General features: G+C 55.8%; 6 protein-coding genes, 1 long non-coding RNA gene and 1 other non-coding gene across 29 annotated transcripts; 4 read left to right on the top strand and 4 right to left on the bottom strand.

The window, feature by feature from the left end:
• Window positions 1-3,178: 3,178 nt before the first annotated feature.
• On the bottom strand, window positions 3,179-31,180 carry DCAKD (dephospho-CoA kinase domain containing). 2 transcript variants are annotated; one of them, XM_062174808.1, is made up of 5 exons: window positions 31,095-31,180; window positions 12,664-12,881; window positions 12,113-12,316; window positions 8,254-8,341; window positions 3,179-4,872 (listed from the first exon to the last, which is right to left on the bottom strand). In XM_062174808.1, exons 2-5 carry the CDS (start codon window positions 12,773-12,775, stop codon window positions 4,581-4,583), a joined length of 696 nt encoding a protein of 231 aa, XP_062030792.1. In that variant the 5' UTR covers window positions 12,776-12,881; window positions 31,095-31,180; the 3' UTR covers window positions 3,179-4,580. The 2 variants fall into 2 exon arrangements, with proteins under 2 accessions (XP_062030792.1, XP_062030793.1); XM_062174809.1 differs by having other exon boundaries at window positions 12,664-12,884; window positions 31,095-31,177.
• LOC133747368 (U6 spliceosomal RNA) lies at window positions 30,055-30,159 on the bottom strand. Its single transcript, XR_009864324.1, has one exon. It is a non-coding gene; the product is annotated as a U6 spliceosomal RNA (small nuclear RNA).
• A 450-nt stretch (window positions 31,181-31,630) lies between the features above and the next one.
• On the bottom strand, window positions 31,631-40,742 carry LOC133777012 (uncharacterized). 2 transcript variants are annotated; one of them, XR_009868471.1, is made up of 3 exons: window positions 40,530-40,742; window positions 39,279-39,387; window positions 31,631-31,686 (listed from the first exon to the last, which is right to left on the bottom strand). It is a non-coding gene; the product is annotated as an uncharacterized LOC133777012 (long non-coding RNA). The 2 variants fall into 2 exon arrangements; XR_009868470.1 differs by lacking the exon at window positions 31,631-31,686 and adding an exon at window positions 36,098-37,252.
• Window positions 40,743-40,925: 183 nt separating this feature from the next.
• On the top strand, window positions 40,926-83,891 carry NMT1 (N-myristoyltransferase 1). Its single transcript, XM_062216394.1, has 12 exons — window positions 40,926-41,090; window positions 65,922-66,030; window positions 69,111-69,255; window positions 74,924-75,042; window positions 75,799-75,890; window positions 76,952-77,068; window positions 77,792-77,962; window positions 78,621-78,729; window positions 81,383-81,553; window positions 82,079-82,246; window positions 82,847-82,984; window positions 83,541-83,891. The coding sequence occupies exons 1-12, from the start codon at window positions 40,960-40,962 to the stop codon at window positions 83,559-83,561; spliced, it is 1,491 nt and encodes a 496-aa protein (XP_062072378.1). The 5' UTR covers window positions 40,926-40,959; the 3' UTR covers window positions 83,562-83,891.
• A 4,226-nt stretch (window positions 83,892-88,117) lies between these two features.
• Window positions 88,118-105,534, bottom strand: PLCD3 (phospholipase C delta 3). Its single transcript, XM_062216887.1, has 15 exons — window positions 105,283-105,534; window positions 96,206-96,367; window positions 95,892-96,120; window positions 95,463-95,592; window positions 93,877-94,105; window positions 93,409-93,610; window positions 93,111-93,255; window positions 92,418-92,570; window positions 91,305-91,451; window positions 91,005-91,155; window positions 90,684-90,800; window positions 89,708-89,874; window positions 89,445-89,580; window positions 89,197-89,346; window positions 88,118-89,060 (listed from the first exon to the last, which is right to left on the bottom strand). Exons 1-15 carry the CDS (start codon window positions 105,425-105,427, stop codon window positions 88,972-88,974), a joined length of 2,352 nt encoding a protein of 783 aa, XP_062072871.1. The 5' UTR covers window positions 105,428-105,534; the 3' UTR covers window positions 88,118-88,971.
• A 1,244-nt stretch (window positions 105,535-106,778) lies between these two features.
• ACBD4 (acyl-CoA binding domain containing 4) lies at window positions 106,779-113,728 on the top strand. Of its 10 annotated transcripts, none has more exons than XM_062216762.1 (10): window positions 106,779-106,866; window positions 106,983-107,366; window positions 107,614-107,734; window positions 107,806-107,890; window positions 108,080-108,299; window positions 108,407-108,493; window positions 108,724-108,794; window positions 108,871-108,949; window positions 109,559-109,698; window positions 112,229-112,909. In XM_062216762.1, exons 2-10 carry the CDS (start codon window positions 107,279-107,281, stop codon window positions 112,364-112,366), a joined length of 1,029 nt encoding a protein of 342 aa, XP_062072746.1. In that variant the 5' UTR covers window positions 106,779-106,866; window positions 106,983-107,278; the 3' UTR covers window positions 112,367-112,909. The 10 variants fall into 10 exon arrangements, with proteins under 10 accessions (XP_062072746.1, XP_062072749.1, XP_062072750.1 ...); XM_062216765.1 differs by having other exon boundaries at window positions 111,627-112,315; XM_062216766.1 differs by lacking the exon at window positions 112,229-112,909 and adding an exon at window positions 113,158-113,728 and having other exon boundaries at window positions 106,780-106,866.
• Window positions 113,729-117,540: 3,812 nt separating this feature from the next.
• On the top strand, window positions 117,541-119,631 carry HEXIM1 (HEXIM P-TEFb complex subunit 1). Of its 2 annotated transcripts, none has more exons than XM_062175364.1 (2): window positions 117,541-117,575; window positions 118,199-119,631. In XM_062175364.1, exon 2 carries the CDS (start codon window positions 118,248-118,250, stop codon window positions 119,241-119,243), a length of 996 nt encoding a protein of 331 aa, XP_062031348.1. In that variant the 5' UTR covers window positions 117,541-117,575; window positions 118,199-118,247; the 3' UTR covers window positions 119,244-119,631. The 2 variants fall into 2 exon arrangements, with proteins under 2 accessions (XP_062031348.1, XP_062031347.1); XM_062175363.1 differs by having other exon boundaries at window positions 117,555-117,571.
• A 7,363-nt stretch (window positions 119,632-126,994) lies between these two features.
• On the top strand, window positions 126,995-132,785 carry HEXIM2 (HEXIM P-TEFb complex subunit 2). Of its 10 annotated transcripts, none has more exons than XM_062175372.1 (3): window positions 126,995-127,125; window positions 128,833-128,920; window positions 131,813-132,785. In XM_062175372.1, the coding sequence occupies exons 2-3, from the start codon at window positions 128,873-128,875 to the stop codon at window positions 132,650-132,652; spliced, it is 888 nt and encodes a 295-aa protein (XP_062031356.1). In that variant the 5' UTR covers window positions 126,995-127,125; window positions 128,833-128,872; the 3' UTR covers window positions 132,653-132,785. The 10 variants fall into 10 exon arrangements, with proteins under 10 accessions (XP_062031356.1, XP_062031349.1, XP_062031350.1 ...); XM_062175365.1 differs by lacking the exon at window positions 126,995-127,125 and adding an exon at window positions 127,835-128,215 and having other exon boundaries at window positions 128,828-128,920; XM_062175366.1 differs by lacking the exon at window positions 126,995-127,125 and adding an exon at window positions 127,835-128,215.
• The last annotated feature ends 3,583 nt before the right edge of the window (window positions 132,786-136,368 follow it).

The raw sequence follows: 136,368 nt of genomic DNA on the forward strand, positions 1-136,368 counted from the left end.
AGCCACTCCCTGGGCAGGGCGAGTCCACGGGGAAGCTTGTCCCTCAGGACCTTCCAACAGCCGTCCGGCTGGGACAGGGAGCGCCCCACTGGCGCAGGGAGGCAGCCTGGGTGGGGCTTACGGCAGCTGTGGGAGACAAGGGCTTAGGAGTGGGGGTGGGGTTGGCAAAGAAGCATCCAGGGGGTAGATTCAGACAGCTGAACAGTGGAGGGCAGCTGGGGTTCTTCTGCCTGGGTGAGTTTCTTGGGGGTCAGAGATAGGTGGGAGGCTGCCGGGCTGGGAGGGTAGGTGAGGGAGCCCTTGTCCCCTCTTTCAGTTCTGGGTCCAACTTTCTGCGCAGACAGGTAGCCAAGGGGGACGACTTTCCCCTGCAGAGGGGCAGTCCACTGCTGCCCCACCCCTTTCACTCCTCCCCCTCTCCCCTTGGCCCAGGGGAGCACAGGTCTTGCTTGTGGAGGCCCAATTAGTGGGCACTCTGTGGGCCTGCAGACTCTTCTGGGTGAGAGGCTTGGGTGCTTCCATCCCTACCCCTACTCAGTGCACAGGGTGGGGGGAGGGGATTGACCTCTGCATCCCCTTTCCCAACTCCTTCTCCAAGCAGCTGCCTGGGCTCCCAGCCCCTCCTGTTCTCTTTTTGGGGTCTGGGGCACCCATCTTCCCACCCGAGGGAAGCTGGGTCCAGAGTTCTGTGTGGGGCTGAGGAGCTCCTGACTGCCCCCAGGAGCCGCCCCCCGGGCCCAGCCCCTCCTGGGGCTGCAACACTGCCTGCCTGCTGCCAGCTCGCCGGGAGCCTGCTGCCTCGTGTTCCCTCCCCACCTTGCCCCAGCGCTGAGCTGTGGAGCAGAATGATTTCCTGTAATTGGCCAGCAATCCGGCCACCCTGACTTGTTCTATCGACATGCTGGTTAGCTGGAAATTGTATTGGAATCTGAGCAACGGCAAGGGAGGGGAGAGAGGTGGAGAGCAGAGCGCCCGCCCTGGGTCCCAGGTGGGTGCAGGCTCGGCTCTGGTGGGGAGGAGCAGGAAGGTACTGGCGGCTGTCCCCACCTCCTTCCTTCGCTCCTCTCCTGCCATCTCCAGGGTTCCCTTCCCACTCTCTGCGACCCCACGGCCCAGGGCCATCACTGTGTCCACCCCCCACCCACGGACAGTTCCTTCTGACCTAAAGTGCCCCTGTAAGAACGGAAGGTGCTCAGCGGATCTCCCCCTCCAAGCCAGCTTCTAGACTTGGAGGCTCCTCGTGGAGCTTCCCAAACCTGTCCCCACCCTCACCCCCCGCCCCCTCGAAACAGACTGCCCATCTGAAGGCTTGTCAAGAACTGCTAGATAGAGGTGGTATCTGTTGCACCAATTAAGAGGCCAGCACCCCACACTGGGGTACCTGGGTTCAAGTCCTGGCTCTGCTTTTTCTTATCTATTTGAGAGGTTGGGTTACAGACAGAAAGAGGGAGAGGCAGGAAGGTCTTCCATCTGCTGGTTCACTCCCCCAAAAATGGCCAGAGCTGGGCAGATCCGAAACCAGGAGCCAGGAGCTTCTTCCAGGTCTCCCACGAGGGTGCAGGGGCCCAAGGGCTTGGGCCATCTTCTGCTTTCCCAGGCCACAGCAGAGAGCTGGATCCGAAAAGGAGCAGCTGGGATACAAACAGGGGCTGATATGGGATGCCAGTGCTGCAGGCGAAGGCTTACCTACTATGCCACAGTGCCGGCCCGTGGCTCTGCTTTCAATTCCACCTTCTGCTGACGCACACCCTGGGAGGCGGCACTTGAGTCCCTGCCACCACATGGAGATTGCAATGGAGTTCTGGATTGGAGGTGGAGCAGCCAGGACTCGAACTGTTGCCTATATGGGATGCTGGCATTAACCCACTACGCCACAGTGCCGGCCCCCACAAATTTTTTTTTAAAAGAACTAGGAGGGGCCATCATTGTGGCATAGCGGGTTAATGCCAATATCTCATATAGGCAACAGTTCGAGTTCCAGTTGCTCCACTTCCAATCCAGCTCCCTGCTAATGAGTCAGGGAAAGCAGCAGAAGATGGCCCAGCGCTTGGGCCCCTGCACCCACATGGGAGACCTGGATGAAGCTCCTGGCTCCAGCCTGGCCCAGCCCTTGACCAGTGGGGCCATTTGGAGAGCATACCAGAAGATGGAAGGCCTCTTTTTGTGACTTTCAAATAAAAATACATTTTAAAAGTAAAATACTAGGTAAGGAACCCAAATATCTGTGGGCAGCACAGGTGGCAGGTGATGCCGGAGCTTGGTAGTTAAACCTGTGGGCCATCCCACCATCCCCTGCCCCTGGCTCCCTCACAGAGCCTGGCCACTTCAAGCAGACAACCACGTGAATGCCTTGCCAACGACAAACCTCTGCGATCACACACACACACACACACACACACCCGCGCTGCCTTCATGGCTCCGCCCAGGGAGCTAAGGCCCCACGTGGGGAAACGGGACACAGGCCCAGGGGAGGCACAGCTGCAGGGAGGCGACCAGGACACATCCTGGTGCCGCCACGGCTTCAGGCGAACGCGTAGGGCACCCGGGCAGCACAGCACGCGGGCAAGCCACGCTCGCTGCTTCTTAATTAGCGCTTGGGGCCAGGCAGGCCGCCCATCCCTGGCGCTGCGCCCGCGAGCCGGGTTCCGAGGGCGTGCGTCTCCCGGGAGGGAAAGCTGGGAACCGCTCCGTGGGCCCCGCCGGGAGCCCGGCCCAGCCCAGGCGCGTGCTGCCACCTGCCGGTCGGAGGGGCGGGCGCCGTTTCCCATTCCGCTGCCGGGAAAGCAGGCCTTCTCCTGAGGTCTGCTAGGACCACGGAGCCTGGGGTCCCGAGGGAGACACAAGGAGTGGCAGGGGAGCCACGGCCGGTTCAGGGCCGCATTTGGGGTTTCTCCATAACTTCTTACCTGGCCATGCTTGGACATCCTCACATTCAACTCAGCACACCCAGCCAGGGAATGCTTTGGGGATTAAGGAGGCCCTAAGATGTAAGCCTACTCGGTGATAGAATCCAAAGGCAGATGGTCACATGGGAGCAGGACACAGAGGGGGCCCCAACCCCAGAGAAGTCTCAGGGGTACTATGGGCAGAAGTCAGAGCCTGGTTCCATGACCCCCATTTCTGGGCCTGGGACAGGAACAAGCAATGTTACGTTGCCTATGGAGCATCACACACCCATCAGTGTCCAGCAGGCCACAGGCCCTCAAGTCACTTTTTTATTATTTGGGGGCCAGGGCACTGCGAGGACCCATAGCTTCCCTCCTTCCCCCATCCTGCCAGGTCTCACCAAACAGGGGAAGCAGTGGGTGTCTACCACCCACCCAGTAGCCCGGGAGCCTACATGGAGCTAATGAGCTGGTCTCAGGTACGAACGGCTCTGAGAAAGGGGGCAGTAAATATGACCACCACAACACTGGCATCTGTCACCCTCGATTCTGGCCTTACTAGGCTCTGGCCACATGATCCATTCATCAGTAGGTCTCTGGGAACCGGCAGGAGCCTGCTGCCTGCACTGATCTAAGTGAGTTGGCAGAGGTGGATGGTACAGTGGGGCGGAGGACACAGCTCTGGCACCTCCGCCCAGCTCCCACAAAGGTACACTGGACCTGGCTGGCGGTGTTCTGGGGCCCAGGCACCAGTGTGGAAGAGGCCGCGGTAAACCCTAAATGGTGCCAGCCATGTCTGAGAGCTTCAGTTGGTCCAGGGCATCTCAGGTCCACACGCTTTATTAAGCACCAACAGTGAGCCCGGCTCTGCACCAGGGACACAGAGGTGAGCAGGACTGCCCCTGCCCTCGACAGGCTGACGGTGGAGTCGGAGAATACAACCAGCTCTTGGCCCATCTGTGCTGTGGAGGAAGGCAGGACGTGGGGTGGGGCTATCCCCACACCTAGCCCAGCCGAGGCTGCAGACAGGGCCTGGATTGGGAATCAGCCAGATGGAGGGGAATGGAGAGGTATTCTGGGGGTGGGGCCTCCCAGGGCAGGCATGGAGTGAGAGCCTGCAGTGCCTGTGCAGTGACAAGAAGGCAGGGCTCAGAGGTAGTGGGCACAGTTGGGGGCACTGGAGAAATCCTACGGTGGGATGGGGGTCTCCTGGAAGAAGCTGGACTCAGCCCATCTACCCCATTACCCACGAGAGAATCCTCACTGCACCCTGGCCACAGGCTGCATCCCAGGAGGAGCCCTGTTTAAAGGTGGAAGCCTTTGGTCCGCAATGAGTTCCAACAGTGCTGGTCCGTGGAGGGGATATGGGCCGTGATACAGCCTGTGCTCGGAGAGAGCCCAGGCTCGGGGAAGCCTGGCCTCCCAGCCGCAGGGAGACTGAGGGCCAGAGTCCAGCAGTCTCCGACCGTGGCTTTCCCCCTCCACCAGGGCTACTGTTCTGTAGGAAGTGCCGAGGAAGGAGGGCTCATGAGAAGGTGGTGCCCAATGGCCATCCCTCGGCTTCAGGGCAGGATGTAGACCAAACAAGGGGCCCAGCTCAGGCTCAGGGCACCCGGAATGCGTGTGTGTCGATGGGGGTGGGGAAACCGGATGTGCTGCCAGGCATCAGCCCCGAGGTGGGCTCGGCCCGCACAGCTAGGGGTAAGGCAGGAGGTAGCGGGTGAGCAGGTAGAGGAGGCTGGCAATGCCGGCCAGGCCCGTGAGGACCCCGAGCCTCAGCGGCAGGTACTCCAGGGAGCGCTCCAGCTCGGCGTACAAGTGGACGACCTGGCGTTTGGTGACACTCCACTCGCCTGAGTTATCCAGAACGTGGCGAGCCATGCAGGCCTTCTCCTTCAGGGGCAGCTGGGCCCGGATGCGGGCCTCTGCGTCCTCACGGCTCAGGTTGTTCCGCCGCATCAGCCGTGCCAGCTGTGTGTCCCGGTCACTAAGGATGGGGAAAGGGCGCTGTAGGCCTCGGCCTGCCTCCCTCTTACCAGCAAGACACAGGGGTGGGCGGTCGGCTCAGGCCCAGCCGGGAGCAGGGTGTGGAGACCCAGTCTTCCCACGACTCCACCCTGCATGGGCTACTTCGGGTCCCTGGCTGGAGGAAGGCCTGGAGGCTTCCACCTCAGCCTGCTCTTGGTGAGGACGCTCCACCTCTGCGGGCTCCCCAGGTCCCTTCACAGGAACACGCAGGTGCAGCTGTCTGCTGCCACCCGCAGTCTCAGCCTTGCCCCTAGGCCTGGGTGGCCCTGCTGAAGGCAGGGTCTGAGCACCGGGGATCAGCTGCGTCCTGGAGCCCCAGGGAACTTCTGCTGAAAGGTCCATGTCCGCAAAGTGCTTCCTGTAGCTTCCCAGGAGCCAGGGCCCGCAAGACCAACACCAGTCCCCAGGCCACCAGAGGCCCCACATCCTCCCCGCCACAGCCTCCTGCCCACTGAGAGCTAAAGGCGAAGGCTGCTGTGCTGGCTAAGGAAGTGGGTCGGCCAGCGAGGAGCAAGGAGGAGCCAGAGGGGAGAACGGGACACCTGTGGTCTTGGAACAGCGCAAGCTCTGTGGATGAGGCTGGGGGGCACCCGCTTCCCACCTGCCCTGGTACGGCTCTCTGGGCCCCTCCTCAGGAACCCGCCCAGTTCGGCTCTAGCAGGGGTCATCCCACATCCCCTTGGCGCTTTGAGCTGCCCTGGTCCTCAACAGGAGCATGAACAGGAGGGGAAGGTTACAGCAGCTGTTTTCTGTCCGCTGGGTCTCATCCCTGCTATGCCACTGGGCCTGGTTTTCCCGGTTATAACGAGGAAGGAGACGATTCTTCTTAGGTTCTTAGGAACCCTGGGAAGCAGACCAAGCAAGGCTAGATCCAGGGCAGCCACTCGCCATGTAGATGAACTGCTCAGGCCACAGATTTCCTTTGTTATGAGGATAGTGTCGCGTTGAGGTCATGGGAACAAGCCCTATTCCAAACTTAGGCAGGGACAAAAGTTTGTGCCGGGAAAACCAAGGGGAGAGAAGAGAGACGGCCTAGGGCTGCCTGTGCACATCTCTGGGGAGGCATGGCACAGACCAGAGGGTCCCCAGGACGAGAGTCCTGGGGCAGAGAAACAGGACCATCCCAGAGGTTTAAAATGTGATGCTCCTGGTGGTAACAGGATTTTTACCCAAATGCTTTTTCACAATTGGCAAACTTCTCAAAAATACCAATAATCAGGGCTGGCATTGTGGTGTAGTAGGGAAAGCCACCATCTGCAATATATGGGTTCATGTACCAGTTGCCCCATTTTTAAGATTTATTTTATTTACTTGAAAGAGTTACAGGGAGAAGTAAAGACAGAGAGAGAAGTCTTCCATCTGCTGGTTCACTCCTCACATTGGCTGGAGCTGAGCTGATCTGAAGCCAGGAGCCAGGAGCTTCATCCAGGTCTCTCACATGGGTGCAGGGGCCCAAGGACTTGGACAATCCTCCACTACCCTCCAGGCACATTAGCAGGGAGCTGGATCAGAACTGGAGCAGCCAAGACTCAAACTGGCGCCCATATGGGATGCCAGCACTGCAGGCCAGGGCTTTAACCCACTGCGCCACAGCGCTGGTCCCTGCTCCACGCTGATCCAGCTCCCTGCTAATGGGCTAAGGAAAAGTCGTGGAAAATGACCCAAGTGTGTGGGACCCTGCCACCCACGTGGCAGACCTGGATGAAGCCCCTGGCTCCTGGCTATGGCCTAGCCCAGTACTGGCCGTTGCAGCTAAGTTGGGGAGTGAGCCAGTGGATGGAAGATCTCTCTATCTCTCCCTCTTTCTGTAACTCTTGACTTGCAAATCAATAAATAAATCTTTCAAAAAATATAAATTACCGTGTTTTGGGGTAATCACACTTTGGGAAATACCCTTTATTACTGCTAACACATCGGGGGAAGTTTGCCAGGTAAAGCATGGATCCCTTTGATGAAAGCAAATAATCACTTCTCTCTCTGGCCTCTCGAGAGCTGCCTACCCACACAGGCTGAAAAGTGGGGTGGGAACAGAACTCAGGAAACAGGCCCAGGCTCCTCTGCCTAGTGCGTGGGGTTGAAGAGCGCGCGGAGAGCAGCAGAATCAACAGAGCCCTACTCAGCTTCCAGAGGCTACAGCTACCTCTGCTCTCGGCAAACAGACCGACCTCAAAGACAAGCGCAGGAGAGGCAGCGGCAAGGGCAGCTGTGAACACTTGGGGGCCGCAGAGGAGGCCGGACCCCTGTGCTGCTTTCTCATCTACACTCTAAGACCTAAGGTCCTTAGTTTGAAAACCACAGGTGCAAAGTGCCAGGTGTTCAGGCAAAAGGAACTGCAGGTCTTCCTGGGGCCTGCTTGGCCTCAGCCGAGTGTTTCGCAAACAGGGAACAAAGGAGCAGGTTCACATCGTGGGCTGGGGTGCGAGCAATTCCGACTGCAGTTAAGCGACACCCACGAGGCAGAGGGTAGGGAGATACCGAGGCGCTGAGCATTCCAGGCCCTGCCTCCACTGTACCAGGAGCCTCCCACACACCAGCCTCTTGAGAGCCACCCTGTGCCGAAAATACCTGCAGAGCCAAGAGCCCACCTCTGTGTCTGCTGTACTTGTGGGCGGCATCCAGGAAGCTTCTGGGCAGCACAGGCTCTCTGCAGCCTCCTCTACCCTCACCCCGCCGGGGCTATGACTCACTTTCTCTGGCCGTTTGATCCTCCTCTGTTTGCCAAACCTGGATTCTGGATGCTTCACCTCCCGAGGGGTTCTGAGAACAAAGCTCCCTCCTCAGATGGGCACTGACAGTTCTCTCCATGCAGCTTCCTGTTCATATGTGCTGCCACCAGTGGTGACCCTGGACCAACCCAGTCCGTGGCCCATTCAGTTCTTGCTTCTGGAAGTCAGAAGCATCAACCCCTATCCTGACCACCTCATGCTGGAAGGTAAACTGAGCCAAATGATAAATGTGGGAGTTGACTGGAAAGTTGAGAAGTGCTACAGAAGGCAGAGCTAGGGAAAAACAACATGGCAGCCTAGGGCAAGGCCTGGCATCTGGGATGAAGTATCTCTAACAGCCAGCAGGGGGAGCCCTTCCCAAGCACTACAAAAGCCTGGGGTGGGGGGGCCCGGTCCATCACTTTGCACCTGGCCCCCAGGTGTATCAGGGTCAGGCACAGAGGTGGGTTTCTGTAGGCTCTAGGCACTGCTGCCCAAATCCCCTGTGCCATCTGGTTGCCCCCCACCCCTCCGAGCCTCCACCCTCTCCCCAGTAGGTAGAGGGCAAAGTGATGTGTGCATTTTCCAGGCACACACCTCACCCCAGGGGTTGGCCAGGCCATCCACACACTCACCAGTATACCACCACCGTGTGTTTCATGTACTTGAGGAGTTTCTTAGTTTCAAACAGCAGGGGAATATCCAGAATCACGTAGCGATATCCTGGGGAAGAGAATGGAAACCCACAAGCTCAGTTTTCTATCAGCACACACATCAGGGGCTATGCAAGGAAACAGAGACAAAACCACCGGCCCCGACCATCACAGCGAGGACAGACAGGCTCTGAACCCCAACTGCTGTGATACCGTTTGGAACAGGCTGCTGCAGCAAATCCTCCCTGGCTGGCTGACCAGGGGAGACCCTGTAGAGGGCTGGCGTCTGCACTGGCCTTGAAACATCAGCAGGACTTCTGCCCTCTGAAAGTGAGAAGGTGGAGGGAGGAGTCCAGGAATGGGGACCAGCAAAGCACAGGAGCAGGGAGGCTTCCTGTGCAGGCCCAGGGAATGGCAAGGGAAGCCGACAAGTCGGTCAGCGCAGGTGTAGTCCATCTTGACCTTGAACTCCAAGGGTTGTTACTTCTCAGGAGGGAAATGACACAGCCAGAGCTGGAGGAGACTGGGCAGAGTTTCCAGAAGGCAGGCCCTTTCTGCCTACTTCACTCGACCCCTGCTCAAAAACAGCGAAAGGCTAGGTTCTTCCCCAAGAGCTAGGGCCTGGCCTGGCCCCTGCTGAGACGCATCCCAGGGGCCAATCAGACAGAGGCCAATGTCGGGGTGGCAGCAGCACCCAAAGGAAAGAGGCTGCTTCTTGCATCAGATGTAGACCTCATTCAGGGATGGGAGAGCGGGGTTGTCATGACTAACCCTGTATCACCCACTCCGACAGCGGAGAGGCAACAGCAGGGACTCCCACTCCGAGCCAAGGCCAGTCAGAGGCGGCCCCTCTGCCACTGTGAGATGGCAGAGGCCTTAGCTGCCTGTGCACAGGCTCCTCCTGCTCCTTCCCCAGGTGTGGCTGGACAAAGCTGGGAAGTCCAAGGGAACAAGGAGGAAGGTACAGGTGATGCTCTGCCCAGAAAGCCTTGGCCTAGAGACGGCCCACTCTGAACACCTCCGGCATCGAACCTGACACAAGACACACTAATCCCAGAGGTGATGCACTAAATGGTGGTGAACCCCAGCTGCCGACTTTCCTGTCTCCCAGGCTCTGCCGCTCAGGAACCCCAAGGGATGGCTGCAGTGGAGGGAGGGTGGAGCACATCTCAGGTTACAGCCCCCGCCTCCCCACCATGTGATCCCAGAGCCCTCAACAGACTTCATCTGTGAAAATGATTACAAAGAACAGACACTTTGGGGCTGGCGCTGTGGCACAGCTGGTTAACCCAAGACCTGCAGTGCTGGCATCCCATATGGGTGCTGGTTCGAGTCCCCACTGCTCCACTTCCAATCCAGCTTCCTGCTAATATGCCTGGGAAAGCAGCGGAGGACAGCGCAAGTCCTTGGACCCCCGCCCCCATGTGGGGGACCTAGATGAAGCTTCTGGTTCCTGGCTATGGCCTGGCCCATCCCTGGTCATTGTGGCCATTTGGGGAGTGAACCAGTAGATGGAAGATTTCTCTCTGTCTCTACTTCTATCTCTGCAACTCTGCCTTTCAAATAAACAAACAATTCTTTTAAAAACAAAACAAAAGCACAACCACTGCACAGGATGATGACAAGAGTGACTGAGCTTCTGAGCGCCCTGAGTGAAGGTGACTGTTCCTATTGTTCCCCACACCTCCAGCTCAGAGCAGGAGCCAGGCCCCGTCCTCCCTGGGCCTCTTATCTTCCTCTCCTGCTCCGCTCCCACCGCCTCCTCCCCCCACACTGTCCTTTCTCCCAGGCCCTCTCGGGAGCTCGTGGCCAGCTCTCGGGTTCACCGGCAAAGGGCTATTCAGCTGTCATATCCCTCCCACTTGGTAAGCTCTGCAAACTATCCCGACTCTATTAAGACATCCGTCTGCCTACACAGAGACCTCCCAACAGCTGGTGATCTTATCTGACGTTTGATTATACCAACTTTGACAGTTGTATTTGTTATACTCATCAGGGAAAATCGGGGACGGTAGAAGCCACAGCTGTCGTCCCCGTTTTTCACCTTATCGAGCTGAAAAGAGCTTTCTCCTTTTATTTAAGTGGTGCTGGTTGGGGAGGCGGGAGGCTGGGTGGATGACACAGTGGGAGAGCTTTGGAGCGAGTGACATTATCCGGGGCTTGATTTCAGAAGGGGAGAGCGGCTGCGGCCCTACGGCCTTGCAGATGGACTTGCAAATGGCCTGGGAGCGAATGCGAAAGGGCAGGGATGCAAGGCAGAAGGCTTCAGTCCCAGCCAGGGAACGGGAGGCAGGACAAAGACAGAAAGTCCTCGGGGGAGGAACGGGGGAGGAGGCCTGTGGGAAGGTGCTGAGGAGGTGCACAAGCTGGACCTGCAGGGACAATGCCTGGACCAGCTCCAGCCTGGGGGTGGGGGAGGGGGAGGGAAGGCCAAAGGCATGAATGTCTATGGAGTCACCCCCTTCTGGAGGGAGGCAGTAGCCAAAGGAGGATGGGAGTTGAGGGAGAGTCTCACTCTGCCCAGAACTTCAGGCATGACGGAGTACCGGGTTTGGCCATGGTCATAATGTAAAAGCCAGAGGAAAATCCCAAAGGTGCCCCCATACCCTTCAGGAAGTAAAGTGCTAGTTCATGACTGATAGCAGGAGACAGGCAGCCGAGCCTTCAACTCGGAGGCCCAAGCCCAGGCTAGAGGCCACATGTGCCAGAGGCTTGCAGGCAGGTCTTGCCAGGGACCCAGGCCAGCCTCTCTGCTGTGCCACTTCTGGTAACTGACCCCATCGGGCTGGGAACTCCATCCAGGTTCCAACATGGGTGGCAGGAACCCAAGCACTCGGGCCATCGTCTGCTGCCTTCCCGGGATGCACATTAGCAGCAAGCTGGATCAGAAGTAGAGTAGCTGACGTGCTAATGTGCCTGGGGAAGCAGCGAAGAGTACTTGGGCCCCTGCCACCCACGTGGAGATGAAGTTCCTGGCTCCTGGTGTCCACTGGGCTCAACCTCGGCCACTGAGGCCATTTTGGGAACAAACCAGAGGATAGACGATCTCTTTATCTGTAACTCTTTCAAATAGAAGAAATAAATCTTTCAAAAAGAAGAAGAAGTGGACTAGCTGGGACTAGCACCAGACATCATGCCTGGCAGTGGCCTAACCACCGCACACAACGTCCTCCACCGGCCGCAGTTAATGTCTGTGTGATAACTACGTCACTAATGTGGATGCTTCAGACCTCCCAGCAGTGCTCAGAGCTGCCATTAGCATCTGTGCAGATGAGGAACTGGGCTGTCAGCTACAAACTTGGGTTCAGGACCTGAACTCAGGCCTAAGACTATTATACATCAGCTATTACTGCTCTTGTCGCTACTGGAAAAGTCAGCTTACTTCTTAGAGATCATGGCTCAAGACTCATTAAATTGTCACCCTTCTTCCATCCACTGGTTCATTTCCCAGGTAGCTGCAATGGCCAGTGCTGGGTCAGGCCAAAGCCAGGAGCCAGGAGCCAGGAGCTTTCGCCCATGTGGCTACAGTGGCCCAAATACCTGGACCATCTTCTGCTTTCCCAGGTACATTAGCAGGAAGCTGGATCTGAAATGGAGCAGCCGGGACTTGAACCAGCGCCCACATGGGATGCCAGCATCACAGGCAGCAGCTTTACCCACTATGCCAGCTGTCAACCTTCTTAAGAGTGAGGGACATGTGCCTCTTTCCTGGGAGTGAGTGCCAAGAAGCAGTGTGAGCTCTTCAGTCTGGATAACCAGCTCTGCGCCCTGGCCTGGCCAAACCTGCTGCAAGGAACAGGCCCTAGGCTCTGGAAGGAGGGGACTTTGCCTTGGGTCTTACCCCGGAGGAAGTACTTGAAGGTCTCCTTCATCATTTCCTTTTGGATCTCAGGGTGAGTGATGGTATTGAGCAACTGCCGCCGGTCAGGCTGGTTAAAGATCAAGTCCCCCAGGACCTTGCGATTGATGTCGCCATTCTCCAGCAAGACCTCGGTGCCAAAGGCCTCCACAATGCGCCGATGGGCAGGGTATCCTGGCTGGACAACTGTGGCAGGAGGAAGAGGCTGCATCACTCCTCAGAGCCCTCAGGAAAGCCAGAGGATCCCAAGTGACCAGAAGCGAATGACAGGGAACCCAGGGGCGCTTCTTTTAGATGGAGGGAGGGGAGGGAGTTAAGACCAGAGAGCACAAGATCCCTCCTCCTGGCAGTGGGCGGGGTGAGGAATTGGAGATTCCCACTAGAAGTGCAGGCACGGGGCAGAGACAGGAAGGAGGACCAGGGCTGAGAGGAGCCTCACTCTCCTTGAGGCCTCAAGGCTGTTCACGAAGAGGTGAAAAGAAAGGGAACACAGAAACCTCCATACACCCCCAAACCAGGCCCCTCCAACTCACCGTGCCGGGCGATGACGTCCACGTCGATCACCGCACAGCCCAGCTGCTGGAACACCTGGAGCACCGAGCTCTTGCCTGAGGCAATGCCCCCCGTCAGGCCCACCAGGAACATCTTCTCAGCAAAGAGGCAGGTCCAAGAGATCACAGAGCCAGGAGCCAGACAATCCGAAGAGCAGCCCGGCCAACTGAGAGGGGCCGCCAGAGGAAGGCCAGAGGACCTGCTGGCAGAGGCGAGCAGGCCTGGTCAGTGTTGGGCCAAAAGGCCTGGGAGTGGGGGAGGGAGGGGAAGGGAAGAGAGGTGCGGCCTGGACAGGCAGAGTCAAGCCCTGAGCATGGGGCGCTCTGGGGCCATCTGGAGAGGAGAAGACCTTTAGTATTCTTCTAAAACATGAACAAAGAAGGCAAACTAACACAGCTATGTTTAGCAAACAAACCACTGGGCAAGGAGTGGGCATTTGGTATAGCAGTTAAGATGCCTGCATTCCACACGGGAGAACCTGAATTCTATACCTGACTCCAGCTTCCTGCCAATGTAGACCCTGGGAGGCAATGGTAATGGCACAGGTAATTTTTGCATCCCTGTCACCAGTATAGGAGGCCTGGACTAGGTTCCAAGCTCCTGGCTTTAGCCAAGCCAAACCCTTGTCTTTGTGGGTATTGGGGAGTGAACCAGCAGATGGGAGCACTCTCTCATTCTCTGCCTATTTGTCTCTCAAATATATATATATATATATATATATATATATATATATATATATATATGATTTATTTATTTTACTTGAAAGTCAGAGTTACACAGAGAGAGAAGGAGAGGCAGAGAGAGAGAGAAAGAAAGAGGACTTCCATCCCCTGGTTCACTCCCCAATTGGCTGTAACGTCTGGAGCTGCGCTGATCTGAAGCCAGGAGCCAGGAGCCTCTTCCAGGTCTCCCACTTAGGTGCAGGGGCCCAAGGGCTTGGACCATCTTCTACTGCTTTCCCAGGCCATAGCAGAGAGCTGGATTGAAAATGGAGCAGCCAGGTCTCAAACCAGCGCCCAAATGGGATGCCGGCACTGCAGGTAGCAGCTTTACCCACTACATCACAGTGCAGGCTCCTCAAATACATTCTTTAAAAAGATTTATTTATTTATTTGAAAGGTAGAATTACAGAGAGGCAGAGGCAGAGAAAGAGAGAGAGAGAAGTTTTTCATCCACTGGTTTACTCCCCAAATGGGCGCAACGGCTAGAGCTGAGACGATCCGGAGCCAGGAGCCAGGAGCTTCCTCCAGGTTTCCCACATGGGTGCAGGGGCCCAAGCACCTGGGCCATCTTCTACTGCTTTCCCAGGCCATAGCAGAGAGCTGGATCAGAAGTGGAGCAGCCGGGTCTCGAACTGGTGCCCATATGGGATGTCGGCTCTGCAGGCAGTGGCTTTACCCACTACACCACAGGCACCTCAATACATTTTTAAAAATGGATTTTTAATGTAAAGGAGTGGGCATCTGTCCTAGCAGATAAGATGCTGGGTTGGGATATCTGCATTTCATATCAAAGTGCCAGGATTCATGTCCTGGTTCTGCTTCCAATTCCAGCTTCCTGCTAATGGACACACTGGGACGCAGCAGATGATGGTAACTGGGCCCCTGCCATCCTTTGGGAGACCTGGATTGAGTTCCTGGCTCCAGGCTGTAGCCTGGCTCAACTCTGGCTGTTCTGAGCATTTGGGGAATAAACCAGCAGAGGGGAACGCTGACTTTCTTTCTCTCTGTCTCTCAAATATATAAGTAATAAGATATGTATTTTTTAAATGCTGGGCGAGCAGACCAAGGTCGGAAGCTGCTGGTCAGAGTTCACACTAGAGGAGGCAAGCAGGACATCTGTCCTTGTCCCCGCCTCCACTTCCCAGTCTGGGAGTCTAAGGTTCACAGGGACAATACAGTCTGCCTACAAGCCACTCAAGCGGGTTGCCAGAGAGACCACAAACAGAATCCAGATGTTCGGGCCCTCTTCTGCCCAAAAGCCCCCCTCTCTACACGAGGACCCCCTGGAGCAAAGACGCTGAGGGTCACTTCTCTAGACTGGGTCAAGCTATCCCTCCTCTTCAACCGAGCCATGGCCCAGATGGAGCCGGAGGGCAAGCAGAGGCTTGGCGGCCCCGAAGCCCAAGTGCCGGTCTTGCTGAGAAAGACTCGGGGAAAGGATGGCAGGCTGGGAGGCCGGGGATGCAACCTGGAGCTCAGGGTCACGGTTCGTGGCTCCAACTCACCATGCCGGGCTATTCACCATGCATGGATGATGCCGGCTCCAACTCACCATGCATGGATGGCAAAGGTTAGGAGCATGGACCTCTTCAAAGCCGGCTCCTCCACTGACGCCCTGTGCAACCCTGGGCAAGGCATTGTCCTCTCTCAACCTGTTTTCTCCTCTATAAACTGCAGTTAACAGAACCTGCCTTGGAGGGCTCTGTGCAGGCCGGATGGGAAGACATGCAGAAGGCTGAGATGCACGTGTGTGGGGGCGGTGGAAGCAGGGGTGTGACACAGGGTAGGATGCAGGGGTCAGAATCACAGGACAGGGGCCGACGCTGTGGCATAGCAGGTGAAGCCACCGCCTGCAGTGCCGGTGTCCCATTTAGGCGCCAGTTTTAGTCTCAGCTGCTCCACTTCCAGCCCAGCTCTCTGCTGTGGCCTGGGAGAGCAGTGGAGGATGGTCCAAGTCCTTGGGCCCCTGCACCGTGTGGGAGACCTGGAGGAGGCTCCAGGCTCCTGGCTCCTGGTTTCGGATTGGCGCAGCTCCAGCCATTGCGGCCATCTAGGGAGTGAACCAGTGGATGAAAGACGTCTCTCTGCCTCTCTGTGACCCTTTCAAGTAAACAAATAAAATCTTAAAAAAAAAAAAAAAAAAAAAAAAGAAGTACAGGACAAAGACTTCTATGAGGTTGTGTCTCCATCCCTGCAACCCCACGCTGCCTCACAACAGACTCGGAACAAATCACGTTGCATTTTCTGGAGTAAATGGAGTTATCACATGTTGGACTTTGTTCCCAGGCTGGAGGCAATTAAATTAAAGGCCAGGTTCCTCTCATCCTCCCTCTAGTGACAAATCACTTCTCTGGGACTTTGAAATCTGTCACAGGACCTTTTTGGTTAAACAGTAGATTGACTGTCCTAATTGCACTTTGGTTGAGCTTTTACTGAAATGAACTTTCCTTCCCTGAGGACACAGAAGATGACAGGGGGGGCAGCTGCTCGGATGTGGGCTGAGCGGATGCCTGGCTCGAGGGTGACAGGGGACCAACCTGGACGTTTCAGTCTGCACAGGCTCTTTCTCATTTCTCACCCCAGGAAGCCAGGGTGGAGAGAGGAGAATACGCAACCAGAGGTGACATCTGAACGGACAGACCTAATCACTCAGCCATCTAAGAGAAAGCACTTCTTCTCTGAGGCTGGAGTCTTCTGCCAGGTTACACAAAGGGCAGTTCAGGACAGGGTTCAGTTGTGAAAAGAACTACGTTGGTCTTCACTGAAACTTTGAAAGCGAAAATCCAGGGGACCAGCACTGTGGCACAGTGGGTTAAGGTGCTATGTGCAATGCACTGATTCAAGTCCTGGCTGCTCCATTTCTGATCCAGCTCCCTGCTAATGTGCCCGGGAAAGCAGCAGAACATGGCCCAAGTGTTTGGGTCCCTGCCACCCACGTGGGAGACCTGGATGGAGTTCCAGGCTCCCTGCTTCAGCCTGATCCAATTCTGGCCATTGTAGCCATTTGAGGAGTGAACCAGTAGATGGAACATCCTTCTCTCTCTGCCTCTCCCTCTTCTCTGTAACTCTGCCTTTCAAATACATAAATCTTTTTTTTAAAGAAAGAAAAAAAACGCAGCACATGCATTTTTTTCCTGAGAAACAGTGTTCAATGGTAAAGCTTGGCACACCGCAGCACCAGGAACAGGCACAGAGTCCAGGCAGCAAGGGCAGGGCAGGTGACCCCCAAGGAACCTCGCATGGCCAAGAGGATGAGGAAGGCAGCCACCAAAGAGAAGGGCTCCGTGGCCTCAGCACAAAGGCCAGATGGCACAGGAGAAGAGCTGCTGGAGACGGGTTCCCAGCACAGCCAAGGATCGAGCTGCCAAACACCGCCACAATGCCAGCCCCCGAACCAGCCTCGTCAGCACCAACTTACTCGGCCACTGTGTCAACATCCCAAGAAGCAACACTGGCCTGGGACTCCAGTCTGGCCCCCAGGAGCTGCTTACGAAGGCTGTTTAGTCCTTTGCCTGCTCAGGAAAGATGCAGAGGCAGGCCTGAAGACCCTGGAACAAGGCCGGGTCAGTGCTGGAGAAAAGTCGTGCCCTGGTGGTCTGCGCTCCCATAGTGCCCGCCTGCTCCCGGCAACTAGCACCAGTGTGTGAAATCCCGGCTTGCCACTCTTTTTTTAAAAAAAGATATAATTTATTTATTTGAAAGTCAAGAGTTACATAGAGAGAGAAGAGGCAGAGAGAGAGAGAGAGAGAGAGAGAGAGAGAAGTCTTCCATCTGATGGTTCACTCCTCAATTGGCCACAACGGCCAGAGCTGCACCAATCTGAAGCCAGGAGCCAGGAGCCTCCTCAGGTCTCCCACGTGGGTGCAGGGGCCCAAGGACTTGAGCCATCTTCCACTGCTTTCCCAGGCCACAACAGAGAACTGGATCGGAAGTAGAGCAGCCGGGACTAGAACCGGTGCCCATATGGGATGCCGGCACTTCAGGCCAGGGGTTAACCCGCCCTGCCACAGCGCCGGCCTCCTGACTTGCCACTCTTGTCTCAAGCAATGAGCTGCTTCTCTTTCTCTGAGCACCAATGGAGAACATGCCAGGCCTAGCGAGGGGCAGGGGCCAGTTCCCCAGTGACCTGAACTTTTGTTACAGAAGGAAAGCCACTGTCCCCTGGTCACTCAACTTCACCAAGCTCAGCTGTGGAGGCCTGGAAGACCCCAACCCCTGGCACACAGCTGCTCGATCCCTCCTGAGACAAGTCAGCCTCCAGGGATGGTGTCCCCCGGGCAGTTCCGCTGGGTAGCAGGACTGGAAGAGGTTCTAACTTCACCACAGTGGTGTATCCGAGGACTGCAGAAGGCGAGCCCCCCACCCTGCCCACAGCACAGCTATCCGTGGAACCAGGATGGAACACGGGGCTCCTAGGCCTTAGTTGAGAACACTGGCTTTAATGTAGTCAGCAAACAAAAAATTAATTCACCTTAAAAGTAATACAAAAGAACCAGAAGATGAAGCTATCTGTAGGCAAAGCAATTCTGCGCCAAAGAGAAGTGATTTCTCGGTGCTCATGTCAGTTTTCTTCCTATAGAATGGGGCGAGCGGCTTGTGGACAGAGACCAAGCACGGATATCAGTTCTCGGTTCCCAAGGTGACCTCGTGCCTGGGCTGACCATCTGTGGAAACAGACCAGCAGCTGCAGGTCCCAGCAGGGGGGCTAGAGGGATAGAGGCCCACATGCCAGGAGGCTCTGGGTCCCCGGCTTAAAGGGGCTGAGCGGGTAACAGCTGCTCCTGCCCAGCAGGCCCCGCATGACTCATTCCTTCACTAGCTGTCCTCGGGGGTAGCCAACAGAAAACACGGGCCTTGGCCCTGAGGAATTTGCGGCGACAGACAGCAACAACTGGACAGACTGACGGGAACAAATGAGAACAGCTGCGAACAGGGCACGGACAGGTGAGCAGGAGGAGTGAGGTGGCCCTGCCCCCGGCCTGCTGTGAGTCCATCCCACGCACACAGCTGCTCACAGCTGGCAGAAGCCGGGTGAGCATCCTGTCCTCTCCAGGCCGAGCCAGGAGGAGATGCAAGCTTGGGTCCCAAGTTGCCTCCAGGCCCCAGGCAGGCCTGTCCGGCAGCTCCCCTCAGACACACCCGGGCAAGAGGTTGCCTTGATGACCTGCATCTGCGCTCCTCATCTGGCCCTGGCCCAACTCCTCATTCTCCAGAATCTAATCCATGCCCCTCCTTCCACTGCGGCAGGTATGTCATAACCGCTCCTACACCTGCCTATGATCCAAATCTCCCAAAAAATGAACAAACAAAAAGGTCAGGAAACCAGGCTCCACGCCGGCCCACTGAATCTGTCAGCCACACCTGGAACCGTTGGCTAACATGGAAGGCCGAGTGCTGCAGCAGAGAGAGGCCTGGGTCCCAGCCTCTGTGAAGCCTTGTACCAGCCTGGCCCAAAGAGGTACGAGCTCTGTAAATGAGAAATGCCTGGGGGGCCGGCACCGAAGCTTAACAGGCTAATCCTCCGCCTTGCGGCGCCGGCACACTGGGTTCTAGTCCCGGTTGGGGCGCCGGATTCTATCCCGGTTGCCCCTCTTCCAGGCCAGCTCTCTGCTATGGCCCGGGAAGGCAGTGGAGGATGGCCCAAGTGCTTGGGCCCTGCACCCGCATGGGAGACCAGGAGAAGCACTTGGCTGCTGGCTTCGGATCAGCGCGTGGCGGCCATTGGAGGGTGAACCAACAGCAAAAAGGAAGACCTTTCTCTCTCTCTCTCTCTCACTATCCACTCTGTCTGTAAAAAAAAAAAAGAGAGAGAAATGCCTGGGCCCGGAACGTCTTCCCCTCTCCAAGCCTCAGTCTCCACATCGCCAATGAGCAGCTGGATTTCCAGGGCCCACCGCCCTGTCAGCTCCTGGGGGAGGCTGTGAGTCCCTCCCTCGGGTGTTTTTTCCCTTGTGGTCCACATTCAGCACACTCCTGAGAGCAGTCAATGCAAGCCCAACTGGCGAGCAAAGAACAGCAGGACTGCTGGTGGCCTGGGAATCTTCACCGACATGGGAGCTGTTCCAAGCTGGCTTGGCCGAGGGAGGAGGACACCACCACATCCCACGGGAATGGACAAGCAGCTAACGCCCAGTGCAGTGGAAATGGAAGCTGGATTCTGGAACCAACCCAAAGACAGGTTCAACAGTCAACCTGCTCTGACCCCCGGGGCGCTACGTCTGGTCCTTTCTTTTCCCTCATTCTTCGCCTCTGCTGAAGAGCAGGGAGCCTAGGGGAGGGACTCAGGTAGAGAGGCGGGGCCTGTGAAAGGAGGATCAGACTTACTGTGCTCCACGAATAGTGGGCTCTTAAACTGTCTTTTAAAATTTGTTATTTGCTTGAAAGACAGAGAGACAAAACTACAGGAAGATCTTCCATCTGCTGGCCCACTGGTCAGGGCCAGCCAAGGCGAGGCCAGGAGCCTGGAACTAGTCTGGGTCTCCCACACGGCTGGCAGGGACCCAGTCAAGTTCTTGAGCCATCACCCGCTTCTCCCAGAGTGCACATTAACAGCAAGCTGGGGCCGGCGCCGCGGCTCAACAGGCTAATCCTCCGCCTATGGCGCCGGCACACTGGGTTCTAGTCACGGGCGGGGCGCCAGTTCTGTCCCGGTTGCCCCTCTTCCAGGCCAGCTCTCTGCTGTGGCCCGGGAAGGTAGTGGAGGATGGCCCAAGTGCTTGGGCCCTGCACCCGCATGGGAGACCAGGAGAAGCACCTGGCTCCTGGCTTCGGATCAGCGCGGTGCGCTGGCCGCGGCAGCCATTGGGGGGTGAACCAACAGACAAGGAAAACCTTTTCTCTCTCTCTCACTGTCCACTCTGCCTGTCAAACAAACAAACAAAAAACCCAGCAAGCTGGGACCAGAAGTGGAGCTGGACTTGGGCGCAGGCACGCTGGCATGGGCTGGAGGCATACAACAGTGTCCTGACCGCTGTGCCCAACGCCTGCCCCACGGTGGGATCATGAGGAGCATCTCCAGACTGCCTTTTGGTTTTCTCTCTAGGGCTCCCACCACTCAGGGGAGACTCTTCTCTGGCAGTGTTTCTCTTCGGGAAAATGCGAGTGGCTTGTTCCACACAGAGCCCCGCTGCCCCGGAGCAGCTCCCAGCTCCGAGTTCACAGTGCCACTCTGCCAGCCTCGGTCACCAGCACCTCGTGCCTGGCCCTCCGCTCCCTGCCTCACTTCTCGTCACAGCTTCCAGGGGTCCGAGGACCATCTCACTCCTCTGCTTACAACCCTCGGTGCCGCCTTCTCCCTCCTCCTGGCTCCTCACAGAGCCTCTGGCTCTGTGTGATGCCCCCAGTAACTCCTCACCATGTCCTGTGCTGTCACACGGGCCTTTCGTCTGTCCCTGAATGGATGGGCTCTTCCCACCTCAAAGCTCCATGGATGCTGTTCCCTCTGCCTCCACACTTAGCTCCTAGCTAACTCTTCATTTATCCTGCACTCACTGTCAGCCAACCAGATTCCAGGCACTTTGCTAACAAGAGTGCCTGCTCTCTCAAAACTTAACTTGGTGTGGCAGGTGGGGTTAGGGGAAGGTATTAACAATAAGCTGGGGTTGGCACTGTGGCGCAGCGGGTTAATGCCCCAGCCTGAAGCGCCGGCATCCCATATGGGCGCCAGTTCAAGTCCTGGCTGCTACACTTCTGATCCAGCTCTCTGCTGTGGCCTGGGAAGGCAGTACAAGATGGCTCAAGTCCTTGTGCCCCTGCACCCACGTGGGAGACCTGGAGGAGGCTCCTGGCTTCAGATCAGCTCAGCTCTGGCGGTTGCAGTCATTTGGGGAGTGAACCAGTGGATCAAAGACTCCTCCCTCTCTGGCTCTACCTCTCTCTATAACTCCTACAAATAAAACAATTCTAAAAAAAAAAAAAAAAAAAAAAGTACATGGGTGATCAAGCTGATTTATCCAGATGTGCTTTGCTTAAAGAAATATAATATGTAGAAATCCATATATTAAAAAAACAAGAGGGACAGCAGTCATTATTTTAAATAAAGGACCCGGCAGTGAGAGAGCAAGTCACAGTCCCTGACACCTCACCCTACCGCACCCCCGCCACAGCCAGCCCAAATCAGGCCCTGGGCGTCGTTCACTGCTATCACTTTCCCTTGCTTGTACATCATATTTTGTACTTGAATTTCTACTTCGGTGACTTTTTTAAAGCGAAATTTTAATTATTTAAGAGGCAAACAGGAAGTGACAGAACAAGTTCCCATCTGCTGGTTCACTCCCCGAAAGCCGCCATGCCAGGAGCTGAGGCTCAATCCAGGTCTCCCACAAGGGTTGCAGGGCCCCAACTACTGGATCCTCCACCACCGTCTCCTGGGCCCGCACGAGCAGGAAGCTGGCATCGGAAGCAGAGCCCGCTTGAGCCCAGGTGCTCCAATATGGAATGCAGTTTCCCTACCAGTCTCTTCACAGCTAGGCCAAATGCTTTCCCCATCATTTTAAATTTGAGAGGCACAAAGAGAACAGAGCAAGCAAGCTCCCATCCGTGCTTCACTCCCCAAATGCAGGCAACAACCAGGGCTGAGCCAGGCTGAAGCTGGGAGCTGGGAACTCAAGGGGTCTCCCAGATGGGTGGCAGGAACCTAACTACTTGAACCCTCACCTCTGCTTCCCAGGATGAGCAACAGCAGAAAGTTAGAAACGGAAGCGGAGCGGGGGCTCAAACCCAAGTACTCCAGTATGCTACGGGGGCACCTTAGCTATGGCTTAGTCACCAGGCCAAATGCTTGCCCTGTATGTGACAGGTTTCTTTTTTTAATATTTATTTATTTATTTATTTGAGAGGCAGAATTACAGAGAAAGAGAAAGGGATGGAGGGAGGGAGAGGGAGAGAGAGAGATCTTCCATCCGCTGGTTTAATCCCCAAATGGCCACAACTGCTATTGCTGAGCTGATCCAAAGCCAGGAACCAGGAGCTTCTTCTGGGTCTCCCATGTGGGTGCAGAGGCCCAAGCACTTGGGCCATCTTCTGCTGCCTTCCCAGGTCATTAGTAGAGAGCTGGATCAGAAGTGAAGCTGCCAGGATTTGAACCAGCACCCATACGGGATGCTGGCGCCCTAGGCGGAGGCTTAACCTATATAGCACAGAGCCAGCCCCGCGACTTTTTTTTTTAAGATTTAAATATTTGTTTGAAAGGTAGAGCTATAGACATACACACACACACACAGAAAGAGAGAGAGAGAGAGAGAGAGAGAGAGAGAGGTCTTCCATCCTCTGGTCCACTCCCCAAATGGCCACAATGGCTGGAGCTGGGTCGATCTGAAGCCAGGAGCCAGGAACTTCTTCCCAGTCTCCCACGTGGGTGCAGGGGTCCAAGCACTTGGGTCATCTTCTACTGTTTTCCTAGGCTATAGCAAAGAGCTGGACTGGAAGTGGAGCAGCCAGGACTTGAACCAGTGCCCATAAGGGATGCTGGCACCTCAGGTAGAGACTTAACTTACTGTGCCACAGTGCTGGCCCCTGTGACTGTTTTTAAGGGTTAGATAAAACAAGCTCCCAGAGGCCGCAAGCCATGACTAACCTGTACCTGTCTCAAGCACCTAGCGTATCTGTCTGTCACTTACCAGGAGACAGCCATTGATCAAGTCACTTAAGCTTTCTTTGGCTCGGTTTCTTCATCTGTAAAATGAAGCTCATGGCCCCTGTTTCTCTGAGTTACTGAGAGCAGTAAATGAGACAGCAACTACAAAGTGCTTGGAAGAGAGCTTGGCACACACTGAGTGCTCACTGCTGCTCCCTCTTCCCTACAGAGGGAGCATCTGCTCACTGTTAACAGAATGAGTAACCAAATGACTGCAGGAGCAGGCCCAGGGACCAGTCCAGGGACCAGGAGGGGAATTACGTGGGGTCACAGCCTCCCGTTAGATGGCCTCCAGCCTGCTTCTTCCCCATTACAAGCTGCTCCCTGCTAGTCCATGCTTCCCAGTGGGCTACGCAGCGTCAGAGCCTGGTATCTGAATGGCCACTCTCTCCTTCGGGAAGCAGGTAACGTTGCTTCCCATCTCCCAGGCACAGCCCCAGCCCTGCCCGCACCTGGCCAGTACCGGCTGCTCATTAGCGGCAGCTCACCTCCTGCTGCTCCTGCAGCCTCTCAGGATTCAGACTGGGCATGCCTGCCCGGCCAGGCACCTCTCCTGTGAATAGCTTTCCAAAGGGGATGTATCTGTGTTCCTCCAAGGACCAATATAATCACTCATGAAAATGAGTCATTTCTGCCTTGGGACCTAATTATTTTCTCACGGAACCAGTGGTTGCAAAAATATATTGTTTTTCAGTTAACTATTAAATGCTATTTTTACATACAGTTTCTGCTAATCTTTCATTACTGGCGAGAGGTCACTACTTCAACCTCAGAGTCCAAGTTCTCTCTGTCTGGTCGGCCTGTTAAATCATTGCCTCCTACAGGCTGCCAAGGCCAGGCTGGAGAGGGAACCCCAAGAGCAGGTCGTGGGTCAGTCTCCCTGTCCCTCCTCCACTGGCCACCAGCAGGTGAAGGGAGGAAACAGGTCTCTCTGTCTACGTGAGCACTCTCCAAACACAGACCTTCCCTGCGGGAGCTCCCGTGGGTGGGCAGGCCGGCCATCTCCTTCCCTGCAGGGGCACCCGTGGGTGGGCAGGCCGGCCATCTCCTTCCCTGCGGGAGCGCCCATAAGTGGGCAGGCCGGCCGTCTCCTTCCCTGCAGGGGCGCCCGTGGGTGGGCAGGCCGGCCGTCTCCTTCCCTGCAGGGGCACCCGTGGGTGGGCAGGCCGGCCGTCTCTTTCACTGCAGGGGCACCCGTGGGTGAGCAGGCCGGCCGTCTCTTTCGCTGCAGGGGCGCCCGTGGCTGGGCAGGCCGGCCGTCTCCTTCCCTGCAGGGGCGCCCGTGGGTGGGCAGGCCGGCCGTCTCCTTCCCTGCGGGAGCGCCCATGGGTGGGCAGGCCGGCCGTCTCCTTCCCTGCAGGGGCGCCCGTGGGTGGGCAGGCCGGCCGTCTCCTTCCCTGCAGGGGCGCCCGTGGGTGGGCAGGCCGGCCGTCTCCTTCCCTGCAGGGGCGCCCGTGGGTGGGCAGGCCGGCCGTCTCCTTCCCTGCAGGGGCGCCCGTGGGTGGGCAGGCCGGCCGTCTCCTTCCCTGCAGGGGTGCCCAGGCCGGCCATCTCCTTCCCTGCGGGAGCGCCCGTGGGTGGGCGGGCCGGCCGTCTCCTTCCCTGCGGGGGCGCCCGTGGGTGGGCGGGCCGGCCGTCTCCTTCCCTGCGGGGGCGCCCGTGGGTGGGCGGGCCGGCCGTCTCCTTCCCTGCGGGGGCGCCCGTGGGTGGGCGGGCCGGCCGTCTCCTTCCCTGCGGGGGCGCCCGTGGGTGGGCGGGCCGGCCGTCTCCTTCCCTGCGGGGGCGCCCGTGGGTGGGCGGGCCGGCCGTCTCCTTCCCTGCAGGGGTGCCCAGGCCGGCCATCTCCTTCCCTGCGGGAGCGCCCGTGGGTGGGCAGGCCGGCCGTCTCCTTCCCTGCGGGAGCGCCCATGGGTGGGCAGGCCGGCCGCCCGGCTGCACTGCTGTGCTGCTGTCTATGCAGAGGCGCCCTGGACGGGACCGCAGCCCCTTCCCTCAGCTGGACAGATGGCCCCGAGCAATCCCCGTCAGCATTCTGAGCTCTTTCCTTGAGTATAAAATGGGATTACTAATGACTCTCACAGGGGTCTCGTCAGGACTCAATGAAGTGACATAGGTCACGGTCACCTCACTTTCCCCAACTCAGAGTGGCACGTCACTCACTGCAGTGCACTCCTCTCTGCCTTCTCCCTGAACGGTACCTCCCTCGTGGTCCTCCTGGCTTCTCTCTCCAGTCCACCAGTGCCCACTCCACCTCCTACCTGACAGGTCAGCCCCACGGCTGCACCTTTGCCCCCTCATACACTGTTCCTAACACAGTGGCTGGTGTGACCCTTTAAAACCCGTCAGGTCTCGCCACCCGCTGCCAAAACCCTCTAACACCTCACCTGAGCACAAGCCATGTCCCCGTGGCACCTTCCAAAGGCCCCGTGACAGAGCAGGCTTTATCCTCGGCCAGCTTTGCCTCGCAGGCTCCCAGGGCTTGCTCCTCCAGACCGGGGCCTTGCTGCTCCCTGACATGCAGGGAACAAGGCCTTCCCAAGGCCACTCCTCCCCTGGAGGGCTGCAGGGCTCACGCCCTTCTCCTCCGAGGTTCCCCTATCAGAGACACTGTCCCCAAATACCTGGCACAGCACTCCGGCTCCCCTCTAACCTTACTGTTTCACTTTTCTTCACAGAACTTCCTGATGTGTCCCCACCCACCATGTCACAAAGCTGTGTGTTTACCACAAGCTGCCTCTCCCCCTAGAATCTGTGCACTGCTGTATCTGAGGTGCCCAAAACAGCCCGACAAACAAAAGGTTCTTGAAAACTATTTATCAGGCCGGCACCGAGGCTCACTTGGCTAATCCTCCGCCTGCAGTGCCAGCACTCCAGATTCCAGTCTGGCTGGGGCACCGGTTCTGTGCCGGTTGCTCCTCTTCTAGTCCAGCTCTCTGCTGTGGCCTGGGAAGGCAGTGGAGGATGGCTCAAGTGTTTGGGTTTTGGCAGAGGGTGGCGAGACCTGACAGGTTTTAAAGGGTCACACCAGCCACTGTGTTAGGAACAGTGTATGAGGGGGCAAAGGTGCAGCCGTGGGGCTGACCTGTCAGGTAGGAGGTGGAGCGGGCACTGGTGGACTGGAGAGAGAAGCCAGGAGGACCACCAGGGAGACCGCATGGGAGACCAGGAGAAGCACCTGGCTCCTAGGAGGCTTTGGATCGGCGCAGCACGCCGGCCATAGCGGCCACTTAGGGGGTGAACCAATGGAAGGAAGACCTTTCTCTCTCTAACTCTGTCAAAAAAAAAAAAAAAAGAAAAAAAGAAAAAAAAGAAAAAGAAAAATATTTATCGAGGGGCCAGCGCCACGGCACGGTAGGTTAATTCTCCGCCTGCGGCGCCAGCATCCCATAAGGGCACCACAGTTCTAGTCCTGGCTGCTCCTCTTCCAATCCAGCTCTCTGCTATGGCCTAGGATGGCCCAAGTCCTTGGGCCCCTGCACGCTCATGGGAGACCAGGAAGAAGCACCTGACTCCTGGCTTTGGATTGGCGGAGCTCCTGCTGTTGTGGCCATTTGGGGAGTGAACCAGTGGATGGAAGCCCTTTCTCTCTGTCTTTCCCTCTCACTGTCTGTAACTCTACCTCTCAAATAAATAAATAAAATCTTTTAAAAAATATTTATCAAATGAATACATAAAGCACACAGCACAATGTTCAGCTCATTAACTATTTCCAAATAAGAACACCCCTGTTCCAGAAAATCTACCATGAGAGTCACAAAACTTGAACACTCTCTACCCATGCTTGGATCAAAGAAGTAGAATCAATTCACTGACATTCTGATCCCATTGTCAGCTTTAAATGGGTAATGTAAGTTTTACTGTAAACTGGGAAAAGCACTGTGGCACAGCATCTGAGCTGTCACTTGCCCACATCTCATATTGGAGTGCCTGGTTCAAGGCCTAGTTACTCTGCATTTTTTTAAAGATGTATTTATTTGAAAGAGTAAAAGAGAGGGCAAGATCTTTCTGTCTAGCTGGTTCTCTCCAAATGGCCACAACAACAAGGACTGGACAATGCTGAAACCAGGAGCCAGGAACTCCAACCTGGTCTCTCACATGGGTTGGACCATTCTCTGCATTAGCAGGAATCTGGATCAGAACTGGAGAAGCTGGGACTATGACTGGTACTCCAACAAGGGATGCCAGCATTACAAAAGGTGGCTTAACCCTCTGAGCCCCATGCTGATCCATACTCTGCGCTTCAGATCCAGCTTCCTGCTAATGCCCATGGGAGGTAGATGATGGCCCAAGCATTGGGTTCCTGCCACCCACTGGGAGCCCTGCATGGAGTTCCCGGCTTCGAGCTCTGGATTGGCCTAACCCCAGCTGTTGTGGGCATTTGGGGATTGAATTAGGGGATGACAGATCTCTTTCCTGTCTCTCCCTCTACCTTTCAACTTCAAGACCCAAAGCTCCTGAAGTTCTCCAAAGTTATCTTTCAGGTTTTCAATCACATTCTAGGGAGAGATGGGGGCAGCTCAGATCTTACTAAGAGCGAGGCCTGGGTCAGAAAGTGTCCAGGGGCCACCCTTCGCTTCATTTTATTTTATTTTATTTATTTATTTTTTTGACAGGCAGAGTGGATAGTGAGAGAGAGAGACAGAGAGAAAGGTCTTCCTTTGCCGTTGGTTCACCCTCCAATGGCCGCCGCGGAAGGCGCGCTGCGGCCGGCGCACCGCACTGATCCGATGGCAGGAGCCAGGTGCTTATCCTGGTCTCCCATGGAGTGCAGGGCCCAAATACTTGGGCTATCCTCCACTGCACACCCTGGCCGCAGCAGAGAGCTGGCCTGGAAGAGGGGCAACCAGGACAGAATCCGGCGCCCCAACCGGGACTAGAACCTGGTGTGCCGGCGCCGCTAGGTGGAGGATTAGCCTATTGAGCCGCGGCACCAGCCCCTTCGCTTCATTTTAATACTAAGATCTCTGCCTTGAGCTATGTTGGTGCATGTTTCTGAACTGCACCTGTGTGGAAATGAACCCACTCCTACAAGCAGTGAGAACTTCTCTTACACATTCATTTCTCCTAAATAAAAGATACCCGTTCCCCCTGCTCAGGAACTGATTCCCCACGGTCTCTATTTGCTGCAGATACATTTCTTTGTGTGACAACTCCTTCTAGTCCATTTCTTAGAATGTGCCAGGAAGTAGAGCCGCAATTTTGGGTGGGTAATAGTAATATCTGCAACAAATCAGAATTAGAGCTGTCAATTTAAAAAGTGCTAAGGAGCAGGCTTCAGGACAACGCCAAGCTCTCTACCTGCCTGCCTTCAGAAGGCGCAGACACTGAGAGGCCCTTTGCAACCTCTCAACAGGAGCGGAGAGTCAGATCTTGCTGGAGACAGAATTTGGTAGGAACAAAGGGCCCTGCTAAGACAAAACCAGCCCAGCAGGCCGGCCCACTCTCTGCTCAGGAACCAGAGCTTCTTCACCCTCTCCCCAGCTCCGTGCCCACACCTCCCGCACCAGGCCATGGGATGTATTCCGGTAAAGTCAGGGCTCCGCCTCACGCAAGAACAAAAAATCCCATGCACGTAAAACATCAAACATATTAGAGGCCTCCATTTCCTCACTCTAGAATCGGGACTTAATACGAAAACTCATTCAGGAGATACTTTCCCCACACCTAAGGGAGAACAAAAAAATCTCTGAAAGCTCCATAAGCCAACTCAACGCCAGAGACTGCTGACGGGAGGCTGCGGGCGGGAGAGGCAGCTGGTGAGAGGGTCCTCAGTGCAGTCTCCTTGGAGAGGGAGGCTGAGAAGAGAGGTCTGAAGATCAGAGGCACTCCACTCCCAGCTCACCCCGCAAAGCACTTTATACCCACCCTGCCACACAGGAACCACTCCCAGGTGGGCAAACTGCGGGTCAGGAAGGCACCCAGCGTCACAAAACTGGAAGTGAGAGGCTGAGTTCAAAAATCAAACCCAGCAGCATATGAAGGCGTTACCGGCACTATGCTTATCGCCGCTCAGTTCACAACAGCTAAGCTACAGAACCAACCTAGATGTCCACCAACTGATGGAAAAAGAATGACTCCTGACATCCGCAACAAAACAGATGCAACTGGAGATCATTACGCTACGTGAGACAGGCCAGACCCACCCGAAAAATATCACGTTTTCTCTTATTTGCGGTAGCAAATATATGTAGGTTTAATGATGTGTTATTTATATATATATATGTATATATATATATATATTTTACAGATTTATTTATTTGAAAGTCAGAGTTACACAGAAGAGAGAGGAGAAGCAGAGAGAGAGAGAGCGAGAGAGAGAGAGAGAGAGGTCTTCCATCCAATGGTTCACTCCCCAATTAGCCACAACGGCCGGAGCTGCGCCGATCCGAAACCAGGAGCCAGGAGCTTCTTCCAGGTCTCCCACGTGGGTGCAGGGGCCCAAGGACTTGGGCCATCCTCTACTGCCTTCTGAGGCCATAGCAGAGAGCTGAACTGGAAGAGGAGCAGCCGGGTCTCAAACCTGCGCCCATATGGGATGCCAGCACTTCAGGCCAGGATGTTAACCCGCAGCGCCACAGCACTGGCCCCTTTACATGTGTATAAAATATATATATATGTATATATAAATGATGCGTGATTATTTTAAAATTTGGGGGCCAGCATTGTGGTGTAGCAGGTAAAAGTTGCCACCTGTGACTATGGGCACTGGTCCATGTCCTGACAGCTCCACTTTCTCCAGCTCTCTGCTAATGGCCTAGGAAAAGCTGTGGAAGACCGCCCAAGGGTTTGGGACCCTGCCACCCATGTGGGAGACCCGGAAGAAATTCCTGGCTTCAGCACAGCCCAGCCTTGGCTGTTGCAGCCTTCTGGCCAGTGACTCAGTGGCTGGAAGGTCTAATTCTGTTCAAATAAATAAATATACCATATATCAGTGAAACAGACATCTTTTCACATATGTTGCTTATAGCTCTTGCCTATATTCCTGCTGAACTATGGTCCTTTTTTTTTTTTTTTTTTTCAGTATTTAACACTGCACCAATTTTGCATGTCATTCTTGCCCAGGGGCCATGCTAATCTCTGAACCGTTTCAATTTTAGTATATGTGCTGTGGAAGTGAGCACGGTTCCTTTACTTTATACTTACTTAGCTCTTTATTTGGGGGAGCATTAAACCTCTGACTATAATGTAGGTTAAAAATATATTTTCTCGGGCTGTGCTGTGGGATACAGGGTAAAGTGGCCGCCTGCAGGGCTGGCATCTCATGTGGGCATCGGTTGGAATCCTGGCTGCTCCATTTCCGATCCAGCTCTCTACTATGGCCTGGGAAAGCAGTAGAAGATGGCCCAAGTCCTTGGGCCCCTGCACCCACGTGGGAGACCTGAAGAGGCTCCTGGCTTCGGATCAGCGCAGCTCCGGCTGTTGTGGACATCTGGGAAGTGAACCAGTGGATGGAAGGCATCTTTCTCTCTCTCTCTCTCTCTCTCTCTCTCTCTCTCCCTATATATATATATATATATAACTCTGCCTTTCAAACAAATAAATCTTTTAAAAATATACTTTTTCTCAAAAATTAGAATAAAAAAAGGGAGAGAGGGAAGTATCATTATACTGCTAGGACTGTTATCTGGGATCTACACTGAATCTGTTGTGTTAACATCACAGTAACAGAACTGTTGAGAACTGTGCTGTAGACTGTGGGTCGTGCATTTGCTATGACCCTAAGAATCTAATGTATTAATAAAATCCTTAAGAAAAAATAAAAATTAAGAAATGAAACGCAAGTCTGCAGGCTGACCAGAGCTGCCGAGCGCGGCGGCCGGCCTGGAGCTGGGTTTAGCCTATCCCCACGGCCGTCCGGTCTAAGTGTGTCCGCACGCCTCGCAGGCGGCCCGAGGCCGAACTAGGCACGGTGCTGCAAACGCCGCCCTCCGGCTCCCACGCGGGCCGCCACGCCGCGCGCCCAGGCACCGGCCTGCAGCCCAGCCACGCGCCGGGCCGCCCGCGGCCAACAAAGCGTCCCGGCTCGCGCCCGCCAGCCCCGCGGCTCGCTACGTACCCCGGGGCCTCTGACTCGGCCCAGGCCGCCGCCGCTCGCCCAATCTCCGCGCCGCTTACTGGCTAGCTCTCGGCGAACGAGGCGGGGCCTCGGGGCGCGCGCGGACGGACCGGACGTCCGGCCGGCGGGGCGGGGCGGGGCCAGGGCGGGCGTGGGCGCGGAGCGCGGAATGGGACAGGGCGGGGCGGGGCCAGGGGCGGGCGTGAGCGCGGAGCGCGGGATGGGATGGGGCGGGGCGGGGCCAGGGGCGGGCGTGAGCGCGGAGCGCAGGGCGGGGCGGGGCCAGGGCGGGCGAGAGCGCGGAGCGCAGGGTGGGGCGGGGCCAGGGCGGGCGTGGGCGTGGACGCGGAGCGCGGGGAGGGGAGGGGAGGGGCCAGGGCGGGCGTGGGCGTGGAGCGCAGGGCGGGGCGGGGCTGGAGCTTAACAGGAGCCCGAGTTCTCCCGTGCTCCATGGGGACTGCTGACCCTAACTCCGGAGTCAGGCGCGTCCCTCGCTAGTTGTGCAGCCGTGGCAGCGGCGGAAGTTCACTGAGCCCGTGCTACTCTGCAGGTCCTGGAGCGCTCCGTAGGCTTCATCGCGGTCCTCGCAGCCCTTTATCCGCATTTCACACAAGAGGAGACGTATTTAGAACCTACCCCCTTGGTCCTCTCATACAGTCATTTGACTGCCCCTGTGAACCTAGAAAGTCACTTTGCCTCTCAGCTCCAGATTCCAGCTTCCTGCTGATGCAGACGCTGGGAGTCAGCAGGTGATGCTCAAGAAGTCGGGGCCGGCGCTGTGGTGTAGTAGGTAAAGCCTCTGCCTGCAGCGCAGGATGCCAGGTGTGTCCTGGCTGCTCCACTTCTGATCCAGCTCCCTGCTGATGGCCTGGGGACGCGGTGGAAGATGGCCCAAGGCCTAGATGGGAGACCTAGAAGCTCCTGGCTTCGGATCGGCTCAGCTCCTGACGTTGCGGCCATTTGGGGAATGAACTGGTGATGGAGGCGTGCTCTCTTTCTCTCTCTGACTCTGCCTCTCAAATAAATAAATCTTTAAGAAGAGGAGGAGGAGGAGGAGAAGTTAGGTCCCTGCCAACCACCTGGAAGACCCGACTGGAGCCACCAGCCCTCAGTTTCAGCCTCCTGGCTGTTGAGGGCATTTGAGGAGTGAACCAGTGGATGGGAGCTCGCTCTGTCTCTGTCTCTCTGCCTTTCAAATAAAATAAATGGCACATTTTTAAAAAGAACCGAGGCCGGCGCCGTGGCTTAACAGGCTAATCCTCCACCTTGCGGCGCCGGCACACCGGGTTCTAGTCCTGGTTGGGGCGCCGGATTCTATCTCGGTTGCCCCTCTTCCAGGCCAGCTCTCTGCTGTGGCCCAGGAGGGCAGTGGAGGATGGCCCAAGTGCTTGGGCCCTGCACCCCATGGGAGACCAGGAGAAGCACCTGGCTCCTGGCTTCGGATCAGCGAGATGCGCCGGCCGCAGCGGCCATTGGAGGGTGAACCAATGGCAAAAAGGAAGACCTTTCTCTCTGTCTCTCTCTCTCACTGCCCACTCTGCCTGTCAAAAAAAAAAAAAAAAAAGAACCGAAAGTACATAAAAGTATCTAAGGATGCATCACATACAATAGGTGATCCTTAATTAGCCCTACCCTGTCACCCCTCTTCCTAAACTGTATTTCTGCTCTATGCTTACCTTTAAGGTAGGAATCTCATTTACCTTTACCATTAACATACTTAGTGCCCAGCAAAGTAGGGATCCAATATACTGAGGAATAAAGTATTTAATATCTTCCACTCTAGTGTCTGAAAATCTTCTCCCTGAGTTCAAAAGTCAATAGCTGAGCCTGCTCATAGCACAGTGAGTTTAGCTGCCAACCACAATGCTGTATCCCATATGGACATCAGTTGCTGTCCCAGCTGCTCCACTTTTGATCTAGTTCCCTGCTAATGCACCTGGGAAAGTAGCAGTAGATGGTCCAAGTGTTTGGACCCCTGCCACCCATGTGGGAGACCTGGATGGAGTTCCTGGCTCCTGGCTGTGACCTGGCCCAGCCAGGAACATTGCAATCATTTGGGGAGTGACCCAGTGGAAGAAAGATCTCTTTCTGTCTCTGCCTCTCTCTGTCACTCTTTCAAATAAATAAAATAAATATTTTTTAAAGAGTCAATAGCTTTTACCTAATAAACAGAATTCCATCTTATGATCAGAAGGGCCTGTTTCAGTGCCTTCCCAAAAGTGGCAGTAGAGGAGTCCCCACAAAGGACTGCCCCAACTCATCCTGACATGGGGCCAGTTGGGATTCCAAAGAAGCACTATGCCGAGGTGACCAGTCCGGAGCATTCATTAGGGGAATGTGCTTACAGAACACTGCAGCTCACCCCTGCGACAGTGAGAACAATGATGGTCTACTTGGGTATATCTACCAGGGCGGGGGTGTGTGTGTCTTGTATGAGGGCTTAAGAAATTTAGGCTCAGGACCAGGACCACAACCTAAACATTTCCATCAGTGCTGGGAATGTCAGGGTTCTGGCTTGGGCTCAAGCCTGCTGGGAAAAGCCTGCAGATGGCTGGGTCACAAAGCAGTCAAAGCACTCTGATTTTCAGTCAGAACACAGAGAGCAAGGAGAACTGGGGGCCCTGTTGGGCCACTTGTGTTAGGTCTTAGGATTTTAGAGTTCAAAGAAGGAGAGGAGGCAGCTAGTTAAAGTTGAGAAGACTTTATTGTAGGGAGGAGAGAATGGCGGGGGGTTAAAGAGAGAGCTGGGTTTCAGTCTGCCCAGACAGAGGGCAGGGGTTTAAACCAGGCTTGATTCTGTTTGCACAGCAGGCAGAGCGCCATAGGCTGCTTGTTGGGGGAGGTACAGCGCCCACATGGACCCTGAGAAGGTGGATAGGGGGTGTGCAGAAAGGCTCTTATAAGTGCATCGCCTTAGCAGTTTGGAACATTCCCAGGTGAGCAGCAGTAAACATTCACTAGACTTTCCATACCTACCTGAGCCCAATTTCATCAGGCCTGGAGGTCCAAGCCCAGTGTTCCCACAGTTTGGACCAACACCTTGCCAGTGTCTGAATCACTTCCATATCATCCTTATCAACTATACTTGGACTGTCAAATAAACAAATAATTTTTTTTTAATTTAAAAAATAAAGTTCTTCCTTAGATAATTTTGAGTCGTTAAGTCATGGGGCCATGCAGAACAATTCTAATTCCTGTTCTAAAAATCAGATCCCTGGCCAAACAGCTTGAGATAACCTAGCGCTGGAGTCGTCCACTTCCCCTACTCCTGACATACCCGAAGGACGTCTCGTCCATCAGTAACCGTGTTGGCCAAGACAGTGACAGGGAAAGAGCGATGTCTGTCCCACCACACAAGGTGGTCTGCATCTGCCTGCAGCCTTTTGTTTAGAAACCCCTGGGGCTGGCATACTGGGTAAAGCTGTTGCCTGCACTGCCGGCATCCCATATAGGCGCCAGTTCTAGTCCCGGCTGCTCCACTTCCGATCCAGCTCTCTGTATGGCCCGGGAAAGCAGTAGAAGGTGACCCAAGTGCTTGGACCCCTGCACCCATGTGGGAGACCTGGAAGAGGCTCCTGGATTTGGATTAGCCCAGCTCTGGCAATTGCTGCCATCTAGTGAGCTAGCCAGGGGAAGGAGGACCTCTCTCTCTGCCTCTGCCTCTCTCTAACTTTGCCTTTCAAATAAATAAATCTTAAAAAAAAAAAAAAAAAAAAAAAAGGAAAGAAATCCTTCCAGATGATCCTGCTTTGCCAGATACTGCCTTACAGTGTTATGGATGAACTATTGGTGTATAGCAGTGGCCTTGTCTTCTAAGCAGGTATCCCTTTGATTCTTCTCTTTAAATGTTCTTTATTTTTAAAAATAGTTATTTATTTGAAAGAGAGATGAGGCCGACACTGTGGCGTAGCAGGTAAAGCCACTGCCTGCAGTGCCAGCGTCCCATATGAACTCCGGTTCGAGTCCCAGCTGTTCCACTTCCAATCCAGAGCCCTGCTATGGCCTGGGAAAGCAGAAGATGGCCCAACTCCTTGGGCCCCTGCAGCCGCGTGGGAGACCCTGAAGAAGCTCCTGTCTCCTGGTTTTGGATCAGCGCAGCTCTGGCCATTGCAGCCAATTGGGGAGTAAACCAGCGGATGGAAGACCTCTCTCTCTCTCTCTTTCTCTCTGCCTCTCCTTTCTCTGTGTGACTCTGACTTTCAAATAAATAAACAAATCTTTAAAAAAAATAAAGAGAAAGAGGGAGAGGGAGAGACGGAGAGAGGGAGGGAGGGAGAGGGCAAAGCCAGGAGCCAGAGACTCCATCCTGGTCTCCCACATGGGTGGCGGGGATCCAGGTACTCGGGCCATTTCCCCATGCTTCCCAGGTGCATCAGGAGACGGACACAGACGGACATCAGGACTGGACACAGAGTAGCTGGGTCTTGAACCGCTTTGATATGGGAGGCTGGTGTCACAAGTGGCGGCTTAACCCACTGCGTCACAACACTGGCCCCAAGGTTTACTTATTTAATTGAAAGTTAAAGAGAGAGAGAGAGAGAGGGAAATCTTCCATTGACTGTTTCACTCCCTAAATGGCCAAACAGCTGGGGCTGTTCTAGGCTGAAGCTAAGGGCTGGGAACTCCATCCAGGTCTCCCACATGGGTGCAGGGGCCCAAGTACTTGGGCCATCTATTGATGCTTTTCCGGGCACATTAGCAGGGAGCTGGATCAGAAGCAGAGCAGCTGGGCTTAACCAGCAGCCACAAGGCCAGCCCCTGCCTGTGGTTCTATCTGCCTAGAGCCCCTGTCCTCTGCCCTGGGTGGTCCCAAAGCAAAGGCTGAAGGGCTGGCTGCTGTAGGGGCTTCACCCCAGGCGCCTCCTCATACTCAAACTCTACCCTTTACAGTTTCATCAAGGGCTTTTTCTGCTTAAATACACAGGCTCTGTTATTCAGGAGGCCAATAAGAAGCTTTGAGCTGGCTCTAGCTGCTTACCTAAGGATCTCATTTCATCCTGACAGTGACCTGCAACTCAGTCACCCCCCTGCCCTTGGCGCTGAGCACGAGGCTGGGAATACAACGCCGCCTCCAGTTTTGTTTGAGGAACAACCCTCTGGGTCCATTGGAGATGATGACTCCTTTGACTCCTGGTTCTAAAAATTTCCCTATGTTTATTTTAAATAAATATTAATACGCAATTAAATTTATACCATACTTCACAAATATCATTAATATTTATTCTTTATTTAAAAGCTTCCAAAAAAAAAAAAAAAACAAAAACAAAAAACCCTCCCAGAGGCTCTCACCAGTGAGATGAAATCCAGACTCCTTCCCCTGAAACAAGGTTTTCCGTGACCGCGCCCAGCTCACCCCTCCAGCCATGTCTCCCCGTATGTTCTCCCTCAGGGAAGCACAAGGAGGAGAGCAATCTAGCTAGTGCACCAGCCTTTGTGTTAAACCGGCCAGGTTAAGTCTCAGCACCACACTACGCAGCAATGAGACTTGGGACAAATCACTGAGCAGGGCCAGGACTTGAACATACGGGATGTGGGCGAGTTAACCACTAGACCAAACGCCCACTCCTCGGCACACTCCTTCTCAAAGCCCACAGCACCAAGCAGGAGGCTGGGCCCACGGTGCTGCAGGCCCACGTGCAGGCTGCGGCTCAGGGAGGAAGGCTGAGTTCTGGGGAGAGGCAGCTGCGAAGGCCGCCTCCCTGTTCCTGATTTCACACGAGCTCCCTCGCCCTGTTCTTCAGAAGGAAAGCCAGGCTGCGGCTTAGGAAGATTTTCCCAACAAAATATTTGCTCCTGCCTCCCCCACTGCTAAGGATCCTCCAACGGCTCCCAAGTCTTTTTTTTTTTTTTTTTTTAAGATTTATTTTAATTGAAAGGCAGAGTTACAGAGAAAGAGAGGGAGAGACAGAGATCTTCCATCCGCTGGTTCACTCATCAAATGGCCGTAATGGCTGGAGCTGCGCCAATCTGAAGTCAAGAGCCCGGAGCTTCTTCCTGGTCTCCCACGTGGGTGCAGGGGCCCAGGGACTTGGGCCGTCCTCCACTGCTTTCCCAGGCCATAGCAGGGAGCCGGATTAGAAGAGGAGCAGCTGGGACTTGAACCGGTGCCCATAGGGGATGCTGAGGAGGCTCACCCCACTGTGCCACAGCACCGGCCCCTGCAGGGATATTTTTGTGAACCTATGGGGTATGTGCTCTTTCTAATCTAAGAATATTTACTATCTTTTTCCCAATAGGGACATCTTTTTGTGCTTTTTAATGTGGTAACAATGCGATTCCTGAGGGTGTCGTGGATGCCCACCACAGATTTCAGGATCTGCAGGGAAGGCTGGAAATCTGTGGGGGAGTGCAATCTGTACAGTGAGAGATGCCATACCCTAGGCCCCAGCCTAGCCTGCCGGGGAGCCTCTGAACTGAGCACAAACCCTGGCCCTCAGTGTAGACGGGTCTCTTCCGAAGCTGCACCCACGAACGGCCCAGCCTGAACTTCCCCCGGGGCCTGTACTCGCAACCACTGAATTTTCCTTTCTTCAAAAACAGCGGTGAGGGGATAATGACGGGATCGGCACTAGCAGCAATTTCACAAGGACGCCCCCAGCCACCCTGGGGACCCTGCTGTCCCCTACCACCTTCCTACAGTGGCCCTGCTGGACAGAGGGGGTAGGAGGAGCGAGCAGGCTCCTGCCCTTCCGGTTCCATGAGCTCAGAGAGCTGGGACGTTTACCTCGCGAACAAGAATTTCAGGGACCAGATATGAATTGTCGCCATCTGCAAGGCCACGGGAGTGCTTTTTTTTTTTTTTTTTTTAACTCCTAAAGGCAGAGCTTGGCCACCTTTCCACCAACTGGAGCTGTCTGAAGCTGGAAAGCTCTCTCTCCCAGGGGAGTATGGGGGTGGGGGGCTCACACAATTCTTGGAGCCTCAAGAAAACGTCTGTAAATCCAATTTTGGAAACTTCACATTGCTTTGCTTTGGGCCACTACTCTGTAACAGTGTGACTGTGGGTCCACACGGAAACTCAGGAGCAAAATGGCATGCGGCAGCGTTCAGGTATCAAGTGGTCACACAACCACAAACGCTGAAAATATTCAAAAACATCACATCCGGGCAGGCATCTGCGCAGTGGTTAAGTTGCTGCTAGGGACACACACATCCCAAATCACGGTGCCAGGTTCAAATCCTGGCTACTCGGAGTGCTTGCCGTGGCCCAGCCCAGGCTGCTGTAGGCATTCGGGCAGTGAACCAGCTGACAGACGAGTGCCCTCTCTGTCTGTCACTGTCTCTCTCTGCCTTTCCAACAACAGAAAAAAGGAATTTTAAACAGAAAATCTAAAAAAGGAGGCTGGAGGATCCTTCTAAAAAAACTTTCAGTTTTATTATAGAGAAATCATAGATCCTGCAAAGTCAAAATGAGGATGCTAACTTGAAAAAAATCCCACGAAAGGGAGTAAGTGCCTCTGAGGTTACTTCTAACTCCAAAATTCTCAGAGGTGTTGGATTCCAGAACTTTGGACTTCTACATTTTTTAAAAAAATAAAAAAGATTTATTTATTTGAAAGAGTTACAGAAAGAGAGGGAGACAGAGATCTTCCAGCCACCGGTTCACTCCCCATATGGCTACAACTGTCAGCACAGGGCCAGGTCTCCCATGTGAGCTCAGGGGACCATCTTCTGCTGCCCTTCCCAGCCATTAGCAGGGAACTAGATCAGAAGTGGAGCAGCCGGGACTTGAGTAGGCTTCCATGTGGGACGGTGGCGCTGCAGGCGGTGGCTTTACCCCCTATCCCACTTACATTCTGACCCTGATCCTGACAACCACATTGCTTGCCTACTTTCCAGAAAGGTTTTCCACTGAGCACAACCTGTTCCACTTGCATTACACCGTAAGGCAGGGGTAGGCACTGTGGTAAGCGCAGCTGGGGACATCTGCATCTCACACCCAGCGACCTGCTCATGCACTCCGAGAGCAGTGGAGGATGGCCAGATACCCCTGTGCCACCCCTGAGGGGCACTGGATGGAGTTCCAGGCTCCTGGCTTCAGCTTGCTCCAATCTTGGCTGATGTGCATATTTGGGGAGTGAACCAACAGATGGGAGACCTCTCTCTCTCTCCATATATACAATTCTGCCTTTCAAGCAGATGAAAATAAACATTTATAAACAAAATGTAGACCAGGCGTCTTACTTAATTTTGAACTATAAGGAGGGCCGAGTCCACAGAAATTAGCCCTTCATTCCCTGTAATCACTCTTCCTTGGTTAGGCTTCGCTAGCGTTCATTCAACTTCCGCATATCTGTGGGGAAAGAAAACATAGGTCTGGGAATTAGGATATGAGATATGAGCCTGGTCCAAGGCCTGCAGCCGGGTATCAATTGCGATTTATATTTTTACAAGCACAACTTTCCCCTTCCCTGTCTGCTTCAGAAGGTCACGTGAACGGAAGTGGGGGGAGCATTTGGCACGGGTAAGCCGGTCCAACACATGGAAGGGTTCGTCATCATCTCTGCCCTCGCCTTCCCCTGCAGCTGCACAGAGGCACTGTGTCCGCAGCAGGCTCGCTGGGCGAAGACTGAGAGTGGTGACAGCTGTCAGCCGAGGCCGGCCTTCCAGAGTCAAATATAAATGATTGGGTCACGCTGACTTCTCTGTTCCTACCCTGGTGTAAGAGGAGCGGACTATGTTTAGCTCTGCTGTGTGTTTTCTTTCCCAGGGCCAGATGGGAACTGTTCCTTCCCATTTCGCCCCTTTCCCCTCAAGGGCAAAGCTCATTTCCCTTTTTGGCCACAGAGCTCTCTGACAGTAGGCGGCCCTCCCCTCACCAACCGCCACACCCAACCGGGAGATCAACCCCTGGGAAGGGGCCCTCTCCTGCGCACCCAGGTGTGAGATGACTCAGTGACAGGCGCGAGACCCAGGGCCTGGAGCATTCGGGCCAAGGATGGGCCTTTCGTGATGGCGAAGGACTCGGAGGGCCTGGGGCAGGGAGATGCGATTCAGTCACTGATTTGGCTACTTGCTGGCTAGGAGACTGGAGCTTCCTACGCTCTGCGGGTCACGCGTTTCCGTGTGTGCACAAGGAGGCTAGGCTAGAGAAGAGGATTACAGGAGCTAACGGACGAGACGCCTTCCTACAGAACCTGGCTTCAGTGCTCACGAGAGGCCTTGGGACCATGTGGGCGGAAGAGCTTGGAGGAGCCCGGTACCCAGACGCCCGGAGGCGGCGAGCCCTGCCGGCCCAGCACTCAGGCCTTGAGGCTCGGGGTCCCTGCACCGCACACCGTAATTCAGCGCCTCTCAGGAGGCCCTCGAGACTCCCGACTGAGAAAGGTGGCTGGGAGCCAACCGGGCCTTTTACAGGAAAAGCCCTTTCCAAGAAGGCAGGGCATCCGGGCTCCCGGCGGGTCGTACCCTCGGGCCTCAGACCCTCTCACTTACCCAGGAATGACAATGGTCCTTAACGGAAGCCAATAACGACGGCATTAGTAAGGGCAGGCTGAAGTCAAACCTTGGAGTTTGAAGCCTCCACGCCCGCAACGCTATCCAGCCTCAAACTACAACTCCCAGCATGCTAGGCGGCCTCCGGAGCGGGCAGTATCTGCCCGGCCAGCCTCGCGCCCCTTCTCCCCTCACTGCACGGCCGAATGCCCAGACTTCCGGGTATTTCTGTTCCCACCTCCGACAGCCTCACCTCATGATTTCTGGGTATTGTAGTCCACCTTGTTCCGGCTTCCTCGTTAGGAGCGGCTCCCAGTGGCGGCTCCCTTGCCTAGAAAAACTACAAAACCCAGAACACGGCGCACGTTCCCCTCGTCCAATAGGAGCCCCCCATGTAGCGGGGCGCGGAGCTCCGCTCTCGCAACTCAAGATGGCGGACGAGAGTGAGACAGCAGTGAAGCCGCCGGCACCTTCGCTGCCGCAGATGATGGAAGGGAACGGAAACGGCCATGAGCACTGCAGCGACTGTGAGAACGAAGAGGACAACAGCTACAACCGGGGGTAACGATATCCCCGGAGTCCAGTTCCCTTCCAGTCCCCCACAACCTGGGTCTCTGGGGTGCGGGGAAGTCACCCGGAGCTTAGTCTAACCCCACCCCCAAATTCTTATTGGCTAAAGTATTGGGATCCTGCCTGGCGATTGGTTGCTGCCTTTGTCTTTTACCAGGGGTGGGTGCTCAGTATATTAAGGGCCGAAGACATTCAATACTTTTATTATATAAAAGTTCTTCTGTGTAATGTTCCACTCGTGTGCTTGAAACGCGTCCTGGGAAAAGAGCATGTTGGACGATGGTTTTCGATGGAACGACGCGGGGCAGTCCAGTAAGCACAGTTAAAAGAGAACGTTACTTACAGAGCTGGTGAGAGCAACGTGCCTAGCAATAAACGAATAATAAAACATTTCGCAGCCGTTCGCTTCCAGTGAGGAAATTCATCAGGCTGTACAGACCTTACATATAATTATGTTGTAAAACATCCCTGCCAGAGAATCCCAAAATACAGACTCACCTTATAAACCCTGTGCAATTGAACCGTGTGATAATGTTTTGATTTATACAGTGTCCGTTGTTCCAGGTAATCTGTTTCCTGAGCAGTACATAGTTAGGTCTTCAGCATCTTTGCTGTGTTAACTTTGTGAAGCAGCCCCGCGTGTCAGGAGATTGAGTGCTGTTGCTTCTTGGGCAGGGTTTGCCGTCTGTGGGCTTGGTAGTGCATTTCCTGTACTTTAGGGTCTTGCAACTTAGTGTCTGCTGTATTTGTTGCTCGCGGAGAAGAAATACACCAGATGTTTTAAGTGTTGAGTTCCTTTTTCCAAATCAGTTTTCACTTTTCTAAGCCACAGTGTATCACTGGTGCTCACTCGCTCTCTTCCTGTCTTGTTTTAAGTGAAAGTCTGGAGACGCTGTTCTGGAGACTCTTGCTGAGTCTGATTTTTTTAGCTAGCTTGTTTGCTCCTGGAGGCAAAGACAAGTTTGAGGTCTTTGAATAAACTTTTTAATTTTTTTTTTCTGTGCTGCTTTGTAGCACTGGGAGGGCAAACGAGTGTTTAAATTCTTTGTAATATGCTGGAGAGATCAGGTTTTATGTTCTTTGACCAGCATTAAAAATCGTAAGACAAATGTAGAGAAAAAGGAAGCTAGCCAGGTTTGTTTTTTATAACTCTGTTCTGTTGCTATAACTCAGCACAGATTCTCACGTAATAAAAACCTGCTTCCAAGTTTGAGATTCCTGAGTGTGGATGCTGAGAGAGAGGAAGTAGGAACCCAAGAAGGGGAAGGGCAGCCCTCTTGAGCAGAGATTCCAGTCCTGGATGTGATGGTCGAATGTGGAAGTCACTTCAGAAGCGAAAGTGTGACTTTTGGATTGCTCTTTATGTAGTTGCTTTTTTCTTTTTTTAAGGTTTGTTTATTATTTATGTGAAAGGCAGACTTACAGAGAGAGGGGTAGAGACAGAGAGATCTCCATCCACTGGTTCTTTCCCCAGATGGCTGCATCAGCCAGGGCTGGGCCAGGCAAAAACCAGGAGCTAGGAGATTCTTCCAGGTCTCCCACATGGGTGGCAGGGCACCAAGCACTCGGGTCATCCTCCACTGCTTTCCCAGGCACATTAGCAGGGAGCTGGATCGGAAGTGGAGCAGCCAGGACTCAAACAGGCTCCCATATGGAATGCTGGTACTACAGAAGGTGACTTAACCCACTATACCACAGAATTGGTACCTGTAGCTGCTGTTTTAAAAAAGATGTATTTGTTTATTTAATGTATTTGAGAGGCAGAGAGAGAGGAAGGGAGGGAGAGAGAGAGACAGACACCAACAGAGTTCTGCAGTCAGGGATGTACCAGGCTGAAACCAGGAGCTGGGAACTCAGTGTTCATCTCCCATATGGCTGGCAGGGACCCGACTACTTGAGCCGTCGCCACTCCCTCCCAGTTGTGCGTGAGCAGGCAGCTGGAGCAGGGTGAGGAGCCGGGACGCAGAGCCAGGCTCTGCCGCAGGCTGGGGTGTCCCATGCGGTGTCTTAACTGCCAGGCCAGATGATTGCCCTTGTGTGGTTCCTGCTAAACTGATAGCCTGCCCAGTATCTGTGGTTGTTTAATTAATTTTATTCCTAGTAATTTATGAATCACTTCCTAAAACTGTTTCCGGATAGCTATGTGTTTAGTTTGTAGTGCAACAAAATGATAACCTCACAAAACTTTGAAAGTGTTTTTTCTTGTTGTGCTTGGTTGTGGTTTGGGTGAACAAATTAGGTTTTTAGCATACACAGTCTGGGTGTCTGTGAAAATGAGTCTGAAACTGGCAGGTGACACACAGAAGGCCTAGTCTGGAGGAGAGAGTTGCTGTGGTGGTTAGAATCGGGGGGAGAGTCAACAGTTTTTTCATTAACTTTCAGAGCAAAGTGTTTTGGGAAGAAGCAGTGTGGTATACTGGGAAAAGCTTGGACTGGAGAGCCATTCAAACCTGTTTTTTTTTAAAGATTTATTTATTTATTTGAAAGGCAGAGGTGGTGGGGGGATGGCCTTCCATCCACTGGTTCGCTCCCCAAGTGATCACAATGGCCAGAGCTGCACCCATTTGAATCCAGGAACCAGGATCTTCTTCCAGGTCTCCCATGTGGGTGCAGGGGCCCAAGGACTTGGGCCATCTTCCACTGCCTTCCCAGGCCATAGCAGAGAGCTGAATTGGAAGAGGAGCAGCCGGGACTTGAACCAGTGCCCATATGGGATGCCAGCACTGTAGGTGGTGGTTTTAGCTGCTACACCACAGCGCCAGCCCCTCAAGCCTGTTTCAAAGCCTAATTCTGACACTTAATGCTCCTATGACCTTGGGGAAATTACTTAACCTAGAGTTACTTGGAGGTTAAATGCGATAACATCTGGAATACAGCTCTCCTCCCTTCTGTTCATTCTTGAGGTCACTCCTGACTTTCTCCCAGTTTGCCCTGTGTTCTTACCACATCCTGTATTTTTTGGTAGCTTCTATCGTAGCAGTCATTAAATAACATTTGACAGTTTTGTGTAATGTGTCCAATTTCTGCTTACCTTTCTTTTTTCCCCTTTAAAGATTTATTTTATTTATTTGAAGGGCAGAGTTACAGAGAGAAAGAGAAAGAGGATAGAGAGAAAGAGATATCTTTGAACTGCTAGCTTAACTCCCCAAATGGCCACAATGGCTGGGGTTGGGCCAGGCCAAAGCCAGAAACCTGGAACTCCATCCAGGTCTCCTACCTGTGTGACAGGGCTCAAGTACTTAGGCCATGTGCTGCTACTTTCCCAGATGCATTAGCAGGGAACTGGATCAGACGTGGAGCAGCCTGGCCCAATTTGGTAGAGTTTCATTTCCCCTCACTGAACGGAAGGAAGTTAGATTTGTCTTTTCTTTCTTTCCCTCAAGATTTATTTATTTATTTAGTTGAAAGGCAGAGTTACAGAGAAAGAAATCTTCCATCTGCTGGTTCACTCCCCAGATGGCCAGTGCTAGGCCAGGTTGAAGCCAGGAGCCAGGAGCTTCATCCAGGTTTCCCACATGAGTGGCCCAAGTACTTGGGTCATCTTCTGCTGCTTGTCCTAGGGCATGAGCAGGAAGCTGGATCAGAAGTGGAGCCCCTGGGACTTGAACTGGCACCTGTATGGGATGCCAGCATTGCAGGCAGCTTAACCTGCTATATACCACAGCACCAGCCCCCATATAAAAATTTTTTTTAAGGTTTATTTATTTAAAAGGTAGAGTTATGGGATGGGGGAGTGGGGTGCGGGGATCTTTCATCTGCTGGTTCACTCCCCAAATGGTTGCAATGGCTGGAGCTGGGCCAGTCCGAAGCCAGGAGCCAGGAGCTTCTCCCAGGTCTCTTGCATGGGTGCAGGGACCCAAGCACTTGGGCCATCTTCCGCTGTTTTCTGAGGCACATTAGCAGGGAGCTGGATCAGAAGTGGAGCAGCCAGGACTCAAACTGGTACCCATATGGGATGCCAGTGTTGTAGGCATCAACTTCAGCTGCTGCACTACGGTGCCAGCCCTGCCATACAAGAATTTAAGAGGATAGCATGGTGCTGTGATGTAGCGGTTAAAGCCGCTGCCTCAGCCAGCACCCACTTCCCATATGGGTGCCGGTTTGAGTCCTGGCTGTTCCACTTCTGATCCAGCTCCCTGCTAATGTGCCTAGGAAGGCAGTAGAAGATGGTTCAGGCGTTTGGGCCCCTGCACCCACATGGCAGACCTGGAAGAAGCTTCTGCTCCTGCCTTCAGCTCAGCTCAGCTCTGATCATGGCCATTTGGGGAGTGAACCAGCAGATGGACAGTCTCACTCTATGTCTCTGTCTCTCTCTGGAGAAGGAATTTTCTCCTTTCAGTGCTAGTGATTCTGTAATATGCAATAAAGGTTAATGATAGTTAAATGTAGTCCCTGGGACTGGCATTCTGCATCCTGGGATGCCTGCTACTTTGAGTGCCAGCTACTTCCTTGCTGGTCCAGCTTCTGAATAATGCGCCCTGGATGGGGGGACGGGGAGTAGATGATGGCTCAAGTGCTTAGGCCTTGTCATCTGCTGTTGTACTCCCCAAATGCCTGCCACAGCTGGGGCTAGAACAGGCTCCAGTCCAGGCCTCTGAGGTGGTAGTAGTGTCCCACCCACCTGAGCCATCACTGCTGTTTCCCTGGACCACATTGGCGGGAGGCTGGAATCAGGAGCCAGGCCGGGACTGGAGCTCAGGTGCTCTCACACGGGGTGTGGGCACCCTAACCAGCAGCTTAACTGCTGGACCAAGTGCCTCTCCCGGAGTTTGGTTCTTGATGTTTCTAGTGAGTATATGTTTCCTCCATAATAAAACAAGCAGAAGCAGTTGGTGAGTATAAAAAGCTCATGTATGTATATGAATACAACCTGTATGTGTACATGCATACACACACACAAATATACATACATGTATATCTGTTTACAGTTTTTCTGTTATCATATGCAGGAGTTCCAAGTGGTGTCTTAACTGCTGTGGCAAACTCCCTTTTTTTAATGAAGGGCTTTTCAAAAAAGTATTGCTAAAGAATAAACCTTGAGCTGGCTCTGGGGCGTGGCAGTTGAAGCCACCACCTGTGGTGCCGGCATCCCATGTGGGTGCCGGTTTGAGACCTGGCTGCTCCACTTCTGATCCAGCTCTGTGCTATGGCCTAGGAAAGCAGTAGAAGATGGCCAAAGTCTTTGGGCCCCTGCACCCTCATGGGAGACCCAGGGGAAGCTCCTGGCTCCTGGCTTTGGATCGGCACAGCTCCAGCTGCTGCAGCCAACTGGGGAGTGAGCTAGTGCATGGAAGACCTCCCTCTCTCTGTGTAACTCTGACTTTGAAATAAAGTTTTTTTTAAAAAAAGAGTAAACCTCATTTGCCATCAGTGGACTTTAGTTTTAGGGTAACAAGTGGGTTTCTAGAATGAGAACCTTTAAACTGTTTCTGTTTCAGGAGTCCTTCGGGTCTGTTTTGCAGTGTCACCCATGCCGCGGAGATGGTGGAAAGCCCCAGGGCAGGGCCCTTTGCTGAGGGCTGTCTCTGCCTCTTCCATGGGGCAGGCTCCTCCGACTCCTTACAAAGCTTCCCTGCTTCCTGTTTGTGAGGTGTTGGCCCCTGGGAGGCCTTTCTGAGAGTGGATTCCATAAAACTGTCCTGATTCGCTGCTGCCTTCTTCAGATTCTCGAGGAGTAGCTCTTGCCGTGTGTGTTCGGTGGCTTGTGGCTGCACTGAACTCTCGGAGCGAAGATATCTTTTTAGTCCTCGTTTCTTAATTTCACCCTTCAGCTTTTGATTTTTCAAAAGTAGATCAAAGCAGAATTCTGAAAAGAGAAGCCACATCACAGATATCAAATAAGTGTTCTAATTTTGTTTCCCAATTAACTGGCAATTAAAAGAGAAACTAATCAAGAGCTGCTTCAAAGAGAAGGCTGGAGAGCTGGAGGAATGAGCAGTCAGTGCGAGCCTATTTCAGGGAGACTGCTGATCTTTCACATCGTTCCCCCGCTGTGCTCACAGATGCCCCAGCTTACCAAGTCGGCAGTTAACCCTTCCCCTGTGGCTCCCACAGATGAGGACATAGCACTAGACTTAATGACTTAGGAGGAAACCTCTCTGGCTCCTTATCTGAAGTCTACCCTTTAAACCTCTTTCCTGATTCCTCAAAGAAGGTAGCCTTGTGATTGTAGCATTTTTTAAAATTCATTCTTTTTTTTTTTTTTTTTTTTTTTTTTTTTGACAGGCAGAGTGGACAGTGAGAGAGAGAGAGAAAGGTCTTCCTTTTTGCCGTTGGTTCACCCTCCAATGGCCGCTGCGGCTAGCGCATCTCGCTGATCTGAAGCCAGGAGCCAGGTGCTTCTCCTGGTCTCCCATGCGGGTGCAGGGCCCAAGGACTTGGGCCATCCTCCACTGCACTCCCTGGCCACAGCAGAGAGCTGGCCTGGAAGAGGGGCAACCGGGACAGGATCGGTGCCCCAATCGGGACTAGAACCTGGTGTGCCGGTGCCGCAAGGCGGAGGATTAGCCTGTTAAGCCGCGGCGCCGGCCTTTTTTTTTTTTTTTTTTTTTGGAAGTCTACCCTTTAAAGCTCTTTCCTGATTCCTCAAAGAAGGTAGCCTTGTGATTGTAGCATTTTTAAAAATTTATTCATTTTTATTTGAAAGAGTGACAGGTCTTTCATCCACTGGTTCACTCCCCAAATGCCCTCAGCAGCCAGGGCTGGGCCAGGCTGAAGCCAGGAGCCCAGAACGCCAGCGTGGGTGGCAGAGGATCAAGTATCTGCGCCTTCCTGGCGTTAGCAGGAAGCTGTACGGGAAGACGGAGGTGGGACTTGATCCCAACCACTTGAGCAGGGGGTGCAGCGTCCCTGCGCCTGCGGTGCCACACACCTGCCCTGGTTGCTGGATTTGAGGCACACAGAATACGTTCTCTACTGAAAGCAACAAAACCGGAACTGTAAAATTCTTCAGCAAGGTCAGTGTTTGCTTCAAAAAAACCCTAGCAGTGCTGCTGACTGAGAAGGAGCTGAAGGTTTCTTTGTAAGTGTTCAGTAGATGCTCTGGTGAGCATTCTGTGCAGTGTTGCAACACTGGGACACCCACATATCGGAGGGCCTGCGTCTGAGTGCTGGCTGTACTCCCAGTTTAGCTTCCTGCTTCTGTGCACCCGGGGAGGCAGCCGTGATGCCTCAGGTATTTGGGTCTCTGCCACCCATGTGGGAGACCTGGGTTAAATTCCTGATTTCTGGCTTCAGCATGGCTCAGATCCTGGCCTTGGTGGACATTTGAGGAGTGAACCAGTGGATGAGAGCTGTCTCTTTCTGCCTCTCAAATACATAAATAAAAATTTAAAAAATAAGTGTTATCTGGCCGGCGCCGTGGCTCAACAGGCTAATCCTCCGCCTTGCGGCGCCGGCACACCGGGTTCTAGTCCCGGTCGGGGCACCGATCCTGTCCCGGTTGCCCCTCTTCCAGGCCAGTTCTCTGCTGTGGCCAGGGAGTGCAGTGGAGGATAGCCCAAGTGTTTGGGCCCTGCACCCACATGGGAGACCAGGATAAGCACCTGGCTCCTGCCATCGGAACAGCGCGGTGCGCCGGCCGCAGCGCGCTACCGCGGCGGCCATTGGAGGGTGAACCAACGGCAAAAGGAAGACCTTTCTCTCTGTTTCTCTCTCACTGTCCACTCTGCCTGTCCAAAAAAAAAAAAAAAAAAAAGTGTTATCTATTTCTGTTATTATTATGTGTTAGGCATTGTGTTAAGCCTTAGTGTGGTTTATCTCATCTGTGATTTCATATCTAAAGACTGTTTGGTTTAGATTTGGTTGTGAGACTTGAGTTCGCATTGCCACCTCTCCTTCTGACATATCAGAGGATCCATTTTGAACTTCGCCCTACTGAGTAGACTTCTGTATCCTGAATCTACGGCATGAGTCCTGTCTTTGGTTCAGCAACCATGACTTTCCCAGGAGTAGGGACCAGAGCTGGTAATGGAAGTGGCTGACCCCTTTAACCCGTCCGTGTTAGACCAGTATCTTTTTCTGAGATCATTCTTGTGTGGGAAATTGCTACCAGTGTTGTCATTGTTCAGAAAGTTACTGATAATGGTCTCCAAACAGAATTGGATTTGACCTTGGAGCCGGCAGGTCATAGTCGTGCGTACCAAAGAAACTCAGAAGGTATGGAATTTTCGTGTTGGTCTCATACCCATTTTAAACAGTTTAATGTATCAGAATTTTTGATCTCCGAGAAGCAGTTATCCTGTGACAGGAACTGGCTGTGTACCCTCACAACTCTGGCTGACTGTCCCCGGGAGGGCAGAGGGCAGCCCTGTCCACAGGCTGCTGTGTCCCTTGGTGGCAGTCCTGCAGTGTTTTCATTTCTCCATCGTTAGGGATTCCCAAGTGGAGTTGGCGAACTGCGCAGGACAGAGAGGAGCTGGTACTGACTGGCGCCCTGGGCTTTCCTTCACCTGTCCTTGGTCTTTCTGGTAGAGTTACTGGTGAACGTATCATGCCTCAAGAGGAAATTAACTTCCAGAAGGATTCACTGATGTCTAAACGTAGACTCAGAGGGGTATTGGAGACTAGGATATGTTTTGCAGAGTTCCTCGGGAAATTTTCAAGTTTAGCCCAAAGAATTCTGTTTTTCGGCCATGGAAGACAGGTGACTTTTATCTTCTGACCTTTTTCTTTATGTCTTATAAACTTGTGGTCTGCATTTAAGACATTGGAACCATTTGAAATGGTTACAGTGGAGCTGTTTCCATTTTCACTGTCTGGGAATAGGAAAGATCTTAAGGAGGAGGAAAGCTGCTTATTTCAAATCCCAACCAGTGCCTCCCAAGAGCACAGCATTTTCTGCTGTTTTCCTAGGGCGTCACATAGCTGTGCAGTGGAGGCGGCACTAAAGCTGCTCTCCAGCCCTCTGTTGGGCTGTAGCTTTTTAGTGTGGTGTTTAGTCCATGGTACCAAGAAAGCATTAGTCAAGCATCTGTTTGTTGAACCCTTCCCTGTGTGACCAGTACAGCTAGCGTGCTGTGGGATGGACCCTCTGTGTGATCAGTACAGCTAGCGTGCTGTGGGATGGACCCTCTGTGTGACCAGTACAGCTAGCGTGCTGTGGGATGGACCCTCTGTGTGACCAGTACAGCTAGCGTGCTGTGGGATGGACCCTCTGTGTGACCAGTACAGCTAGCGTGCTGTGGGATGGACCCTCTGTGTGATCAGTACAGCTAGCGTGCTGTGGGATGGACCCTCTGTGTGACCAGTACAGCTAGCGTGCTGTGGGATGGACCCTCTGTGTGATCAGTACAGCTAGCGTGCTGTGGGATGGACCCTCTGTGTGACCAGTACAGCTAGCGTGCTGTGGGATGGACCCTCTGTGTGACCAGTACAGCTAGCGTGCTGTGGGATGGACCCTTCCCTGTGTGACCAGTACAGCTAGCGTGCTGTGGGATGGACCCTTCCCTGTGTGACCAGTACAGCTAGCGTGCTGTGGGATGGACCCTCTGTGTGACCAGTACAGCTAGCGTGCTGTGGGATGGACCCTCTGTGTGACCAGTACAGCTAGTGTGCTGTGGGATGGACCCTTCCCTGTGTGATCAGTACAGCTAGCGTGCTGTGGGATGGACCCTCTGTGTGACCAGTACAGCTAGCGTGCTGTGGGATGGACCCTTCCCTGTGTGACCAGTACAGCTAGCGTGCTGTGGGATGGACCCTTCCCTGTGTGACCAGTACAGCTAGCGTGCTGTGGGATGGACCCTTCCCTGTGTGACCAGTACAGCTAGCGTGCTGTGGGATGGACCCTCTGTGTGACCAGTACAGCTAGCGTGCTGTGGGATGGACCCTCTGTGTGACCAGTACAGCTAGCGTGCTGTGGGATGGACCCTCTGTGTGACCAGTACAGCTAGCGTGCTGTGGGATGGACCCTCTGTGTGACCAGTACAGCTAGCGTGCTGTGGGATGGACCCTCTGTGTGATCAGTACAGCTAGCGTGCTGTGGGATGGACCCTCTGTGTGACCAGTACAGCTAGCGTGCTGTGGGATGGACCCTCTGTGTGACCAGTACAGCTAGCGTGCTGTGGGATGGACCCTCTGTGTGACCAGTACAGCTAGCGTGCTGTGGGATGGACCCTCTGTGTGACCAGTACAGCTAGCGTGCTGTGGGATGGACCCTTCCCTGTGTGACCAGTACAGCTAGCGTGCTGTGGGATGGACCCTTCCCTGTGTGACCAGTACAGCTAGCGTGCTGTGGGATGGACCCTTCTCTGTGTGACCAGTACAGCTAGCGTGCTGTGGGATGGACCCTTCCCTGTGTGACCAGTACAGCTAGCGTGCTGTGGGATGGACCCTCTGTGTGACCAGTACAGCTAGCGTGCTGTGGGAACAACCTTGTAAGATGTGCTCTCTGTGCTCAGGACATTTTTAATGTCATTGGGAAGCCAAGAAAGCAACACATGTGGCAAACAAAGTAGTGCATTGTTTCAGAAGCCGTAATTTTAAAAGGGACTGCAGGGGAGACTGATACCACATGGCCCACTTTCCTCACTGCCCCTGATATCTGCCCCTCTCAGACTAACACTGCGTTCTAGGGCCCAGCACGTTCAAGCAGTATCTCTTGGCTTTGAAGGATTCTTTGATAAATCATTGGAAGAACAAGACTGTAGCATTGGAGAAATGGCCCCTTTAGAGATTAGTGACCTGGGACTGGCACTGTGGCGCAGCGGGTTAATGCCCTGGCCTGAGGTGCTGGCACCCCATATGGGGGCCGGTTCAAGACCCGGCTGCTCCACTTCTGATCCAGCTCTCTGCTATGGCCTGGGAAAGCAGTAGAAGATGGCCCAAGTCCTTGTTCCCCTGTACCCACGTGGGAGACCAGGGGAAGCTCCTGGCTTCGGATCGGCACAGCTCTGGCCGTTGTGGTCAAATGGGGAGTAAATCATCGGATGGAAGATCTCTCTCTCTCTCTCTCTCTCTCTCTCTCTCTCTCTCTCTCTCTGCCTCTCCTCTCTCTGTGTAACTCTGACTTTCAAATAAATAAATAATCTTTACAAAAAAAAAAAAAAACAAAAACAAAAAACGAGAGAGAGAGATTGGTGACTTGTCCCTGCTTCTAGGAAATTAGTTGCTGACCACTTTGCCTCACCTTGGTTTCCTCATGTGTAGCCCCCCGGGTTGAGCCAGATGGCCCTGAGGTTACTTCCAGCATAGGAAGCTTAGCTCGTCCTCCCCCATGATAAAAGCTTTTGGTTCCCGGGTGTGCCGCTCTGAGTGGATTTTGTCGTCCAGTAAGAGCGAGAGGAAGCCCACATTTTGAACCCTTGCTGCTTGTGTTGTCTGGAAGTTCTCTTCTTCTGTTCCTCTGTCAGCCTGCCGTTCCCCCCCACCCACTCACACACCCAGTAATGCATTCTATTTCTAGAAATAATGCTGAGGTTAATTTTCCATCTCCTCCCCCAGCCCTGATTTTAGACAAAAATGTCCATAGGATTTCTTTATGTTTGAATATTTAGAAATATTTTACTAAAAGATGACCTTTTTAAAAAAATGCTTATTTATTTGAAGGAATGACACAGAGATTGAGATTGAGATCGAGATCTATCAACTGGTTCACACCCCAGATGGACACAATGGCTGGAACTGGGCCAGGTTGAAATCAGGAGCCAAGAGCTTCATCTGAGTTCCCATGTGGCTGGCAGGGACCCAAATCCTTGGGCCATCTTTCATTGCTTTCCTAGATACAGTAGGGAGCTGAATCAGAAGTGGAGCAGCCAGAACTCAAACTGGCACTCAAATGGGATGCCAGGATGCAAGCCGTGGCTTAATTTGCTGTACCACAATGCTGGCTCCAAGACAATATTTCCTGATTGTTTTTCTTCCCTCTTCTGGATGTGTCATTCTAATTTGTCCTTTATTTGCTAGGTTTTAAGGACTTGAATTGATCACCTATACTTCAGAAGTCACACCTCCCTTTCCATAGCAGGTATCTCCCAGCCTGTACCCATGGCAAATTTCATTGAATTTTCTGCTCTTTATTTTGGAACCAAACCAAATTAGGATTTGAGTTGCTGTATTGTAAGGTTCTGACTCTGACCAGTCTCAGTTGAAGTATAGTAAGGTGATAGGCAGCTAAGATTTCAAAAATTCCTGTTCAGGGGCCACCGCTGTGGCATAGTAGGTTCAGCCTCTACCTGTGGCACTGGCGTCCCTTGAATGCATTATGCTAAGTGAAATATGCCGGTAACAAAGACATATTCTGTGATTCCATTTACATGTGATACCTAGATTAGTCAGATTCATAGGGACAAAAAATTAGAATAGTGCTCGTCAGAGGCCAGGGAGTGGGAGGAATGGAGAGTTCCTGTTTAATGGGTACAGAATTTCAGTTCTGCAAGATGAAAAGTGTCCTAGAGACAGATGGTGGAAATGTTTGCGGTATTATGAATGTACTTAATACCATTGAACTATATACTTTTTTTAAAAAAAGATTTATTTATTTGAAAGGCAGAGCTACAGAGAAGCAGAGAGAGAGAGAGAGAGAGAGAGAGATGTTGGTCTTCCATCTGTTGATTCAGTCCCCAGATAGCTGCAACGGCCAGAGCTGAGCCCATCCGAAGCCAGGAGCCAGAAGCTTCTCTTGGGTGCAGGGAACCAAGCACTTAGGCCATCTTCTGCTGCTTCCTGAGGCCACAGCAGAGAGCTGGACTGGAAGAGGAGCAGCCATATGACACTCATATGGGATGCTGGCACTGCAGGCCGTAGCTTACCCTGCAGCATCACAGAGCCAACCCCATTGCTTTAAAAAAAAAATTTTTTTTTATTTATTAAAAAGTCAAAACAGAGAGAGGGAGAGACAGAGATAGAGATATCATCCATCTGCTGGTTCACTCCCCAGGTGGCCTCAGTGGTGAGGGCTTAGGCCAGGCCGAAGCCAGGAACTTCATCTGGGTCTCTCATGTGGGTGGTTGGGGCCCAAACACTTGGGCCATCTTCCACTGCTTCCCCAGGCCATTAGCAGGGAGCAAGACTGGAAGTGGTACAGTTGGGACATGAACTAGCACCCCAGTGGGATGCCAGCATCACAGGTGGTGGTTTAACCTATGCTACAATGCCAGCCCCTGGCATTGTTTTTAAAGGGATTTGTTTTAAATGGATACCCAGTGGTGAGCACCCTGGTGCAGGCTAGGATTTAGCAAATTTAAACAGGATTTTTTAAGAAAGATTTTATTTATTTATTTGAGAGGTAGAGTTACAGAGAGGGAGTGACAGAAAGGGCTTCCATCCACTGGTTCACTCCCCAGATGGCCACAAGATGATCAGTGCTTAGCCAGGCCGAAGGAGCTTCTTCCAGGTCTCCCATGTGGGTGCAGGGGCCCAAGCACTTAGGCCATCTTCTGCTGCTTTCCCAGGCTCATTAGCAAGGAGCTGGATTTTAAGTAGAGTAGCCAGGACTCGAATTGGCCCCCATATGGGATGCTGCCATTGCAAGCCAGGGCTTTAACCCGTGTGCCATAGCACCAGCTCCACTTATCAACTTTTTTTTTTTTTTTTAATTTTTTTTTTTATTTATAATTTTTTTGACAGGCAGAGTGGACAGTGAGAGAGAGAGACAGAGAAAGGTCTTCCTTTGCCGTTGGTTCACCCAATGGCCGCCGCAGCCGGTGTGCTGTGGCCAGTGCACCGCGCTGATCTGATGGCAGGAGCCAGGTGCTTCTCCTGGTCTCCCATGGGGTGCAGGGCCCAAGAACTTGGGCCATCCTCCACTGCACTCCCTGGCCACAGCAGAGAGCTGGCCTGGAAGAGGGGCAACTGGGACAGAATCCAGCGCCCCAACTGGGACTGGAACCCGGTGTGCCGGTGCCACAAGGCGGAGGATTAACCTGTTGAGCCACGGCGCCGGCCTCACTTATCAACTTTTTAAAAGTGTATAGTTCAGGAGCTGGCATTGTGGCATAGTGGGTAGGGCAGCTGCCTGCAGTGCCAGCATCCCATATGGGTGTCAGCTGCTCCACTTCCAATCCAGCTCCTTGCTAATGCACCTGGGAAACAGAAAAAGATGGCCTAAATCACTGAACCCTGCACCCACACAGGAGACCTGGATGAAGCCAGGCTCTTGGCTTCGGCCTGACCCAGCCCTGGTCATTGAGGCCATTTGAGGAGTGAACCAGCAGATGGAAGACTCTTTCTCTCTCCTTCTTTGTAATTCTGACTTTCAAATGAATAGATAAATCTTAAAGTGCTCAAGAAAGGCATGAGGAACAAATGAGTGCATCAGAATAATGTTCATTTAAAAAAAAGCAGTGCCAATGCCAAGGGTGGGCATTGTGGTACGGCAGGTTAAGCCACTGCTTGTGACATCAGCATTGCATCTCACTTATTGCTGGTTTGAATCTTGCACCTCCATTTCCAGTTCCAGCTTCCTGCTAATGCATCTGGGGAGTCAGCAGGTGATAGATCAAGTCCCTGGGCCCTGCCACCCACAGCGGAGGCCTTGATGGAATTCTAGTCTCCTGGCTTCAACCTGGCCCAGACCTGGCTTTTGCAGGCATTTGGAGAGTAAACCAGCAGATAGAAGATTCTGTCTATGTATGTCTCTGTCACTCTGCCTTTCAAATAAACAAAAACAAAATTTCAGTTTAATATGTACTGTGTAATATGTACTATCTTTGTACATTTTTAAAGTTTATTTTTATCTATTATTCAAAAGCCCAGCGCAACAGAGAGAGAGAGAGAGAGAGAGATCGTCCATCTGCTGATTCTCTCTCCATGTGCCCGCAAGAGCCAGGACCAAGCCAGGCCAAAGCCAGGAGACAGGAGCTCCATCCAGGTCTCCCATGTGGGTGGCAGGGACCAAGTATTTGAGCTGTCACCTGCTGTTTTCCAGGATGCACATCAGCAGAATCCTGAATCAGAGCAGAGGCAGGAATACATGGGTCTCAGGTATTCCTATATGGGATGTACTCTTTCCAAGCAGCAGCTTAATCCACTGGGCCATAACATCCACCCCATAAATAAGTTAAAAAGATTTAAAATGATGCTGAATTCTTGGAGAAGGACTAGTCTGGCTTCTGTGTAGTCCAGATCCAAATTGAGGACATTCTGTAAAATGTCATTAACTTCCTTACTATTCTTCCCCCTCCTTTTTTTTTTTTTAAATACTGTTTAGAATAAGTTTATTTTTATTTATTTGAAAGGCAGAGTGACACACACACACATACAGATTCCACTGGCTGGTACACTTCCTCAATGCCTACAACAACCAAACTGGGCCAGGCTGAAGCCAGGAGCCTGGAACGCCATTCTGATCTTCTGTACTCGAACTGTCACCTGCTGCCTCCCAGGGTGTCCCTTAGCAGGAAGGTGGATTGGAAGCAGAGGATCTGGGACTCAAACCAGGTGCTCCAGTATGGGATGCTGGTGTCCCAAGCAGTAGTTTAACCAGCTAATATGACGCTGGCCACTTAGGATGCTTCTTAAAGTCCCACTCAAAGTGTTTCCTGAGCTTGATTTCTCATAAGTAATTAAAATTAGTATAATACCTTGAAAGCTAACCCAAGTAGGCTCCCTGTGTCGATTGTCTTCCTGTTTGGGGATGCTGACTGTGAGACCATGGTGAGTTCATGATGTTTCTCATGGATGTGGTTCAGTACCTGGTAGCTCAATGTCAGTGACTCATTCTGAAAAATACAACCTCGCTTTTTCCTTCAGCTGTCTGTATGCGTCATATACAAGTTGAAACAGGATCATTGCTCAGTAACTGCATGTGTAAATTCAAGCCAATGCAAGTAAAATTCTCATTCTGTTTTGGGTCTTAGAGTTTTTAGCCACTTATATATTTTTTTAAAGTTTTTTTTTGTTTTTGTTTTTTTTGTTTTTGTTTTTGTTTTTTTGACAGGCAGAGTGGGCAGTGAGAGAGAGAGACAGAGAGAAAGGTCTTCCTTTGCCATTGGTTCACCCTCCAATGGCCACCGCGGCCGGCGCGCTGCGGCCGGCGCACCGCGCTGATGCGAAGGCAGGAGCCAGGTACTTCTCCTGGTCTCCCATGGGGTGCTGGCCCAAGCACTTGGGCCATCCTCCACTGCACTCCCGGGCCACAGCAGAGAGCTGGCCTGGAAGAGGGGCAACCGGGACATTAGCCACTTATATTGATAAAATTTGAAACAGAACAAGAGTCCAGCTAGGATTCTTCTGAGAGGTGATAGCTACATACAAGTATTTCTCCTGAATATCAAGAGCAAAGGTACTGGCCGGTGCCGTGGCTCACTAGACTAATCCTCCGCCTGTGGCACCGGCACACCGGGTTCTAGTCCCAGTCGGGGCGCCAGATTCTGTCCCAGTTGCTCCTCTTCCAGTCCAGCTCTCTGCTGTGACCCAGGAAGGCAGTGGAGGATGGCCCAAGTCCTTTGGCCCTGCACCCGTATTTGAAAGGCAGAGTGACAGGGAGAGCCAAAAAGAGGTCTTCCATCTGCTGGTTCACTTCCCAAGTGACTACAACAGCTAGGTCTGGGCAAGGTGGAAGTCAGGAGCCAGGAACTCCTTCCTGGTCTCCTACAGTGATGGCAGGGACCCAAATAATTGGCCATCATCTGCCCTCTCCCAAGCTGTGAATTAGCAGGAAGCTGGATTGGAAGCTGAGCATCAGGGGCTTCTTCTTTTTTTTTTTTTTTTTTTTTTGGCAGGCAGAGTGGACAGTGAGAGAGACAGAGAGAAAGGTCTTTCTTCTGTTAGTTCACCCCCTAATTGGCCGCTACGGCCGGTGCGCTGCGCCGATCCAAAGCCAGGAGCCAGGTGTTTCCTCCTGGTCTCCCACGTGGGTGCAGGGCCCAAGCACCTGGGCCATCCTCCACTGGCTTCCCGGGCCACAGCAGAGCTAGAATGGAAGAGGAGCAACCGGGACAGAATCCGGCACCCCGACCGGGAATAGCACTGCAGGCAGAGGATTAGCCTAGTGAGCCGCAGCGCTGGCCAAGCATCTGGGACTTCAACTGGCCCACCAATGTGAATGCCAGCATTGCAAGCGGCAGCTTAAGCTGCTGTACACCCAGCCTCAGGGAAGTTTTTTTTGTTTGTTTTGTTTGTTTTTTAAGATTTATTTATTTTACTTAAAAGAGTTACACAGAGAGAGGAGAGGCAGAGAGAGAGAGAGAGAGGTCTTCCATCCACTGGTTCACTCCCCAATTGGCCACAACGGCCAGAGCTGCACTGATCTGAAGCCAGGAGCTTCCTCTGGGTCTCCCACGTGGGTACAGGAGCCAGGGGAACAAGGACTTGGGCCATCTTCCACTGCTTTCCCAGGCCACAGCAGAGAGCTGGATCAGAAGTGGAGCAGTCAGGACTTGAACGAGCACCACATGGGATGCTGGCACTGTAGGCGGCAGCTTTACCCACTACACCACGGTGCCGGCCCTGGGAAGTTAGTTTTTAATACTGATTTTGCACACTTGTAAAAGCTTTTGGAGTGGGTGTGTGGCAAAGCAGCTTAAGTTTCTTGGGATGCCCATATCCCATATGCACATTTGGGAGGCAGCAGATGGTGGCTCAAGTATTTGGGTCCCTGATACCCGCTTAAGAGACCTAGATGGAATTCTGGTCTCCTGGCTTCAGCCTGGCCTAGCCCCTGCCATTGCAGGCTTTTGGAAGATAGATTTCTTTCCCTCTCCCTCTCCCTCTCCCTCTCTCCCTCTTTCCCTCTCTCCCTCTCTCCCTCTCTCCCTCTCCCTCTCCCTCTCCCTTCTCTCCCTTTCCCTCCTCCCCCTTTCAAATAAAATGGAAACAAAGTTTAAACAAATTTTTTTAATTACAGATTTTATTTTATGGGAAGACTTCTACAGTTGAAAAAGTAATTTCCATTTTTTCATGTGAAATTGTGATTAATAAGAATCCAGTTGGTTACTATGCAGCAATTCTAAACCTAAGCCCTTCTTTTTTTTATTTGTTTGAAATGCTGAGTTATAGAGGGAGTGGGGAGAGAGAGGGAAATTGATCCTCCATCTGCTGGTGCACACCTCAAAGGCCTGCAATAGCCCTACTGGGCCATTCTGAAGCCAGGAGCCAGGAGCTTCTTCTGGATCTCCCACGTGGGTGCAGGGGCCCAAACACTTGGGCCATCCTCTGCTGCTTTCTCAGGCATATTAGCAAGGAGCTGGATCAGAAGTGGAGCAGCTGAGACTCGAACTGTCGCACATATGGGATGATGGTGTTGCAGGCGGTAGCTTATCCTGCTATGCCACAACACTGGCCCCAACCTAGCCATTTTGATTCTTTCTTCTATAGAAATATAAAACATGATTTTGGAGGTAATTCACATATAGGGACCAGAAAATTCATTTTTTTTTAAATTTATTTATTTGACAGGTAGAGTTATGGACCAGATAATTCGTTGCATAAGCTGATACTAATAAGAATTTCTTTTAAAAAGTAATAGAGAGGGACAGAGTAAGACAGACAGCTCTTCCATCTGCTGGTTAACTTCTCAAATGTCTGCAACAGCTGGGTCTGGGCCAGGCCAACCTAGGAACCAAGAACTACATCCAGGTTTCCCACTTGGGTGGCAGGGGCCCAAGCACTTGAGCCATGGATCGGAAGCAAAGCAGCCAGGACTCTTAACTAGCACTCTTATGGGATAGGGGTGTCCCAAGTGGTACCTTAACCTGTTGCATCATAACACCTTTCCACTAATAAGGACTTAGGTATTGTTTCCAACTGTAGGGCAGTCCTTTGTCTCCTTACTTGAGCCAGTTGTTAAATGTTATGGTGCTGAGGATGACATGAGAATGTCTCTGGAATAAGAAAACCTCAGGGGCCGGTGCTGTGGCTTAAAGAGTAAAGCTGCCACTTGCTGTGCTGGCATCCCATATGGGCGCCAGTTCGAGTCCCGGATACTCCACTTCTGATCCAGCTCTCTGCTATGGCCTGGGAAGGTGATGGAGGATGGCCTGAGTCCTTGGACCTCTGCACCCACATGGGAAGACTGGGAGGAAGCTCCTGGCTCCTGGCTTTGGATCAGCACAGCTCCAGCCATTGCAGCCATATGGGGAGTGAACCAGCAGATAGAAGACCTCTCTCTCCCTCTCTCTCTGCCTCTCCTTCTCTCTCTGTGTAACTCTTTCAAATAAATAAATAAACCTTTAAAAAAAATAAGAAAACTTCATAGAGTTCTCATAAACTGCAAATGAGTTATTTTTTTAGAAACCTTCTGTTTAAGGTATATAAACTCCGTGCATTTCATATATACAAATTTAGAAATATAGTGATTCTTCTCTCTCTGCCCTCCCTCCATCTCACTCTCACCTTTCTTTCTCTTCCTTCTCATTCCTGTTCTTATTTTATACAAAGATCTATCTTCAATTAACTTTATACTCATAAGATTAACCCTACAGGGGCCGGCGCCGTGGCTCACTTGGCTAATCCTCCACTTTCAGTGCCGGCATCCCATGTGGGCACTGGGTTCTAGTCCCAGTTGCTCCTCTTAAGTCCAGCTCTCTAGGCTGGTGCCGTGGCTCAGTAGGCTAATCCTCCGCCTTGCGGCGCCGGCACACCGGGTTCTAGTCCCGGTCGGGGCACCGATCCTGTCCCGGTTGCCCCTCTTCCAGGCCAGCTCTCTGCTGTGGCCAGGGAGTGCAGTGGAGGATGGCCCAAGTCCTTGGGCCCTGCACCCCATGGGAGACCAGGAGAAGCACCTGGCTCCTGCCATCAGAACAGCGCGGTGCGCCGGCCGCAGCGCGTCTACCGTGGCGGCCACTGGAGGGTGAACCAACGGCAAAAAGGAAGACCTTTCTCTCTGTCTCTCTCTCTCACTGTCCACTCTGCCTGTCAAAAAAAAAAAAAGTCCAGCTCTCTGCTGTGGCCCAGGAGGGCAGTGGAGGATGGCCCAGGTCCTTGGGCCCCTGCACCCACGTGGGAGACCAGAAGGAGGCACCTAGCTCCTGGCTTCGGATTGGCGTAGCTCCGGCCGTAGTGGCCATTTGGGGGGTGAACCAACGGAGGGAAGACCTTTCTCTCTGTCTCTCTCATTGTCTAACTCTGTCTGTCAAATTAAAAAAAAAAAAAAAAGGTTAACCCTACACTAAGTAAAGAGTTCAACAAATAGTATGGAAAAATTTAAAAATCTGTTCCTTAACAGTCAAGACAAGGGCTATTCAAAATCATCACGTCTCAAAGTGCCAAAAGCACTTCTGTGGATTCCCTTTTAGGTGCTCTATTAATTACCACAGATCAGGGAGAACATATGGTGTTTTGTCTTTTTGGGACTGGCTTATTTCACTAAGTAAAAACGGTTTTCAGTTGCCTCCATTTTGCCACAAACAGCAGGCTTCCACTCTTTTACCGCTGTGTAGTATTCCATTCATGCATGTACCATAACTTCTTTATCTATCCAGTTTTCAGTTGATGAACATTTGGGTTGATTCCATAGCTTAGCTATTGTGAACTGAGCTGCAGCAAATGAGTTATTAAAAGAAAAAAGGAGCTGACGTTGTGGTGTAGTGGGTAAAGCCACTGCCTGTGGTGCTGGCATCCCATATGGGTGCCAGTTCGAGTCCTGGCTGCTCCACTTCCCATCCAGCTCTCTGCTGTGGCCTGGGAAAGCAGTGGAAGATGGCCCAAGTCCTTGGGCCCCTGCACCTGCGTGGGAGACCCGGAAGAAGCTCCTGGCTCCTAGCTTTGGATCGACCCAGCTCTGGCCATGCAGCCATTTGGGGAGTGAACCAGTGGGTGGAAGACCTCTCTCTCTCTCTTTCTCTCTCCCTTTCTTTCTGTAACTCTGCCTTTCAAATAAATATTAGGAAAAGGAAAAAATAATCTTCGGGCCATACAGGACCTTTTGGTTCCTGTTCTTTGCTACGTCTTTGAGGGTTTTGCTGAGCATCTGGATTGTTTTGTTTTGTTTTTTGCTTTTAATTCATTGATTTGAAAGGCAAAGTAACAGCGAAAGAGAAATCTTACATTTATTTGCTGATTCATTCCCCTAATGCCTGCAACAGTCAGGGCTAGAACAGTTTGAGGCTGGGAACCAGAAGCTCCATCTGGGTCTTCCATGTGAGTGGCAGGAAACCAAGTACTTGGGTGTCACCTGCTGCCTCCCTGGCACATTAGCAGGAGGAGCTGGGGCTCAAGCTGGCACTCGCAGCAGCTTAAGTCGCTGTAACCATGGTGCTTGCCCCTGAGCATCTAGTTTTAAGGAATTACCTTAATTCCCTTCTGAATGGTATTGGTCTTTCCTCCATGTTATGTCTTTTACATTTTTTTAATATATTACCTGGCAGTTATACTTGCATCCAGACTTGATGACCTTCAACTTGGACTAATGGACACTTCAGGCCTTTGAGAGGCCTGGCCAGAAGGGAACAGTGGGAGGTAGGGGTGGCGGCGTGGATAGGAACTGAAGGGGATGGAACTAGGGAAAAGCTGAGCTTGCTCCTTTCCAAGTTAAGAAGCAGATGTTGGGGTCAGTGTTGTGGCACAGTGGGTCACGGTGGGTTAACTTATGACCTGCGATGTTGACATTCCATATCAGAATGTAGGTTTGAGTCCTGGCTGCTCTGCTTCCAGTCCAGCTCCCTGCTAATGTGCCTATGAAGACAGTGGAAGGTAGCTCAGATATTTAGGCCTCTGTCACCCATGTGGGAGAGCCGGATGGAGTTCCTGGCTTCTGGCTTTGGCTCAGCCCAGCCCCAGTCATTGTGACCATCTGGGGAGTGAACCAGTGCTTGGAAGATCTGTCTGTCTCGCTCTCGCAATGTAACTCTCAAATTAAAAAAAAAAAAAAAAAAAAAAAGGCCCAATAGGCTAATACTCCGCCTACGGCACCGGCACACCGGGTTCTAGTCCCAGTCGGGGTGCTGGATTCTGTCCCGGTTGCCCCTCTTCCAGGCCAGCTCTCTGCTGTGGCCCGGGAGTGCAGTGGAGGATGGCCCAAGTCCTTAGGCCCTGCATCCACATGGGAGACCAGGAGAAGTACCTGGCTCCTGCCTTCGCATCAGCGCGGTGCGCTAGCCGCAGCACGCTGGCTGTGGTGGCCATTGGAGGGTGAACCAACGGCAAAGGAAGACCTTTCTCTCTGTCTCTCTCTCTCACTGTCCACTCTGCCTGTCAAAAAAAAAGAAAAAAGAAAAAAGAGCCGGTGCTATGGCATAGCAGGTGAAGCTGCCACCTGCAGTGCCAGCATCCCATATGGGTGCTGGTTCGAGTGCTGGCTGCTCTACTTCTGATTCAGCTCTCTGCTGTGGCCTGAGAAAGCAGAAGATGGCCCTAGTCCTTGGGCCCCTGCACCCGCATGGGAGACCCGGAGGAAGCTCCTGGCTCCTGATCTGCCTGGCTCTGGCCATTGTGGCCAGTTGGGGAGTGAACCAGTGGATGGAAGATTTCTCTCTCTCTCTGCCTCTCCTTCTTTCTCTGTGTGTAATTCTGACTTTCAAATAAATAATAAAGGTTAAAAACATTTTTTCCTAAAAATCTTTTAAGAAGCAGCAGTTGTCACTTTAGGTTTCCAAGCGTGGGAGGGACGCAGGGAAATCTTTTCACACACCGAAGTTCCACAGCTGTATTGCTGTGCAGAAAGATTGTGAAGTCAGGGAGATGCGCTGAAGGCTGGAGGCAGCTTTAATCTTCTGGTAAAGTCATGAAGCCCAGATGTGCGCGTCCTGCAAGGAGTAGGAGGAGAGAAACCAGAAGACGTTCTGCACAGGGAGTCGGCAGCTCGTGCCCACTGGTTATTTTCCCGTGTACACACACACACACACACACCACACAGAGCACCATGTACTCTGGGATGATGGTAGTAATAAGGAATTGTGAGGTCCTGAAGTCTTTCTGAATTATAAATGTTATTTACTATAATGTTAATGGAAAATGGTCTTTTATACAGTTTTTTTCAAGATTTATATATTTATTTAAAAGTTACACAGAGAGAGAAGGAGAGACAGAAAGAGAGAAAAGAGAGAGAGGTCTTCATCTGCTGGTTCACTCCCCACTTGGCCACAATGGCCGGAGCTGTGCCAATCTGAAGCCAGGAGCCAGGAGCTTCCTCTGGGTCTTCCACGCTGGCACAGGGGCCCAAGTACTTGAGCCATCATCTACTGCTTTCCCAGGCCATAGAAGAGAGCTGGATCAGAATTGGAGCAGCTTTACCCACCATGCCACAGTGCTGGCCCCTATATAGTTTTAATTATTTGAAGATTACTTTTCTAGAATACACAGTTAAAGTCATGGTCTGTGCTTAGGTGAACTTGCAAATTGGGATTTTCTGTACTCACAGGTTAGACTATGAATTTGACTTTTTTTTTTTTTTTTTTTTTTTTGACAGGCGGAGTTAGAGAGAGAAAGATAGAAAGGTCTTCCTTCCATTGGTTCACCCCCCAAATGGCCGCTATGGCCGGCGCTGTGCCAATCCGAACCAGGATTTAGGTGCTTCCTCCTGGTCTCCCATACGGGTTCAGGGACCACGTACTTGGGCCATCCTCCACTGTACTCCCGGGCCACAGCAGAGAGCTGGCCTAGAAGAGGAGCACCCGGGACAGAATCCGGCACCCTGACCGGGACTAGAACCCAGTGTCCCGGTGCTGTAGGCGGAGTATTAGCCTATTGGGCCTTTTTTTTTTTTTTTTTTTTAATTTGAGAGTTACATTGCGAGAGCGAGACAGACAGATCTTCCAAGCACTGGTTCACTCCCCAGATGGTCACAGGCGGAGGATTAGCCAAGTGAGCTGCAGTGCTGGCCCTGACTTTTTTTTTTTTTTTTTTTAAGATTTATTTATTTATTTGAAAGGAAGAGTGACAGAGAAAGAGAGAGGAAGTGTGTTCGAGATCTTCCATGTGCTGGTTCACTCCCCCAAATGGCAGTAACAGCCAGGTGTGGGCCCGACTGAAGCCTGGAGCCCAGAACTCCATCTGGGGCTCGCACGTGGGTGGCAGGGACTGAAGTACTTGAATCATTGTCTGCTACCTCCCAGGCACATTAGCAGGGAGCGGGACCACAAATGGAGTAGCCAGGACTCAAACAAAGCACTCTGGTGTGTGATGCAGGCATCCTGTGCTGTGGTTTAACCTACACTGTGCCACAATGCCCCCCTCTGAATTCTGACTTTTTAATGTGGCTGGGACTGTTCAGGCTTTATTGAGTAGAGGGAAAGCAGCATACACAGCCCCTTACCATGGTCAGACACATACACATGCTTAATGGAATGTCCATGGAAGGCGGCCTGCCTCTGCTGCTGTGAGTTTTCCCCACAGGTTCTTGGTGCTGGGTTTTGCCAGTGGCGAACACCCAGTCTGAGCCAGCTGGTGCTTGTCGTCAGTCCTGCGAGGCTGATTCGGGCATTTCTCAGGGTTGAGACTTGGACACAGATCGCAGCAGCAGCGTAGCCCTTTCCTCATCCCCTTCTCCATTCCCCATGCTGCTTTGTGCTTTAGATTCTTCTGGAAAAACTCATAAAACCAGGTACACTGTGGGGCGGGCGAAGGAAGGACAGCATTCCAGAAGACGGCCACGACTACCACTGCCCTTGGCCCCGCGAGCAATCGTCATTTGCCTTTGGGGCCATCAGTTTGGCAATCTAAAGGAAATAAACACTCAAAATGAAAGTGAGAACAGAAGGCCCTTTCAAACAAATAATAGATTCCTCGCACAGCTCCTCCTAGGAGGCCGACGGGGGTGGGACAGGGGAGTGGAGAGCTGTGCTTGCTGGGGTCTGCCAAATGTCCCCTCTGGCACCTGGAGTCTCCAGTCAGCTGCTGAAGCCAGCAGGCCTGATGACAGACGGTCTGGCTGCACAGAAGCCCTTTGTCAGCATGGTTCAGAACAGATCCTTTCAAAAACCCTGCATCGGTGTTTGCTCTGTCTTACAGTGGTTTGAGTCCGGCCAATGACACTGGAGCCAAGAAGAAGAAAAAGAAACAAAAGAAGAAGAAAGAAAAGGGCGGTGACACGGATTCCACCCAGGATCAGCCTGTGAAGGTAACGAGGGGGCTCTGTCTGCTTGTGACGGAGTCACTTTCAGTGTATAGGAACAGTTAGATTGACAGTCTCCACTGGTATTGCTTCAAGATGGAAGAGCTGGATCCCAGCGCTGTCTGCTGCCCTAGACCTAGGTGATGAAACTGCTCTCCGTGCCTTGAGAGACAGCAGGTTAGACCCTGGCTCCCGAGCGTGGGGCCCATCAGAACTCACGGGTGCTGCTGCATGTGGTGCTGGGCAGGTGCTGTGGAGTGATGGCGGTGTGATAGCCCCTGTCGCCTAGAGCAGTGGTTCTCGGCCTTCTCTCTGTCCAGTCCCCACTGCTGACAGAATAAAAGGCCCCTCCTTCATCAGGCAGACCTGTACGTACCAGCGAGAACCCCGTTGTCCGTCGCTGAGTTCTGCTCCCTGAGAACCGCTGGCCTAGAGCTTTACCACCTAAGCCTGGCACACGGCATGACATGCAGAGGTCTGAGTGAGGGTGGTTTTGTTTCTTAAATAAAACAGGTTTACAAAAGAAAACCTTTTATTTCACGCAAGTATTGTCTTCAGAGTCGGCCTCGGAGGCCAGCTCACAACACATCTGTGAGTCTGAAATCTGGTCTTGTCCCAGGATACCCACACGTTGCTTTATGCTTCAAATGTTGTGGTCACCTGGAATCTCCTGGCTAACTGAAGCATGCCTTCAGGTAATTTTTTACATTTCCAATATCAAGCCCACTGCGGAGATTTAAAAAGAAACAACAGCAGCCCACGGTTTCGGACCACAGTGTGTGCTGGGCTCTTGGCGGGCACGTCACTGAAATCAGCCCCAGACATTCGTCTTCCCACGTTAAAGGGGAGAGCGGTGGCTTACCTGGTCCTTCGGTCGGACGTCTGTAGTCCAAGCTCATGTGCAGGCTGGAGGGATTTTGGTTGGTTTATTTATCTGAGGCCAGGTGTTTGAGTGGTATCACAGGATTTGAGCTGAAAGCTGTAGCGAAATAGTTTACTTTGACATTAGAAATTTTTAGCAAAGCACCATTCACATAGCTCTTTTGTGTTCCTCTTTGTGAGAGGTTTATTTTTTTCTTTTTTTTTCTTTTTTTTTGACAGAGTGGATAGTGAGAGAGAGACAGAGAGAAAGGTCTTCCTTTTTGCCGTTGGTTCACCCTCCAATGGCCACTGCGGCCGGCGCATCATGCTGATCCAAAGCCAGGAGCCAGGTGCTTCTCCTGGTCTCCCATGGGGTGCAGGGCCCAGGGACTTGGGCCATCCTCCACTGCCTTCCCGGGCTATAGCAGAGAGCTGGCCTGGAAGAGGGGCAACTGGGATAGAATCCGGCGCCCCAACCGGGACTAGAATCCAGTGTGCCGGCACCGCAAGGCGGAGGATTAGCCTGTTAAGCCACGGCGCCGGTCGTGTGAGAGGTTTATTGCAGAGAATTTATTTAAAAAAGTCAGAGGAAGAAAATTAAAGTCACTTGGAGTCTTAACTCCCAGAAATAAGCGGTATACCTGTTGGTTTATGGTCTCCCTCTCCTTCTCAATCTAAATGAAAAAAAATTGATTAGAAGAAGATGTGGGTATTTTTATCATCTTAATCCTGACATAAGATCCAAAAGCCATAAAACAAAAGTTGATGAATTTGAACCTTATTTGTAAAATTTACAAGAGAAATAAACTGGGAAAATATTTGTAATACATGTGTCAGTCAACAATTAAGCAAATAGCCATTTCATAAAGAAAAATATTAATATTTAATCAGTGGATGAAAAAACAGGTAAATTCATAATGGAAGAAATGAAAATTAAAGCAATAATTTTTTTTTCCCCCTAGATTGGCAGTGATTAAGGTTTTGTCAATCTAGTGATGAAGGTCTGGAGAAACAGGTGCTCCATGGGTTATTGATACTTCCTTTTTTTATATAGTTTATTTATTTTTGTTTTTATTTATTTGAAAGGGAGAGAGAGAGAGAGAGAGAGTGCTTCCATCCCCTGATCCACTCCCAGAATGCCAGCAGTATCGGGGACTATGCTAGGCCAAAGCCAGGAGCCAGGAACTCCATTCAGGTCTTCCTTGTGGGTAGCAGGAGCCAAGTACTCGAGCCAGCATCTGCTGCACCTGACGTGCATCAGTAGGAAGCTGGATTGGAGGTGGAGCAGCTGGCTTGAAACGGTGCTCCAAAATGGGATGCGGGAGTCTCAGTTGGCGGCTTTACTTGCCCTGGCTCGACACCAGGCCCTGATGGTCTCTTTTTAGAGGTCAAGTTGATGCTACATACTTTCAAATGTACCTGCCTTTTGACCCATCAAGCCTCTTAAGCTTTGTCTTGCAGAAATGTATAGCCTAGTGAGTAAAAATAGATGGACAAGAAAATGTGCTGCTTGTAAAACTGAAGAATGAAACCACCAAATGCCTGTCAGTCGGAGGCCGGCTAAAGATACTGTGCTCCACACATCCCATGAACTCTGTTGCTAGGTGGATGGGTCTGAGGGAGGGGGTGGGGGAAGCATCATTATGCTCTTAAAACTGTATATGAACTACAGGAAATGTGTTCTGTTTATCTAAATTACAATCATGGTAGTTCTCTGTGTCTTCACTTAGAAAGATTGCTAAGACATAGTGTTTACAGAGCAATTTGTAGAATAATACACAATCCAGTTTTAGTTTTTGAAAAGTGAGTGTGTTTGGAACTTGCATGGAAAAAAGCTTGGAATTATATTTGCCTCTTTTTAATCCCCCAGGTGAAGACTGTTGATGACCAGGATTGTATTTGAGGGATGGGATTGATTGTTAGGTTCTTATTTTCTATATGTTTTTTACATTTCTGCATTGTTTGAAATTTTCCACTGAGCATGTGTTAGTTTTGCTATAGAACTGTAAGAAGTGGGGAAGGGGAGAAACCCTCCAGGCAGGGGCCCTCCCATCATATAGCTCCTGGTCAGCCACTTTGTCCAGTTGTCTAACATACGGCCTCTGGGATTAGGATGAGGAACCCCACTCCTTCTTGGAGTTGTACCTCTTAACTCGTGGACTCATCATTAATCCTGTCTTACTCACATAATGGGCCTTTTCTGTCTCCAACTCTGTCTCGCCCAGATGAACTCTTTGCCAGCTGAGAGGATCCAGGAAATACAGAAGGCCATTGAGCTGTTCTCAGTGGGCCAGGGACCTGCCAAAACCATGGAGGAGGCTAGCAAACGGAGCTACCAGTTCTGGGATACACAGCCTGTCCCCAAGCTGGGTGCGTATGTGCTTTCTTCCCCAGGTGAGGGCGAGAACACGCCGGAGTGCTGTCGCCATGGGAATTCCAGACTCAGCGTGAGAGAAAGAACGTGCGTCCCAGGGTGCCTCGTGGCTATATTTAGATGGTAGTCTTTAAAATACAGTGTAGAAAAGACTTCTGTTCAGAGGCCTTACCATGTCACAGCAGTGCACATTAAGAACAAATAATGATTCTTCATCCAGTGTAAATCTGCAAAGAAAAACAGTGAATTGGCCCTGCTGAGTGGAGATGTCTGTCCTGCTTAGGTTTATAGGGAGACTTTCTCCACTGGGCAGATGCTTGGTTCTGGAAGGGGCAGACTCCTGGCCTCTGGCCCGTGTCTCAGCCAGTGCATGCCTACTGGACAGGCAGTGCCCTCCAGCCAGGCACTGGGTCGGAGTATTGCAGGTTCCAGGGTGAGGTCCCAGTGACCTCGCCGCCTGGGAGTGAAATCCCACAGAGGCATTTCGTGGTGGCTGCCGCACAGCTTGCCAGTTTTCACGTGGGTTTTGGAGTTTTGATTTTGTTTTTCATTAGGAATTTGCACACGAGTAGCCTGGCTGCAGTGTTCAGAGACAGCGGATGTGGTGAAGCGGGGAACTGCCCCTCCGTGGTGCGGGAGCGCTTTGCCATTTGCCTCTTTCTTCACCTGTACGTGTAGAAAGGCCTCGGTTCTCAGAAACCTTGCCAGGGAGCCACACAGCTGCTCAGGGGGCCTGGCACCCTGAGGAAGGTGAAGCAAGACTCGCTCGCTTCTGGATGTGGGCTCTGAAGAGTGGTCGCTTCGACCCTCGGACCCGTCTCTGCAGGAAGTCCCACCTAACCAGGGATGAGTTAGTTGCATGCTTGAGGTCGCTCCCTAGTTCCACTCTGACTGTCCTTAAAATAGTGTTATCTGCAGCCTTTTTTCTTTTTTTTTTTAAAGATTTATTTTATTTATTTGAGAGGCAGAGTTAGAGGAGAGAGAGACTCAAACCGTCACCCATATGGAAAGCTTTAACCCACTGCACCACAATGCTGGCCTCTATCTGCAGCTTGCTGTAATCTTTTTAAAGGTTCATTTACATATTTGAAAAGCAGAGTGACAGAGAGGCAGAGGCAGAGAGAGACAGAGACAGAGATCTTCCATCTGCTGGTTCATTCCCCAAATGGCCACAACAGCCAAGTCTAGGCCAGGCAGAAGGCAGGAGCCAGGAACTCCATCCTGGTCTCTCACATGGGTGCAGGGGCCCAAGCACTTGGGCCATCTTCCATTGCCTTCCCTGGTGCATTAGCAGGGAGCTGGTCTGAGCAGAGCACCAGGACCCAGACCGGCACTGGGACAGGATGGGGTTCCAGGGTCAAAAGCAGCAGCTGCTCACCGCAGTCCCAGCCCCTTAGCTGAGTTTTTTGCCACTTCTGTGGGGAGCGGGGCAGGGCAGTGATGATTGTAAACTCACACATGTCAAGTATCCTGTGTTTACACACTGCCTTCTTGGGAGAGTTTTGTTTACATTGTGTTCCACTAAAGAAAAAGGTATTTTTCCCCCAAGATTAATTGATTGATTTGAAAGACAGCATGGCAGGGAGAGGAGAGAGAGTTTTTCCATCTACCAGCTCACTCCACAAATGAGGCCAGCCACAGTCAAAGTGAGGAGCCTGGAACTGCCTCTGGTCTACCATGTGGTGGCAGGGGTCCAAGTGCTTGGACCAGCATCTGCTGCTTTCCCAGGTGCATTAACGGAATTGATTGAAAGAGCAGCTGGGACTCCACTGGCACCCGATGGCTTAGCCTGCTCTGCCGTAATGCTGGCCCTTTCAGATTCTTTCACAAGTTTAAAATCTTCTGTAAGTTCACCTGTTAAAGGGTCTTCTAAATAGAAGTGTTTGTCTTTTTTCTTTTTTTTAAGATTTATTTATTTATTTGAAGTGTCTTTTTTTTAAAGATTTATTTATTTATTTTAGGCAGAGTTACAGAGAGGCAGAGAGAGAGAGCGAAAGAGAGAGAAAGGTCTTCCATCCACTGGTTCATTCCCCAGGTGGCCGCAAAGGCTAGATAGAGCTGTGCCGATGTGAAGCCAGGAGCCAGGAGCTTCTTCCAGGTCTCCCACACAGGTGCAGGGCCCAAGGACTTGGGCCATAGAAGTGCTTGTCTTTATAACTGTGTGTTCCCCTAAGTAAATTCTCATTCCCCTTTTCAAATCATATCATTAAAAAAAAAAAAAAGATTTGTTTATTTATGTATTTGAAGGGCAGTGGCAGAGAGAGTGAAAGAGAGAGATCTTGCATCTGCTGGTTCACTCCCAAAATGGCTGCAACAGCCAAAGCTGCACCAGGCTGAAGCCAGAAGCCAGGAGCTTCATCCAGGTCTCCCACATGGGTGCAGGGGCCCAAGCACTTGGACTGTTTTCTGCTGCTCTCCCAGGGACATCAGCAGGGAGCTGGAGCACAAATCAGCACCCACATGGGATGCTGGGCCACAGTCCCGCCACCCCATTCTTCTTTTTATTTTTAGAATTAAAAAAAAAAAAAGATGTATGTATTTATTTATTTTGAAAGCCATAGTTACAAAGAGAGAGGGAAAGACTGAGAAAGGTCTTCCATCTTCTAGTTCATTCCGCAGATGGCTGCAACAGCCAGGGCCAGGCGTTTCATTCAGGTCTCCCATGGGGGTGCAGTGGCCCAAACACTTGGGTCATCTTCTGCTGCTTTCCCAGACCATTAGCAGAGAACTGAATTGGAAGTGGAGCCACTGGCACGCATATGGGATGCTGGCATCACAGGCAGTGGCTTTACCTAGTACACCACAATGTTGGCCTCCATTCTTATTATTTTTTACTAGTTTTTAACAGATTCTGTGTGATTTGTAGATACAATTCTAAGAGCATTAGGGTATTCTCTTCCTCCCTCCTTCCCCCATCCCTCTCACCCTCCTTCTGTTTGTTTGTTTTTTGTTGTTGTTTTAAAGATTTATTTATTTATTTGAAAAAGTTAGAGAGGAGAGACAGGGATATCTTCCATCCTCTGGTTCACCCCCCTCAAATGGCCACAATGGCTAGGGCTGTGCCAGGCCTATGCCAGGAGCCAGCAGCTTCTTCCAGGTCTCTCACATGGGTGCAGGGGCCCAGGGACTTGGGCCATCTTCTGCTTCTTTCCCAGGTGCGTTAGCAGGGAGCTGGATTGGAAGTGGAGCAGTTGGGACTCGAACCAGCACCCATATGGGATGCCATGCCAACATTCTACCCAGAGCATCAATTTGTGTCCTGGCTATTCTGCATCTGATCCACTTACCTGCTACTGTGCCTATTAAAGCAGCAAAGGATGGCTCAGTTTCCTGGGCCTTTCCACCTATATAAGACCCAGATGGAGCTCTGAGCTCCTTACTTTGGCCTGGACCAGCCCTGCCCATTGGGGCCATTTCAGGTGTGAACAAGTAGATGGTAGATCTCTTTGTCTCTGTCTCTCCCCTCTGTCACTCTGCCTTTCAAATCAATCAATCAATCATTAACAACGACCATAAAGGGAACGGTCAGGGGTAGATTTGGCACTGCTTGGGATGCCCACATCCCAGCTACGTGTGCCTAGGTTGGAGTCTTGGCTTCACTGCCAGTTTCAGTGTCCTGCTAAGGTACACCCTGCAACAGGTGATGGCTCCAGTTGTTGGGTCCCTGCCGTTTGTATGGGAGACCCAGATGGAGTTCCTGGTCCTGTCTTCATCCTATCCCAGCCCTGTCTATTGTAGACATTTGGAAAATGAACCAGTGGCTGGAAACTCTCTGTCTCTCACTGCCTTTCAGGTGGAGGCTTTACCTGCTATTCTGGCCCCCGGGGGTTTTCTTTTAAGATTCCAGGCTCTTTGAAAACAAATTCCCAATGTCCTCCTCATTTGTTTGCTGCTCCATCGTGGCCTGGAGCTGACTGGCTGTGTCCTTGCTGTGCCCTTTGTGCAGCCCTGCGGTTCTCTCGACGTCTGGGAAGGTGAGGGTCTGTGTCTGTTTTACTTACGGCTGTGGCCGCAGGGCTTGCACATCCTAGGATCCAGTGAACACTTGACGAAGGAGTGACTGAGTGCACATGCTGGGGCATGTGAGACGAGGAACCAGCCTCAGTGAAAAGAGTTGGCCTTGATGTTACTGTGACACAACAGGGAAGACCCTCAGTGTTCCTGGCTACAGAGGTCATGGGGGAGACAAAGGTTCTGCAGTGCATTTTGGAAAAGGTGCAAATTCAGTGCAAGGCGGGAAACGATGACAGACAAGGAGCAGAAGTCTGGTGCTCTCCATGGGTCTCTGGCTCACAGTCTTGTAGACTTAAAACATTTTTAATATACGAAACAGTGAATTGGAAGCAAATTGAGTTAAAATAATTCACAAGAGGTACTTTATCATATAAGCCAAATGGTCAGTTTCTTACCTAGGGATGGAAAACACAGCCAGGAAGTCCTGGTAGCAGGTTGCTTCCCTGCCCATGGTCCCCCAGGTTGCCCCCCCCGCTCCCGGTGTTTGGCCTTTAGCGCACGGGGAATGACTCCCTCGTTGACTCTCCCTAGAAGGTGGTGTGTGTCTGGTAGGCTGGGGTCTGCTCCCTAGTGTTTGGTGCAGGGGCCACACAGCTGGTGTCGAGCAAGGAGGGGGGTGGCTGGTCAGTCTTCAGCTGTAGCCTGACGTGGCCGTCTCCACCACGCTTGCCCCACAGATCTGTCCTGCGGGTCTGGAGCTGCCTGTACACATTAGAATGAAATATTTGGGTCAGGGGTCTGGAAGTCACTAAAAGCATGAATTAAGTACCAAGGGTATACAGAGCGCTATCCTAAGAGCACTGTGCGGAGTGGGGCCCTTTTGAACAAAGACTCAGTTTCCAAATGCACTGCGCATTGCATTCTCCTGAGTATGAATGTGAATGACTGAATTGTAGAAACTAAGTAAATCCACGGGACAGAACTAAGTGAATTTGTCCGAGTTTATAGTGAGTCTAGGTCAGCTTAGGGTAAAGTGAGGTTGTATCTTTCTGAGCAGTCCCCAGTACACCCCACACCACCACAGAGGGAGGCGCTGCTGCTCAGGGTGGGGATGTTGTGTCGGAGGGTAACTTCCCGACAGCACCGCGTCGGCTGGGTGATTCAGCCTAAAGGCACTTGCAGGACTGAACAGTGAGGGCTGGAGTTGGCGGCCCAGTTAACTGGTCCACGTGGCCGAAAGCCAAGGCTGGCAGGCCAGGGTTGAGCCTGGCGCCTGGAAGCCATCGTCTGGTCCAGGAATGGGCCCAGTTCATTGTTGTCAGTGTTGACACAAAAGCAGCCTTGTTGCAGTTCCTTATAAACCCGTCCAGACCCACGGGCCTGCTCTTTACCCTGACCGGGAGGCAGGGAGCCGAGTTAGTAAAGATAAATGTTTGTCATTCAGTAACCCCGGGGAGATTTAAAAGGATTTCCAAAGAACGAGCCACCTTGGGTCCCGATGATTGTTCTGAGGTTTTGCCATGACTTGGCCCTCGGTCCGGGGCCAAGGGTAACCAGAGAGATGGCTTGCAGTTGCCAAGCACAGGATGTTCTTCAGATGGGGGGGGGGGGGCTCCTTGGGGCAGGAGGCCTGTGGTCAGTTTTTGAGCTGAGCCTGTTCCCTCCCCCAGGAGGCAGAGGGTGAGGCTCAGGGCTGTGTTCTCCTTCTAGGTGAAGTAGTCAACACCCACGGCCCTGTGGAACCTGACAAAGACAACATCCGCCAGGAGCCCTACACCCTGCCCCAGGGCTTCACCTGGGATGCCTTGGACCTAGGGGACCGCGGTGTGGTGAGTAGGCCCAGGACAGCCTGCGTGTGCATCGGGTCCCACTGTCGCAGCAGGTCCTGCAGTCATTGAGATGGGTCTCCTCAGGCCTTCCTCCAGCCCCCTCTCGAGGGCACCAGGACACCACATACAGCACTGGGCTTTCCTGACAGCTTGAGTTAACCCCTGTGACTCCCCAAATCGGATACCTGTTTCTCATTCATCTTGTGGCTGTTCATTCATTTATTCCCTCGCCTTAATCTCTGGTCGGTCCTGATTGTTGGGCTGGGGCTGTCCGAGGGTCTCTCTCCTCTTTACTCCAGCCATTCGGAGCCTCCTCTTTTGACCTCAGTAATCTGTTCCCCTGTAAGGAAGGATGAGAATGTGAACAGAAGGGTGTAATAGCAAACTTGGGCCAGCAGATGGAGTCAGTTAGGAAGGCGGACGAGTCCAGAAAGCCTCTGGGCTGGAGGCTGCCAGGCAGCTGTGGTGGGAGACGGCAGTGACCGCGCTCGTGGTTAATTCCCGACCATCCCCGAGAGTCCTGTCTTCGAGCACTTCCACGGAAGCCGAGCCCAGCGGCTGTCTGCTGGTGTTACGCTGGAATGAGGAGTGCTTGCTTAGTTAGGGGACTTTCGTCGGCCACTCTGCCCCATGCTGGGTTCCCGTTAGAACTCAGGTGCTTGTTCCAAGCGAGTCCTGCCATGCCTAGGGTAAGACGGGTGTGTGAGATGAAACGTGCTGGTGCTCTGCCCACGTGAGCTCCCTGCTTCTCTGCAGCTGAAGGAACTGTACACCCTCCTGAATGAGAACTATGTGGAAGATGATGACAACATGTTCCGATTCGACTATTCTCCGGAGTTCCTTCTGTGGTGAGTTGTCAGGGCTTTCTTAGCGCCCAAGGGCAAGGCAGGGCTTTCACGCAGCCGGGAAGCTCCCTTTGAGTGGCAGGCAGATGCATCTGAAGGAGACTTGCCTTCAGTGGAATTTAAGATGGAAACATTTTTTTTCTTAGTGTTTTTTTTTGTTGTTGTTGTTTGTTTTTTGAGAGGCAGAGAGCCCCCATCTGCTAGTTCACTCTCCAAAGGCCCACGACGGCCAGGGCTAGGCCAGATTGAAGCCAGGAAGCAGAAACTGAATCCAGGTCTCCCACGTGCCTGGCAGAGGTCCACCTGCTTGCGCCATCAGCTGCTGCCTACCAGGGTGCATGTTAGCAAGAAGCTGGAGTTGGGAGCGGAGCTGGGACTCAAACCCAGGCACTGCAGTAGGAGGTGTTGCTGAGCCAGATGCCTGCCCCTGAAACCCTATTTAGGGCGAACTGACTGGGTGAGGGGGACTTTAAGGAAGGAATCACCCATGATAGGGTGGGTATTCAAGCAGAGAAGGAGTGGGGAGGAGGCCTACCAAGATTTAAAAGAAGGGTCCTTTCTATCCAGTTCCTGAGCATGCTCCGTTGCATGAAAATGGCTCTGTCTGCTTGAGCCATCCACCTGCCTAGGCAGCATCTAATCTAGGAAGGTAGAACCACGAAGCTGAAACGGAGAGGGGCTGCATGAAGTGGTTGGGCAAGCAGAAGAGGACAGTGGTGCCTGCAAGGCTGGTGGAGGTCAGAGCTCCAGGGTCACCGCAGGTGGCCCTGAGCCAAAGAGACCCATCCTCTGGTTCAAGATGTCAGAATGAGCATGAAGAAGCTGAATCCAGCGTGAAACCCTCTGTATGAGAGCCTCAGATTGGGCAGCTGTGTGGGCCGAGCGGGCTGAGCAATGAGAAATGGCTATGTCGTGATTCCATTTGTGTCCAAGAGGGCTTGGCCCTAAAGAAAATCCAGCTGTTACCTGCTAGGCATGTGGAGGCCCCAGCTTAGAGTGAAGTTTGGTGGTGGAGCTCGGACGACAAGCTCTGGCACAGCCCCCAGCCCCTGTCTCTTTTCCAGGGCTCTCCGGCCACCTGGCTGGCTCCCCCAGTGGCACTGTGGGGTTCGAGTGGTCTCAAGTCGGAAACTGGTTGGTTTCATTAGCGCCATCCCAGCCAACATCCACATCTATGACACGTGAGCACCGCACCCACCGTGCTCCCTGCATCATCACCATCCTGCTTGGTCTGGAGGGAGGAGGAAAAAGGCTCCCCCCCCCCCCCCCCATGAAGGGAAGTAGGAAGGTCCCACAGAGAGACAGCATCCAGAGCCTGGGAATAGAATTCATCCTTGGGACCACGTGTCTGAGTTGTGGCTAGTTCCCCTTCTGTGACCTGGGCTGGAGGGGGTGCCAACTGTGCTCACTCTGAGGGCTCACTCCCTGCTCCCATCATGCCTCAGGAGTGAGCAGGAGCCAGTGCGGCCCAGATTCAGAGGTGCCGGGGCCTTTGGCCTCCACTCTTCCTTTTCCCTGGAAGTGTCTAGGCTATGGGTTCTTGTAGGAATCAGAACCGTTGAAGTCTTGGAGTACCCTTGCTTACTCCGGAACCTCCGGGAGGTTCCCTGTGCTGCTTCCCACGTGCTGCAGTGGGGCTCTGGCCCACTCTTGGGAATTCATCAGGGAGCTGCTGCCGGTGCTCTCACAAAGCGGCATTTGCCCGAGTCCCACCTCCCTTGGGGAGAACAGTCTGCAATGAGATGAGGCCGGCCTCTTATTTGGTGGAGGCTGTGGGGTAGCGGGAGGGAGCCCAGTGAGCTGTGCAGGAGCCCCTCCCTGCAGCTGTGACCCACCTCCTTGAAAGGTCACTGTTTCCTTCCCTGTTAACAGCCTTGTTGCCTGGACTTTTCTTCTCTCTCCAGAGAGAAGAAGATGGTGGAGATCAATTTCCTGTGTGTCCACAAGAAGCTGCGCTCCAAGAGAGTGGCACCTGTTCTGATCCGCGAGATAACTCGGCGGGTTCACCTGGAGGGCATTTTCCAAGCTGTTTACACTGCTGGGGTGGTGTTACCAAAGCCTGTTGGCACCTGCAGGTAAAATCCTCTTCTCGTGAGGTCCTGAAAAGCCTGGTGCCCCACTCGAGTTGAGGGGTTGATGTCACTGGGAGCCAGAACGCTGTGCCCAGCTCAGGACACGCCAGGAGCCCCTACGTGAGGTGGGTGGGTGGTAGGGCACCTGCAGGAGCCAGGCGGGAGCAAGGATTAGCCATCCCCGGCCCGTGCTGCCTGCTGCCATGTAGGGATGTCAGGGTCCGGGGTTAATCTGCCAGGGGCTTTGTTTCTGTGCTGGGTTTTGTGGGAAGTGTCCTGCAGTTCTAAATGGCTGGCTCCGCTTTGGTCAAGAGCTTGACAGACACCTGTGTGATGCAAACACAGCCTTTGCCGGGCACCTTTAACTAAAACCACCGGGAATGAGAGGAGGGGCAGGGAGGCGGGCACAGGCCGCAGTTTCTGGGTAGCTCCAGGAAGGAGAAGCACTCTCCCCAGGCAGCCACTGTATGGGAGGAGGGGTGGCCTTTGACCTTGAGAATCAGGAGGAACTGGGGCAGCCCCGCCCTCACTGGGGGAAGGCTGTAGCGCCAGACCAGTTCTGGCAGAGTGGGGCCTGACGTGTCTCTCACGCCACCTGCTGGCCACGTGGAGCACTCTGTCTTCTGAATGGGACTGGTCCCAATCCTCCGTGTCCCCACAGGTACTGGCATCGGTCCCTAAACCCCCGAAAGCTGATCGAAGTGAAGTTCTCCCACCTGAGCAGGAACATGACCATGCAGCGCACCATGAAGCTCTACCGACTGCCTGAGGCCAGTGGGGCTCTGGGGGCGCCGCCCAGGGCCAGGGAGGGGCTGGGAGACCTGGTGCTCAGCCAGAAGGGAGGGACAGTGTGGGGCAGCAGGAGCGTACAGGCCGTGTCACCAGGAAAGTGAACCAGGCACAGTTCCCAGAGTCCTGCTCTGTCTGTTGTCTGCAGCCTGGGCTTTGTTTCAGTTTGACTTTCTCGACCTCCTGAGCTGGCTTCTTGGTCGTCTGTTGATAGGCTAGGAGATGGGCGAACACACACTCTGTAATTGTAGCCAAAATGAAGCACAAATAGATGAGTCCAGTTACCCCTTAGCTGCCTCGCACCATGTGCCAGAGCCCTGTGGGTGAGCTGGAGGGCGAGTGTCCACGGTCCTCTGCCCGGCAGGGCAAGGACGGCCTGGGCTTGCGGGAGGCCCCAGCCAGGCGTGGTGCTGGAGGACTGCACACTCCAGAGTGCGGCGCTGTTCTGTTCCTCGTGTCCGTTCGCCCGGTTTCCCAAAGAAACAAAGCTCCCCGGGTCTCCAGGTAGAGCTGCTTAAGTCCCTGCTGTCTCCTGGGCACTGCAGTCAGCGGTGTGCTGAGCAGTGTGCCACAGGGGCTGAGTGCTCGCTGGTCAGAGGGCCGCCCGCCCGGCTTCACCAGCACCAGGCGTGATTCGCCGGCCTGGAGTCAGGCTCATCCGCCGCTGGACTGCAATCAGTAGTATCCCATCTCCTTCTTCTTTATTTATTTGAAAAGTAGGGTGACAGAGAGGGAGAGAGAAAGATTTTTCTGCTGGTTCACTCCCCGAATGGCCATCACAGACAAGGCTGGGCCAGTCTGAAGTCAGGAGGCAGGAACTCCATCCGGGTCTCCTGGGACTCAGATGTGGGCCATCTTGTGCTGTCTTCCCAGGAGCATTAAGTAGGAGGCTGAATGAGCAGCCAAGCAGCCGAGACTAACAGCGCTCTAGTGAGAAATGTGGGTGTCCCAGGTGGCAGCCTGCCCTGCACGGTGCTGGCCCCTGTAGCACTAGAGAGCCGGCCGCAGTGTGGTCAGACGCGGCCCAGAGCAGATTCTGGGGAAGCGGGTATGTCTTCTGCCTCCGGTTATTGAGATAGATTTATCTGTGTCCTAGGCGGAAGGGCAGAGTGTGTTCTTAAGACTGCCAGAGATGGGGCCGGCGCTGTGGTGCAGTGGGTTAACGCCCTGGCCTGAAGCGCTGGCATCCCACATGGGCGCCGGTTCTAGTCCCGGCTGCTCCTCTTCTGATCCAGCTCTCTGCTATGGCCTGGGAAAGCAGTAGAAGATGGCCCAAGTCCTTGGGCCCCTGTACCCGCATGGGAGACCTGGAAGAAGCTCCTAGCTTCGGACTTGCGCAGCTCTGGCCATTGCAGCCATATAGGGAGTGAACCAATAGATGGAAGATCTCTCTCTGTCTCTACTTCTCTCTGTTAACTCTGTCTTTCAAATAAATAAAATAAATCTTTCTAAGAAAAAAATTCAGCTCTGGCTGTTGCGGCCATCTAAGGAGCGAAGCAGTGGATGGAAGATCTCTCTTGCTCTCTCTGCCTTTACCTCTCTGTAACTCTGCCTTTCAAATAAATAAGTCTTTAAAAAATAAAATTAAAAAAAAGACTGTCAGGGTCTCCCCACACTGGGGTGAGGGGCCCAGCATGGCTGCGGTTTTCAGCCCAGGACTTCAGGTGGCAGCGTGGGAGCTGCCGTGCAGCGTGAGGCCGTGTTCCTGACGGTGCACAAGGAATGAGAGCGGAGGTCGGGGAGCGGCTGTCAGGTGGTGACTGAGCCATAGAATCGGTGACCCCGCCCTGTTCTCCATGCTGCCAGCCCCCACTCTGTGAGCCCGAGCCTGGGCTGCAGTGTTTGCTCCCGGGGATCACGTGGTTTCCTTCCACTGTAGCATTTCTCTACGAGAAAGCATCTGTGGCCTGGAGGCTGGCTTAGATGCAGTCTTGGGGCTTGGGTGCTTCTCTGAACTCAGCTGACACCAGTGTCCTGCCAGGGGCGCTGCTGGCACGGTGCTGTCTGAGAGATGAGGGGTGTCTGGAGCAGAGAGAGCCACGGTTCGGCGTGAGGAGGCCGCGCGGACGCAGAGCGACCCGGGAGGCTTCCTGTGCTGTGGTGGGAAGGCCCGAGGTCCCCAGTCGTGGCCCTGTTGTCGTTGTGGGCCAGGGAACTTGGTCGTGAGGACCGTCCCATGCCTGGCCGGCTGTTTAGTAGCTTTCTTGGCTCCTGCTCACCGAAAGCTAGTAGCACTCCCACCCTAGTTGTGACAACCAGAATGTCTCTGGTGTTGTCAGATGTCCCCTGGGGGGCAGAAATGCCCTCTTAGAGAGCCACAGGGCTATACCCAAGCTCCAGCTGGTATGGCCTGCCAGCCCGGAGGGCAGAGACCCTGCTCTGGCTGCTGCGGGGAGTTTGGAACAAGGGCGTGGCAGGATGGGAAGTGTTTTCTCAGGAAGACAGCCTGGATGGGAGTGATGCAACAGCTGACCTGGATGCCAGCCCAGCCGGCCAGCCAAGACCAGAGCCTGCTGAGGGGCAGGATGTGGGCCGGGGTGGGTCTGCGCAGGGAGTGAGGACTGGCTGAGGACGACGGCGTGGACAGCGGCTTCTCCTGGCCCTGGAGGATGCTGACTACTGTCTTCCTTCCAGACCCCCAAGACAGCTGGTCTGCGACCAATGGAGAAGAAGGACATTCCCGTAGTGCACCAGCTCCTCACCCGGTACTTGAAGCAGTTCCACCTCACGCCAGTCATGAGCCGGGAGGAAGTGGAGCACTGGTTCTACCCCCAGGAGAACATCATCGACACCTTCGTGGTGGAGGTGAGTAGGGCGGGGCGTTCCGGGCTGCCCGCGCAGTCGCAGAGCAGCGCCTCCCGGAGCAGCTCCGTTGGCTCCGCACTTCCTTGGCCTGCCAGGTTTGCTCCTCTCTAAACTCGGGGAGTCACAGCTCGTGTTTGCCGAAAAGATGCCCTCTGGGCCTGGCTCTGTGACCACGCAGAACAGAGAGCACCGAGCCCCTTAGAGTCAGGTAAGCCTTCACTTCGCTTCCCCGCCTGCCTTCGGGCCCCAGCGTAATCCAGGGCTGGCAGACACCAGCGGCACTGTCTGCGCAGACACGAGCTGCGGGGAGAGGCCCTGGTGAGGCCCAGGCAGTGGAAGCCCGCAGCCCAGCCTGGCTGTCCTCGAGTGCCCTCAGCCTTAGCCAGAGCGCTTCCCGCCCCTACGTATCCCGTTTCAGTTTCCACCCATTCGGCTGGAGGGGCGGTAACAGGAGCGGTTTTGTTCCCGGGCTGCAGTGCCACGCTGCGCGCGTGACCCTGCCTTTTCCTCTGGTCTTCCCTTCAGAGCGCGAATGGTGAGGTGACGGACTTCCTGAGCTTTTACACGCTGCCCTCCACCATCATGAACCATCCAACCCACAAGAGTCTCAAAGCTGCTTATTCTTTCTACAACGTTCACACCCAGACCCCTCTGCTAGACCTCATGAGTGACGCCCTTGTTCTCGCCAAAATGGTGAGGCACGGGCCGGGGGCGCCCAGGGCTCTGGAGAGATTGCGGGGTAGGGGGTGGCTGTGAACACAGCCCACCACAGGTCGCTGCCCCCACCCTCCTGCCCTGTCTGGATAAGGGCCCTGCAGTTTTTAGCCGGAATCCGACGTGGGCAGGAAGCGAGGCGTGTCCAGACAGTGAAGGCCTCGCGCTCCTCCAGCTCAGCCCAGTGGGTGTCATTCTCTGGGCAGGCGCCACTAAGGTGCCCCACTGGCCAGGCCTGCTCTGGGCGCACCCCATGGGAGCAGGCTGAGGGCTCTGCGTGGGGGGGAGATGAGGGTGTGGGCCCCTTACCCTGGGGTTCTGACGTCATCCCCGCCCTGTGGGCGCTCTGGACCCCGGCAGTGAGGAGTGCATCCACAGGGCAGATCTGTGCTGGTCACATGTGCGCCCCCAGGGCCTGTCCCGTGTTTGGCTCTGACAGAGCAGCTGTAGCCTCTGAAGGAACATGGCCCTTGTGGCCACCCGGGGCGGTTTCACGATGCAGGATAGCGAAGGGGCCAGGAAGGTGAGGCAGCCGTCACCTGTCCTCACCTGTTCTTGTTGCTTCCCACTGCTGTGCAGAAAGGGTTTGATGTGTTCAATGCACTGGATCTCATGGAGAATAAAACCTTCCTGGAGAAGCTCAAGTTTGGCATAGGGGACGGCAACCTACAGTATTACCTGTACAATTGGAAGTGCCCCAGCATGGGGGCGGAGAAGGTAGGTGCTGTACGCAGGTGGGGCCTGGGATACAGCAGCAGTCTGGGTTCCTGTCGCCTGGTGTTTGAGCCCTAGGAAAACGTGCTCCTTATGCATCCTGCGTATCAGTGTCCCCTCTTAGCAAGTGGTGTGATGATGGCAGAGGAGGCAGGCTCCAGTGGTCTCTAGGTTCTCTTCGCACCAGCTGAGCCGCCTCTGCTGGAATGGAGGAGACCATGGACGTTGCGGTGCCCTTGGTTAGCCAGGAGGTTAGGTCTGTGTTTCTTCTCTTGGGCTGCCACGCTCGTCCCCGTGTGACCCTTCCTCCCCCAGCTGCACAGGGCAGCCCCAGCCTGGGTCCGGTCAGCATTTGCAGGACACTACCTGGTTTGAAGGATCTGACACAGGGACACCATGGCACGGCGGTTGAGTGAGAGGCCTAGGCTCTGTGTGAGTCTGTTCACGGCCTGGCTGGTGTTCTGTGGGCTCAGCCGGAACTTCAGGACCAGACTGGGAAGTGGGAGGTTCTTTGGGCCACCATCCACTCAGCCCTGCCTCTCCCTGTTGGCTCTCCTAGGTTGGGCTGGTGCTACAGTAACCAGGCGCCAGTGAGATTCTGGATAAAGCCACTGAGAAGTCAAACCAGGAAATGGAACCCCACCACTTGTTGGTCCAGTTTTCACAAACGTGAGAATCCCTGGCTAAGGGAACAGAACTGAACCGGCTTTACCAAACCGCCAGCGAACTTGACAATTGTGTTGCCATGGTGTAGGCTGCGTGATGTCATCTTGGCTGTGTCTCTGGTCTCCCTGTTTTCCAGTTACTCACATCCTCGTGCAGCCGTGATTAAGGGAATGTAACTGCTGAAAAGTAGCTCGTGATTGGCATATTATGGAGTTAACGGGTGAATAATAAAAGTATATATATATATTATATATATAAATATTTTAAATACCTTTCATGTTCCAAATGTACAAGGATGTTTGGTCTCTGATGGAAAGCTGAATCCAGATCATTCCTCACGATTGGAACCCAAGGACAGTGGCAGACAGACACGGTGGTCCAGTTAACCGTCTCCTTCAAAAGCAGGCAGTGACGTCCTGGGGAGCAGGAGAACGAGGATCTGGGAAGCCCATCCCCCGTGCAGTTCCCTTTGGGAATTGGCGGAACGATTGAGAAGGGAGGGAGAGCGGAGGGACCCTGCCAGCTCTGGAGAGGGCTCAGATCTCACGGGTGGCAGCGGAGCCCCTGGCTGGGGCTGACCCTCACCAGGGGCCAGATCTTTCCTGCATTCTGAGACTGAGCACCGGGGACAATCATGGAAGCAGATGTCATTGATCCAGTCCCTTTTCCCATACCCTTGGCCTGCTCCCTGGAGGAGGTCACCCTGCCAGCTCAGTGGAAAGGCTCTAGCCAGCGTTGCCAACCTTACACGGAAGAATCTTCTGTGAGATTCTGCTTTGCCACTGCCTAGGGTGACTAGCAGTCTGAAGGGGACCTCGGACCTCCTTGTAGCATCTGGGACCTTGTAGAGACCGTGTCAGTGCGAGCCCTGCTTAGCTCCTTTGAGAGAGAGCAGAGAGCCAGCACCCTGCTGTCACCAGGGTGGTGGGGCCGGTACCTGGCCCCCTTTAGCCACCAGGCCCTGGCCTGTGCCTTTCGCCCGGTTGCCGTGTCTTGCTGTGCTGCTTTCTAAGACACAGCTCACGGCGGCAGCCGAAGTGGTGACTGGAGGCAGATCTGGACTCGGCAGCAGGTGATCTCCCAGGGCCATTGTCGGAGTCTGACTTCCACTGAAGCTGTTCTGTGGATTTTCTTGGTGGGAGTGATGGTTATTGACGCTGCCAGTTTCCCAACAAGCAATCAAGACTTGGTCACGTGGTGGTCCACAGAGGCATTGTTCAGTCACGTGGCTCCGGGACTGGGCTGTGCATTTCAGCAGCTCACGACCAGGCTTGGATGTAACCCATGCCCCAGAACAAGCAGATGAGCGCAGAGCATGTGTATGGTGTTGAGGGAGGGGGATCCTTGCTGCTTTCGCTTCTCAGCTTCTCGTAGGGGAAGGAAGCCCCAGCCAGGAGGCCGGGCCAGCCGTGTCCCGCTAGCTGAAGGCGCTCTCTGCAGGCCAGCGGGGTTTGTTGCAGGCTGTGGGTTTTGGTGTGGTTTGCCAGAGCCTCATTCCGCCGAGTCCCTGAAGAAGCTGGAGGAAATCACGTGCCCACTGCTTGCCTGCTCGGTGCCGCTCACCCTGCAGACTGCTGAGAGCCGGCAGCTCCACTGGACGGATCCTCCGCGGGCCTGGAGGGGCCTCCCTTCTCCCTGCTGTTCCTGCCCCAGACTGCAGCCCCCAGCAGTCCATGCTGGCCAGCCTTTGACCCCTTGGCTCCAAGACACCCAGACCAAAGAAGCTGCTGTTCTTCACAAGATGTGCGCTGCACTCCGCAGAAGGGAGCAGCCGGGGGGCGGGGGCTCGCCTTCCAGCCCCACAGACCTCAGGCCCGGCGCCCCCAGTCCTGACCTGTGAGGGTATCAAGATCGAAGTACCCAAGTCTTTCCTTCCTTGGGCAGGACCTGAACTTGGAAAGGCTCTGTGTCCTAGTGCTGATCAGTTCTGGGCCAAGTCCCAGCCCACACTGCCTCGGAGATTTGGGGTGCACAGCTCTCTGGAGGCAGCTGTGCTGAGGGTGGCCCAGCCCGTGGAATGGAAATGGTGAGGCCTCCAGCCTCTCCCTCACCAAAACCAAGTGACCTGCTCCTTGGACTCTGCTGTTCCCTCCTGCTGGGGACCCTTCCAGGGCGTCGGCTGAGGGGCCGCTCTTGGTCTCGTTTTTGTTCGGAGAGCCCCTGGCTTCTTCACTCAAGCCCTGTGAAAACTGAGTCAGCACCCTCATGGGGTTCAGGGCTTCCCCACAGGGAACTCTGCAGAACATGGCCCCGTGCTGGCCTGAACCAAACAAAGGAAGGGGCCCAGGCCTCTGGCCTGACCCTCAGCAGCCGCTGTTGAAAGCCGCGTCGGGGCCTCCTGGCTGCTGTGCTTCAAAGATGACTTTTACCTCCTGCCTTTGCCTCTGCTGACCTCACGGACGCCGTCTCCGTGCAGGGGGAGAACCAGGCAGGAAGGAGGCCTCAGTGCCAGGTCGGCGCCCACGTCAAGCCCGTTCCCCCTGCATGCCTGTTGCCGAAGAAGCTGGCTTGGAAGGCCGGCCCACACCAAGCTACTTCAACTCCCAGGTTCGTGGAAGATTCCAGGCCTTGCCTGCAACTCCCTTCCAACTGCCACTGCACCCCCTACTTGCTGGCTCTCGGAAGCCCAGAGGTGGGTGTCCTTGTGGGCTTGGGTTTTCCCCAGGGATGACCAGCATTTGACCAGCCTAAGGGCCCCGGGCCTGGGCAGCTTCACTGGTTGCAGTCTAGAAGCAGGAGAGGACCTCACTGGTCACGGGAGGGGCAGGAGTGGTTCTGCCCGGCGCCCACCCCACCGCCACACACCAGAGGAGACCCGAGGCCTCCGTCTTGCCTTGCTGCAGGGTGGGGCCAGGCCTGCAGACGGACTGCTCCTAGAGGCTGTTCAGGACAAGTTCACCCAATGAAACGCAAGTACTGACTGGCCGGCAGGTCCCTCTGCGAATGGAGGCGGAAGCTTCACCTTTCTGCTGTGGGGGGCATCCATTTCCAGGGTAGGGGAGGAAATACCAAATGAATTGTTCTATTCAATCCGTCTCACTTGTTTCTAATAAAGGAATCAGCTGAACAAACTGTTCTGCCGTCCTGGTATTCCTCTGGTCAGCGAGTGGCACTGGAACTGCTGGGGCCTGGGGCCTGGGCCCTGGCCTGGAGTGGACGACAGCCCTGCAAGGAGGGCCCACAGCAGCGGCCACACGGAACATCTTCCCGTCCACCAGAGGGGAGTGGTGCTGACCCAAGTTCACACCGGAGAAGGAGCTGGGCCTGGGCCAGCACCTGGCACCCTGGCAGAGAGCCAGTCCCAGCCCCTCGGTCCAGGTCCACAGCGGCTTCTTAAGGCACCAGGCCTTTCCACCGTGTCCTGGGGCCTCCATGAACCATGGGGCCCGCGGCTGGGCCCTGGAGCCACATTTAGCCTTCACGTTGCCTCTTACCTTTTGGAACTCTCACCCCATGCTCCTATCCGGGGCCTGTGGCTGCTGCCTCCAAGGCCCTTTCCAAGGAACCTGAGAGGATGCCGGCCTGCCTGACGCCTCCTGAGCCTCCCGTTCCCAGCCCAGGTTGCTCTGGCTCCTGCAGGCTCTTGCCTTCACTCTTGCCTTAGCTTTGGGCTGGGAGAACACAGCCGTGCGGGAGGTCACCACTGTGGCTTCTTGGCCTCCACCTCCATGCTTGGCTCCCATCTACCCTTAGCCTCAAACTCTTGCCCTCAAAGCAGTTCTCCGGCTGGGGGTGCTCGTCCTAGCTGACAACCCTGCCTCCGGCTACACTAACCCAGAAAGGAGAAGCCAATAAGGGGCTCAGCCCTGAGTCTTGTGCTCGCCTGGCACAACCCCCAGCCAGGACCTGTCCAGAGCAAGCTCCGGGGGGCCCACGGCTCTTCATGGCTCCTCATGCACTAAAACAGCCTTGCCATGCCTCCCACCTTGGGGTTACAGTTTGGCTGCCTGGCCCTCCCGACTGCCCTGCGCACCCCAGGACCCGGGCTCCCCAGTGCATCCCTTCTGGGCCCCTTGAGGCTCTGGCCGTCCTTGTTCAACTCAGCAAATCATCTGCACCAAACAGCACCCCCAGCATCTGCCCCAGCCCCAGGTTTGGTTCCTACGAGACTTGGAGCTGATCCAAGCCCTAGCCCCGCCCAATCCCAGGCCACCCTCTGGTGGTTCACCATCCTTTTCTGACAGGCTGTTAGGCTGGGGGAAGGGGAGCCCTTGGCATGTGTCCTGGAAAGTGAGGTCTGGGGTCCCTGCAGTCCTGTCCCCTCCCCGTCTGCTGTCCCTCCTGTGTCTGAGGCAGTGAGTGTGACTGGCTCATGATGCTGGCAGTAGCTTTGCTAAGAGCAGGGTCAGAGCTATTCTGAGCTGTGGCATCTCCTGCTGCCTCAGGCAAGTCCAAGCTGAGCTGGCGAAGAAGCCCAGTGGACTCCCTCCCCAGCCAGGTCCCTTCCAGGTGTGGCTGTGGGGTCTTAGAGGCGTGAGGGGTAGCAGGGGTGAAACAGCCTCTTTTTTATTTTTATTTTTTGACAGGCAAAGTCGACAGTGAGAGAGAGAGACAGAGAGAAAGGTCTTCCTTTTCCGTTGGTTCACCCCTCAATGGCCGCTGCGGCCGGTGCACAGCGCTGATCCAAAGTCAGGAGCCAGGTGCTTCTCCTGGTCTCCCATGCGGGTGCAGGGCCCAAGCACTTGGGCCATCCTCCACTGCACTTCCGGGCCACAGCAGAGAGCTGGCCTGGAAGAGGAGCAACCGGGACAAAATCCGGCGCCCCAACAGGGACTAGAACCTGTGGTGCCGGCACCGCAGGCGGAGGATTAGCCTGTTGAGCCACGGCGCCGGCCAAGCCTCTTTATTTTTTAAAATAACCTCATTATGGCTTCTTCAGGGCTCTTCTAAGACACAAAATCCTACTGCCAAAATCCCTGGCCTCGGCTCCCTTCTCGTCTGGGAAGAGAAGGGGACTCAGGTTCTACAGCTAGGGGAATACCTACGTGGGGAGACAGACTGAGGCCGGCCGATGCCCACGGTGGGGCAAGGGGTCGAGGCTGGGATGGCTGAGGGCTCACCGGGTCCTGCTCCCCACATCTGCCAGCAGCAGGCAGGGGGTGGGGGGTGGGCTGAGAACAGGAGGAGCAGATCAGGGCCATGTCCAGGCCCCAGGAGTGGGGAGGTCCCATGAGCAGCTCGGCGGGGAACAGACCTGGCCTGGCCTGTGCTTCAGGGGGGAACTCGGGAGCAGAGCAGCTGTGGGTCAGCAGCCAAGTGAGACCAGCACCTGGCGTGCGCCCCGCCCTCAGCATAGCCAGGGAGCCAGGGTGGCACGGGGGCCCTCAGGAGCCCTGGGTGCGGATGTGGACGAACAGCGTGGCTGGGGACAGGGAGGCTCCATCCTTGGAAAGCAGGTGGATGTGGCGGTACCCTGCGGGGAGGGTGGCCAGGCATCAGCCGCCCTGGGGGGCGCGGGCCTGGCTCTGGGCAGGTTTGCAGCGGAAACCCCAGGCTCCAAGGGGAACAAGGCTGGGAGCCCCCTCCCATGCCCGCCCACCCCCACCAACCTTGCTTCAGGCTGCTGAGTGGCAGGGTGAACTGCCCCACAAAGTCGTTGGGGGACGTGGCGTCGTAATCCTCCACCACGAAGCGGACCAGTGCCAGCTCGGGAGCCCGCAGCTGGAACTGCAGGGTCTGCCCCCAGCGGGGGTTGAAGCCTAGGCAGAGGGGCGGCGGTCACCTCTTGCTGCCTTCCATGTCCGCCCCAGCCCCCAGCCCCCAGCCCGGTCTCCGTCTCCGCCAGCGGCCCACCCACCATTGTTGAGCACGTAGCTGGTCTCCCTGCGAGCACAGTCCGCGGGCACCCCGTGGATCTCCACACGCACCAGTGGGTCCACAATGGAGTTGGGCTTCTCGGCGTTCAGCTTGGGCAGCTGCTGGGCAGTCAGCACCTGGGGACGAGGGAAGGGCCCTGGCCTCAGCATGGGGCCGCCCTCACACCAGGCCTGTGCCCGGCCTCCCCGCCACTGACACACTGGCACGCGCCGGCTCCAGGCTGCACCCGATGCAGCTGCTGACCTGGACGGTGAGGGTGGTTCTGGGGGGTCCGGGGCACTCAGGGTCAAAGGTGGAGTCGGGCTGCAGCAGGCAGGCAGGTTTCAGGACATAGCCGCATTGCCCGTTGATGACAAAGCGCCCGGTATTGAGGTCCATCTCGTAGCCCGGCGTCTGGAAGTTCAAGGCCACTGTGGACAGAGTGGGGTCAGAGCACGGCCCCCGTGGGGCCCTTTGCTCACTGCTCAGTTGCAGGAAACAGGTGTTGTTGGAGAGAGGACTCAGGGGGTCCTGCCGTCCCAACCCCTTCCCCAGGGTACCCAACCCCTGCTGCCAACACCTGAAACTCATCCCTGGTATCCCTTAAGGCTGAGGGGGTTAGAGGAGGAGTGGGAGGGGCTACAGAAGCCCCAAACTCAGGACCAGGAGGGCTGGGGTTTCCATGGGTAGCCTGGTGCTCAGGCTCCCCTGAAGGCCACCCTGTCACTGCTGATGTGGTGGGACTGCCAGGGTGTCCATGTGTCTCTGTGTGTGCATGTGTCCATCTGTGTGTCTGTGTCTCGTGTGTGTATGTGTGTGGCAGGGGAGGGGAGTGGAAGTTCCTACCCCATAAAACGGGGAGACCGACCTTGTCAAGAACAAGCAAGGCTCTGATTATAACGTAAATTTAAAAAACTCTATCAAAAAATAAGAGGAAAAAAGAAGAAGGAAGGAGGAAAAGGGGACGGAGGGAGGGAGGGAGGGAAGGGAATTGTCTCTAGAAACCACACTAATGTCGCATTAACATGAGGATTCTGGTGTAGTCGTGTGTTGGCTATGACCCTGCGGAACTAATCTATTAATAAGTTTGTTTAAATGAAAATAAATAAATCACAATCTGCGCCAAAAAGGAAGAAACAAGGCCAGCTGGCTTCTCCACCGCGGACAACTCTCTAGGACTTAGAGCACCGAGTGCACTTCCCGCCCTCCGGAAGCCCCTGGCTGCCCCGCGGCCGCTCACCCAGCTGACAGCCCGCATTCCACATCTCCTGGGGGCTGTAGTTGGCCGAGGTCATCCGCAGGCCCAGCGGGTAGACGCGGGTCAGCTGCCGGGCGTTGTGCCTGACGAAGCTGTTCCCTGGGCAGAGTTGGGGCAGGGCTGGGCCAGGCGCCCCAGGTACCCCTCGCGGGGGCCGTGACCTCCCTGCCTCCCCTGTCTAGAGAGGAGCAGTCACGCCCTCCAGCCTCCAACCCTCACAGCCCTGGCCCGAGACCAGCATCGCCTGTCACTCAGCACTCGCCCCGCCCCTCCCCGCCCGCCAGTTGCGGTCCCGGCTCCTACCTGCTTCCCTGATGAGCTTCTTGGCCTTGCGTTCGCTGAGGGAGCTGACCCGGCACGACTGAGGGGGGCCGGGGCCGGGGCACAGGGTCCGCAGGCGGGTGGCGCAGCAGTACACGGCCAGGGCCGACAGCTCCGGGGAGATCTGCTTGGCCTGGGAGACCAGCCTCAGCGGGCACCCCCTGGCCCTCCAATCTTCCCGTCCCGATGACCCCCACCGGCACCCCCACCGGCAGGAGCGAGCCTCTCCCTCACGGCTCTCCCCCTTCCCCCAAGCCTGCTGGCCTGGCCAGGCTCACTCACCCGACGCCTCTGCTCTGCCGCCTCTGCCTCCCCTTCCTCCTCCTCCTCCTCCTCCTCCTCTTCCTCCCGGTCTGATAAAACCCGCCCGTCCTCGCCCCGAGCGGCTGGCAGCTTCTTCCCCTTCACCAGGACGCGGCCCTTCAGCTGCTGTAGAAGCCAAGGGGGTAAGGATGAAGGCCTCGCCCCCCGCGCCAGCTGGTCAGTGGGGCACCCACCACCGCGTGAAGGCTGGGGCGGGGGACACACAGGTGAGTGGCGGTTCTAACAGGAAGAAGCGAAGAACAACCTACAAGACTATCAGTAGGTGCGGGTCCTGCATACGTCACAATGCTACTGCGCAGCCGAGGCTAAAAGGAACGCGGCAGCTCAGGACTGAAGCCCCCCCGCCCCCCCTTCATAAAAGGTCCTGGGCCTGGCGTTGTGAGCAGCAGGTTAAGCCAGTGCTTGGCACGCCCACGTCCCATACAGGAGTGCCAGTGTGCGTCTGGATACTCTGCTCCCAATCCAGTTCCCTGCTAAGGTGCCTGGGAGGATGGCTCAAGCGTTAGAGTCCCTGCTACCCACACGGGAGACCTGGATGGAACCACTGGCTCCTGGCTTTGACATGGCCCAGCCCCATCTGTTGTGAGGTTTTAAATTTTTTTTGGGGGGGGTCTCCCACATGAGTAGCAGGGTCCCAGGGACTTGGACCATTTTCCACTGTTTTCCCAGGCACATTAGCAGGGAGCTAGATTGGAAGCGGAGCAGCCGGGACTCGAACCAGTGCCCATGCAGGCGGCAGCTTCATCTGCTGCGCCACTGGGGCCCCTGAGCTGTGATGCTAAGCAGGTGGTGCCTGGCAAGCTCAGATGGCTAGGAAGGGAGTTCCAGCGCCAACCCGAGCCTCGCTGGCGGAACTGGCTCTGCACGTGGGGACAGAGCAGGCAGGCAGGGCCAGGGCATGGAACCCCTGAAGGCCGGGTGAGAGGGTGGGGTGGGCACTGTGAAGAATGGAGAGCCAGGTGGCAGACAGAGGTCAGAAGAGGGGAGCAGGGAGAGAAGGCAGGGGAGGCGAGGGCACGCACGGGGTGGGTGGGTCCACAGACACATCCTCCCTTTGCCAGGGGTCGTCACCTCTGGGGATGGCAGCTCCTCGGGGTTCTGGGGGTCCAGGGCCTCTGTCACCAGCATGTCCCCCAGGATGCTGCGGAGGTGGTGGGCCATGGCAGCCTGCTGCTCCAGCCCACAGTGGTTCTCCAGGGACAGGATAACAGGGTATGGCGACAGCTGCGGTGGGGAAGGGCAGCAGCTCAGAGCACTCCCCCATCCCCTGCCAGGACCCTCAGGCCTGTCAGCACAGGCAGGCAAAGGTGTGGCCTGTGGGGCGCACACTGGGGTGGGGCAGAGGTTAGGAGGGACCAGGCCGCCGGCAGGCTGAGGGCCGCTGCAAGAATGGCGTTCTCTGATAAGGCGGAGCACGTGTTAATGACATTGACCATGTCGGCTCGGTAGCAAACTCCCACCCCCGAGGTTTGAGGACTGGTAAGCCGCAGTGCGTACAGGCTTCCTCCTAGGCCTGACTCTTTGGAAGTCAGGATGAGGAAGTCCTCGCCCACCGTCAAGACCTCCTCCCACCCCCGGGGCTCTGTGATTTCCATCCACGCCCAGAAAGCCAGCTGGGAGGCGCCAGCAGCTGCACCACTGCCACTGGGCCCCACAGCACTCATCCAAGTGCCATTTCTGCAGGCAGGGGGTCCCCCTGGGAGCCCTGAGGGTGGCTGGGGTATGGGCAGAGGCGGGGGCACCGGGCAGGCTCCGGGGGCGCACCGTGAAGGCGTGGTCACGCACGGCTTGCACCACATCCCGGAAGAGGATCTTGGAGGTGAGTGTGTGGCCGTGGTAGATGACGGGTTCCCCGCCGGGCCCCTCCCAGCAGTCCAGCTCCACGCATCGGCACCCTTGGGCGAAGGCCCTGCCAGCGGACAGGTGGGCAGGTGTGGAGGGAGTGCCACGGGGCATGGCAAGGGCAAGCGGGGACAGGCGAGGCCCCAGGCAGCCCAGAGTGGGAGTCCCACACGCCCCTGCCTCCGAGCTGGGGTCCCCAGCCGGCTCTCCCGCCCAGTACCTAACGTAGGCCTCTGTGCTGCTGGGGCCCCCAATCTGGGAGTCGGTCAGATAGGTGTTGTGGGAGGAGGAGATGAAGTAGTGGGTGAGGGGCTGGTGCATGTCTTGAAAAACACACATGTGGGCCGTGTCCAAGGCAGCCCCCTCAGGCGACAACAGGTACATCATGAAGCCATCCAGCGTCATCAGCTCGTGCTGCTTGGCTGCAGGGAAAGACGGGGGAGTGGCCCCAGTGCCCCCCAAGGCCCGCCTGGACCAGACTCCACCCAGGTCATGCCGTTTGCTCCCCAGTGAGCCCCCTGGAGGACACAGGACCTCCCATTTACCGATGTGGAAGCTGAATCTGGAAGGGGCGAGGGGCCCTCCCTCCACCCCCACCCACCCGCCATGGCGGCCACAGCCGGGAACAGCAAAGCCCAAAGGCTCAGGCTCGGCTGCACTGACCCAAGGCCACCCGGCCAGAGCCCACCTGTCTCATTGAGCTCATAGGTCTGAATGAGCTGCTGGGCGTGGGCCAGGGTGGCGCCCTCCTCGCCCTGGTCCTGCAGGAACTCCAGCAGCTCCGGGGCGCTCAGCACGCGGTCCTCGCCGGAGTAGCTGTGGAAGAGCTCCTCCAGCTCGGGACGCGCCAGCAGCCGCCGCAAGAACTCCTCGATCTCCGCCCCCTCCAGCCGCTCATTGTTAGAGTGGTCGCACTCCTGGGGGGGGGGGGCACACTGCGTCACTGTGGAAACGAACTGCCCTCCCATGGACTCACTCAGCAAAGGTCAATGACGGGACGAAAGGAAATGGGGGTACAGCCACCGTGTCCCAGCCAAGGGGCGGTGTGGATAGACACGACGGCTTGGCTCCCAAATAGCCCACTTCTCGCAAGTGGGTGAGCAAAGACAAGAAAGATCTCCTAAGGGCGTTGGATTTCCAAAGAGACACCTGCTTAGCCCACCTACTACGAGGCCATGAGAAACCACGGGGAAGAAGGAAGCAAAGCGCTCCTGCAGCGAGTCTGTCCAAGATGACCTCAGAGCTGCCAGAAGGCACAGGATTCTCCAACAGCAAGAGCAGTGACGAGGCCCAAACCAGCCACGCCGTGCGAACCCAACAAAAACGTCACCGAGCCCTTTGTTGAAGGGTTCCGCTCCTCTCCACCCAAAATGACTGTTGAACAGGTCCTGGAAGTCACTTCTTTGTGTATTTTGTGATATGTATGTAAGCGTATTTGCCTGGCGTCTTATTTATAGGATGGCACATATCATATATATATTATATATATATATATAATTACTGTGCTGTGCCAGTGTCCTAGTTATAGCACAACCTTTTTTCCAGTCCTTGATAATAAAGGATATGTAAGCTCTGTATTATGATTTCCAACCTACTTTCATGCACCCGTGTCCATTTCCTTGAGATATTCCCAGAACCGGAAACTTGGGACCTCTTGGGTTAAGGAAGGTCTCCTGGGTTCAGTGCCTGTCCCTTTGCACGTACAGCCCAGGAATCAAGATGTGGGAGGAGAAATGACCAGAGCAAGGCGGAGCGCCTATGCCACAGTGCCCTTGCACACATTCAACAAAGCTGCATGGTGAGGTCCACGTGGCCCAAGTTACACAGGTGCCACCGCCTCTCCCATCTCTCAGGGTCACAGGCTGGAAGCACAGGCATGTGCCGCCTGCTCTGACCGGGTCACAGGTGCAGAGCCTGCCCCACTGCCTGTGCTCTCATGAGGTCAGGGTCACGCGTGGAGCACACGCTGCAAGGGGGAGGGTGCGCATGTGTGTGGACAAGCCGCCCTGAGACGCCCTGCCCTGCTGCTCACCTTGGGGGTGGGGGAGGTGCCACCCTACCCTTGGCTCTGCCTGAGGGTGAGGAAAGAAGTTCCGGTGCCTCTCCCCAACCCCATCCTGGCTCAGGGACCCCAGGGGAGGGGGGACGAGGAACCAGGCCCAGGCCCAGCCACGGGCACCAAAACGCTGGGGGCAGGGGAGGGGAGATGAGGGGGAACGCAGGTGCTAGGCGAGCAGCGGGGTGGGGCGTGGCGGGGCAGGCGGGGCAGCCCACCTTGAAGAGGCGGTAGGCGTACATGTCGTTCATGTCCACGTTGACCATCCTGAGCAGGCTCTTGATCTCCTTGAAGCTCATCTTACTGTCCTGGTTGGAGTCTGCGCGGTGCAGATAGCAGTGTATCCAGGTGTGGGTGCTCAGGAAAGGCCCACGGCAGACTAGGCCCCCCCGTGGGGGCAGGGAGGTCTCCCTCACCCGGATCTGCGGGCTCCCGGGGGGTCTGCGGGCTCGGGGGGGGGGGGGGGGGGCGCTGTTTCTTTCCCCAGGGCACAGGCGCAGCGTCTCCTCCAGGAGACTGGGGAGGGGACCTACAGGAGGGGTCGTGCCTCCCCGACTGGTGGGAGCTCAGGCCAGGGCGCATGTCCCCACCCCCCAGGGCACCACCTCGGACTGGGCCCGGCTCCCGCCCCCGCCAGGCCAGGATATTGGTCGAGCCGCTCGCGCTGGCTCATGGCGTCGAGGCGCGCGCGCAGCTTGGCCAGGCCCCGCACCCAGCGCTGCGCCTCCTCGGCCGTGGGCGCCGCCAGGTCCAGGTTCTTGCGGCGGCCCTTGAAGGCGATGGTGAGGCAGCGCGCGGGCGCGAACGCGGCTCCGAAGCGGCGCAGGCCCTCGGACTGGTGGCCCTCGCGGACGGCCTCGATGTGCTGCACGAAAACTGTGGGGGTGCCGCGTCAGGGCGGCAGGGCGGGAGCCCGGGCCCCGTGCCCGCGCCCCGTGCGCGTCCCCGCCGGCCCGCTCACAGATGTGCTTGGAGGGCGCGCGCGGGATGCGCCGCTGGAACCACACGCTCAGGCCGTCCTCCTGCAGCCGGTACAGCCGCTCCTGGTGCCACGTGCGCGAGCGGATCTTGCGGAGCCGGGAGCCCCGCAGCATGGCGCGCACGTCCTCATCTTCCGTCAGCCCTGGCGGGGTACACGCACCTGCGGTTGGGCCCGGCCCTTCCTGCAGGGTCGCATTCCCTCCCTAGGGCTCTCTGCGCCCCCATCTTCTGGAGCTCCCCCAAGCGCAGGCCTCACCCTTCCGTGAGGGTCCCCGCCCCCTGCAGGCCTCTCTTCTGAACAGGCGACCATCGCCCCCTTTGGCTTCAGGCTTTGCAGCTCCAGGCACCCCCATCACACCCCCAGGCCGTGCCCGCTAACAACTCCCACCCCCCCTACACACGCACACAAGGGGCTCTGCAGAACAGCCTGGTCGTCGGTGCCTGGGGGCTCAGCGCCCTTCAGTAAAGCCTGATTCCTGGCCACCCACAGCCTTCTCCCTGCTGGTGAAACCCTGGCCATCAGGGAAGAGGTCTCCCTGCCTAACCTAAGACCGGGAGGGCAGCAATGGCCAGGCCGGCTCCAGGGTCACAGCCCAGGGCTCTGGCACCAGCCCTGCCTGGCTGGTCTACAGGTGTCATCCTACCCGTGGGGCCCTGAAGCAAAGGTGGCCCCTTGCCCAGCCCCTGCCATGCCCCATGTGACTCTCAGCCCACAGACACTGTCCAGTGTCCACTTTCCTTTAATAAAAGCAAATGTTTGGGTCAGCGCTGTGGTGTAACAGGTAAAGCCGCCACCTGCAGTGCCGGCATCCCATACGGCGCTGGTTTGAGTCCCGGCTGCTCCACTTCTGATGCAGCTCTCTGCTATGGCCTGGGAAAGCAGTGGGAAGATGGCCCAAGTGCTTGGGCCCCTGCACCCACGTGGGAGATCCGGAAGAAGCTCCTGGCTCCTGGCTTTGAATCAGTCCAGCTCGGGCCGTTGCAACCATTTGGGGAGTGAACCAGCGGATGAGCGGATGGGAGACTTTCTCTCTCTCTCTGCCGCTCTGTAACTCTGCCTTTCAAATAAATAAATACATCTTAAAAAAAAAAAAAAAAAAGGCACATGCTGAGGTCAGGCATTTGGCAGCACACGTCAGAATGCCTGCTGGTCCAGGCTCCTCTCCTTCTCAGCTCACTGCTAACGTGCGCTGGAGGCGGCGGGGATGGCTCACCCACTGGGAAGACCCAGAGGTTCTGGCGCCCATCTTTGGCCTGTGGCCCAGCCCCAGTCCTTATGGGCATTTAGGGAGTGAACGAGAGGATGGAAGCACTCTCTCTGCCTTTCGAGTAAAATGAAAATAATTTAAAAATTTTGAAAGCAAAGGCTTACAAAGCACCTACTGTACGGAAACAGGCTCCAGGAACTTCCCCAGCTAGAGGGCCGGTGCGCGGTGTAGCGGCTACACCTCCACCTGCAGGGCCGGCATCCCATATGGGCACCAGTTCGAGTCCTGGCTGCTCCACTTCTAATCCAGCTCCCCGCTAATGTATCTGGGAAAGCAGTGGAAGATGGCCCACGTGCTTGGGCCCCTGCACCCACATGAGAGACCAAAATGAAGCTCCCAGCTCCTGGCTTCAGTCTGGCCCAGCCTTGTCTGTTGCAGCCACCTGGGAAGTGAACCAACAGATGGAAAATCTCTCTGTGTCTCTTCCTTTATCTCTGTAACTCTTTCAAATAAATCAATAAAAACTAAAAGAAAATAAAAAGCCCTGTTTTACTGACATTAACTCACAAGACTGAGGGAGTGGTGTCCCCGGCCCCACAGGGCCCTAGCCGATCACAAGATTCATGGGGTCACCCATGTCCCTTGTAGACAAGACTAGATGTCCAAGGACCCCAGGCTCTGAGCAAACACCACCACCCACCCGACTGACCGCAGCCCCCTCTGTCCTCACGACACCACTGACCAGACGGGGGGCCAGCTGGGGGCTGCCCACGAGCGTCCACGCACGCCTCAGCCCAGCTTCGATCCACAGGTCCCTCCCCCTTCGCCCTGCAGGGAGCCCGGGAATGAAGCAGGGGACATGGGCTCCTGGCCCCCCCTCTGCGATCAACACCCCCGGTGTCGGTGATCGGCTGCTGCACAGAGGATCCAAGCTTTGGGTTTCTGCAGCAATATGAGAAAAATTCAGCTCTACAGTTTCCTGTTTCCTAAAAATATAGGATGTCAATACCCGCTCCCACGCCGGCGCGGCCCACTACCTAAATAAATCTAAAAAAAAAAAAAAAAGAAATTTGCATAGCTGGGAGGCGGTGGAAGCAGGCATCCAACTGCACAGTGCTGCTGCTGCTCTGTCGTCTCGGCTCCCCGCAGCCGCCCTGGCCGTGGGAGCCAGGGCAGGAGCAGAACCAAGTCCCACCTCTGTTACCTGGCCTAAGCCCCCTCCCTAAAAGAGGCCACAGCAAGCTCCCAGATTCAGTACAAATTTGAGAGTCAGGCATTTGCACGGCACAGCCGACCCTCTCGCCCTCGCCCTCTGTGCCTGGTGCCCAGCCCTGGTGCTGCCTGCTCCGAATGTCCCAGCAGGAGTCAAAAGCCAGGGGGCAGCAGCAGGGGTGGGAACCAGGCGAAGCCACGGCCTTCGGAAAGGAAGGGACAGCCAGGAGCGGATGAGAGCCCTGCGTTTCCAGAGAAACAGAACCCGAATCTGTAGGCGAAGGCTCTGGCCCATAAACCATATTGTGAAACCAAAACCCACTGCGGGGGCCAGACACAACGTGACAGCGGCTTGGCCTCCTCCCCTTAGCGTTTTGTAGATCTCTGTGAATTTATTTTTATTTGATGTGAAAGGAGAAAAGAAATTTCCAGCTACTGGTCCACTCCCCAGCTGCCGGAAGCATCCCCGGCTGGGCCAGGCCAAAGCCAGGAGCCTGGAACCCATCTGGCTCTGTCCTCAGTACTGTGTCCAAGTACTGAGCCGCGGCTGCTGTCTCCCAGGGTGCTCGTCAGCAGAGACCCGAAACTGGAGCGGAGCCAGGACTGGAATCTACACTCAGGCGTCCCAAGTGGGTCTTAGCCACTGTGCCAAACGCCCACTCCCCTCCCTTTAACGGACCCCTAATTCCGAGTTTGGTTCTGTAGCCCCGGGGCCCTGGCTTGCCCACCTGCGAACTCTGACCTGAGGGCTCAAGTTCGAATCCCTGGCCTGTCCTCTCTGAGCCTTTGTCCCTTCTCTCCCTCATATCTGAGTCCTTGAAGCAAAGATCCGTTCAGATACTACCTCCTCCAGGAAGCCACCCTTGATTTGTCTTCTAGTGGAAGTTCTGCCCCCCTGATTCCGAAGAGCACTTTTCAATTTAATTATTATTATTATTATTTTAAAAAAAACCTACAATGTCATTCCAGGAGACCTTAATCACTGAGGGCAGCATGAGGTCTTGCTCCCTTGCACGGTGCTCCTGGCAGAGCCTAGCCAGCAGCTACTGCCTGTGGATGGGGCAGGCGGGGGGCTACGAGCACCCCATCCTCAGCCTGCCCCAGTCCAGGCAGAGGCCTGGGGGCTCAGAAATCCCTGCACAGAAATCACCCAACAGGTGGGGCAGGGCAGCCAGGGAAGTGGCTGGGCCACCTCTTCTACACCCCCTCAACCCAGGAGAGGAGACCCTTGTTGCCGTGACAACCAGGCTGTCAGTGGGGGCCAGCGCTGGGCCCAGGTGGGTGGGGGCGGGGGAGGCTGGCGAGTGAGGAAGGCCGGAAATGGAGCTGAGTCACCACGGGCCTCTCTCTCCAGTCTCCTCTAGGCGGGCCGCCTAGGGCAGGTGCCCAGCCCGGGGTGGGGGGTGGGGTGGGGGGTGGGGGGTGGGGTGTGTGTGTGTGACATCATCCAGGCTGTCCAGCCACCTGACATTACCCCTGGATCACACCGGCCCCAGGCAGACCCCAGTGGAATGAGGGCGCAGAACCAGCCTGGGAACTTCTAGGTTGTGCTCCTGAACCCTGGGCGGCAAGGGGCCCAGGGGCTCAGACAGGAAGGGCAGCACTGACAGAGGGAAGGCAATGGGTCAACAGGAGGGCCCAGGCCCTCCGCCCAGCTGCCCAGGAAGCATTCATAGTTCCTGCCAGGCCCAGTCCCACAGACTCTGAACAGGTGCACAGGCCGCCCACCTCCTGCTGTGGCCTGGATTGAGTCATGAAGTAACAGCAGGAAAAATGAAGGTGGACAGCCGCAGCAGGTGGGAACAGCCCCCGTGTGCGCCGCGGTAGGATGGGTAACAAACCCTGCCCAGACGCGCAATGGAGCCGCGCTCAGCCCAAAAAGAGGCGCAACCTACGCGGGCCTGGCGGGCCTCAGCGAGCAGCCCCTACGTGACGGGAACCAGATGGACAACGTGCGGCAGATTCTGCTTACGTGAGGCGCCCGGGGGGTAGGTTACAGGCAACAGGGGGCCACGGGCCGCGGGGAGTGGCAGCTCTGCTCAGTGGTTCTGTCTGGGGTGATGAGGATGTGTTTTGGAATTAGATAATGGTGATGACCTATTGCACAACAATATGATTGCAATTCATGCCAGTGAGTTCGCCACTTAAGAATGATTAGAATGGGGGAAGGCATTTAGTCTAGTGGTTAAGACACTGCTTAAGATGCGGGCGTCCCACATCAGAGTACCCGGGTTCAATACCCAGCTCCGACTCCTGACCCCAGCTTCCTGATAACACAGATCTTGGAAGGCAGCAGGTGATGGCTCAAGGGACTGAGCCACCCCGCCACCCACCTGGGACACCTGGATCCAGGTCCTGGCTCCGATCCAGCCCCGTCCCTGCCACTGCAGGCATTTAGGCCAGGGAGCAGTGGATGGGAACACTCACACTCTCTCCCAAATGGGTAACTTAAAAAAAAAAAAGTTATTTTAGTCATATGTACTTTGCCACAGTTTTTGAAGCTGAATAATATAATATCCCAGAGGACAGTGCACTCCGTGGACAGAGTCTTTGGCACGTGACCGAACACATCACAGCCACCCCCGGAGAGGCACCCAGCAGCTGAGCGCCTCGTCCTGGGACAGAGGCGCATGTGGAGGTGGGGGTTGAACCCCACAGCGCTGTGTGTGGCTGCAGTGAGCAACCCCCAGGCAGGGCTGCCTCAGCGGGGGCTCCACACGTGATAACAAAGGAAACTGGTGCCCCGGGAGGGAAGAGGCAGCCAGGTGCTCCTACAGACCTGTCCTTTTCAGGCCTGGGGGCCTTCACCTGGCCACAGGTGCCTCCCACCACTCAGCTGGACCCAGACACCCTGCCAAGCCCACTTCTTCTCTGGGACCCCAGAGAGGGGCCGGGGTGGTGAGGACTGGGCAGGGTGGAGGTTTCTCAGCTTCTACCTTCGGCCTGGGCAGTGTGAGCTGTGTGTGGTCTGTGGCCTGTGCAGCTTTGTCTGTGTGGCCAAGGCTGGGGGCTGATGGGGAGCCTCCAAATCCCAGCCTTTTCACAGCTGGGCCACTAGCGCGCAGAAAGCCAAGCCCCCCGCCCAGTGACCAGCGCACGGCAGAGGGTGGGGGGAGGGTGCATGCAGGGGTGGTGGGGGGCGCACTGTGGGGCCCCCCAGGCATGCACACGGGGTGTGTGTGGTGGCTGGAGGCAGAAAGGTGGGTCAGCTTAGAAGGAAAGCAGGCAGCGAGAGCCGAGAGCCGGCAGCCAGCGCACACGGGGCTCGGGCAGGAATGTGAGACACGCAGGGAACAGCGACACGGCAGCCTGGAGCCAAGGCAGAGGGGGAGGAGGGAGAGAGTGGCGTTTCCTAGTGGCTCGGGGAGAGGACACACCACGGCCTAGAGTCCCCAGTCCCCGGCGCTCCGGCCCTCGGCCCTCAGGCTGCAGGCAGCCTGCAAGTCCAGGGGTCCCAGCCGCCACCACCACACCCAGGCTGGAGGGGCGGGGCTCAGGGCCAGAGCCAGCAATGCTCCTTGGAAAATCACCCAAGTTAGGAAAAACAGGCAGTGGTAGGAGGGCCGCGGGTGGGACATGGGGAGGGGGAGATGGCTGTCTCCTCACAAAACAGGCGTGAAGCCCGGCTGGGGGCAGGGGGCAGGGCGGGGACAGGCCAGCCCCCAGCCCTCCTTACCTACCTACCGGGGCTGAGGGCTGCTCCGGAGACCCCCCCCACACACACACACATTCCCCGTCTGCCAACCCCGCCCCAGCAGCCCCACTCACCCTGGAGCGGACGCCCACGAAGGGCCATCAGATCAGCTCTCCAGCCCCAGGCACTTGGTGTGTGTGCAGGGGTGGGGCGGGGAGAGGTCCGGATTCTGCCTACTCAGTCCCCTGCCCACTGGAAAGATTAGGGCTGGGGGCGGGGCCTCAGGGCAGGGGCACACCGGGGGCACTGGGGAGACAGAGTGGCCGGGTAAGATTCAGGACGTCAGCAAATGTGAATTTCAGATAAACAGCAAATAGCTTTTCAGTCGAGGGTGGCTCAGATGGTCTGACGGTGATGGGCCACCTTATGAGCGTAGACCTGGAAGCCGTCTCCAGGAGAGGGCTGGCAGCCCCTGCCCCCGCACCGATCGCTGTGAGCACGGACTCCAGGCCACACTGCCTGGGTTCAAATCTCTCAGCCACTCGTGACTCTGCACTCTGGGCCCAGCACCAAACCTCTGGGACCCCCCCCCCCACCATACCACCCATCTCCGGTTAAATGAGATAATATGGTGACAGCCCCGGCACTGTCCTGCTTAGGTGCTGATTAGTATTCGCTAATTCTGGCTATGAAGAACCATCGCTGAAAACCAGGGGCGCTGCCCCTTACCGGGAGGCCCCCCGGGCGTGACTGCACCTGACTCCCACCTGCCGCGGCTGTGGGAGATTCCGCAGGCTGGGGCAGCTGCATGCTCACCGGGCCTCTGCCAGGCCAGCTGCTCAGCCCGGGCCAGAGCCACAGGTGACTCGGGACTGGCACTCTCCCTGGGGGCAGTCCTGCCCCCCTTCCTGGCTGCCCGGAGCCAAGGCCTTCCCTTTCTCTGGGGCCCCTCAGAGCCGCTCCCTGCCCTAGATCCTAGCCTTGATCTCAAATAAAATCGCTTCTGTTAGCCTAAGGGGTGTGGCACTGATGGCACTGATGGGTGCTGAGGGTCATCCCGGGAGGGGCCCCAGGGGTGTGGAGGCCGCTCTCCCATAGGCCCAGGCCCTCCCCACCCCCATGGCCTGAGGGGCCGGGCCCCAGGTCGCTGGGTTCCGTCTCCACCCTGTGCCTAGGCTCCGTGTGGCTCAGGTTAGGGGCAATCCCCAGAGGCTGGGCATTCCTCCCGTGGCAGTCACGGGACAGGGCAGTATGAGGAAGGCGGTGACACCCACGCAGGCGTGCCCGGAGCGCCCGTGCCGGCGTCCTACTGGTCCACAGGCAACTCTGCCCACTGCACCGTGCGCCACCCGTCTCCATCGCCGCGGCCCCTGGCCCTATGCCCTGCTGGGGCTTGGCGAACGGTGTGGAATGAAACTGGCAGACGGGTGTGCAGGAGCCTCGCCGCACCTCCCCTCACCAAACCACATCACTTCCCGGCACTGGGAGCACCCCCCCACACTCCGAGGCATCTCTCTGATCCGGCCACACAGCCAGCCCCCGTGTACCTGCTGCGAGGCCCCGGAGTCCACCTCCGCTACCCCTGCAGCCCAGCAGCCCATTTCTCCACTGAGTCCTCTTCACCCCTGCCGTCATCTACCCCAGCCTCCACCCTACACAATGCACACAGGCTGCCTCCTGCCTGCCCGCCAGCCCAAGACTTCTGGGGCTCCCGCTGTTCTCCAATAAAGTCCCTACCGCCACAAGGAGGGGCCTTGAGGGTCTGGCCGCCTCCTGCATCACCCCCCGCCCCCGCTTGGTCCACTGGAGTCTCCCTCTGGCTCTGGGGTGCAGCAGGGCTGTTTCTGAGCCCCGCCCCCTGACTCCTGACCCCTCCCACTGGTACTAGGGCTGTGCCTGTCTTGTGAGTTGTGGACGCCCCAGGGCACAGCATACCACAGGCAGTCCTGAGTGTTTGTTGAATGCATTCATGATTGAATGAGGAGCTGGGCAGAGATCTCGTGTGTGTGCGTAAAATGGCACAGAGCTCAGCACACAGTCAGCACCCAAAACATGCAGGCTGAGGGAGCGGCGAGAGGAGGCTGGCAGCCGGCCCCCTGGATTCCGCCCCAAGATCTGCAGAAGTTTCGGGGTCAGCCCTGCCCCCTGCTCCCTCGCCCCCCCCCCCACCTGTGCACCCTCACAGCGGCAGTTCCCATGCGCCCTTGCTGGTTGCACAGCTGCACTTGGCGTTGCGCAAAATGCTCCCCCACGTCCTGCCGGTCAAGCGCGTCACCTGCCCAGGGAGCCACTGTGCCCAGACTCTGAGGCCGCCCGTGGCTGTGACAGGGCACAGCCTGGGCGCCAATCAGAGCTCACCCTCTACTTGCTGTGCGCTCAGAGACAAATTCCTTGCAGTGTCTGAGTCAACATGGGAATTACGCAATTACCTCTCAGGAAGGTGAAGAGGATCCCAGGTGTCGCCGAGCCTGGGCTGCGCTCTGGAAGCCCAGGGACTCCCCCCAACCGTCCCTAGAGGACTTCTCCCACCGCTGGGTGCTCACCAGTCAGACCGGTCCTGCCCGGCGGCGCTGCTGCCCCCAAGGCTGGAGGGCGGGCTTGGGAGGTGCCCCCTGGTCGCCCCCGCCCCACCCCGCGCTCCCTGGAAGGTGTTGGGGAGGCGGTAGAGGGACACCCCAAGCCTTTCGCTCCCGCCCCACTGTCTCTGACCTCAGGGACCCCATCCCACCCCTTGCCCAAATTCGCGCTCCAGCACGCCCCGCGGGCGCCTCCTGGTGGGAAACGACGGACATCCTGGGCGCCTGGCCCTGCCCAGGGTGCCCCGGTGACCCCAGGTGCGACCCCAGGCGGGACGGTGCTGGCACCTCGCGCCTCGCCATAGCCTTTTCGACCCCACGCAACCTGGGAAGCCCGCGAGTGGATGGCCAGGACGCCTCTGCCCTCCCCGGCTGCGCCCTCGGGGACAGTCCGCGCCCACCCCGGACGCCCCGGCCCGTCACTGACCCATCTTCTTCAGCGCGCGCAGCCCGGGCCTCCTGGCGCCGCACTCCGGGGACGCGGGCGGGAGCTCGAGGGGCGCTGCGGCCCGAGCGGGCACCGGGGGCTCCTCGGGCGGGCGGCGGCAGCTCCACCAGGGACCGCACAGCATGGCTCGGTGGGGCCGGGGCCGGGCCCAGGGTCACGCGCGGGGGCAGGGCAGCGGGAACACCGTTCAGGCCCGGCCCCGGCTCTGCGCGCGATCCGGAGCGCAGAAACTTAGCGGCGCCGGGAAGGAGCCGGGAGGAGGAGACGGCGAAGGACGGCCGGAGGGAGGAGCTGGGCGGGGGGCGGGCCGCAGGGGGCGGGGCGAGGGCCGCACCGGGCGGCGGGGACCCCCGGCCCGGCGCGGGGGCGCCCCTGCGTCCGCCTTCGCGCCTCCCCAAGTGCCCCCGGGCTCCGGGCCGCAGGAGGGGCCCGGGTTCCCATTGCGGGGGAGGCTGCCCTGTGGCACCGTCGCCCCCTCCTTGGCGGGAGCCAGACAAGGGGCGCGTGTGCAGTCGGCTCGACCTCGGACGTGGGATCCCCGAAGAACCCGGAGCGGAGGCACGCGGGGCGGGGTGGGCAGGAACACGCTGGCAGTGACGTCATAGGGTTCCCCTACCCCACCCCCAGCCCGCCACGCCGGCTGCCGCCCCCTCCGTGGGTAATCTCCACGCGGACTGGTCCGCGGAGAGCGAGGTGGCGCCAAGCCTGCAGACCCGGCCGCTGGTTCTGGGGTTCGAGGCTCGGGCAGGTTGGCCGCCCAGCCGCCGGACGCTGTGGAGGTGTCCGTGGCTCACCGCGGGACAGCGACGGCGCGCGGGCCCTGGTGACCGCGTCGGGGGTGCCCTGGCTGCAGTGGACCCCTGAGTCTGAGAGCGGCGCGGGGGTGTCCGGTGGCTGCGCTGCCCGCAGCGGGTGCCCGAGCCCGGGGCGGAGAGCCGGGAGCACACGGCCGCCGCTGGCCGACCCTCGCGGAAAGGACCTAGCTGTGCCACCTGCTTCCACGCACCACTGGTTCTCAGATGTCCTCAACTTGGGGACTCCGCGCCAAGGTCCTGAGTTTTGTTCCTATCAAGCCTTTGTCTTTGTACTTTTGACCGTGCTGTTCCTTCCTTCAGAAATAACCTCCCTGACCCTTTTCCTGGTTTGCTCTTAAATCTTCCAACAGCACCTGACTCCCCAGCCCCTTAAAAACCTGAAGAGCTGGGCTGAGCGGCTCGGATCCGCAGGGCCAGTTTCGGCGTAGGGACGCGGGTTTCCACCAGGGGGCGCGAGGACTCCGCCATCCTTCACTACGTCCACCAGGGGACGCTGCCGCCCGCCTGTGACCATCGCGGGATGGGGAGTGCTATCCGTGGATTAGCCCCGCCTGATTGGGAGAGGCGCGGTGAAGCTTTTTGCATAATCTTGAAAGGGCCGCGCTGAGTGGTTGCGGTATAAAAGAGGAATGTGAAACGGGCTCTCTCATTGGCTGAAAATTTCCCCCTCGCTCCGCGTCCCCATCCCGACCCGGCCGGACCCTGAGGTCAGTCGGAAGCCGCGGGTTGGTGGCGAGAGAGGACCCAGGTAGGAGCCCGGGCGGTGGGCGCCGCTGGGTGAGTGCCGGCCGGCCCGGGTGCGGGGGTCTGGCGGGAGGCCGCACGCCCCGCCCTGACTCCTGTCTTGCGCGTTCGCCTGTCCAGGAGTTGATGTACCCCGAAGAGGGCGCGTCTGGACACTGTCCGGCGCTGCGACCCTTGCCACCTGCCTCTCCGCCCACCGAGACCCTCGCCACCCTGGCCCCACCCACGCTGCCCTGAGGTGGGAAGAGGCATCTCAGCTGCAGCTTCGGACGTCCCGGGTGTCTCTCGGGCCCCTGGGCAGCTGAGTTTGCCCCTCTACAAAGTGCAGCCGTGGGTGGGAGCCAGGGTGGGCTCCGAGGCCTGCTCCCGCCGGGGCCCAGAGCCGCTCCGAGTGGGACCCCGCGGCTCGCAGCAGCATGGGCATCGAGAACGAAAGCCCGGGGCCGGACTGCCAGAAACAGTTCCAGGCTGCGGTCAGCGTCATTCAGAACCTGCCCAAGAACGGTAAGGCTGCGCCTCCCGCCCCCTCTCCCGCTGGCGACTCCCGGTGGCCGGGGTCTCACTGCGGGGAGGAAGTGGCCCTGAAGCCGTCCAGTCCCTGCCGGAGCTGCCCTAGGGGGTCCCTTCAGCCACCTGGCTCGTGTCCAGACGCCTTGGGTGGGACCCTTCCCCATCTCTGCTGTCTCCAAGGGTGGTCTCCTCTCGGAGCTGGGGCTGATGCTCTACGGCCCACTTCCGTCCCTCTGTCCAGGCTCTTACCGCCCGTCCTACGAAGAAATGCTGCGATTCTACAGCTACTACAAACAGGCCACCATGGGGCCCTGCCTGGTCCCCCGGCCTGGGTTCTGGGACCCCATCGGACGATATAAGTGGTGAGCTCCCCACCTGCGGGCAAGCAAGCCTGAGCCGCCCGCCGGCCTTCTCACTGCCCTTTGCCCCCCAGGGATGCCTGGAACAGCCTGGGCAAGATGAGCAGAGAGGAGGCCATGTCTGCCTACATCGCCGAGATGAAGCTGGTGGCACAGAAGGTAGGAGGGGGCTGCAGGTCCTCCGGCCCCGACTGCCTCCACCTGACAACCCTGAGGGGGCCACCACCTCCTGTGCCCCCACCAGCCACGCCTGGGTGCAGGCAGCGGCAGGCGGCAGGGTGGGGCGGAGGGACCCGGCCCCCGGGGGACAGGAGGCCAGCCCCTTTCCGATGGCACCCCTGCCCGCAGGTGATCGACACGGTGCCCCTGGGAGAGGTGGCAGAGGACATGTTTGCTTACTTCGAGCCCCTGTACCAAGTGATCCCCGATATGCCAAAGCCGCCAGAAGCCTTCCTGAGAAAGGTCACAGGTCAGGCCCCGGCCAGGAACCTGCAGGTGCTGAGTGAGCGGTCTCGGGTGTGGTCGAGGGGCTGCTCAGCTGGAGAGGGGCTGGAGGCAGAGGGCCCAGGTGAGGCGCCCGTGAGGACCCCAGCAGGGCCCCAGCTTCTGCTCTCCCTGGGAAGTGCCGGCCTCTTCCCAGCCCCACCTCCGCCTCCACGTGCTGTGTCTTGACAGGTTGGAAAGCACAGGTGCTGAATGGAGATGCGGGGGCTGTCCTGGAGCCTCCCTGCCCCCTCAAGGAGCCGGCACCTCCAAGCCCAGGTTAGGGTGTGGGCAGGAGGGAGAGAGGACCAGACCCAGGAGCCCGGGAGGGGAGAAGGCCGGGTGCCAGCTGTGTCCTTCACATCTCAGGGTCAGGCGCTGGGGTCCCTGTCCCAGGGCTCCCACAGGGCCCACCTGAGCCTGTTGGGGCCATGTCTCATGCATCTCCCGAGCAGGTGCCTGTGCCCAGCGTCCTTGTCACTAACCCATCTGCGGCGTCCCCTCCCCAGAGGCTCAGCCACCCCGGGACCTGGACGCTGAGGTTTTCTGCGATTCCCTGGAGCAGCTGGAGCCTGAGCTGGTGAGCCACCCCCTCCTGTCCTGTGGCCCCTTCCTGGCCGCTCCACCCCCACCTTTGCATCTGTGACTCGTCTCAGCAGGTCTGGCCAGAGCAGAGGGGTGCTGCTGGAGGGGAGCCCGCCACCGCGCACAGCCTGGTGACCCCCAGAGAGAAAGGTGAGCTCCTGCCCGACCTTTCAGCCCTCTCTGGGGTTCTGGTGCGCCAGGCCCTCTGCGGGCAGAGGTGGAAGTCCAGTGCAGGCCCTGGAGGAGCAGCCGGGTGCAGTAAGGGCTGCCAAATGGTGACACTGCCTGCATGGGCTATGTCCCTGCCCTGGGCCTCACCCTGGGTCCACCCAGGACTCTGCACCCTCTGCGGGTGCTGGGGGTGGGGGAGAGTCCACCCAGCTCTCACCTATGGCTGCACAGCCTTGGACGTCGTCCTGTGTCTCCGGGCCTCCCATCTGGGAGTCTCCGCCCTGTCTACTTGGACACCTTCCTGTGTGCCAGGTCCACTAAGGTGCACTTTCCCAAATATCACCTGCTTTATCCCTTAAGTAAGCAGCCCTGTCTGGGAGATGGCAGCGTTCGGGTGACAAAGTGAATGATTTGTCCTAAGTCACACAGACAGGAAGGGGCCATGCTGGGATTCAGACCCCGGCAGCCCATGACAGCCACGGGGGTGGACTCGGTACGAGGGACCCTGCTCTCCTCTGCCACTTCCTGGCCCCGGGCAGCCTCGGAGCTGCCTCCTGAGCCCTTCTTCCCTGGGTCTGTGCTCCGCAGAAGGGCTGGGGTGCAGCCTGCTGGGGCCCCAGGAGTTGGACACGTGGCTGCTGGGGACGGTCCGAGCCCTGCAGGAGAACATGTGGGACGTCCAGGGCAGGCTGCAGAGCCTGGAGAGCCTGCCCCCGGCCCCCGAGCAGGTGAGTGCCCCTTCCCCACCCACCGCGCAAGCCGGGGGCAGCACTGACTCAGCCTCTGTTCCGGGCTCCCCGGTGGGCCGCTGTTGTCCACACCTGCCCACCTCTGCCCCGAGAATGCTGTGGCTCAGTGCTGCAGGCCGGCAGGTCAGGGGGTCTGAAGTGCCCGTACCCCCTTCCCTGTTCACCCCATCCACCTCCCCCCAGGAGGCAGAAGGGCTGTGATGCAGCTCGAGGTCCCTCTTGTCCTCCTGCCAGCACTTTTTTTTTTTTTTTTTAAGATTTCTTTATTTATTAAGGGCAGAGTGATAGAGAGGAGAAACAGAGGGGGTGGGGTCTTCCACTTGCTGGTTCACTCCCCAAATGTCCACCAACAGCCAGGGCTGGGCCAGGACAAAGCCAGGACCCTGGAACTCCACCCAGGTCTCCCACGTGGGTGCAGGGGCCCAGGCACTTGGGCCGTCCTCTACTGCGTTCCCAGGCGCATTAGCAGGGAGCTGGATCGGAAGTGGAGCAGCAGCCAGGACTTGAACCTGTACTCACATGAGATGTGGGGATCCCAAGTGGCGGCCTAACCCACTGCGCCAGCATGCTGGTCCCACCAGCCACGACTCTGTTCCAGGTTTGGGGTTTGTCCCCCTGCAGTCCAGCCCTTGCATCCTCCAGCCCCTCCCGTCCTGTCCTAGGTCTGAGGACCTTACACCCAGGCTCCTGCCAAACACTTGATCGTAGCTAAAAGGCCGAGAAGCGATGCTCCTGCCAAACAGCAGCTGCCATTCCTGGTGCCCGTGTGCCAGACCCTAGCACTCTCCCGTTTATGCCCCCAGTCCCCCATGAGATTCCTCGTCTCCTTGATGTACAAGGGGAAACCAAGGCGCAGAGAGGTTGAGTAACTAGCCTAAGGGCACACAGCCTGGGAGACCCAAGGCCCGCAGGTGCCTCCGCTTTGCCCGGCACGCAGAAGACTTTCTCCAGTGGGGCCTGTAGTTATTACCATTGCTATGAGGTGATGGAGCCGGGGGTGGCCCCGAGTCTGTCTCCCCCCATCAGCATGAGTGGGTCTGTTCTTGAGAAGCCAGGGAGAGTGGGCTGGCTGTGGGGCCTCTGCCCCAGTGGCCGCGAGCCATGCTGGCAGAGATGTCGTCAGATCCGCAGTGGCTAACATTTCAACAGGTCCCCCAGCCCAGAGCTGGCTCACTTCATTTTGTAAGCCATTTGCTCGTTTTAAATGCTGGTTTTAAAGCGGATCAGACACATCATGATGTCAGATGCTCACTCTGAAGTCCCTGGGCTTGCATCGCCCCTAGCTAGCCAACACAGCAGCTCTCTATCACCCACAACTACTGGTTTTTTTCTTTTCTTTTTTTTTTCTTTTTTTTAATTTTTTTTTTTTTTGACAGGCAGAGTGGACAGTGAGAGAGAGACAGAGAGAAAGGTCTTCCTTTTTACCGTTGGTTCACCCTCCAATGGCCGCCACGGTAGGCGCGCTGCGGCCGGTGCACCGCGCTGATCCGATGGCAGGAGCCAGGTGCTTCTCCTGGTCTCCCATGGGGTGCAGGGCCCAAGCACTTGGGCCATCCTCCACTGCACTCCCTGGCCACAGCAGAGAGCTGGCCTGGAAGAGGGGCAACTGGGACAGGATCGGTGCCCTGACCGGGACTAGAACCCAGTGTGCTGGCGCCGCAAGGCGGAGGATTAGCCTACTGAGCCACGGCGCCGGCCCTGTTTGTTTTTTTTTAAGGTTTATTTATTTGAAAGGCAAAGTTACAGAGCGAGGGAGAGAGACAGAGAGAGATCTTCCATCTGTTGGTGCACTCCCCAAATAGCAGCAACACTCGGGGCTGGGCCAGGCCAAAGCCAGGAGCCAGGAGCTTCCTTGGGGTCTCCCACATGGGTATCACCCACAATTATTAATCCCTTCATACCACCAGATACCCAGTCCAAAGGCGCATTCCCCCAGGGGTCGGGAACTGCCCGTCCCGCCACTCTGCCGTCTGCCGGTGCCAGCTCACACAGCACACCTGGCTCCTCCGTGGTGCCAGTCTCGTCTTGCCCCACCCTGACTCAAGGGCCAGTGACCAGGCCCGCTAGTTGGGGTCTGATGACATTCCTGCGGCTCCTGCCTCCTGCTGTGAACTGGCCAGACACAGCAGAGGTGACAATCCTCCCACGAAGGCCCATGAGTTACCTGCATGCCCTGGGTGGCGCCCCACCAGCCACTGTAGCCTGGGCCACTGGCACGAATGAGGGGTGATCTGATCCCACTGTTCAAAATCATGAGAGCCAGGGAAGACCCAGTTTCCTGTTCCTGTCAACCTGCTTGACGCTGCCATTTAAAAAACAACAACAAAATATTTGAAAGGCAGCGTGACAGAGGCAAAGGGAGAGACAGCGAGAAAGAGATTCCCCCATCTAATGGTGCACTCCCCAGATGGCTGCAACAGTTGAAGCCAGGAGCCTGGAATTCCCTCTGGGTCTCCCATGTGCATGGCAGGGGTCCAAGTACTTGGGTCAAACTCCACTGCCTTCCCAGGCACAGAGCAAGGAGCTGGACTGGAAGTGGGAAGAAGACTCAGACCAGCTCCTCAGAATACAGGGTGCCGGCGTCGCAGGCGGTGGCTTTAATCCATCCTCCCCAATGCTGGCCCTTGGACAGTTTGGGTACCTTTAATCGGAATCAGTAATTGATTTAATGATTGGAAAAAAAAAAAAGAGGTTGGCTTTTAAATTCTCCTATTTCGGTAACATTTATGAACTATCCATTTCTGTCGAGTTTCCCTGAAATACAGTGCCTTATGGAAAGACAGGATAAGTGCTTAGTTCTTTCTCAATTATCTATTTTTAAAGTAAGGAGTGGATTTAAAAGCCACCACGCTGGTGACGGGTTTCCAGTATTCCCTTTTTTTGAGTGTCAGTATGGACTCATGCTTCTGAAGACTCATCGCCAGGCTCACGCCCACCACTGTGGCCAGCGTGGGTGTGTGTGTGTGCGTGTGTGTCTGTGTCCTTGGCACACCACCACCTCTGGAAGCTCCCGGCTGTCGGCTACAAGAAGCCCGCATTCCCCCCTCCCTTGCCTGCCCCAGCACGGGAGTCAGCCACCAGGAGAGCACTTAGAAAGGAACCTCTGACACCCTGGGGCCCCGTTAGAAGTGCACTCCAGTCCCTTAGCACACAGGGTCTGCGGTGCCCACCGGGAGGGTCGCGGCCTTGCGGCCCAGAGCGCGCAGCCCCTGCTGCCTCTCCTGGGACCGCCCTGGGGGGTCGGAAGTGGACAGGAGCTGGGAGCCCCACCTGCCGGGGACACACCGGGGACACACCGGGAATGGCTTCCCTTCCAGCCCTGCCGCTGGGGGCAGGCTCTCGCAGTGGCCTGCAGAGTTCTGGACGGGGCCCCTGGGGGCGGCGGTGGGGTTGCTGCGGCCGAGCGTCCGCTGGCCCCTGACTCCTCCCTCTTGGTAGCAGAGGCCACGGCCCAGGGCTCGCCCTTGGCCCCTCAGGCTCTCGGCGCCCACGCTGCTCTTCTTCCTGCTGTGGCCCTTCGTCGTCCAGTGGCTCTACCGACAGTTTCGGACCCAGAAGAGGTGACTCCGAAGGCGGGGATCTCAGCCAGCCGAGGAGCCCCTGGCCCGCGGCGCGCCGGCTGCCCTAAGGCTTAGGAGAACCGCTGTGACCCCACCACCGCCCACCACCATTTGCCTTGGCACCCCCTGCGCTCACGGCGGGGGGGGGGGGCTTAGGACCTCGCCCTTCACTGCGGCTTCGCACGCACGCACGTCCCCTCCCCGCCCCCGGGCCGGCGGCGCTCCGGAGGGGCCGGGACTCGGGGCAGGGCGGCCAGGCCCGGCCCCTGCCCTCGCCACCCTCTGGTCACCTGACTGCCCCTCCCACCCCGGCCTCGCCCCGCCGAGCCACGGCTCTTGGGCAAGTTGGGACTTGGGCCGCGGCCTGGGAGGACGATTGGCCGGGGCTGCGGGAGCGAGGCCTGGAGGCCGAGGCGAGGTGGGAGGAGCGCGCAGGCCCGGGGGCGCGGGGCGCGGGGGGGGCGCCCATCTCCCTCCCCCGGCCGCCCCCGCCCCCTGCACACTCAGGACGTCTTCACGACCCAGTCACTTACAGATGAATGTTTCACTAAATAAAAAGAAACCTTCACCTTCTGCCTCCTGGGGCCCCGCGGACGGAGCGGGGGCGGGGGGCGCACGAGGCCCAGGTCCCCCCCCGCCCCCTCCCCCGCGCCCCGGCGGCCCGCGCGGGTATTTCTGAATGAGGAATATTTTCCCTCCTCGGCAAACGAGGGGAAAACAGGCGTCGGCCTGCAGGGGAGGAGGGCGCAGGAGCGCCCGGGGCGGGGCGGGGGGCGGCCTGGGCGCGGCCCCGCCCCCACATCCCGTCGGGGGCGCGGGAGGGGTGGGGTCCTGAGACCCCAGCCTCGGAAGTGGCCGCTGGCGCCTCCTCAGCTGCTCGTTCCCGGTGCCACCTCCCCCCAGGACCTGGGCGCGCGGGGAAGGTGGGGCCCGGCAGAGCCTCCGCCTCGCCCCTCGGCGGCCCGGGAGCCCCGTCGGGGTTGGCCGAGCGCCCGCGTGCAGACCTCGGCGTGGCGCGGCCCCCTGGCTTTTGAACTTTTCCCCACCGCAATGCCCGGCGCCCTTGGCTTCCCTCTGGTCAGCCAGCTCTGCTGGCCTCCGTGGGCCGGCCTGGCCCTAGCCACAGGCCATATTCAGCGGTGAACTGGCCCACTCGAGCGTCTCCTGCTCTGCGCGGAGGGCATTCGCCAGGGTCCCCACCCGCGGGGGGCGGCGGGCGGCAACAGCCCCAGCCACCCCCGGAGCCCCAGCATCCGAAGGCCCCTGGCTGAAGACCTGTAGGCTCCTGAGTGCCCTTTCCCGCCCCGGCCTCGCCGTGGCCTGCACGGGCGCTTGGAAGCCGCAGTCCCACTCTTTGGCCCGCGTTGTCAGGGTGGGGCGAGCCCTCAGCGCACTCCGAGAGCCCCTGCCCGGGGTGGCCAGCAGGGCGGCCGAATCAGCCACTGCTGCCGAGGGTGGGCATCGCGCCCCGGGAGGGGACCCGCCGGGCGCTGCGGGCCGCTCACCGGCACACGAGCTGCGCCAGGGTGGCCAGGATTCTTCGCTGCTCTGAGCCCGTGCCGCCTTGTTTGAGAAATCGGGATAAGTCCTTCTCCACAGGGCAGTCCTGGGCTCGGCTACCGCTGGGGGTGTAACATGGCAGCCAAAGGGTTGGGACTCAGCTAACAGTAAGGTTCCCCGGCCGCCTCTGACAGAATTCTAGAACTGCGCGGCCTGACCTGAGCCTGCCCACTCCTCCCCAGCGTGGAGCAGAAGCCAGTGGCACCCTGAGCCGAGCTCGGCTGCCCCTTCCGGATCTGACCGAGAGTCCCCCCTGCCCCCCAGGAAATGCGGGGACACCTGGGAGGCTTCCCATTGCCTCGGCCCGTTCTCTGCAAAACCCCTCTTCTCCAGGGAGCCTGCAGAAACACGGGCCAGAGCAGGCTTCTCGGGTAGGAAGCCCACAGAAAACAAGCAGGGGAGGTCAGCGCCAGAACATCTGGACGCGTCCCAGAGGCACTGCTGCGCGCCCTTCCTTCCCGGCGCAGGCTGTAGTGCACACGAGGCGTGCCCAGCACCACCACCCCACCGCATAGTTCCCACGGGCGCGTGTGCGTGTGCGTGTGTGTGAGAGACACTTCGAAAACCTACTGGGAAATGCAATTAAGGGAAGTTTTGGTCCAGAAAAGTTTTTAAGGGGTGGGCGTCATGACACAGCAGTTGCGCTATCAGAGGGCCCCTTCCTGCCAAAGCACCCAGGGAGGCAGCAGACGATGGCTCAGCTGTTCGGCCCCGCCACCCACAGGGGACATCGGCGCTCCTTGAGGCTGCGGCAGGCATCTGGGGAGTAAACCAGCTGATACAAGACCTCTCTGTCACTCTGGCTTTCCAGTAGCTGAACTAGAAAACGTTTAAAAACTGGAAATCCATGCATCGTTCCTTCATGAAGGTGTTGGAGCTCCCACTGTAGTTTGCACCCAAATAACCATCTTTTAGCCCAGTTTTCCGCAAACCTTCCGAAGTGTCTTAGCGCATCTACACTGTCCCCGGAGCCACCCCGAGTTCCTCCTTGCCTTCTGCCCCTCGGCCCCGACACCGCCCGGAGCTCCTGGCGGGCTCTCCACTCGTCTCCGTTGACTGCAGAGCCCCTGAGCAGGGACGGGAGGCAGGGCGCACGCACTCGCCGCCGAGCCCTCCCAACACCGGTTCGCCAAGGAAGAAGTAAGGGCGTGTGTTAGGCTGACACTGTTGGGAACGCAAAGAAACAAAACCCAGAGTTCTTGAGGAAACAGGGAATCTCGTGTTGGTGACAGAAAGTGAGGGGGTCGCAGAAACCGAGCTGCCCTGGCTGCCACGTGACCTTGGACAAGTCACCCAATTTCCCTCAGTCTTAGGGAAATGGAGACGGCAGTTCCAGCCCTGCCTCCCTCGCGGGGCGGGGGGTGGGCGGTCAGTGGCTGGTGGCCCGGCATGGAAGGGGCTGCGCTGGCACCGCGGCAGGAACGGGCGGCGAGTGCGCGTCCCCGAGTCCCCTCGGGACCTCTCCCAGGGCTGGACGTGGTCCCCATGGATACACGCCCAGGCCCGGGGCCAGGCCCGTCCCCGCCCCGTGTGGGGACCAGGCCTGTCTTCCCGGGGAAGCCTCTGGCTCTGCCCCCACCCCCTCTGTGGATGGCACCTCTCTTCACTTTGGATAGCCAGCAGTGATAACTTAATCGCTATTTTTTTCCGAACCCCTTCCCAATAAAAAGGCCCATTAGCTGGCCTGGCCTCCCCATCCGGACTCCCGGAAACGCTCCAGGTCGGAAGTGAAGGGACCCAGTCGACCCCAGGAGGCCATTTTCTTCGACAGAGCGGAGGCCCCGGGGCGAGTCCTCCACCGCCTGCGCCTTCCAATCGCGGCCCGGGCCAGAGGCTCAGCCGCCGATCGCCAGTGTTCCTTGGCCCCTGGGGCGGAGAGGGCTCTCAGGGCTGGGCGGCCACCTCGGCCGCAGGGTCCCGAGGTTGGTCCCGGGATCGACGTCACCCGGGACTCGAACCCGCCCTCCTCCGAGGCCTAGTTCGAGGTTGCTGCACTAAACGCGGCCACACTGTCCCTTTAAGGCGGCACTTTTTATTCTTCATTTGTTTACTTCTTCATGCGCCTTTCGTTTTTTACAAAAACATGACCATAATATCCTTCCGCAAATGTCAGTCCCAGGCACAAACCGCACGCCTCGCAGCCATTACCGTCGTCTTAAGAATCGAGAGCTGGCAGCCACGGCGAGCATTCTCTCTTTATAGGATTTAATCCTCCTTCCCACTTTAGGGACTACTTTTTAGGAACAAACCATTTTTGCCTTAGTTGACAAATGTTTATAACCGTCGGAACCCTTCCGCTGAGGATAGAATGCGATAACAGTCTTTAAGACGCACCTTTTCATAAAAATATCCTGTGCGGGCCCCCGCAGGCCACCGAATCTTCTAATATTCTTGGAGCAGAATGGTATGGCCCGGGACCCGCCCCATCTCCTTGGCGATTGGCAGCCCTTCCCGGGCGAGACGTGTTACTCCTGGCCAATGGCCGCTCACGTTTCTCCTGCGAGGGCCAAGCGGAGGGCCGAGGCGGCCTAGGAGACGCCCCCCACGCCTTCTGGGATTGGCTACGTCGCACGGCGCGCGAGGACGGCGGTCCCGAAGGATGGGAACTACGACTCCCGGCTTCCCGCAACGCAGGCGCCATTTCGCATGCGCGTAGGCGGGGCGACCCAGCTGCTATATAAAAAGGGCGCAGAGGGCTGGGAGACAGCAGTTGGAAGTTGGCAGGTGGAGAGGCAGGTGGGGAGGGGAGGCCGGGGGAGGAGGCGGAAGCAGCGCCGAGTGAAGGGGGAGGAGGGAGGAGAGGAGGAGGAGGCGGAGGAGCGCTGAGCTGAGCAGAGCATCGAGCCAAAGGGGAGATGAGTTTGTCTGTCCTCGGCTAGGGCTCTGGCCGGGCCTAGGGACCTGGAAGCTCGGGTTGGAGCGACACCCGTGGAAGTGGGAGGAGGTGGCTCTGGGACTTTAACCCCTTGTGGGCTCTGCGGCAGGGGATTTAACCCTTTGTGGATTCGGCCCCTCGGAGGCGGCGTCATCGGGTAGTTTTAACCCCTTCGAGGCTGGGTTTAACCCGTTGGACTTAACCTCGTCTCCTTGCCCACCAGCTCCTCGACGTGGGGGCGCTCGGCGGGGCGGCTTGAGGCCCACCCGCTCTGCACATTGCGCACGGCTCCTGCCGCTGCACCCCCTTGGACCCGCGAAGTCGCCGCGCTGTTGGCGCTTAACCCTTTACTGCCTTGAGCGCCCTAAGTTGCAACTGGAGTTTGCCGACAGGAGGACTCGCTCGAGGCGTCCCTGCAGGGATTACCGAAGAGGACTCTCGCACGTCTTCAGAGAGAAAAGAGGAAATCTTTCTTTCCCTCCAGGATTCAGAGCCAACATTTCGCAAACTTCGAGAAGAGGACTCCACTAGCCATGGCCGAGCCCCTCTTGTCCGAGCACCAACACCAGCCTCCAACTAGCAACTGTGCAGGTGCTGCCGCGGTCCGGGAGGAGCAGAAGCCCGAGCGGCCCCCCGGCGCGGAGGAGCGGCTGCCCGAGGAGGACAGTAGGTGGCAATCGAGAGCGGCCCCCCAGCCGGGCGGCCGTCCGGGGCCGGAGGGGGAAGGGAGCCCGCAGCCTCAGGCCTGCCTCGAACCCGGCGAGAAGAGCCAGAACGGGGGCGACCTGTCCGCGGCGGGGGAGCCGCGGGCCGAGGCGTGTCGGGACTCCGAGGCCGACAAGTTGGAGGCCCCTGCCGCCGGGGCCGAGGAGGCGTGGGGACAGCAGCAGCGGCATCTGGGCAAGAAGAAGCACAGGAGACGCCCCTCCAAGAAGAAGCGGCACTGGAAGCCGTACTATAAGCTGACCTGGGAGGAGAAGAAGAAGTTCGACGAGAAGCAGAGCCTGCGGGCCTCGAGGCTCCGAGCCGAGATGTTCGCCAAGGGCCAGCCGGTCGCGCCGTACAACACCACGCAGTTCCTTATGGATGACCACGACCAGGAGGAACCGGACCTCAAGACCGGCCTCTACCCTAAGCGGGCCGCCGCCAAGTCCGACGACACCAGCGACGAGGACTTTATGGACGAGGCGGGCGAGGAGGACGGGGGCAGCGACGGCATGGGGGGGGACGGCAGCGAGTTTCTGCAGCGGGACTTCTCGGAGACGTACGAGCGCTACCACGCCGAGAGCCTGCAGAACATGAGCAAGCAGGAGCTCATCAAGGAGTACCTGGAGCTGGAGAAGTGCCTCTCGCGCATGGAGGACGAGAACAACCGGCTGCGGCTGGAGAGCAAGCGGCCGGGCGACGACGCGCGCGTGCGGGAGCTGGAGCTGGAGCTGGACCGGCTGCGCGCCGAGAACCTCCAGCTGCTGACCGAGAACGCACTGCACCGGCAGGAGCGCGCGCCGCTGTCCAAGTTCGGGGACTAGGCCGAAACTTCCGGGGAGGGGGCAGAGGGGACTTTTTACAGTGATGGAATGTAACATTATATACATGTGTATATAAGACAGCGGACCTTTTTATGACATAATCAGAAGAGAAAATCCCCCGGCTTTGGTTGGTTTGGTAAATTTAGCTATGATGTAGCTTGCGTGCTTTCTCCTGTTCTTTAATTATGTGAAACTGAAGGGTTGCTTTTCTTGTTTCCTTTATAGAATTTTTTTTTATTATTGTGTAAGTAATTTGACCAAGGTATAATGCGTCTTTCTGTTTAAAAAAAAAAAAAAATCCCCTCCTTAAATGGAGCTATAAGGTGGCCAAATCTGAGAATTGATTACTTTACTCTAGTTATAATAAATTTAATATTTGTAAATGTAACTTAGTTTCAGTGTGATTTCTAGAACTCATTCAAAAAAGTAATGATTTATGTGATGCATTTTTGGAGAGGGGTAAGAAAATCATTAAATTTGTCAGTCTGCAAAAAAAATTTCAACGGGAGAACTCTGAAGTTGCTATTTTCAGGTGGGTTTTAGTATGCTACAGAGAGATTTAATCATCTTCAAACTTAAGTGTGCTTGCTTTCTAGTGCCTTGGTTTTCTTTCTTGATGCAGGGAAAGATAGTGTTGGGTGTTTTGGGGAGTGGAAACTGGCCATAATCAGATGCTTAACATTTAATTCTGCTTCTCAATAGCCATTCAAAACTCAGTGTGAACCTGACTTGGCAGTTAGACAGCTGACCGCCTCGGTTATCCCCCTTCCCTCTGCCCAGACGGCTGGAAGATCTGGATGTCTCCTTGAGGCTCTTGGTAAACCTTTCTTAGTGCAAGCCACGGTTAGAGAAATTTCTAGGGCAGCCCTTTCAGATGTCTCAGAGTAAGGAATACTGGATTTATAAAGGAAAGGGCTGGTGGGGGATTCCAGGGACTTAGCCTTAACTGTCCTGTACTTAAGTGCTCATGACACAAAAGGGACTGGGTGCATCTGCCTTGCCTTGAGGGTCAAACAGGCGAGGCGTGTCCCTCCACTGCAAGTCAATGAAAACCCACCGTGCAGGAGGAGGTCCATGAGGTGCTGAGGGGCTCAGGTGAGGAGCCCCACTACCCTACACCAGCTACGCTGTCTCCTGCATTGCTGGTAGCTGCTCGGCTTAAGTCTGCTCTTGAAAACAGGGAAGCCCTGAGAACTAAGTGCTGCTCATTTGTAAGAAATTACAAGATGACGACCTTGGGTCACTGTGGGGAGCCCTGCCCCTCCTCACCCGCAGGGTCTCCCTAGAGCAACTGCACTGCCCACCCACCAGCACAGGGACTCCCGGGAACCTTCACTCGGTCTAGCAAACTGCAGGGGCCCTGGGGTCCATGAACCCCCTGGAATCATATGTCCACTTGCGTTACGTGTACATTTTTCTAGGGAGAGGGTTCCAAGATGATGGTCAAGTTCCCTGGAGGGTAAGAAACCCTGCCATTTGGGAAGCCTGTTTTCGCAGCTAAGTGGCAGTGGTGGAGGTGGTGGGCGCTGCATGAGTGACATGCACCTTAGGGTGCTTAAGAAGCACCCACAAGTCAACACATCAAGGGAAACAATGCCAAAGGGAGAATCAGGGCCATGCAGAGCTGGCCTCACTTGGTCCTGGGCTGGCAGTTGGTCCACCAGGGACATTGTATGCTGGGTTTTTACTTTGGCCTAAAAATCACATTAAATGTCTATTTTGAAAGAGTTTTCGTGGTTTTTCTTCTGTTATGACGTCATGCAGTAGCCCCAGAAAAACGGCTGCTTGGAACGGCAGTAGCAACAGTGCCCCCTGGCTTCATCTACACTGCACAGAATGCGAGCAGCAGTGATCCTCCTACGATGGGTTGAGCTATAAGGAACTTATTTCCCCTACTACTAAAAACATGAGATTTCCAAAATGAATCTTGGGAGCACTGTAATGATTTATCATCGGAAAGTCTGTTTTGAGATGTAGTCAGTCCACTCTAAATTACATGAACCATTCAGCTTTAAGAGGCTCTCCTAAATTACTTCAATTTACCTTTTCATGGAATTTTGAATTTTGCTTTCAAAGACAATGAATGGTACTTTATCAGATTTACTTACTGACCTAAGTTCTCAGGATGAGTTTTGTGCAAAAATCTCAATTTCTGATCAACACTGTCTACCCTGAAATGTTAGCACATTGCCCTCCTGACAGAGGGGATATGGGATGACAAGTGGTCCCCAGGCCCTCTCCAGCCCGTCACTAAAATCCTCTGCCTAACTTTTTTTTTTTAATATCTGAAAAGCAGGTGACAGAACAGAGATCTTTCATCTGTTGGTTCACTCCCCAGATGGTCACAATAGCCAGGTCCAGGCCAGGCTGAAGCCAGGAGCCAAGAACTCTATGCTGGTCTCCCATATGGGTGGCAGGGGTCCAAATACTTGGGCCACCATCCACTGCCTTCCCAGGTGCATTAGCAGGAAGTGGACTGAAGCAAACAGCAGGGACTGGAACCAGTATTCCCACAGAGGATGCCAGTGCTGCGAGCAGCGGCTTAACCCACTGTGCCACAATACTGGCCCTTCTGCCCAACATCTGAACAGCTGCTCAGAAGAACAGGCTTGCAAATGGACAATTTTAGTTTGTTAAATTTCTCATATGGTACCCAACCCAGGAAAACTGCTTTGCAAACTAGCTGGTCAGACACTATCTTCCTATTAGTAATGACAACACAGGCCATCTGGAGACAGGATCCTTAAAGAAAAAAAAAGAGAGACAGGATCCTTTATAGTTCAGTTTTAGGGGTGGGGAAGCGAGGGAGTTTGATTGGTTTAGCCCTGGAAAACTGGCTAGGTATTTCCAAAGAGAGGGGAACCATAAACAATAGATGGAGCCAGGAGCCAGAGAACGTAGGTCAGGGCTGGCGTGGTGGCGCTGCTGCCTTGTCCGCGTCCCGCGTGAGTACACGTGCCTGGGAAGGCAGTAGAGGATGGCCATGCACTTGGGCCTCTGCTGCCCACGTCGGAGGCCTGATGGAGTTCTGAACTCCCAGTTTTGTACGGATCAGTCTGAGTTGCGACCATCTAAGGAGTGAATAGTAGTGGACGATCCCTCTATCACTCTGCTTTCAAACAACTAAATACATAAATCTTTAAAAACAGAGACTGGAGTACAACTGATACAACACAGGCAACAGTAGGAATAACCCTAGTTGTTTACTGACAAACCTGAGCACACCAACACAGTTCAAACGGTTGAGCTGTTACAGGAAACCATCTTTTCCAACAGCTTTCCCTTAATACAGCACCAAGAGGGACACTGGGCTTTTTTAAGAAGGCCCTGTTTTTTTGTTTAGTTTTTAAGATTTTTTTTTTTTTTTTTTTTTTTTTTTTTTTTATGTGAAAGGCAGAGAGAGAATTGTGAGTATCTTCCATCTGCTGATTTACTTTCCAATAGCTAGAGCTGGGCCAATCTGAAGCCAGGAGCTTCTTCTGGGTCTCCCACGTGGGTGCAGGGCCCAAGCACTTGGGCCATCTTCTGCTTTCTTAGGCCATTAGCAGGGAGCTAGAACAGAAGGTGAGCAGCCAGGACTCAAACTGGTGCCCAAATGGGATGCCAGAACCACAGGCGGTGGCAGCTTTACCCACTATGCCACAGTGCCAGTCCCTACAGTGGGCTTTTAAAAATATTTTCTTAATATATATATTTTTTTATTTGACAGAATTAGCGAAAGAGACAGAGAGAAAGGTCTTCCTTCTGTTGGTTTACCCCCAAAATGGCCGCTATGGCTGGTGCTGTACCAATCCGAAGCCAGGAGCCAGGTGCTTCTCCTGGTCTCCCATGCGGGTACAGGCGCCCAAGCACTTGGGCCAGCCTCCACTGCCTTCCCAGGCCACAGCAGAGAGCTGGACTGGAAGAGGAGCAACCGGGACTAGAACCCTGTGCCCATATGGGATACCGGAGGCGGAGGATTAACCTAGTGAGCCACAGCACCGGCCTAAAAATATTTTTCAAGGGGCTGGCACTGCTTTATGTCCTGGGTGCTCCACTTCAAATCCAGCTCCCTGCTGATGGCACAAGTACTTGGGTCCCTGCTACCCAAGTGGGAGACCTGGATGAAGCTCCTGGCTTTGGTCCTGCCCAGTTCCAGCCATTGCAGCCATCTGGGGAGTGAAACAGCAGATGGAAGATCTCTGTGTCTCTCCTTCTCTCTGACTTTGAAATAAAAATAAGTAAATCTTTTAAAAAAAATATTTTCCAAGAGCAAAAATTCAGAAGGGAATTGTACTCTCATCTGAAGCCATATTCTATTTGACACATCCACTGACTGTGTGTGAAATATTAACAACCCATGAGTTCGCAGTGATCAAAAAGTCCATTTCTGGAGGAAAATGTGAATGCTTGTGAGAGCTCCTTACTCAAGAGTGTGAGAAGATGATCACACCCAGAACCTGCCCTGATCTTCAGAGGAGTAAACTGAAGGTCTGAAGTCTTTTTTAAAGAAGCTTTTTCCAAAATTTTTTATTTTTGTTTACTTGAAAGGGACAGCGAGAGAGAGAGAGAGAGAGAGAGAGAGAGAGAGAGATCTTCTGTCTGCTGTTGACTCCCCCAAATATCTCCAATAGCCAGGGCTGGGCCAGGTTGAAGCCAGAAGCTCCAACTCCATCTGGGTCTCCTACATTGGTGGCAGGGGCCCAAGTCTGCTGCCTCCCAGGGTGCATCAGAAGCTGAGCAGTAGTGACTGGAACATACACTCAGATATGAGTGTCCCAAACAGTGGCTTAACTCACTGCACAGTGCAAGGAAGCATTTTAAACGTATAATTCTACCTAACTCCAGGACAACTTCCATGCAACAAAGACCAAATCTGGGGTGGAAGGAATATCCAATAGGTTAGTTCTATCATCCTCTCTAGATATTACTAAAAATACACTTCACAAAGCCACCAAACATTTGAACAATTTAAAAAAGTAGAGAGAGGAAAGATGGTGGGAGCTAAAGACAAGAGTGTAAAACAATGGATCAACTGTGGAGACTGATGGCTGAGAAGCAGGCATCTTTCTCCTGCGGTGGGGGCATCACTCCCACCTGTCAATGGCCCCGCTCACACTCACACAGCCAGGAGTTGGCCAGGAGTTGGCCACCGTCCAGCTGTAAAGCGTCCAGGGCTCACCATAACAACTGTTGACACTCTGAGACCAACCCTTGTTCATCCTACTTGAACGGCCATTCTGGCTGCCACGGACAACCAAGGCCGCACTCAGGTAAGACAGGCCTCCTCCCCACTGCCCCACTCTGGAAGCGGAAGTAAAGTCCCCAGATTACAAAGTTACAGGGAGTAGACTCCACATCCCTCGGGAAGGTGGTTACTCTCAAGGTTATCTGTGAAGGACGCAGCACTATTTTTTAAATCAGGAAACTGAGGCATACAGGACGTGTGGTTTGTCCTGGAGCCACAGTAATTCATCTGAAGGGGAGAGCGGAGGAGGAAGCTGAAAGGCTGGTTGAACATTACATGAACAATGGACTCAGCAACAAAACGACCAGTTTGGCCTCATCTTCAGGATTTGGTCCAGAGCCAAGCCAACCGACTCAGGGAAGGCACACACAGAAACAGAACTCGGAGTTCCTAACTTCCAGTTCTGTGCTTCACTCAGTAGAAAACCAGGGGGCTGTTACTAAACTGGCTTTAGTCTCAACTTTTCTTATCAAGGAATGGAACAGCTTAAGGACAGCAAATTTTCATTTATAAATGAGTAACAAAGTTCTGCACCTGGTAGAATATTAGCCACTTAGTAGCAACCAAAGATTTAACTACATCACTTCATAATGGAGGATGAATCACAGAAGTCTAGGATCCTCCCACATAAAGTTTTTGACAAAAGAATCACAAAAATAATCTCTAAAACTCCTTTCAGCTCCTTTGATTATTTCACGTAACTCCCCAGTGTCAGCTTTTCCTAACACCGTTCTCCATCAGCGTACAGTGAACACGCCACAGGCCAAAGACTCAACCTATGCATGAACCAAGGGTACTGAAGCCTCAGTGAGGAGTAAGAGGCACAAATTCTAGACCAAGAACCTCATTCATGGTGATCTATTTTTGCAATCCAATTGTTAAAAAGTTCTGAGAACTTCTGGGGACATTGGAAGAAAATAAACTATGGTGTTGTCTTTAAAATTTAAGAAAAAGTATTTTATTAATAATAGAAGGGAGCAGGCCTTCAGTTCTGAAGACTTTCAAGGTTCTTACTATTAACAGCCAAAGGCTTAGGAATCATTTGATCACCTGTAGTTGATAATGAAATTCATCACAAGGCAACCACAAAGATCAAGTGCCCTGCCCAGTCAACTTCCTACTTAGGGCCCCCCTAGGCATGATTTTAACTAACATTTAGCAACAAAACTATTATCTGAAGATACCTGGGCCACAAATCTGTCCGGATTTAGATTTCAAGCAGCGGGAAACAAGGCAGTTTAATCTGCAATTCAAGGGGTCAGTACAGTGGTGAAGCTGGCACAGCCGCCCCCTGCAGTGCCGGCATCCTAACCGGGTGCTGGTTGGAGTCCAGGCTGTTCCACTTCCGATCCAGCTCTCCAATGTGGCCTGGGAAAGCAGAAGATGGCCCAAGTCCTTGGGCCCCTGCACCTGTGTAGGAGACCCGGAAGAAGGTCCCGGCTTCAGATCGGCCCAGCTCTGGCCGTTGTGGCCATTTGGGAAGAGAACCAGCAAATAAAAGATCTCTGTCTCTGTCTTTCAAATAAATAATAAATCTTTTAAAAAATGATAAAAATCTTTAAAAGATCTTCAATTCAATACATTTCAAACTCCAGTCATTAGGAATCTGCTACAGGGGCCTGAGCTTGTGTTACAGTAGGTTAAGCAGGTGTTGCCCTGCCAACCTCCCATATGGGCACCAGTTGGAGTCCCGCTCCACTTCAGACCCAGCTCCCTGCTAATGTGCCAGGAAAAGCAGTTGGAAGATGGCCATCTTGGGCCCCTGCACCCACATGGGAAACCCAGATGGAGTTCCAGGTTCCTGGCCCAGCCCTGGCGACTGTAGTCATTTGGGGGGTGAACCAGCCCATAGATCTCTAACTACGCCTTTCAAACAAATAAATAAATCTTTAAAAAAAAAAAAAAAAAAGGCTGCTGCTACTGGTGGAATTTGAGGTCTATTCTTTCAAAGGTTCTCCCTACCTCCCAAATACCATATATGTGCAGATGAAAACTGCAACTTCTACTCCGGTAGCATCTGGGAATTAGAATTTCAAGCGATTCCCTGGTAACTACATACCAAGGACACGCAAAAACAAAACAAAAAACAAAACAACAACAACAAAAAACCTCCCTCATTTCTTTCAGTTTGTGGGAGAAAATTGCTTAAACTGGAAAGACTTTGTAGTCTTACAAAGATTGCACTGGAATTAGTACTTTTTTCCCCCTCTAGGAGGGCGGCCATTTCTCCAAAAGTTTCAGTAAAAGTTAGGGCTCAGATTTCAAAACGCAAACAGATGTCCGTGAAACATCCGAAATGGGCCACTCCATTTCTATTCCTGGGTCCTGGCGACTCTGAAATTATTTTGTGATCCACCCCTGCAAGGGCCAGAACCCCAGCCCTTTGGCATAGACCATCAAGAGAAGTGGGACAGCACACTTCAGGAGTTTCCAAAAGTGGCCGGCGACGTGGGAGGCAGGTCGTTCGGAGAATCGGGGCTGGGTGGGAGAATTTTGTGGGCATGAGCGATCCCCAAGCACCGGGCTCCTCAGGCGCTCCACGTGCCCCTACGTACATGTTCCCGGGGGCAGCTCGTGGTTGCTACATCAGTTAGGGGGATGCTCCCGTCCCCAGCCCGGGAGGCGGGATGGCCATGTCGCAGGACGATGGGAAAGGTGGGTGCACCGGCTCTCCGCCCTCGGGGCTCCTGCGGACTGCCACGCCCGGGGTGCCGGTGGGGGGTGGGGCCGAGGCCAGAGCTGCGACCTCCGCCCTCCCCCGCGCCGCCAGTGTCTAGAATCTGGCGCCGCTCCCCCACGAGTAGTTCGAAGTGGGGGGTCCCGCTACGTTGGGCCTTTGCCGCCATACCCAGGTCGGACGGGGTGGGGGTGATAAGGGCCTTGGCAGAGCCCAAACTCAGTAGCCGCGCCCCTGTGGAAGGCCAGTAAAGGAGAGCCGCTTCACCGGCCCCTCTCCTGCGGGGGTCTCGGGAAACACGCGGTGATTACCCAAGAACCCCGCCCCCCGTGCGAGGCGAGGCTGCGGGGCTGCCAGGACGGCGAGGACCGAGCTCGGCTGCGGAAGGCTACAACCTTTACCCTCCCTGTCCCCGGGCCCCACTCCCCGGCGTTTCCCAGCGCCACCACTACAGGCAGCCCACTTGGCCCGGCCTCTCCCCGCGCCCGGACCACCCCCCATGGGGTGCTCTCACTGCGCAGCGAGTCCCTCCGCTGCCTCCTCCCAGCCCAAAATGGCGGCGACGGCCACCGGTCTTCTTGTCGCCTTCCTCAAGGGCCGAGGATCCCTCCGCGGTTAGCCCCGCCCCCAGCCGGATCTATCAGCTGTCCGGTAAAGATTAGCGCCATCAATGAACTCTTTAATTGAGCTTGATAAAGGCGGATTGGTTGTGCTTCCGCACAGCTAATCGTTGACGAAAGTGAGAATATTGGCAGGCAACTTGGCCAATCGGAGAAGGCAGCAGTGAGCGCGGGCACCGCCCGCGCAAAGATAGATGGGTTTTGCAGTTCTCGGGTGTGGCTGTTTACGTGACCGGCTTTGGGCCTCTTTCCCGGGCCGGAGGAACTACAATCCCCAGCAGGCACCGCGCCGCCAAGCTGTCCCCTCCCCCCAACTTAGTGCCTGAACGGCTTGGCCAGAGCTGCTGCAACTGCAGCAAGAGGTAGGGCTGAGGCGTTGGGAACTGCGCAGACAGGCGGTGGCAGACAGACAGATGTAGTCGTGTGCGTAGCCCATGTCAGGAACTAGGTTAGTGCCACCTTTGCAAAACCTCCTTCCATGCTTTAGTCCCTCTTCCCAAGAAACCCACTCGTAGCTCGGTTGGGCCTCCCGCCCAGCTGCAGGTGGTAGGGAAGCTCCCCGTTCCGTTTCCCGGCCCGAGAGGAAGGGGGAGGCAGGCCAGGCCCTGCCCGGTGGAGCCCAGCCTGAGGAGGCGCTGAGGGGCGGGGCTGCCGTCAAGATGGGGGCCCGAGCCCGCCGCAGGTTGTCCTCGGGAGCCACAGTCCCAGGCCCCTCGCAGCCTCCCCCTGGCGGACTCCTTTCCCGTGGGCGGCCAGCGGGCGCAAGGCGCAGGCATGGCTTCTCAGCCGCCAGCCTGGGCTCCAGGAACTTCCAAGGGGCCATGGCGATGAACCGGGGCCCGGGAGCTGAGGGCCAGCGCAGGGAAGATGGCCTCTTCTTGCCGTTTGGCTCCTGCTGGCTGGAGGTGTGAGAGCCGGGCTGGGGGAGGCCGCCTTCGGGGGCCCTCATTCTCAAGGGAGGGCGTGCAGGTCTGGTGCCACAAGATGGCTGCCGCCGCCCGGGCAGCCCGGGTCCTGCTGAGAGTTCTCCTTCAGGACTGAGTCTCGCGTTGTTGTTCAGAGCAGGTGCCACTAGTCAAAGACATCTGCCGAGCGATTTGGGAAAATGAGCGGCTGTGACACAGAGTCACCGGCGGCCCTGCAGGGGGCCCAGGTAAGCGCCCACCCGGCCACCGCCCCTGGGCCTCGCTGCTGGTCCCGGAGGTGCTGGCGAAGTCGGAGAGCCGGGATTTCACACGAGCCCCCGCGCCGCCCTGGCAGCGGGCCAGAAGCCAACCCCTGCCAGCTCCTGGGCTCCTCGTCGCCCCCGGAGTGGGAATTCCTTCCAAGTGGCGGGAGCTGAGGTCCGTGGGCTGAGACGCCTTTTCCAGGGTCAGGCAGCCCGTAAGCGACAGACCCAGGGTTTACCCTTGGGGTCTTCGCAGCAGGTGAGAGCTCAGGGGATTGGGCCCGTGCTGTTCACGTGGGAGACCTAGGTTGAGTTCCCGTGGCCTGGCTTCAGTCTGGCCTGGTCCTGGCCGTTACCGGCGTTTGGGGAGTGAACCGGTGGATGGAAGCTCTCTGTCTCCCTGTCTTTCAAATAAGTTAAATATGTTATCAGTTAATTAAATTGAGGGCCTTCTGACAATAGGACCTTGCTTTAATCTAAAGACCAAAGAATTGAATATTTGTATTTTGTCCACACTTAGAACCGAGTCTGAAGCAGGAGGAAGAGTTTTTGGTTCATGGGGGTCAGAGGCGCTTTTGTTTTTGTTTCATATGAAGAAACTTGAAGATGTGTGTATTTGAAAGGCAGAGTTAGAGAGATCTTCCATCCTCTGGATCACTCTCTGCATGGCCGCAACGACCGGGGCGGAGCCAGGCCGGAGCCAGGAGCCTGGAACTCCATCCGGGTCTCCCACGTGAGTGGAGGGGCCCAAAGACCTGGGTCATCTTCCGCTGCTTTCCCAGGTGCGTTAGGTAGGGAGCTGGATTGGAAGCGGAGCAGCCAGGCCTGAACCTGGTGCTCCCGTGGAATGCGGGCATTGCAGGCGGTGGCGGCCTAACGCCCTGTGCCACAACACTGCTCCCCCGGAGGCACTTCTGGTCCGTCCTCCCTGGCCAGTGTTTCTTGGACTTATTTAATTGGGATCACGTATGTCCGGGCTGGAAGGTTCGGGGAGGACAGGTGACTCACCCTGGTCTCAGAGCTTATCTGCAGGAGCAGTAAAGGTAGTGCAGACGAGCCTTGGGGCAGGAGGGAGGCCTGTGGGCCTGGTGGCAGGGCTGACTTGGTGGAGGAGGGATTATTAGGGAGCATTTGCTGAGGCCTGGGAGCAGGTGACCGCACAAACAAGTCGATCTCAGAGCCTCTCAAGTTGATCTAAGCCACTGGCGGAGAGGAGGACTTTGGCTCACGATTGGGACAGCATGCACGTTCGTGAGCACAGTGACATACCTCTGCTTCCCTAACGTTCTCTGCAGGGTCCCCACAAGGTACCTAACGTGCCCCTGGCTTTTCCAGGGCTGCCTTCGCCGCGTTCCCCTAACCTACACCCTACCCACGTGTGGACCCACGCTCGGATGCCGCCAAGCTGTATTGTGTGTGCGAGAACAACAGACCAGCGGCGGTGGTGATGATTAGAAACCCCGAGCACAGAGTGAGAGCCATTCATTTCCCACGCCCTGCCCTCAGTGCTCGTAGCCTCACCAACACCGAGGGGCCCCACATACTCGCCCTCCTGCCTGGTCTCCCCACCTCCTAGATGAGGCCCCCAGCTCTCCCCCTGCACCCTGGAGGCTGGCTCTCTTCCCTTGGTGCGGACTCCTTTCCTGCCCTCGGAGAAGAGCCCTGCCAGCTCCGTGTTCCCCACCCTAGAGGGATGGAGAGGAGAGACTCGTTTCCAACAGCTTTTGGATTCCCCCCGTCTTAGGAGCTGTAGGTCACTTAAACGTGTACTGAGCACGTAACCCAGTGCCATGTGTAGGGGGACAGCGGCGAGGTGAGCAGACCAGCTGCGTCCCCAGCCAGATGGTGAATGATAACGTGAATGCCATGCAGGGCTGGACTGTGTGTGGTGCCGTGATGGTCACGGGCAGGGAGGTGGGGCCGGCAGGGAGGGCTTTGCTGGAGAGATAGCCCTGGGGCCCAGCCCTCAAGGATGGAAGAGTCACGCCTGTGGACAGCTGGGAACGGGACCAGCTCTGTAATTTGTGGGGCCCCTTGTTCGGAAGTTCAAGGCGGAGACCAGAGCATTACAGCCAGGCATGGGGCCTTCCTGAACGTGGTGCTCTGTGTGAGGGCATGGGTCACTTCCCCAGGGAGCCAGCTGTGTGTGGAAGACGGGCTGTCTGGGAAGAGGAAGAGCAGGTGCCATCTGGGCTTCTGATGGAGCAGATGAGTCAGGGGCCATCTCCCATCCCAGTTTTTGGTTTTTGTTTTTGTTTTTTTTTTTTTTAATTTGAAAGAGTTACTAAGAAAGATAGAAACAGACAGATCATCCACTTGCTGGTTTGCTCCTCAAATGGCCACAATGCCAGGAATTGAGCCGATCCAAAGCTAGGAGCCAGGAGCTTCTTCCAGGTTTCCCACGTGGGTGCAGAGGCCCAAGGACTTGGGACATCTTCTACTGCTTTCCCAGGCCATAGCAGAGAGCTGGATTGGAAGTAGAGCAGCCGGGACTCGAACTGGCGCCCATGTGGGATAGCGGCACTGCAGGCCAGGGCTTTAACCTGCTGTGGCACAGCGCCGGCTCCAGTTTTCTCCTTCTATCCATTTGTTCACACGGTATTATGATGGGACGCCTACTCAACCAGGTAAAGTTCCAGGCGTTGGAATGACAGAGTGAAACACACAGGTAAAGTTCCTGCTGTCCCCAGAGCATTCCTGGGGAGAGCTGGGGGACAGTAGACAGGTAAGCTGTAAACAAATGATTGCAAAAGGGTGAGTGACTAGAGAATGACCAAGTTAGCTGGGTGGGCGAGGGTGGACCTCAAGCTTGGTGGACTGGGAAGGATTCGGCCCCCGGCCGTCTATGACCCCTGCCCCCTCCTCCCTTCTCCCTAGGCCTCTGGCACTCCAGGGAGCCCCCAGATGCCTGAAGAGTCTGGCAGTTCCCTGCCCATGACGCCCCGGATGGAGAGCCACTTAGATGAAGATCTTGCCGGGGCTGGCAGTGACCTGGGCTGGAAGAGTAGGGGTCCCCAGACCCAGAGCTCAGAGGGCTGCTCGGTGGAAGCCGTGCTGGGCCGGAAGAAGCACCGCCGGCGGCCCTCGAAGCGCAAGCGGCACTGGCGGCCCTACCTGGAGCTGAGCTGGGCGGAGAAGCAGCAGCGGGACGAGAAGCAGAGCCAGAGGGCCTCCAGGGTCCGCGAGGAGATGTTTGCCAAAGGCCAGCCCGTGGCGCCCTACAACACCACGCAGTTCTTGATGAACGACCGAGACCCGGAGGAGCCCAACCTGGATGTGCCCCACGGGGTCTCCCAGCCGGGCTCCGGCGGGGAGAGTGAGGGAGGGGACAGTGACGGGCGGGGCCGGGCACATGGCGAGTTCCAGCAGAGGGACTTCTCTGAGGCCTATGAGCGCTACCACACCGAGAGCCTGCAGGGCCGCAGCAAGCAGGAGCTGGTGCGAGACTACCTAGACCTGGAGAGGCGGCTGTCGCAGGCCGAAGAAGAGACCAGGCGGCTGCAGCAGCTGCAGGGGAGCTCCGGCCAGTGGCGCTGCCGCCACGTGGAGGAGCTGGCTGCCGAGGTGGAGAGGCTGCGCACCGAGAACCAGCGGCTTCGGCAGGAGAACCAGATGTGGAACCGCAGGGGCAGCCCCCGTGACGACGAGCTGGGCACCGAGGAGTGCCCCCCCAGGCAGATGGACCCAAGGCCAGCTGGGTCTCAGGGAGGCAGGTGACAGAGGGCAGCAGCCCCGCACCCCCTGGGAACAGCTGTAGGTGGGTCCGACTTCCATCCTGTCGTTTCCACAGTTGGTTCTTTGATGTCATGTTAGTTTTTACAGAGAAATAAATGGTCTTGTTGAGACCCAGTGGGAGTGGCCGGAGTCGATTTCACTAGGACTCTTCTGAGAACAGAACAAGTTGTCCCAGAGTCCTAGGCCCCCTGTGCCCCAAGCCTGGGAGGACAGCCGACCCCTGGCCGGGTCTCGGCTGCCAGTATTCTGCCCCATGAGCGTAGGGCTGCGCCCTGTACGAGGGAGCTCAGGGCCCCCAGGTTCAGCTGACCTGACGCTCCAGATGCCAGAGCATCCCCAAGGGAGTGGGAGCTGGGACTTTGAGAAGGCCCAAGTCCAGGGGTTTTCCAGTTTGCCCCCAGGCTCCCTGTCTTCTCCGTGCAGGCTGGGCCACTAGAGGAGCTCTGGACAGCAGGTGACCTGTTGTCCACAGCAGGCTCTGTGTGCTCGTCCGCCGGCCTTCCCAGCAGGGAGATGGGCCTGGGGTCTGCCCCTTGCCTTCTGGAAGGATACTTGGAAGTCAGCACTGAAGGGAAGTGTTCTGGTGGAAGAGAAAGCCAGGAGGCAGGGGGCCTGGGCACCTCAGACCCCTAGCACGGCCGACCTGCATCCTGGTGCTTCCTCCTCCTAGCAGGATCACGGGTCTGGTGATCGCCTCGCTCTTTTGCCTACCATGGGGATCAGTCCAGATAGTGGAGACACTGCCTACGTCAGCCGGCCTGGGGCTCTGAAGAGACCTCACGCCCGCCCTCCTGCAGACCACCTGGTCTCATCCTGGCTGGCCAGTGGCCAGGCGTCAGGCTAGCATGGTGGGTGACTATGGTGGTGGTCAGGAGTCTGCAAACCAATGAGCCTGTGCTGGCGCTCAGGGAGGGGCGGAGGCCAGCCCGGCCCAGCCTGGCTTCCGTCCTAGGTGCTCATCTTGACGGCCACACGGGGTAGGGAAGAACTCGGGCCTGGGAGCTGCTGGAATGGAAATGTTGACAAAACCCTGTGTGTTGCCGGGACAACTTTTATTTCTGTCCTGCCACGCCTGGGCCTGGCCAGCGCCACCTACAATGACGCGAGGCGAGGAGGGATTCTGCGGAGGGGTGGGTAAGCAGAGTAAGCAGAGTCCCCTCTTGGGGGTTATGCCCCTGCAATTCTGGCCGAGGTTGTCCTTTGCTGTGAACCTCAGACGGCTGTGCCAGGCAGGGCAGAGAGAACGAACGTCCCCACTTGGCGGGTGGGAACTCCACGGCTGAGAGAGGAGGCACCTCTTCAGAGTCCAGGCGGGGAGACCAGAAGCCGGGGGCGAGGCCGGGACCCAAGGCCCACAGCCTCCCAGCGGCTGCATTCCTCGGCGTGGACCCGGGGGAGAGGGAGGCCAGGACAAAGGTTGTTTACCCAGGGGCAAGGCAAGGCAATGCAGTGTGTGCGTGAGACTAAGGGGAGAGAAGGTTCCAGAGGGTTGCTGGAGTGCAGGGGCAGCGTGTGGGCCTGGTGTGGGAGAGGGCATTGAGGGTGTGTGGGGAGGTGGGGGGGAGTGGCAGGTGAGGGGTTTGGCCCAGAGGCTGAGGAATCTGGAGAGAAACAGCTGCCAGCTCTCCCCACACCCCCTAAAACACACAATGGCTGAGGGGCCCTTGGCCAGGGCAACAGCAAGGTGAGCTCATCTTCCCGAGGCTGGTGGGGGACGAGGGGCTGTAGGAGGGGTCAGGGTCCAGGGTGCCAGTCCCTGCCCCACTTGGATCCCTGCACCCCAGGGTGAGGGGTGCGGAGATGGGAGAGGGTCCTGGGGCTCGTTCCATGTCTTCTCTTTCCCTTGGCACTTGTTCCTTCCCAGCTGCCTGGGCCTGAGGCCGGGGCCACTCCCACGCCCCACTCAGGATGGAAGCTTCACCTTACAACAGACCCCTGACCCCGGCCAGACCGGCTCACCTAGGCTCTGCCGAGCCAGCGCTCTTGCTCACTGTGTCACCGGAGCCAGAGATGAGGCCCAGAGGGCGGTCATCTCAAGGCCTGATAGATTTAAAACCAAAAAATCCTGTGCATACTATCTTTTTTTTTTTAATTTTAAGATTTATTTGTTTGATGGCCGGCGCCGTAGCTTGACAGGCTAATCCTCCACCTTGCGGCGCCAGCACACCGGGTTCTAGTCCCGGTTGGGGCGCCGGATTCTATCCCGGTTGCCCCTCTTCCAGGCCAGCTCTCTGCTATGGACCGGGAAGGCAGTGGAGGATGGCCCAAGTCCTTGGGCCCTGCACCCGCATGGGAGACCGGGAGAAGCGCCTGGCTCCTGGCTTCGGATCAGTGAGATGCACCAGCTGCAGCGGCCATTGGAGGGTGAACCAACGGCAAAAAGGAAGACCTTTCTCTCTCTCTCTCTCTCTCTCTCTCTCACTATCCACTCTGCCTGTCCAAAAAAAAAAAATTATTTGTTTGAAAGACAGAGTTAGAGAGGGAGAAAGAGAGATCTTCCATCTGCTGGTTCACTCCCCAAAATGGCTGCAACGGCCCCGGGCTGGGCCAGGCAGAAGCCAGGAGCTTCATCCAGGTCTTCCATGTGGGTTCAGGGGCCAATGACTCGGGCCAGCTTCCGCTGCTGTCCCAGGCAGAGTAGTAGGGAGCCCAGCCGGCGCCCATATGGGATGCCAGCATTGCAGGAAGCAGCTTAAGGCATTGCACCACACCGCTGATTGAATGCTGAAGCTCCCAGCACCCCTGGCTAGCCTGGACTGGGGTCCCCTGTCCTCCCCATCAGGGGCTCTTTGACCTTTGGTGAAAACTCCTGGGCCCAGGGCAGGCCCTTCCCACAATGGGATAGGAAATGAGAGGGAGTGGGCTGGGTCAGGAGGAAGTTGCCAGGAAGTAGAGGAAGGGTCTGAGGCAAAGAAACTCAGGCTGAGGAGAAAGGTGGCCGGGTCCCATGGACCCTGTTGGGAGCAGACAAGGATGGCACTGGCCCTTTAAGTGGGGGTGCCAGTCAGTGCGCTCCCCCAGCCAACCCAATCCATGGGCACACTGAGCATGTGCAGGAGCTGGGGGGGGGAAGGGAAGTGGGGTGGGGATGGATTCGGAGGGAGCTTCTCACCCCCTGCTTCCTGGAGCTGCCCCGACTCCTTGCTGGGTCTGACAAAGGAGGCCATGGTGCTCCCCCACCCCAGGCCCAGACCCCAGGGAGTGCCACAAAGAGCACCAGGGGTCTGCCTGCTCCGCCCTGGGCAGTCTCCTGGCGGCTGGAGGTGGCACCCACACCTCTCTGGTGTGGGCGGTGGCCAGTCTTCCTGCTGCCAAACGTGTTCGATTTCATTCCATGGGTGCCAGGGGCTTGCAAAGAGCCATCTACTTGTGATGTCACTCTTACACAGCGGCCCTGCCCCTCTCACCCCACGCACTGCACCGGGAGCTTGCAGGTGGCCCAGAGGTTGCAAGAGACCCGGTCCTGGCTCCCCTCCTTCCTCTCAAGCACCCAGGCTCTTCAGCTGGCCTCCTCCCTCACACCTGGGGGTGCTCCCAGCTTCCCTCCCTGGTCCTCAGCCTCTCCTACCCTTCCCTATCCCTTAGCCCCGCTCATCTCTTCACTCCAGGCGCCATTGTTCTTTTCACGGCAGTGAAATTCACAGAACATGCGAGCCAGTCAGTGGCATTTAGTGTGTGCCTTGGCCACCTCTGACTCC

The sequence above is a fragment of the Lepus europaeus genome, chromosome 18 (assembly GCF_033115175.1).
Source record: "Lepus europaeus isolate LE1 chromosome 18, mLepTim1.pri, whole genome shotgun sequence".
In the NCBI taxonomy this organism is placed as follows: domain Eukaryota; kingdom Metazoa; phylum Chordata; class Mammalia; order Lagomorpha; family Leporidae; genus Lepus; species Lepus europaeus.

What these genes read in the sequence shown, in the direction of transcription:
- DCAKD (XM_062174808.1), bottom strand. Translation starts at nt 12,775, where the DNA reads ATGTTCCTGGTGGGCCTGACGGGGGGCATTGCCTCAGGCAAGAGCTCG. An exon ending in GGACGTCATCGCCCGGCACG is followed by an intron (nt 12,317 to 12,663) that starts GTGAGTTGGAGG and finishes CTCCTGCCACAG; the next exon opens with TTGTCCAGCCAGGATACCCT. An exon ending in CACACGGTGGTGGTATACTG is followed by an intron (nt 4,873 to 8,253) that starts GTGAGTGTGTGG and finishes CCCCATCCTTAG; the next exon opens with TGACCGGGACACACAGCTGG.
- NMT1 (XM_062216394.1), top strand. Translation starts at nt 40,960, where the DNA reads ATGGCGGACGAGAGTGAGACAGCAGTGAAGCCGCCGGCACCTTCGCTG. An exon ending in CCCAGGATCAGCCTGTGAAG is followed by an intron (nt 66,031 to 69,110) that starts GTAACGAGGGGG and finishes TGTCTCGCCCAG; the next exon opens with ATGAACTCTTTGCCAGCTGA. An exon ending in CCCTTGTTCTCGCCAAAATG is followed by an intron (nt 82,247 to 82,846) that starts GTGAGGCACGGG and finishes ACTGCTGTGCAG; the next exon opens with AAAGGGTTTGATGTGTTCAA.
- PLCD3 (XM_062216887.1), bottom strand. Translation starts at nt 105,427, where the DNA reads ATGCTGTGCGGTCCCTGGTGGAGCTGCCGCCGCCCGCCCGAGGAGCCC. An exon ending in ACGCCTACCGCCTCTTCAAG is followed by an intron (nt 94,106 to 95,462) that starts GTGGGCTGCCCC and finishes CCCCCCCCCCAG; the next exon opens with GAGTGCGACCACTCTAACAA. An exon ending in GAACCACCCTCACCGTCCAG is followed by an intron (nt 89,581 to 89,707) that starts GTCAGCAGCTGC and finishes CCTCGTCCCCAG; the next exon opens with GTGCTGACTGCCCAGCAGCT.
- ACBD4 (XM_062216762.1), top strand. Translation starts at nt 107,279, where the DNA reads ATGGGCATCGAGAACGAAAGCCCGGGGCCGGACTGCCAGAAACAGTTC. An exon ending in TCAGAACCTGCCCAAGAACG is followed by an intron (nt 107,367 to 107,613) that starts GTAAGGCTGCGC and finishes CCCTCTGTCCAG; the next exon opens with GCTCTTACCGCCCGTCCTAC. An exon ending in GGTGACCCCCAGAGAGAAAG is followed by an intron (nt 108,950 to 109,558) that starts GTGAGCTCCTGC and finishes TGTGCTCCGCAG; the next exon opens with AAGGGCTGGGGTGCAGCCTG.
- HEXIM1 (XM_062175364.1), top strand. Translation starts at nt 118,248, where the DNA reads ATGGCCGAGCCCCTCTTGTCCGAGCACCAACACCAGCCTCCAACTAGC.
- HEXIM2 (XM_062175372.1), top strand. Translation starts at nt 128,873, where the DNA reads ATGAGCGGCTGTGACACAGAGTCACCGGCGGCCCTGCAGGGGGCCCAG. An exon ending in CGGCCCTGCAGGGGGCCCAG is followed by an intron (nt 128,921 to 131,812) that starts GTAAGCGCCCAC and finishes CCTTCTCCCTAG; the next exon opens with GCCTCTGGCACTCCAGGGAG.